Raw genomic sequence first — 119444 nt, 5'->3', positions numbered from 1 at the left:
TATCATGCCTTTCTTTAATTTCGTAGCCATGGCGGTGCTGCAGCTTCACCGATGTTTGGTTGCTGAGAAAGCTTAGTAGAGAGGGAAAGAATCTAGGTAGGAAAGATGGAGACAGAGATTCCGACGAGTCAACAGGAAAGGAAATCTTAGCAACATCCTAGATAAAATCAGTTCCTCTTATTTAAAGTGAGACATTTGACTTCTACGACCAATAAAAACTAGACACCTCAGCAACAGTACACATTTGTATCGTACTTCATCAGACAAATATATAAACAAATCGAATCGTAACAATACTAACTTTGTTTTTTTTTTTTTTTAACTTAAGAAATGGTAATGATTTTTTTAAAAAAAAAATTCTTAAAAAGATGTAACTATTTTGATGATAGCTACTGACAGTTTTTTTTTTTTTTCTAGAGGCGGTTTGGAATTGAATTCCAAATAAGATTTTATTAATTTTTAAATTTTTTATTTAAAATTATTTTTTATTATTTTAATATATTGATATCAAAAATAATTTTTAAAGAATAAAAAAATATTATTTTAATATATTTAAAAAAACATTTTAAAAATCAATTATTAAAACATTACCACTGAAACAATTAGAAATTGTATTGGTTTCCCATCAAAGAGTGTGATATGAAAGTTCATTCCAAACAATCCTAGAACCACAATGCTAGACTGCTTTGTTTATATCACATTTTGTTAAACTTCTAGAAGATTAAATTATATATATATATATACACACCTTTTTGATGAACAATTTAATGCAGTTTCAAAATCCAAACAGTAGAATTCCCTAGAGAGTGACACTCGCAGATGAATCATGAAGAACAAATACACAAAATTGTCTCTCTTTCATAGCCTGTATAAACAACGTGCAGAAAGCATCCACCTATAGGAAGATGATATACACAGGATAGAAAGATGGAATCCGATAAAATGCATCCAGTGTAATTCACAAGTTTATTGTAGCATAAAGTACACGATGAGGGGAAAAAAAGAAGATATTTTGATGGCTGCATCTGCCAAAGATCTTGTAACTATTTTGATGGCTTAACAATTCTTACTGGGAGGGCCATGGCTTGGATAATTAAAGTAAAAGCAGAATCTACTAGGAAGAAAAGATTTACCTTGCAATTTAGTGCCTTTCTCCGATCGACGTCCATTTAGCCACAAACCCTTCGTTTAATTTTTGTTTTTACACCGATAGGTGAAATCAATCAATGAGAAATCGCCTGGGGTTGGGATTCAAACAGGATAAACCAGTAATACTTGACAGCATGTATAGATTTTAAATCAAATACATTTAACAGCATCTACTCGCGCAGGAAAGCAAAAATGGAGTTAAAATGATCCATTTCCTCACTCAAAGCTTATCAGAATTCAAAAGAATCGATTATTAATCTAATTGAAATGATGTTTGATTATTTATGTTTAAAAAACTAAGCAATATATAACGGTTAAACCATTTGTTTCACAATTCAGATGATGAAATACAAGTGGTCACAGATAATAGACAGACCATGTACCTCACGTTCAAGGCACCTGCAAGCAGACTCCAGGCAAGCTTCAAGTGCTCTGAACTCGAAAGGAAGCAATCTGGGACCTGCAGCTACTGGAACATTCATTGTTGTATTTGCACCCTCACCCACTATTTCCTGACTTTTCATGTCTGCAGAAAAGCTGGATCTCTTCTCTTGCTTATGTCTTTCTCTGAAACATGAGGGTGAACCCCAAGTATCCTCAACTACACCCTCCTTGTCAGTGCCATTATAATCCATTGCCTGACTTTGATACCACTAGCCACGCCTTTACCCCTAACATCCATTTCTTTAATTTTGTAGCCATTGACGTCGATGATTCTTCCTGCTGATCAGTTAGTTGTTTGCGATTTAGGGTTTTTTTTTCAAAAAAAATAAACGGAGAGAGAGAGAGAGAGAGTACTGATTGCAGTTGGTGGGTATTTTCGGCTAAATAAAACTTAGAAGCGTGTTGGCGCCAAATTCGGAAAGGAAGATGACGTGGCTAACGGAATTTCGAAATGCATCAGGAAGGTATTACAGGCTTGAATTTAGACCGACAGATTAGATATATTTAGAGATATCATGGGCTAATAACCCAGGGCTTTCCTTTTTTACATCTTATAGGTTTCTTAGTCCTTTTCTTCATTTTTATTTTTGAGTGAGTTTGCAAAGATGAGATTGGAATTTAGAATATTTTTCTTGTAAAATAATTATTTTATCAAGTTACACTTAATGACATATTTATTTTTATTTACAAATTACACACAAGTTATTAGAAAATTTGACCTCTCTTTTTTATTTTTATTTGTATTTTAAAGAGTTTTATTCAATTTAAATGCTGAATATACCACCAACCTTTTATATTTTATAATTTATACTTCAACAATACTTTTGTTGAATCGTGTTCATGTGTTGTTCAGGGTATAACTCATAATAATAAAAAAATTCATCATTTAATTGTTAAGTCCACTCATTAATTATTGGGTTAACTTGAATCTATTATCTTGTCTAAAATGATATTATTTTAAATTTTATTTTTTAAAAAAATTTTTAGATTTTAACTTGATCATGTTTGGATAAATTAACCGATTTATAGGTCAACTCATATAGTTACTTAAGTTTGGTTAGGTCAGTGTTAAAATCAATTCAAATTGAAATTAAAATAGGTTTTAGTTTTGAGTCGCGAAATTTTAGATTAATCTTTTAAAATCCGATTGAGTTAAAAAAATTTGAATGAAATCTTAGTATATATTTTTTGTTATCATTGTATTTTTATTTTTTTTTGCATTGGAGGAGAGTCTCTCACCTGAGAATTTTTTTTAGGAATGCAGTTCACTCATTAAAAAAAAAAAAAGAGTATTGAAATGCAAACTTACTGTTTAGTCATGATGTTTAGCAATGCTTCGAATTTGTAGAGGAAATTCGAGTCCAAAAATTTTCACTCCGAGCCAAGTAAAGCCAAGATTGATAATAATGCTCATTCCAGCCGTGCTTTGAAACATTTGACCAGCCAAGAAAATAAATATCACCGGAGATATCAGTGTGATACGATGATTCCAGAGATGTGCATGGAAATTGAGATATCATTGTGATACAAAAAGGGGCATCCACGTGGAATTCTTTATTCTTGACGGTAGAAATTGCTAGCTGGAATTGATTTATAAAATGTGTAATTAATTTTTTAAATATTAAATTGTGGGTTGGATAACGAGTTTGGAGGCTCATTACCTTGTATTTGAGTTTTGTTAAAGAAAAATATTTATTATTAAATTCATACTTCATCAATAACTTTTTTTTATTTCTGAAATATCTTCATATATATCTACCAATATATTAATCATATGATTATAAACAATTCATGAATTAAAAAGATTTATATCTTCATTGTAATTAATAAATTATAAATATTAATGTACGTGATTTATGATTCTGTATATAAAAAAAATAATATTAGATTTATTTTTTTCTTAATAAGATTGATTATATTTTTTAAAAACAAATATTAAATAAAAGATAAACATGGGAGCATCCAAATTTAGAAAAAAAAAATTATAGTGTGTTTGGTAAAAAATATAATCAAACATAATAGTGCATGATGGTCGATGATTTCAACGAAGAATAATTAGCATAGCAAGCCAGAAGGATGTGGCTAATATTGACCTCTAGTTTGTCTGGGTGGATTCCACGTGTAAATCTCACATGAAAGCCCACTAATTGATGAAGAAATATTCCGTAACTCGTCCAAAAAAGATCTTCTTGACAATCCAGACCCTCTTTACTGTCTCATCCCCTGATTAATTCCGGTGAGCTCGAGAGCCAGCATCTTTACCGACAACCCCCGAGATTCAAAACACAATAAAATAAATAAATTCATAAAAAACACCCTAACTTTGGAAAATCCCACAATTTAGCCCCTGTATGTTTGTCAAACTGGCAAATGAGTCCCCATAGGAGTTTTTATCAGATTTACCCTCACATCTTGTCAATTCAACCCGAATTACAAGCAACATAGTCCCTTCCTATGGTGTAAAGTTGTCACAATTTGTTTACAATTTAGCTCAAATGGATTGAAAATCGACAAAACATAACGAATATAGCCATATATAGGGTCGATTTAATGGAAAAAACTTTCTATAAGGACTGATCATGGAGTTAACACAAAATGCAAGGGCTAAACTTGGTTTTTTCAGCGTCGACATCTTTTCCATACCGCAGGCCAACCCGCGTTTTTTGCGCATATTAAAAATCCCGCCCGCCCATTCCCTCTCCTTCTAAAAACGCTACTATATATATAGATGAAAATCTATAGCTCCTGTACTTCTTCAAAAGCTCTCTTCTTTTTTCTCTCACGAAACCAGAAATCCTCTCTCAAAAATCAAAATCACGATCGATCTCCTTTTCCAGGGCTTATGTATGCCTCACTTCTATCCTCCTGGTTGCTTTTTTTTTCCCTCTCCTTCGATTCTCATTTTTCCCTCTCAAAATCTAATATGGGATCTAGTGATTGATCATGTTTTAATTTAGTAATTTACTCGATTTTTGCACGTTTTGATAATTATCATTTGTTGATTTTGTTTAATTTTTATGATTTTTCTTAGGATTTTGAACGGAAAGTGAAAATCCGGAGAAGTGAAAATCCGCTTGGTGAGAGTTGCTGTTGTTGAATTGATTGATGGTGGTGGTGTGGAATTAGGGTTTTGGAAATGATGGGATTGGGAATTTCGCTTGTGCGGGTGCTTGCAAGCTCGTATGATTACTATAGTGGATCTTTTATTGCCTGGTTAATTACAGCTGCTTTAGGATTTTTAGTTATTGTTTATAGATTAATTAATTGGCATAAAAGAGCATCGCAAAAATGGGTTAAAGCTGCGGCTAAAGCGAAGAAGCAAGTTTGGAAAAAGTTAAATGTTCCGCGGTCTAGTCATTTATGGATTGAAGATTTAGCTTATGGTCAAAAACAGCCTTCTGCATGCTGTGTTTGTTTGACTTCATTGGTGTTACCATATAATGGCTGTAGTGCGTCGTTGCGTAGTGATTTTGTGCACCGTTGTGTTGTTTGTGGTGCGGCGGCTCATTTTAATTGTTCTGAGTTTGCGGTGAAGGATTGTAAGTGTATTGCGCAAGCAGGGTCTAGCCATGTGAGGCATCACTGGTCAGAGAGATGGTTTAATATGGATGAGAATCCTGAGATGAGTGTGTTTTGTTCTTACTGTGATGAACCGTGTGGTGTTACTTTTATTGATGCTTCACCGACGTGGCATTGTTTGTGGTGTCAGAGGCTCATTCATGTGAGATGTCAAGCTAAAATGTCAAAAGAATCTGGTGATGTTTGTGATTTGGGTTCCCTTAGGAGGATTATTCTTTCGCCACTCTGTGTGAAGGAAGTTGATGGAGGAAACAGTTTAAGTTTGATCACTGAGGAAATTATAGCCTCTTCTGTTCGTGGGCAGATGAGAAGAAAGCAGCGCAGCAGAGGCAAACATGGAGATGATCGCCCTGTTAATGGTAAGTTGCAGGGTGCAACAACTGCCAATAGAAACTTGGATTTTGTGTTGAATGGGTTTGCTGGATTGAACAGATCCAGCAGCGAGACTGATTTCCACTGCTTAAAGAAGAATGGCAGGATAAAGTACACACTTAATGGCCTAATGCATAATAAAGGTGGAACTGCAATCTGTGAACAAGTTAAGAAGTATGCATTGGCTGATTTGGCTCAAGATGCAAGGCCCCTTTTGGTCTTCATTAATTCCAAGAGCGGAGGTCAACTTGGGCCTCTTCTTCGAAGGACACTGAACATGCTGTTGAATCCTGTACAGGTGATATAGTTTAGCTCCTTAATAGTTATCACAAGAAAAGTGGACCTTTAATTCCTTAAAAAAATTATTTTCATAATCTTTCATTGTCATGTCAAATGCGTTATTTTCATCATCCAACAATTTTTTTTTTGTAAGCATATTTTATGAGGAATCTCCATAATGTGCTCTCTAAGTGCTATAATGTGGACTTCATCTAATGGAATTAATTTCCTGTGAAAGCTTTTTTATGGAAAAAAAGTGGCTTTGGTTTCCTCTTGCATTACTTCCACATAGTGGTTGTTATGAATAATTACATTTTCTCACTTACATTGCCTGTAACAGCTCATATGGTATATGGCTGAATTTCCTAATTCTCCATTGCAGGTATTTGAATTAAGTGATTTGCAGGGGCCTGACATTGGTTTGGAGTTATTTAGCAAGGTGCGGTATTTTAGAGTTTTGGTCTGTGGTGGAGATGGAACCGTTGCATGGGTCCTTGATGCTATTGAGAGGCGCAACTTTGAATCTCCACCACCTGTTGCTATTATTCCCCTTGGTACAGGAAATGATTTATCAAGGGTCTTGCAATGGGGAGGAGGCTTCTCAAAGTTTGATGGACAAGGTGGCTTATGCACACTTTTGCAAGATATCGACCAAGCTGCAGTTACAATGCTAGATCGCTGGAAAGTAAATATCAAAGAAGAGAATTCAGAAGGGTATATGGAAAGAGAACAATCCAAATTCATGATGAACTACTTAGGTAGATCTATGAAGTTGTTACTTGGGCTTTTTTTTGATCAATCTTGTTTCGCAGATTGCTTCATCAATCTGTTACTCATTACCAATTTTTCTTTTGCAGGTATTGGATGTGATGCTAAGCTTGCATATGAATTTCACATAACACGTCAAGAGAATCCTGAGAAGTTCAGTAGTCAGGTAGCTATATTTTTGTTTTGGCTGTAATGTATGTTGTTAAATCAATCGCCTGATACTTCACTCAAAAGAGCTTTAGTTTTCCATAGCATGCACTCTGTTGGACAGTAATGTTTCTGTACAATTTTAAAATCTATGAGACACTGGCACTTCAGTACAATTTCTAAAACCTCACTGTTTCTGAGTGGAAAAGAAGGTTCAATGCTAGAATTTGTTTTACCAATTCTTTGTTCCCTTCTGTTTGTTGTTTGATTTATCACTCAAACATATTCCTTATAGTTGACCACCCTTCTTTGTTGAAATCTATTGGATGCATGCTTGCTGTAGGATATCCCTTGAGGCTGAGGGTAGTTCAATGTTTCGGCTGAAAAAATGCTGGTCTATATGTTGTCCTGCAACTGGACAACTTCATTCAGTACCATAATCAGGTTGTTGGATCATTAGTATCCAGCATTGTTGCTAGGCAATGCCAAGTGCATTTTGAGTTTAAAGAATAAAAGAACAATCGTGCTTTATTTTTTTTTAAAGGTAAACATGCTTAGACCGAAGTTCAAGATACCGAAGTGCTCCAGGTTACTATAGCTTTCTTTTCCTTTCCGTTGTAATTTCAATTTGATATTTCAGAAACGGGCCTTTGATCTTTGTTCACTGTTTGCCTTAGAATTTGTCTAATTAAAATTTAATGTGCAGTTTGTGAATAAATTGCGATATGCCAGAGAAGGTGCCAGAGATATGATGGATAGAGCTTGTGCTGACTTACCATGGCAGGTTTGGCTTGAAGTTGATGGGAAAGACATACAGATTCCAAAGGTACTTGATTAGATGTTATCTTAGTATTTTGGCTGCTTTCTTTCTTGTTTTAATTGCGTTTAAAACATTTTTCTTTCTTTCATATTTTCAATGCTGTGTTCTTTCATCCTTCTTTTCCCTCCAGGATTGTGAGGGTTTAATTGTGCTGAACATTGGCAGCTATATGGGGGGCGTGGATCTTTGGCAAAATGACTATGAACATGATGATGATTTCAGTCTTCAATCCATGCAAGATAAAATGCTTGAAGTTGTAAGTGTCTGTGGAGCATGGCACCTCGGCAAACTTCAGGTTTGTCATTTTCTGAATATAGGTTCCTTCTTTTCGTTCACTCTCTGTGTGAAAGAGAGAGTTCTAAGTGTTTGTGTAGTGTTTCATCTCAGGAACTTCAGATTTCTGATTTTTCTGAAAATAGATTCCTTTTTATCATTTACTTTGTATGTGTGCATATGTGTGCGTGCTATGCAACCAGGCCTACCTTTCATTGCAATCTGCAGTTGATAACTTTTCTAAGGTCTAATGGTAGTGTGGGTTTCTAAGCATCTGAGCAGTTAGAAGGGAGCTTTTTTCTCTTTATAGGATTTCATTACCCTTTTTCTAATGCCTGTCTACCTCTATTTAGAAGCCCTGTCATGGTACAGCTAAGTGGATTGAGCAGCTGATGGCAGATCTCTAATGGGTTGTGTCAGGGATGAGGGGAAAAATCATCTGTAGAATTGGAAGGTTTTCTCTAGGCCAAAACAAAGGCAATCCGTAATTCACTTTTTTCTACCACACTTCCTCATTTGTACAGCATATCCAGTTTCTATTTTTACAACATGGATGGTGGTGGCATCTCTTGGGATTTTAATGATAGAGAAGTAGAGCATTTTGTAATTTCTGTCAGATTCTTAAATCCTTGTCACTTTCTCTTTAACCAAGATGGTTGGATGGGAAACTTTGGAATAATTTTGGGAATTTTCAGTACAACCTTTTCACCTCTGGTCAATTGTATCTAGATAGCCAAATGACTATTCAAATTCAAGGTGTTTATAAAAGTTCTTAATAAAATTATTGCCTATGGACCTTTTATAGCTGAGGAGAGGAGGAGGCTTCACAGGACATTGCCACAATGAGGCTCGTTCTGCGTGCATTAACAACAGGAGGTGCATAGCCATCCTTCTCTGATGTTGTTTGCTGGCTTGGGATTTTTGGTGTAGGCTTTTTGCATTTTGCTGAGAAAAGTGGGTGGTTCTGAGTAACATGGTATGATTTGATCTTCTTGAAATTTGTAGGATTGGAGAGGGGGTAGAATTTAAAAATATTTGGGAGGTATCGTATATTCTTGTGCTTTCTAGCATTTGGTTGGAGCAGGTTCTGCTATCTTCAAAAATCATTTTCTCCCAAATAATTAGGAGTAAATAATCTTCCAGGCCTGTTTATGGCGCCTGCTATTTAGAGTGTTTTGATGTTGTTCTATGCTACACTTCTGATTTTGTAGCATGCTTTTTTTTTTCTTTTTTTCCCCCTAATGCTCGTTCTACTATTCAGGTTGGACTTTCACAAGCAACGAGGCTAGCACAAGGGAAGGCCATCAAAATACATGCTTCAAGTGCTTTCCCAGTTCAGATAGATGGGGAACCATTCATCCATCAACCTGGTTGCTTAGAAATAACGCATGATGAACAGGTATTATATTCCTTATCTCTTATAATGCACTTGATTCTCACACAAGAGGCTTGGCTGATGGATCCCTGCTTTTCCATTGCACACCTAATCTCATAGCTCATGTGTTTGCATTTTTACTTGAATGATCCTTTAACGTTGGAAACACCAGACACAGCACCCCATCATTTGAACTTCCAGATACTGATCCCTCCCTAATCACTATGTAAGTCATATTGATAATCTTGAGGTGAATAAAGGAGAAACTTGATCCGTTCCCTAGTAACTGCAGAAGTTCAACTATGGAAGAAATGTTTCTTTCTTTGTGAAAGATTACTGAATTAAAAATGATGAAATATAATATACTGATTTAGAATCATTTTTATGATCTTCCTAGACTGTCGATGAAGTTCATGAACCCCAGTACATGAATAAGAGTAAAGATTATTTAGTGTAATTATGACTAAGAAATTAAGATCAAGTATATGAGTTGAGAATTAGAACAAATAGGATATATAAATAGGAGGAAGCCAAAAAATACAAGAAGCAAAGGGAGAAGGCAAACAGCAACTGGAAAGAAAAATGGAGTCCAACTTTGTGCACAAGTCATCAGAATAAACCATATAGACGCGCAACCTCAATTTTGTAGAAAGCATATACAAAAAAACATTCAACAAAAAGCAATCCTCATATGATGGTGTAAATCTTTATATATTGTCTTCACGGTTTCAGAAAAGACTTCCAAAATATTCTTCCATTGCTTCTTTCTCTTTAGTTTACTTGATGCTGCATTTCATTTCAATATCATTTCTTTCATTCCTTATCTCTAGCTCTTTCATCATCTTCACTATAAACACAGGCTTTACCTTTTGGAAACTACTTAATTTAATTGGAGATGTGTGTTTGTATACTATTCTCTAAGTAGAGATTGTGGAGGAACATTGTCAATCCCTTGGCCACAAGCAGAATTAGCGGAGAAAAGCTAGTCAAGCAAACTATTTTCCTTTGACACGTAATATTATGTTGATGATTAACAATGATATGCATTCACAAAATGATGTTTAGGGAGGCGATATTTACGATTCTATCCCCTGTATTTTCATCTCTTATACTATTGATGCGGTGCAAGTGTTCCTCATTTTTTCTCCTCTGTAAAATTGGGAAGTTGGTGTTCCTGCCGCATTGTGCAATGTGCATTGGAATTAACTGAAACTGATGCTACTGCCACAAATATATCCTTATTGCTAATGGTGCAACAAAATTATTCATCCTTTTTATATTTGATTAGCTGAGGATGTTCAGGATTAGAAGGGATTTCACTTTGAATGTGTATTTAGTATGTTGTTACCATTCTAGTGTTTTATCAATCATTTATTTTCATCTGAACCTTTCTAACTATAATTCATGGATTTTTGGTATGTTTCAGGTGTTCATGTTGAGGAGAGCCTCTGAGGAGCCCAGAGGCCACGCAGCTGCCATTATGACAGAGGTTTTGGCAGATGCTGAGTGCAAAGGAGTCATCAATGCATCTCAGAAGAAATTACTTCTGCAGCAACTGGCTCTCAATCTATCCTAGATTCCAAATTCTAAACCCCTCCTCTTTTTGCCTGCTAATATCTCGCTTTTTGTCCCACTAACATATTGCGTGTCCTTCCTCGCATTCCTTTCTGGACCATGCACTTTGACCATGGAGGGAATGCCACTTTCACATCCTTTTTTCTTTCCTTAATTTTTTTTTGGGTCACTCTTTTTGACCATAACGGGATCTTTCCTTTTTTAACTGAACTCTTTTGTAGAAGCAATTGGAAACCCGAAAGTGAGACTGACAGCCCCACGAGACGCCAGCAAGCCAGCTGACATAGGATCCTTGTAAATGAATGCTATGAGAGATTGTAAATGAGAGTTTTGTGCCTGTTGTGACACACACACACACACACACACCCCATACATATTACAAACAGAAATTATACCATATAGAAACATTTGTCTTTTGAATTTTTCCTTTACGATTATCGAAATCTCATTTTATTTTACTCGGCAAGAGAGGAAATAGCTCACCATCGTTTACAAGAAAGATGGGTTGATTTAACATGGAAATTGCTGGATATATGACAGATTTCACCACGTCTCCTGTCACTTGATAATACACACGCACTCTTTCTAGGTATTGAGCCGATGAACCATGGACACCGTTGTCGTTTCTAGCTTCGCTTCGGTTAAATAACATGATAATTACCACTTATTGGCCCAAAAACAATCCCATGTTCTTTATTCGATATTCCTTCATACGTGAGAACCATCTCTTCGGTAAAAATAACACGAGACTTCTTTACCAACCCTTCTGCATTATTTCATGGCTATCACTTCGATTGATCAAACGTTGAGAGTCACGCGAGTGTTAAAGAACAGGCCCCTTCTATCTATGTTTCAAATTCACAAGCTTCCTTATCATAAAAAGCTTCATTCCTTTCATCCATATTCTCTATTTTTTTTTTCTATAGTTCATACTGCTTTTTTTCATGATGGTGTCCGTTTCGAACAACGTTTTCAACAGGAGTTTTTGAAAATCATCTCGGCAGAAGAATGAAAGTTGATATAGGGTACTTCAGTAGCTAGCTAAAACCCTGAAAAGATAAAAATACCTATCTATCCTCTCCCAGCTCTCCCTCCACAGCACCGTAACCAGCCTCCCCAACCCACTAGCCCAAGATCATCCTGGTCAGACGAGCTAGCCATCGCCATCAAATCGGCTGAGAACCCATAGCTGCCTTGCATCCTCCTCCTTCCTTTCAACCCGACATAAACGGTCCCTCAAACAAACCTGATCTCCTCCTAAAATCCATCCAACTGATCTCGTTGTCGATCATTGCTATAGTAGCCCTTACAAAACAGAGTCATCAGGCAAACATCGCAAGCAGCGACCAACATCACACCCCCATCACCGTTGGTCATTATCAACACCAACAGCTCCCTCGTCTTTTCTCCTCCATACCCGAGCTAGTTTCTCTCGGCCTCAGCTCCAAACCTAAAATTAACCAGCAATAACCCGTTGGCTTTCTTCCAGTTCCACCTCAGTCAGCGATAAAACATTACAAAATAATGGACCTAATAAATACATTACAAAATAATAAAACTTATCATTTATAATATCTTTAACAATATTTAATAAATGTTATATAAAAAAAAATATTACATATTAATCAATTTTATCTTGAATATCTAGCTTGTAATTGATACCATTAATGGTATTCAAAAATTATAGAGAAGAAAAAAAAATATTATAAATACATTAAAACTCTCATAATAACATTACTAATACTATTAAAAAATTTTCAACACAATACAAAGAAATATCATCAATAGTGATTGAAGTTGTTTATATGAGTTGTCCAAAGTAACAAGTGGATCACAATGTTATTGAATTTATTTTATTAAAATTTTTATAATGATACTAATAACATCGTTATCAGAATTTTAATATACTTTAAGAATTTTTTAAAAATATTTTTCTCTCTCATTTGTACTCTTCTCTTTCTATGTTAAAATACTCATTTGAATGCTATATAATCATGGGCTATTTAGGGCAACTGATTAAATGTTTTAACCAGTTTATAAAGACTTGTTTTTAATCTGATACAATGGTTTGCATGAGAAAGTAAAAATTAGCTCAGAAAGACAAGCAGAGATGTAGTCTTTACCTGAAGGTTTCTACCATATCCCTTGCCTTAAAGATCTGAAAGGTAAAGCCGTAAAGGTATTAAAAACGAGGTTACAGAGAGGTTGTCCTTTGGACACTACAAAAGAGATTATATGCTTTTAGCAAGGTAATTAAAGTGGGTTCGAAAATGTGTTAAATGTTATTTTGTAAATTATTTTTTATTTGAAAATATATTAAAATAATATATATTTTTTATTTTTTAAAATTTATTTTTTACATCAAAACAATTAAAAAATTAATTTGAAACTGAAATTTTTTTAATTTTTTTCAAAACCACGTCAAATATTGCCTTAAACAATTGCACATGCTATGTTGTCTCGTCAAATGTAACCATTCAAGGCTAGCTAGATACCATGCAGTACGTAGATCTAAGATAAAATGGTTTTTATTAATCTCTCTAATATATCATTTTAAGTAAGGAATAATCAAGAAACTAAGTGATTATCTGTTTATGTGTTTCTTTTATGTGATTTTCAGAGAGAGAGAGAGAGAGAGAGATGCTATACTCATCCATGGAGGGAAACAATTGTGAAATACTACTGATCCTCACGTTCACGTAACTGAGAATATGGAACTTGAAAGAAAAGCTAGCGACCCTGTCCCAGAGACAATATAAACATAGAGATACTCATCAGAAGACAAAAAAAAGCAACTTACTTAGACCTTCAGATTCATATATATTCATAATTACAACCATCGAGAGAGAAGAATAAACAACTAAAACTAAAAGAGAGAGAACTTTCCCAGATGTTGATAGTGAGAATTGCAGCCAGCTAGCTAGGAGAATCATGAGATGAAAAGCAAAGAAATTGTAGCAAATGATGGTTGGAAGGAATGGAGCCTGGTCCGAGAATCATTTAGGTTCAAGACAGGTGCATTATCTGGGCTGTCATCAGATAATGCCACTTATGTACAATCATGGCCTCCATGACCTCGACCCAGACAACGTTCCTCTCAACCTTACCCTCAAAGATGAACTCATGTGGAAAAAAAAAAAGATCCAAAAGAAGAACCGAATTTTCGCATAAAATGCACACACAAGTTTATTCGTCGAGGGGAATGAAGCCTGGTCCGAAGCCTTAACAGTTCTTTCTTGAGAGAAAACTCTTTGCTTAAGCTTCGAGCCAGCCAACATTCCCCTCAACTCACGCACATATCCTTTCTCCACTGTGTAGAAACCCTAACCCATATAGAGTTCTGACTTGTAGCAGAGAAAGTAGGAAAGGGTTTTTGAAACACTATTATCAAAAAGTCTTCGATAAATAAATAAATATGAGTTGTGTTCCAAGTTTAGTTTATATCATATTTATTAAACCCAGAGCATTTGAGAGTTGATATGATTAAAAAATCGGGTCATGAATCATCTAAGTTCACTCAAGTTAATTAGAAAAATAAATAAATAAATTTATTATAAATCTCTTTAGTATCCCCTCGTGTTTAGATCCCATTAAAAAAAAAGATAAATAATACAAATCCTTTCAACCAATCCTCTTTGTTAATGTTTAACGGAAAAAAAAAACAATAGCATGTCAACTAAAGCAATTAATTGAAAAATGCTTCAACATAATTTAACAAAAGTAACTAAGCAAGTTATAAGTTTACGAGGCAAATCAATTAACATATTACAATTTTAAATGCCATATATTTTATCATAAAAATTTCATAACATTATAGTTCAAGTTTGATGCAAAAGCATATTAAAAACCAATACAACACACATAAATGCATTAATCAATTGAAGTATGAGGGTAGTGCAATGAGCAGCATAATGAAACCAAAATATTAAAGAAAATTTTTTCATCAATAACTTATTAGTAACAACTTAATTAGAAGCATTTTCAATTACCATATGCACAATGTTTTTAGGTTTAATATACAAAATCATCTCTCTAAATAACTTATACAACAATCAAGCAGTTTTTAAGGCCTTTGATGCATCTAACAGATTTCAAAAAAATAGTTCATTTAGGACAATAAACTAATAAGTTAATTAAAGTTTTTTTCTTTGATTTGTTCATCCATTAGTCATTAGTGTACAACTAGTTTTCTTCCAAGTTTCTTGATAACTCTCCACATAAAACTTAACTTCATAATCGCCTTTGCCAAGTAATAACCACGAAGGGCATAAAAGTTAGGTCTTTTAAAACCATGACTCATAGTTGTTATAACGTTTATAGCATACTGATGATAAACAAAGTTAATTGCATTAATGGTAGACTTGCATCAATAATCCATTTTGTCATAACAAGATCACATTATTCAACTATTTTTTTATTTTGCCAACTTTTGAACACCATAAGTTGTCCTTAACATCTTCTTTTTACATCTATTGTTGCAACTTCCTTATGTTTTTCAAAACTTGTGTCCAATTGTTTTCCTTTTATTATATTCTTCGGTGCTAATATCTTCCTTTTACAACCACCACCACCACCATTTAACTATCCACTCTTCATTCTTTAACTGTTATGCATTATAATGATTAAAATTTTCTTGTATTTATGTAACTCTTTTTTTCTTCTTAATATTTCTTGAAGTTTCAAAAGCATTTGATAATGAACATCAAGAGGATATTTGCGGCATTGTTCCATTTCTCTTTTAGTTCTTACTAAATGCTACTTGAATTGATTAATGCCAACACCTACAAAAGCTTTACCACATTTTAAGCATACTAATTTTGTTTTTTTACATCCTACACTTAGTCCATGAGATTCTCTTACAATGACACCAAGCCACATTTGTTTTTTCCTCTTATACCACTAAATACAGAAATTGAAGGATGGTATAATTAATTGGGTCATTGAAGAATCAATATTTGAATTACTACCATGCTGAGAATAAATTAATATATAAACTAGATTGCTACCAATCTACTTCTATGCTTTCATTTAGAAATACACATTAATTTGCTATCATTTGATCCCTTCCATTTCTCATCCAAACTATTTTTATAACACTTTAGGTTCCTGACTTGCAATGTTTTCATCCTCATCTTAAATCATTATTAATTATAAGACACCATATCACCCTTTTACTTTCTTACATAAATGTAAATGGATTAAAATCATGCCAAGGTTTGATTAATCATAGAATTTGGAAGAAATTTCTTTTAAAAAGTTATTAAGTTAGTTAAATCAGGATTTTAAAAACTCAATGCATTTGCAAACATGGTTTTGGAAAAACTACTATTTATTGCATTTTGGTACAAACCATAATTTCCTCTAACAAAGTTATTAGATAAAAAAAAAAAAAAAGGGCTTTAGATGATATTTGGTATTGCAATTCAATCATGCTTTTAAAAAATTTTTAGCTTCAAATATTTTTTTATATTATTTTGATGTATTGATATTAAAAATTAATTTTTAAAAATAATAAAAATAACATTTTAAAACAAAAAAAACATTTTAAAATACAATTTTTTCCGCACTTTCACTGAATCAGTCAAAACGTTTTTTTGATAGGTTAGTCACCACAGATAAATTGCTCGAGTCGTTGACTGACTATTAGATTAATGTACCTTTTTACGCTGTATTTATTAATTAGCACGGAATATATTACCAAGGAAAAAGAAATGAAAATATTCACAAGTTTTTATTTAGGGCAAAGCAGATACCTGAAACAGTTTCTTCCAAGAAACACGTCATTGCAAAGACGGAGTTGCCAGGAATATAAAATCCTATTCGTTCAACTTCAAGATCTGACGGCTAGAGGAATACCTCCATAAAACCCGACATGTCGGTGTCAGCGGAAGCCGCAGGTAGGGTACCGAGGAAATAAAGAAAGTATTACGAAATAAAATAATATTTTTATCTTAAATCAAAGTACAGGTCAAAACTACAGGTAATCAACGGCTTGGATTCTATGATCCCAGAACGGTAGTCAATGCGGGGAGAGAATAGGTGACGTTAGCTGTGGAGTGGGTCCCACTATTAGAGGAGACATGAGCGCGTGGATACCATGGGTCCTGTTATAAGCCACCACACGTGGCTCGCTTACTGACATCTTCCACAAACATGCTACTAACTTTTTTTTATTAATTAAATTACCAAATCTCCCTCGGAACCATATGATTATTGCTAAAAAAAAAAAAAAGAATATGAAATGACAAATATGCCCCTAAAACCAGCCCAAGTAAGTTATCCCTCAACAATTTTAGAATGACAAAAGAACCTAGAAAAAAAAACCATTTTACTCTTGAAAGACAGTTTTATGTGATTTTTTTAAGAATAAAATCACCAATTTACTATTACAATCCATAATAAAATACATGTATACAGTGGTTTTCCCACCTATTTTAGGTTTTCGTAATGTAATAGTTTACTTTTAGTGAATGCAAGGGTATACAGGTTACATTGACCTCATCATGTACAGTGCACCGTTCTGGAGTTCGGAGTATGAACAGATAGTCTCGGAGTTGATGACTGATGATTATTTAATTGGCATTTGAATATGTTAAGGCCAAATAATGAATGAAATAACAGTAAAAACTCGAAACCGCGTTCCATTCACTGAAGAACCGTAACCATGGCTTAAGCATCAACACTTTCAAGTATGGCACCTGTGTGATTAAACCCGCATGACACTTCCAATGCTTTCATTTTCTTCTCAAAGGCAACCAATGTAGGATTTACGTAGTCAAAATCATCCCCATGACCCTGTATGCAATATCCTATGCTCGTAACTCGTAAGGACAAATATGAATGCGCAGAAGAACCACAATAACAATGAATTTACAGAGATAATAACAAAAAAATGCAAGGTGTGCTTCAACACAGCAAACAAATCATATTCTAAAGGTCAAATGAATTGATGAACATTTTGTGTTTGTTTTGAATTAACATTTTGAAGTCATTTTCAGTATTTTCACCATAGCAGAAAACCACGCAGGATAGAACTTTGATGCTACCATATAAAATCCAATAATGCATTTACCATAATATCATCAAAATAAACTAAAAGTTAGTGTCTCATATCAAGTAAAAGTGACAAGCATTTTATGGTAAAGGCTCATGAACTATATGTTAGCATCTAATATTATTGGTATAGTGGACAAGATTAATCATTTCACAATAAGGAAAAGATTGTAAGGGGGAATTAAAAATAATACTGTGACTTGTTTATCCAGAAATGTTTTCAACCTTGGAACTTACTGTAGGCTCCATTACCATTGGCTATCTATTGCGTGATGAATTCAAGTATCATTGTTGATCATCTATTACTTACCATGGCCATCGCGGGCTACTGAAAAAAAATTAATGGTAATGCAAATATCTGCTTTCTTTTTTCTCAAAAAGGAAAAAAAAATCTGTTTTTACCACATGCTGAGGTGTTGATATTTAAAATGATGTTTTCAAGCATCGCACATAACTCATTGGAAGAAGGTAATTTCATAGTATACAGGAGAAGAGAAAGCAAACCAATTGTCCACCAGAAGAAAGTCCATCTTCAGAAAATGTTCCGTGTGAACCTCCCCAGCCCCAGGTAAACACATTGCCTTCTGAAGGTTAAGGTTAATAATTAAACTCAGCTATTTGATTAAGTAATCATAAGCAAAAAATTATTTTACACAATACAATGCATTGTGCATGGCATAAAAAAGAAAAATTATATACTTCAAGAAGAGAGCTAATCATTTGAACAAAATGGAAAAAAAAACTTCCACTTCACGGTTATTTTTCACAATTTTTCATCTCCACCCCTTGTTTTTTACCTTAAAACCAATTGAAGATGGATCAATTTATGATACAGTTTGATATTGTGATAATTTTTGTTGTGTCAACCACATAAAAAAAAATCATTTGATTAATTAAAATTTAATATTGTGATAGCTTCTATTTTGTGCCAACCACATAGAAAAAATCATTTGATTAGTCAAATGACTTCTACTTTTACACCGGATTTCATATGTTATTGCATTTCAAATCTTGATTTTATAGAAATTAAAATAACCTATTTTTTATTCATAGATCTATTTTTTTATTTATTTTTAATGTAAAAATTTATCTCATAGTAATTTTAACAAAACATGTTTTTTAATATCTATTTTTTAAAAAATCATAACTAAAAATATTTTTTTAAAATCTATTTTTTTTAACTGCAACCACAAAAACTATCACCACAACCACTTACTAACTATAAATGTAATACAAATTCAACACCAAGCTAAATTCTAGTTTTGTAAGAGAACATTTTGCTCTATCTACAAAATAGATACTAGATCAATCAAGGAAATGTTTTTGGTGGCCAGCGTGGGAGGCAGCTTATACAAGAAATTTTACATTGCTTTCACATCAAACAGCGTAACCATATCTTCTGTCTTTTTCAACAAATATAATGATAGCATGAATATGTAAGTGTATATGTTTTATAGTCAGTCAACACACTAGTTTTATTTATATAAAAATATATTTATTATTAATAAAAGTTTTTTTATTTTTAATATTAATTTATGTTTAATTAATAAATCTAATATAAAAAAGTAAAGATAAAGTTTTTGGCACAAAATACTTTGTAAAGAAAATTATAAAATAATTATAATTATAAGATTCCTAATATATCAAAGCATGTCTCGGTCAACGCTTTATTAAGACTAGATATTAATTAAAACAGTTAAGACTAATACATATTAAGTTTATATATATATATATATATATATATATATATATATATATAGTTGTTCTTATAAGCTGAGGTATAAGAAATATCTGAAACTAATATATAAATACTTGATAGATGACACGTACACTGAACTGACTAGCATGAATCGTATGAAAAGTTCATATGAGAGATCGTGAGAGATCATGCGTATCTATAAAAATATTTACATGATAATTGTGTAAGTAATCCTTAAATTTGAGATCACTAAATTATCTTATATAGAAAATATTACATTTTGATCTTGATTACACGTCGTTTTAATAAGGAGTAACAAGCATACATATATTAAATATAACATGAACTATATGAATGTATTTGAGTGATCAAGAGATGATCCTCACCCTAGGTAAATTAGAAAAAATATTATATATATTCTCAACTAATATTGATTATAAAATCTCTGTGCAAGGTGAAGTTTCAAATCTTATTCAAATAATCAATGACTATAATGTTGAAAACAAACATGATAATAGACAAAACAAACTCAATGTTATAATGTCTATATCAAAATATTCTTGATAAAAAAAAATAATTATACTGAGAAATTGCTTGGTGAAAGGTTAAATCAAATCATTTATGATTTTTTTAATATTTGAGAATCATAATACATTACTAGCGGCGCACTTGATCTTCAAATATAGATCAATCAATTGTTAAATTGATAATAAATTAAATTATTTAATTTATTTAATCCTAGTTTATTTAAAATTATGATTTATAATTGACTCAACTTATTAGAAACTTAATTAATCACACATATTAAAAACTATCGATAAAAAATTAAACTGAGATAATTAATTTGTAATTTAATTGTGAATAAGTTTTAGAGATTAATGACTAAAATGTAATTAATATAAAGGATTACAATTCTTAGACTTGGAAAAATCAAGTAAAAATTTGATTGAATAATTTTTTTAAAACTATTCTGAAATAATAATAAATGTGATATTTTTTAGAGGGCAAAGTGATATTTTATCATTTATAGGATTATTAAGTTTTCCTTTTAAATAGAATGTTATGTCTTATATTTTTAGTAAGTTATGATACATAATATATTATACACTCCACATATATAGATAGATAGGGTAGAGAAAAGAAAGATTAGAAAAAAAATATGATCTTTAAATAATCTTTACTCAAACCCTAGATTGTCTAACAAACAAAATTCTTGGACCCTTAAAAAAAATTTAAATTACCGTTTCCACCACGTCTTAGATTTTTGGAAACCCAACAGTATATATCATTACAACTTGCCAACAGAATAGAAAATCCTTATTACCATGCTAGCAAAGTTAGAAATCTAAATCTGAAACTACAGCTTTACATTTAAATTTCAAACTAAAATATAGAGTACCTGAAATCGCTGCTGTATGCTTCCAACCACAAGATACCTGTGTATCACAAAAAAATCAAAACAAGAATCTAATGAATCATTTATGTTAAGAATGCCATATCCCTACTTGGAAACAGAGCACAAGTCAAAGTAACACCCTTTAAATTAATTTTTGAACCAGAATGTAACAAGATAGCCCTATAACATATTTGTCCAAGAAACAGCAGTGTATAAACCTTTTCAACAGGAGATCTCAAAAAAGGGCCTTCAACTCGCTCCGGAATATGCAAGACATCAATAGAACTGTCAACCAAACATATTTTATCCAAAAAAACATGTCAGTGTTCAACAAACAAAACTTTCATCTGTAATCCTACTGTGAACAACATCGACATTAATGGATCAAGCTGTGAACATTCAACAAGCCTAAACTTCAAGATTGAGGGAATATAGATACCCGTTGCCAAGACAACCATTTTCATTTGAGCCCCAAGTGTATAGTTCACCACCACCTATGACAAGGTAGTGAAAGGAAACATGTTAGATTACACTAATCATAAGTATATACATGTGTGTGTGTGTGTTGTTGTGGAGTGTGCTGTTGTGGTTGTTGCGTGTGTGAGAGATCAATTTTTTTTCTAAAATCTAGTCACTGGAACCAATGGGTATAAAGACAATCCCTTTTATGGGTCAGCGAAGATGAATGTAGTTTAGGCACTCCTCAACAGGTCTCTAAACAAAAAATCAAGAAGATTTACATAAACCAACATCAGGCTAATGTTCTAAAGTCCAATTTATTCATACCATCCTTTTAGGATCAGATTGATGAAACTAGGGATTGACAATCCTCCTGACATGCCAACTGGCAAAATATTCATGAAATTTACCCATGATGACCTGCATCGATTCCCTTACAATGTCCCAAACAATTAGAACAAAAGCACAGCGAACCTTTGGACCAAAGCTACTTTCGTTACTTCTAACTCAAAATATATCTGCAAATATATATGCTTTATTGGAAACAGAACAGTTAATCGGTTCTTCAATCATAGATCTAGAAATATCTTCATGCTAAGACAAAACCTACAAAAGCGAGCAATTCCATCATTACGAAATCAAGCTTCCTGATAAATGACCACCTTTATCCTCCATATCTTTAATAAAATTATTCTTTCTGACAATTAGCATCCCTTTGAAACAGCCTGGTATATTCCATTCGTTCACCATTTCTTTCTGACCCTTAGTGTCCTTTCCCAACTTGCTGTCTCAAGACCATCAATCTTGGGGGGGGGGGGGTGAAAACAGAGTATAAAAATAACTAATCAGCTTATTTTGATACTGTTAGGATTTTTATTTTCAGCACGTCCCTTTTCCTCAAGTCTCTTCATATTCCCATCTCCTATACCATAATGCGAAATTCTGGTGGGGGGGGGGGTATAAAAATAACTAATCAGCTTATTTTGATACTGTTAGGATTTTTATTTTCAGCACATCCCTGTTCCTCAAGTCTCTTCATATTCCCATCTCCTATACCATAATGCGAAATGATGGCACTGATATTTATACACCTCTACATTCAAGCACACAAACAGATACTCACAAAAATATGTGAATATGAAATACAAATACTATAAAGAAACCAAGAAATTACTAGTTATAACACATGTGTGATAGCCACCACATGCTACTTCTTGAGAATAAGGCAATTTGCCTATCATAGATGGCGTCGTTGTGTTGTTCGCATCTCCAAAAGCCTACAAAATTTTCTCAAAAGAAATCATTTCCAGCAGATTGATTATTAATGTAAGATACATATAGAAGTCAACAAAATCATAAAATGATTGCATACAACCAAAGTAAACACCAATTCTAGCACTGACCAGTTTATCTACTGCTTTTTCACCAAATATGTAGACAGAGCCGTTCTCTGCAATATTAAAAATTCACACAAGCTAGAGATGTTAAAGTAAATCTACATAGCATCAGCCTTATATGAACACAGAGAAAAAAAAATCATAGAGAAGAAGCTCAATACCATCAATGCAGGCTGAATGAAGCAAGCCGGCAGCAATGTTTTTAACCTACAAATCCATTCGCACTGTAGCCATGAGACAATGATTAATGATGGATATGAACTTCCATTCCAGAGATGACATTATCAATCAACAATTGAAATCTTATCTGTAAAATACCTTAACCCCTTCAAGTTTCTTAATGTGTCTAGGTGTATATTCACTGCAAAATAATAAAAATATGTTAAAATACATAATTAACAAATGGAAAGATATGGCTGGCTAGCAGAATCAATTTTAGAAGGCCCATAGAATCCCAACACACATAGACACATCTTGAGGCACCTTATACAAATGCTAGACACCTCAATTTATGTGCGTGTAGCATCAGGTACCAACCATGGAAGTTGCTCAAACAAATCCCCTTTTACACAAATATAGGTCGATTTGAATAATTGATGCCAGGCTTGGTACACATTGAGTTCATCTCTTCCCAACTCAGTTGCTAGGTTAGAGCTATAACCCTATTAACACACTAAAGATACATAACACAAAATATGGATAAGGCCATTCTTAAACAAACCAGTGATCGATGTGTGTGTGTTTGTGGATGCTCATGCCTTTCTAGTCAAATGGCATCTATTGACCATGCTGCTTCTCTACAGACCGTGGAATATATAATTTAAGCACATTGGGCTAAATATTCAAAACACAGTTATAAAAGCTTGTTTCTAGCGAGAATTGGACTGGCGAAAGAATAAAAACAGAGAGCATAGCCCTAGCATACTTTAATAAGCAAACTAAACTACAATCTTAGTGAAATGATTTGTAGCCTGAATGGTAAACAAATTCATGCATACCCTTGATGTGGGGCCCAGTTGATCAATGGTGGAAATGAATTCATGCCCCATTTACGGCATGGAATTCTTGCCACCCAGGATGATTTGTGACCTTAAAATAAGATACAGAAGTACTACAGCAATATTATCCCACAAACCACAGGTGCATATTTATATTGCGTTCGTAACTTTTGACACAATCAGTAAGTCATCATATTCCAATATTAGAAAGAGATAGTCCTTTGGATTTAAGAGGAAAGAAAACGAACTGAGTTTCACATAAAACAACTAAAGAGCTAGCAATAATCGAATTCAACCTGCTGCTTCTAAAAAACCCCAAAAGACTTGATTGATGGCCATGACCAAGTCGCCCAGATCCCCCTCCTCCCCAACTCAAGGCCTGACCTCCATCTGATGAATATAAGCAACAATCAACACAAAACACTGTTTAGACCACACCACTTTCCTATAGTCACAGGAACCAGTGAGTGATAACAAGGAGGGGAAAAAATCACTGTAAGATTTTCCTTCTACAGACCAGTAACTGCAATTGAGTGCTCTGAAGCCAAAGCTACCATTTTAATGTTGATTCCGCTCAAACATTCTACTTTTGTTGGTACAGGGACTACGTTTTCAGCCTCTGCGTATCAGTGAAAAACATAAGTACAAAGTAACTAGGCCTTGAGTTTTTGTTTCAAACAAGTAAAAGATTAAAGGGAAGAACTTCAATAAGAGAAGCTAGGCAATCACAATGATGTCACCTATATATTTAACACAGTACAAGTTTAGTTTTTACTTTTTCCAAGACCCAGCTGTCCATTTGAGTTCTTTCCCCACGTATAGAGCTCTCCATCCACTACAGGAAATGGTATTTATTGTCATAGAATGGAATAAGATATACAGTCACAGAAAGCAAATAATACAGCCAATAAACAGAAGAACCAAAATAAAATCCATGAGCTGGCACTTTTATCCCCTCTTCCAATTCCACAGGTACATGATCCCTTCAAACCTTCCCTCCCCTCTTTTCCCAGTTCCCATTGAAAAGAAGAAGAAGAAGAAGAAGAACTATAAGATGAGTGAGTAAATCTTTGAACTCAGAAAGTGACTAAAACAAGCAAGTATAGAAACAACAGTGTGATAGGAAATGAAATATGGCTCTTATAGGTAAATTCCTAAAAAATATGATTGGTTTTTGTTTCAAGAATCACTTGGAAGCAACATTCATCCAGCTCCACAAGAATGCTATAACCACCCACAAACCTGTAATAGCACATGAGTGATGATAACCAGCTGAAATTTGCACAATTTCCTTTTTGAGACCAGAAACTTCAAGTGGCTCCTGCAATTGTGAGGCACATGTATAATACAAAAGAACTGCTCCATTGACAATTTTGAAAACAGTCCAATCAATCATAGATTAATAGAAGACACTAAAGTACCATTTATCAGCACAATTCACAACAGAGAATTTTCATAAGAATGTATATTACTTATTTGGAGATAGAGACTTATAAGACCTATTTCTATTTAAAATGGCTCTCAAGAAAAATGAGTTGCTTCCAATTAAGTCCAATCAAGTTTCTTCCAAAGCTGATAACATCCAATTTCATGAATGAGTTGCTTCCAAAGCTGAGTTCCAAAAACCTCTCAAGAAAAATGAGAGAACATCATTTAAAATGGCTCTGCTATAGATGAGCAGATGCCCCCATGAACAGGTCATTGTTATGAAGTTGACAGGACAAGAGGGCAAGAGATAAGCTGAAAATGACTTCATTTGATTTATAACAAAGTTTTCGTTTATAAAAATTTCAAACAAAAATGGATCAGATAAGGTAAAGATAAGATGATTTGCGCGGGCAGCTCCATCTAACAAAAGTTAAGGCTAAGTTTAGGTGTCTTTACTAGTTGCTTTGGATAGGTAACAGATTCTCATTGATGTTAAATAGGTCTCTCAGAAATTCTCCAAATGGATCATCGTGAAACATGTAATCAGGAAAAAAAAACCATAAATGGCACCAAATGTTGAGCAAATCGCTAACTACCACATCTTATTATACAAGTCTCCTGCCCCCGAGAGTTAGGTGCGTAAGGGACCACCACATGCTAGTCCAAACTCCAAATAAACATGCAATCCACTACACCAGCCGCTTAAGACGTATAAATAAAGAATATTTCCACTCTCTATTAGAAGCATTGTATTTTCTTACTGTCTTTTCTCTGCAATTTTCTTTATGGCAGGTTGGGGCCATCAGCTTCATGTTCTAAGCACTCTTATGGTAAGGTCCTCCTAGCACATCGAGTGCTACCTGTGATCTGATAGCTCTTTCACTCTTCGTACATTTTGTAGTTATATGGCCATACATGGTTTACGGTGATTGATAGAAGATAACCCAACCTTTTCCTTTTCACACCATTTATCACCAACTTGCATGTTAATGAAATCACACCATAATGTAGCAAAGAGCCAAAAAAGACCTATCATATACTTGATCCCATTGCCTGTCGTCCATGTTGAATAGTTGCTTAAGAAGTCATAATACTCATGGACAAAGGTCGATGTTCTTGTGCCAAGGTAGAGGAACATGACTACTTGCTCTAAAGGTACAATTGTATAACCCTCTGGACAACTTAAAACAGACAGCAAACAGCACAAATTCAATAAACTAATGATCCTGCCATAGTCACATGAACTGTAATTCTACATGATCTAAGGGCTCATGAGAGCATAGAGGGAAAAAGACTTTCACCCTACAAAGTAATGGAATCCCAAAACCCAACAGTGAGATGCTATAATAGTTACTTGAACTCCAATTTAAACCCCCAAACTTTCATATTTTCTCTACTTCCGAGAAGATCACAAGTTCAGTGCAACGAAGATTATCTTTTTATACATGCAAATATCAGCGAGAGTATCTTAAAGATCCTGTATCGATTGAAGGAAAGACATCGTCTAATGATAGAAGCATAGACAGAGAGGAGAATGGATTGAAGAAAAAAAAGTTTCTGATACTGTACCATACAATAAGTAGTGTTGTTTGATACGCCGAGCTGTCCAAAATCATTAAGACCGGTGGCATAAACACGCCCAGTTTCTGTCGAGGGGCAATAATTTGTAAGCCTCTACCCAGATACACTTACAACTTCAAATTCATCATCAACAATAACTACTCACAATCAATTAAACTAAAACAATACAACTCAGACAAAAAAATTATAATATACAAGAGATCCACATGTTCCAAAATTGCTAGCTGATATAATTGAAAAAAAAATGTCTAAAAATCATTTTACGTTAGAATTATATTTTCATCTAATCACTTTCTGTTTTTCATCATTTATCCGTTTAAATAAAGCTACAGAATTGAATTTAAAAAAAAAACTGAATAGATTGAATTTAATCGAGTTCAATTTTACTCATTTCTCCAAAAGAAAATTCAAAATTCAGTTCTGAATTATTTCCAAATACCATAAGGATCAATAACACAACTCCAAAACGAGAAAAAACTTCACAATTCAGGTCAAATGAGAGAAGTAAAACGACAGAGAGAGAGGACCTGTTAGGAAGAGAGTGTGAGCACCGCCACAAGAAATGGATTTGAGATTAGAATTATGAAAGGAAGAGGAATTCATAAGCTTAGGTCTCCACATAGAATCCAAGTTTCCGTATCCTAATCTTCCGTAATCACCATTACCCCACACTGCCGCGGAACGCTTTCTTCCTTCACTTGACGACGACGACATCCATCGTTTATAACAATAACCTAATCCTCCTCCTATTAACACACTCTTTTTTCTCATTTTCAACCAATTTATTTTCAGGTTTTTCTTGATTATCGATCGGTCGATCCAACCAGTTTCCTTTGTGCAGAGAGGTTGATGAATGGTTTAGAAGAATGCAACGTAGTTTTTTCAAGCAGGTTGGTAGACTTCTCTAGGGACTACGGGACTTTTAATTTGTGAGATGGTGGGTACCTATAACATTAAACAAAACAACTAGGGCACGGTCGATTTTATATGAATTTACCACCTCACTTTCTTTTCTTTTAAAACAAAATATATGGTGGTGTTTAGAACTATAATAGTAGTTGTTTATGCTGGCACTGGGCAGAGTGGACAAGGAGGTCCTGATCTCTGGTGGCTTTTGCCTTCGCAGGTATGAATCCTGCTATTGTTGTTTTCCAAATTTTCTTAAAGGCCCAGGCGTGTTGGGCTGAATTGATAAGTGATTGAAAGTTTTGATCTTTCGTTTGCCGAGAGGAGGATCGGCAGTAGTTTTTTATCTCAAATATTTTGGGTTTTGAAGAAAGCCCAAGAAAATAAAAGTTTAGAATTTTGGTTAATTTCTTTCTTTTTCATGATTTAAGTTATTCAGCTGAGCCAATCGGTTTTATTAGTTTTATTTGGTTATTATAAATTTTAAAGAATTTAATGTATCATTCACAGAAGTTAGCAGGCTTTGGAAAACACTATAGACTCAAACTCATAAACAATGTTCATTGAAATAGGATGAAGAAGGTTTTGCCCTTCGCACCAACAAAATTAAAACTAGTTATTAGTAGCATTAAAGTCTTTTCACAAGATGTATTTAGAAATTATTAAATTGATCAGAGACAAGTAAGTCTTTTTACGTTTTAAAAGTATAGAAAAATAATAAAAATATCCTTAAAACCAAGAGGTTTTAAATCAGCTTCAAAGGGCAATTTGGAACTTTTATAATGGTTTTTTTTTATAATTATCATGTTAGATGATGGGCACTTCGGTATTTGATTAGACATAGAAAATAAAATAAAAAAACGCAAAGTTAAACAACTATAATACCCTTGAGAGTCAAAAAAATTAAAATTGGCCTTAATTGATTTTTTCATCTTATCACAAAAAGTTTCTTTTTTTTTTATTATCAAGTCAGTTTAGAGGCATTCATTGAATGTGTACGCATTGTGTGTGTGGGGCACGTGCCAATATATTGGAGGTGTCCACGCCCACAAACCGTCTCTCTAGATCTAAAAATATCATTCTGTCATTGTCATTCGAAGTGCCACAACATTCTCATATTTTTGGGGTGGTGCGTGTCAGTGTTGGGTTGTTTATCGTTGATGGGCCTCTGTTTTCCTTCTTTTCTCTTTCATTTTCTAAAATGGCAGCTTGATCCTATTTGTTAGTATTTCAAATTCAATCCTTATTCTTCTGATTTTTATTTTTTTGTTCTTGGTCCTTTTATAAATGTTTTATTTATTTTCAATTTCATCATTTAATCTTAATTTGTTATATATTATATTTTACAAATTGATCCTTATTATTTTAATTTTTAATTTTTTTATTGTTTATTTTATAAAAGTTTTATTTGTTTTTAGTTTCATCTTTCTATTCAAATTAATGGTACATTATTTTTATCAATTTTATCCTTATTTTTTTGATTTTTTTAGGTCCTTTTGCTAAATTTTTTTCTTTTCAATTTCACCCTTCAATCAATATATAAAATTTATTTTGTATTTTAATTTTCATCCTTATTCTTTTGAATGCTTTTTTATTGCTATTTATTTTTATTTTAAATAATTTATGAAATTATTTTTTTTTCAATTTCATCATCTTTTAATTTTTTTTTATCTGTTAAATTTGGTCTTCATTATTTTGATTGTTATTTGTTTTATTTGAATTAAATTATGAAATTGAATATTTTTTTTAATTTTATCATTGTTCAACTTTTTTATCTATTAAATTTAGTCCTCATTCTTTTAATAAACTTAAAAAATAAAACATTAATAAGTTATTTTTTAGCTTATTATTTTTTCATGACACAACCAAATAATAGTAAAAAAATAATTTAACTTTTAGAAATTAACTTCCTATAAAAACTATTTTCCAAGGTAAAATTATTTTCAAACAAATAAAAGGGTCCTAGATTTGATGGCAAAAAGGGAAAGAGAGAGAGACAGAGAAAAAGTCCCCAATTACGGTGAATGATCTCTCCAAATTCCAAGCAACCTTTTCAGGTGGGTTTTTCCACAGAGAACTCTCTCAAAAAGGCTAACAGAGCCGGCGCCACCATCATTAATAATTAATGAAACTTGGCAAGTGCAAAACCAACGGCTAGGGTTTCGATTCTTTAGAAATAGGGCATAAAAGACAAGGAAAAACCACCTCTTTAGGGTTGGTCGAGAGGAGCCAAATGCTCCCACCACATGTGCCATGCTGTAGGAAGGAAGGACAGGCTTCCCTGTAAACTTATTCCAATAACACGAGGACATGCTTGATTGGTTAGGCCTTTTCTGGTTTCGCATTTTCAGATAAACAGCTAGTTGATAAGCAATGCCAAGCGAGCTAGCAGCTAGCAATTGCGTGTGATTTGATTCACCAGCACAATGATTGACCTATTATTCCGAAAGCATATATACTTGTTTGAAAACAATACTGAAAGAAACTAAAACTCAGAAAACAATTTGTTTTTTACGGTACTTCCAGACTCATTAACATTTTCAATTAGAACAATAAAATTATGACTTTACTCTTCTCAACGAGAAAAAAATGTGGAGTAATAAGATATTTTTATTTTTATACATAATAAAATGACTAAAATACATTTTTTAAAAAAATAAACTGACATGCAGTGGCTATTTTAATTTTCCCCTTTCAATAGCATAATAAAATGACTTCATTGTCTTTGATATCAAATTTTCTTAAGCTTACATTCAAGGGCTTTTTGGTCTTTCCATGAAATTTTTTTTATAATTTTTTAGTTGAATGAAGGTAATTTGGTATTTTAGCATTTTTTCCTTTCAATAACATAGTAAAAAGACTTCATGCCCCAAAATTTAAATTTTCTTAATCTTATATCTAGGGGCTCTTTGGTCTTTTCACCATGTTTTATGTAATTGTCAAGTTGTATTACGAGCAACGTGGTATTTTATCAGAGATAAAATATTGTAAAGCAGATGACACATGTTGTTCAAGCAATCGCTCATGGTTGTGTATGTACTTTTTAGATAGCACGTACATCATCGTCACTATAGTTTAATTTAATGTTAAACGCTATATTCCGTTGTGGTGTTTGAATCTTCACGACGACCTTTCCATTACTAGGTAGCATGCGTGACCAAAGTCCTTTTAGTTTGGCGTCAATGATCTTTTTTTCTTTTCTCTCTCCTCCACGATTTCCGCCCATGACCCTGCAAAGTTTCAAAGCAGCCTTTCAAAAAAAATTTCTTTCATATTAAGTCTTTATTCCTTTTATTACCATTTATTTTATTTTAAATAATTTGTGGAATTGAAATTTCTTTCAATCTCATCATCCATTGATTTTTTATCTATTAGATTTGGTCTCTATTCTTTTTTTAATTGAATTTGTTTTTCAATTGCATCCCTCAAAATTTTATTTTATTTTTATTTCAAATTTAATTTTTATTCTTTTAATTGCTATTTGTTTTACTTTAAATATTTTTTTATTGAAACTTTGTTTTTCAATTTCATCCATTGATATTTTGTTGATCGTGATTTTGTTAATAGGGAATTTGACTTCATGATTTTTTCAGATTTGCCTTCTATGTGATAATTTCAGCCTCATGACCTAGGTCACGGGTTTAAAAGTTTAACATAAGTGACTAATATATTTTTTAGGTTTTTTTTACAATTGATTTTTTTTAATTCCATCATTCTATGAGGTTTTTTCCAATCTCATGTGTTGTGTCGCGAGCTTCATGGCTTAACCCAGGTTGTCTCAGGGCAAGTTTGTTTTGTTTGGTATGGTTTTTAAAATTGATTTTTTGTTTTACAACTTCGTCATCCTTTGGTTTTTATTTTCCTGTCATATTTAATCATCATTTTTTTATTACTATTTTTTTAATTTGAAATTCTTTTTAATTGATATCTTTTCTAAGTTTATTTTGAAATATTAAATTGGTTGGGAATTGAGCTTCTTTTTTGAGTTTGGGTCTAAGATTTCACGAGCTACAATTTGATCTTCCTAAAGTTTTTTTTTCCTATCAAAAAAATAATCAACCTAGGTTAAGCCTATCAAAAAAAAAATAGCAATTAAAATAATGGGAATCAAATTCCTATCAAATTTGATTCCCATTATTTTAATTGCTATTTTTTTTTACTTTGGCAAATTTCTTAAATTGATAGTTTTTTTTTATTTCATAGTTTAACATTAAATTGATTGAGAATTGAACTTCTTGTTAAGCCTTGGTCTAAAATTTTACGAGTTGCGAGTTTTTGAGATCAACCTAGGTTAGAAAGCTTGCTTGAGTTTGTTTGTTTTCCCTTTTTTTTAAGCTCATACTCTTTTTAGTTTCATCCTTCGACATTTATTCAATTGAAGATTAGACTTCATTATTTTTATTTATTTTCTTTCTATAAAAATCTTTATTGGTTTTGAAAATGACCCAGATTATCTTGGTTTTTTTTATTTGTCATTCTCTAATGAATTTCCTTTGAATTTTTTTTTTATTTTACCCATCAACATTAGATTGACTGATAATTAATCTTCCCTATCAATTCACTACCAGAAAATTGATAAATACAAACGGAAATACTGAGGGAATATTTCTGTCAGTAAATTTCCGAGGGATTTTACCGACGGAAATATTCTCTCGGTATATACCGAGGGAATTATCGTGGGAAAAAAATTAAAACAAAGCAAAAAAAAATTGATGACGTGTCATGTTTACCAACGGAATGACCGACGAAATTACCGATGGAATTTCTTTCGTCGGTAATTCCGTCGGTAAAAATATGAACACTGTTCATCATGTCAATTACAAAGGGAATCACTGACGGAATTGTCCGTCGGTATTTTTTAGAGAGCTCCAGAACTGTTTACTTTCCAATTGCACTATTAATTGTTGTTCTTTATGGACAAAATTACCGACGGATTGAAAAGTCCTTGGTGTTATTTGGCGGTTTTCTGAAAAAATTCAATTAATTTAAAATTTTCATTTAAATATTACAGACGGAATCACCGACGGATTGAAAAATCATCGGTAATTTTTCGGCGGTTTCTATAAACTTTTTACGAAATTAAAAATTTAAATTAAATATTACCGACGGAATAATTAAAAAACATTAATATTCAATTATCCGTCGGTAAAACGCCCCAATAAAAAGCCTGAATCTCCTTATTTCATAAGAGATAGACCCATTTCTTATTATTATTATTCTTCTTCTTGTTCTTGTACTTCTACTTCTTCTTCTTCTTTCTTCACTATATGTAAAAAACATCATTAAGATATGTCGTCTTCTTCTTTTTCACTATATGTAAAAAACATCATTTCTTATCTATTTCTTTCTCTTCTTTTCTCTCCTCATCTCCTTCTCTTTTCCTCCATGCTTGGGTATGTCTTCTTATTCTTTCTTTTTTTATCCTCTTAGTTTTTTTTAATTAATATTCTTAACAAAAAAAATTTTCTCTCCTTAGCTTCACTTGCAACTACATTAAGGTAAGATTTTTTTTTTCTTCTTTTTTCATGATTTTTTCACTATATTTGTTTTTTATTTTATTTTTAATTGTTTTTGTTCTTAATAATTGTATAAATGTTGTTGTGAGATTATTTTTTTCATATGAGATCAATTTTTAGTAGATTTATTTATAGGATTTTTAAATTTTTAGCAATTGCAACTTCATTTTTTTCATATGAATTTTTTTAGTTGAATTTATTTTTTTGTTTTATTTATTTGTTGCAAATTTGTTTGAGTTGATTTTCTTATTCTTTTTTCCAAGCATTTTGAGTATATATTATAAAGTGTTAATTTATGTTAATTTAATTATTTTATAATTTTATAAAATGAATTTTTTTTAAAATGTTTTTAAATAATTACCGACAGAAATTTTATCGGTAAATCCGTTGGTAATAAAAAAATATTATTACCGAGGGATATACCGACGAAATGAAGCGGATAAATTTATTTTTTTATTACCAACGGATTCACCGACGGACAAAAAATTACCGATGAAAGATTCACCAACATAGCATTTTCGTTGGTGATTTCGTCGGTAAATTAATTACCGATGGAATATGTGTCTTACGCCGACGAAAAAATTCCGTCGGTAAAATTGTTAAATCTTGTAGTGATTCCACCCTTCAAGGATGCAATTTTTTTATATGGGGTTCATGATTTTTTGATTTGTTTATCATGGTCTCATCATTTAGACCACGAGTTTGGTGGGATAAACTAGGTTGGCTTGGTGTTTTATTGTAATATATTTGTGACTGTCCTTCACTGCAAGGTTGTTTTAGAATTCAACTTCGTCATTTTTTTTATTTCTCTTCTATTGGGTTAACTTATTCGCATGATCTATGTCATAGAATTTGGTTAACTTGCCCGTTTGCTACTTTTTTTTTTTAATTAATTTTTTTTTAATTTTTTCAATCTATATTGAATTTGTTAGAGCTAGACTTCAACTTTTTTTTGCGCATATTGGCATGTCTCAGTCTCATTGCATGGATTGTATATTCAAAATTAAATAAATTTATTAAACTCAATTTTTTAAAATTTTTTTGAACGGCAATTACAATACATAAATATTATTTTTATCTTAACATTATTTTTACAAGAAAAAAATACAGACTCGTAGTATAGCACATTACTCTGCCTGTATATTGTCTAATTCGTACTGTATGAGTGAACATCACGGGATCGAACATTTTCTAGCAAGTTGACTGGCAAGCTGCATGTGAAGTGGTCAGCCGTGACGTTTCACAAAAAAAATGAATTATACGTAACAAGGATTTCGGTAGAAGTGTAGCAGCTAGGTGCATGGGTACAGATGGAATTATCTAACCCGTTCAAAGCCCCTTGAAAGTATATATAGTTAAACAGGCACTCTACTGTCCTCTTCCCGACACCTTTTTCCATCATTTCAGTTCCTGTCTCGGCGATGAATTCTTGTCACTGGGCCTAGTCAGGACATGCCAAAGCAACCGTGTGTAGACGCCCGTGGCTGAGGATTAGGCTCGATTTAAGTACTCTTTTCGATTACACAAAACAAGACAAACTTACATCAAATCTAGCCTTTAATCACGTTCAATAATTCAGAAAACAACCAGTCGAGCAGAACAGGGTTCTAATATCGGTGCCGTAGTCCCTCTTAAATTTCAGTCCTAATAATGACGAGGGTTTAATTATTGATTAAGCTTAATTGATGGGACTCCATTTTTTTTTATTTTTCTTTTTGCCCGCTGCTGTAAGCTTCTTTTATACGGCTGCGGATTTTCTCTGCAGGAAGGCACCGTGTGATATGATAATTAAAATTAAAAATAAGAATTGCAAGAAGGTACTGTGCATCCACTGTCGCCCTTTCAAGAACAAAAAAAACCTTGATTGTTCGGTCACTAGAGGTGGCCTAGGCGGCTGAAGACTATTGTAGCAGGCAACGCGCTGTTCACTGTCTTAGAAAAACTCCATGGGCTAGGCGCGCGGGCTTTTACTTGAATGACCGACATTTATTTTTAAAGGTTAGGCACACGAGCTTCCACTTCTTGTTTTATATATATTTTAAAATAAATTCTTATTTTATTTAGATAAGTGATATTCAAGAAATCATTCAAACTTTTTTGTTGTAATATATGCACTTTTTTTGAATAATTATATAGGAAACTAATATAAATAATCTTTTTTTAAATTGTACATGAATAGTCTGAGGATAATATATATTTTTGTTATTTTCTTAATTTTGATTTTTTATATTGTTTTCTTGAATTAATTAATTATGCTTTTACTTTTCATAACGTCACATAAGAATATCAAAACATAATATTTTTTTTCTTGGTTGAGAATTTCTATACGATAAGTGTTTATTAAAAAACCATGTTTTTTTTTATAAGAAAGAAATACTTTTGTTAAAATAAAAAATAACAAAAGGAGAGTTTTGGATAAGGAAATATATTTATTTTAATTGCTTTGAGTTTTTATTCAAATAATATAAAAAATTCATGGTCTCAACAACATAAAAAACAGAGATTTTAACTGTAGAAATATATTTTTGTACTCTATAATGTAAATTATTAAAATTATTACGAGATAAGTTTTTTTTATATATTTTTTATTTTAACAGACACAAAGTTAAATAATCTTTTTTTTTGTTTTTGAGAAAGAACTGGTGGCACTGTGCGAGAGAAAAAAACATCCAAAAGAAGTGCTTTTTAATGATCAGATTGTGCTTGATAGGAAAAAGGAAAACTAAACCAAGATCATTAATGCCAAGTTTCTAAAGAAACGACAGAAAAAACCAAAGCTATCTCTATCAAAGTATCAATCAGTCATTAGTGTATAAATATGTATAATAAAGTATTTAACTTCTATTTTAATTAGCAATGTGAACACCCCCAAGACAAGTTGACGAATATGATGTTGCTTTGCTGTGGTTATAATTTGAAGGACCAGGGCTTGGAAAAGCTAACAAAAAGTTTTACATCTTTCCAATGATTCACACTAATGATATGAAATTGATTCACACTAGTAATATTTTAAAATTATTTTTAATTTCAGCCTATTCAGAAAATATATAAAAATACTTTTAAATAAAAAATTATTTTTTAAAATATATCATTTAGAACAAAATTCTAAACAGCACGATTTTCAAAGCCAATAAAGTTGAAGTACAGTAAGGCTGTAATAATTAAAATATTCATGTCTTGCAAATTGGAATGTTTGTCTTAATTATAATTCCCCCACCAAAGTACCCTTTATTTATTGCTCTCATTTCCTTAACATCAGGTGCTCTCTCTCTCTCTACCTCTCCTTTTCTTCATTGCTTTTTATAAATTTTATTTAATACAAAATTCAGTGTGATTCTTTTGTTTGAAATTTATATCCACTTCTTTTTAATTAATTATAAGTAGTGGTATTAATTACTTCTTTCTAACAGGAATTTGCTGAAGGTGTGCAGTTGATGTAAGTGGTGTTGGGATAAAAAATGTGATAGGTGGCGTTAGAGGCGGTATAAGTGTAGGAGAGGGTGATGTGTTTTGAGCTGATATATGTTTAAACTTGTTAAAAGAAAAAATATTTTTATGAAAATGATGAACAATATAAATACGATTGGATGATAAATTAAGACATTGATACCTAAATGAGAGGTCCTATAACTTAGAAAAACTTAAGAAGATAAGCGAAAGTTTAATTTATAAACGTTATATGGACAATGAAACGGAAAACAGAGATGCTTGAAACTACAAAGAAAACCATAACTATTAGTACCAAAATTCTGACTTGAACCATATCCATGATTTCCATAATTATAACCGTTACAATTATTGGTTCGCTAACCTCCACGAAAATGATCCATTCTACTACTGTTGGAAATGGACTGACACTGCTTAAAAAATGAACCATAAAGTTGTATAATCCATGAGTTTGATGAAGAAGTAAGGATTGTTTCCAAAGTTGTCCAAATGCGAAACTACAATAGAAAGAGAGGACAAAAGTACACTCATGATCAAGTGGTCTTGTTGCTTTCATGACAGATACAAAGGATTAAGAGTAGACAATAACGTATTAGCAGATATCAGATGAGAAGGGGGACACATAAATGAACCATCAACAAAGAAATACATGCCTTGGCCTAATTAATATGGCTTTGTATGCATCTACCAATAAATAAAATTGATGTTTGAGAGCTTTAAAGAGATTACCTGCTGAGTATTTGAAAGAATGATGATAACGGTCTCATAAGAAAAAGTAGGAGCAGTTGTGAGAGATAGAGGAAAATCTATAGAGACTTAGCTAGCAGCAATAACAATGGACACACTAGAAAAAAAAAGAGCAGAAATTAGTGGCGGTGCAGCATATATAGGAAAGAAGATGAGGGATCAATGTAGTAGTTTGGTATTGTTCAAAATCCATTTAGAATAAGACTATGAGAGAGGCTCTAATATCAAGTTGACATAATTGGGAGATTGATTTTGCATTATTGTAATGGTTTCTTAACAATAAGAGCATCCATCCTTTTGTATTTATATATTTAGGGTTGTTTACAATACTAAGAGTGGATTATACTACGTATGATAACTAAGCTTGTGAAATGTATTTACATATATAAGGACTCTCTTTCCATAATAGTTTGATTTGCAAAAATAAATGGTGGTTATGGATATAGGGAAATAAATCATGTGTGGCAGCTTGGTTTTGTTAAGTTTAAAATGTTGGAAGTCTTTATTTTTTAAAATTTATTAACCCTCACATTTAGATTTCATGACATGTATGGTTCTATATAAATCCCATAAATTCAGATATTTGATTCAAAGCACTTATTGAGTGTTTGAGAGTGTATTAACTTATATTTTTTAGAGTGTTTCACTTAAAAAAAATATATCAAATTGATTTTTTTAATTTTTTTGATGATTTTAATGTACTGATATCAAAAATAAAAAATATATCATTTTGATATATTTTTAAATAAAAAATATTTTTAAAAAATACTTACATTACCAAACAAACATTTAGTAGGCCAGGAGAAATTAAAGTAATAGCAGGATGAGCATATAAAGTTTGTGCAAAACTTGACCAAAGAGAAATCCATTGTGAAAGAACACAAACTGGCCTGAGATTAATACCCAAAAATGTTAAAAGAGAACACATTCGACAGTGAAGTGTGAACTTCATATTATATCAAGACGTCGACTAGAAAAGATCCAAATTAATCAAGGGGCCAGCTGGGGGCTTGCAATTTGGTTGCTATAAAGTCTATAGTAACAAGGAAAAAATAAAAAATAATCATAAAGAAAGAGATTCATGACAAAAGTAGTCATATACAGTAAATCATTATTGTAGGAATTAATTATTTGATGACCAAAGCATTCATTCTCTTGCGATCTTTCCAATATATGCTTAATTGTTTTCTTTTCTTTTTGAGAATCGATCAAGGAACGTTTTAACATTTTGCTGTGATCAGAAACATGAATATGCCCTAAGCTATCAGTTCTGTCTCTCTATATCAATAAATAATTACTAATGATATATAATATTTAATGTACATGTCCACGCAAATAATTAGGTCCATGTAGAGTTAGCTAGCAGACTGATTGATTCTTTAATTACATATAATGTCTCATTACGCTTAAAACTATTAATATAAAACATAGCTAGATGTACCACGCACGTATAAACAAACTCCAATGTCTTATTACAGCTTATAATTCGTGGAAATTATATATATATATATATATATATATATATATATATATATATATATATATATATATATATATATATATATATATATAGTTAGGTACACCGGAATCCAAGGCGTGCTAGCTATATGCTATGGCTTGAATGGCCTGCCTATCAACTAATTTTGTATATCATAGAATAATTAACCTTGCATGTACGGACACCTAGCAAGTTGCTGAACTATACCGAGACGTGAAACAAGTAATTAACCTGCAGTTTCATCTCTTTAAAGAATTAAACCACGGCTTTCACTGATACCGGTTTGAAAACACAATACTGTATAGCCATTTGGTTAAATCATACTCGAATCGTTAAAGAATCTCGTTCATGGAAGGTTAAACTTTACTGGGAAAACAGTACTTGACAAAATATTGAGGGATCGAAGAAGAGAGGGTGAATGCATGGGAGCTAGCCATATCATGTTTAAAATTGATATTGTTATATGATCAGGACTATCCATCTTTGTAGAAGCACAACAATCTTTGTAGAAGCACAACTTTCTCATATATTACTTAATTAATGGATAACCAACACGTTGGTGTTCCTTCAATTCCAAGGAAAAGAAAATTATTAACATATTAACGACAAATTAAATAGTCGTCACGATATGAATTCGTTTCATGTAATTTGATAACGTAACAACCATATACTACAGTAGTTTTGGTCACAGAATCTTGCTTAATTATATTAGTACAATTTAAATACTAGCCAGAGAAAATATGGCAAGACGTTATGCATATGAGACACTGCCCAAGAAATGCCCTAGAGGATTTAAAAAAGGGATAATGCTACCTATAGAGATCAACTAGAACATTCCTAATTAATATTCAATGAATCTCACATTCATATAATAATACAAATGATATTAAATATATTCAGACCTACCCATTAAATCAATATGAAACGAATGATATAAATAGCGAATAATAACTTATACTACGTACTTTCGGGTAGCATGAACTCTTCATACTCCATCATGTATTAATTAGTAATAATTATTTGCTTTCAACATTTTAAGTAGAGAATATATTTTTTGGTCTAAAAAATCTGCCTTTTATTGTAAAGAGTATTTTGACCTTTCAAAATTATTTATGCATGTTGCGATGAATCACTACCAGAAATTCATTCAATAGCAACGGATTTACCGACGGAATAGTTCTGTCGGTAATTTAAGGTCGAAATTACCGACAGAAACTTTTCCGTCCTTAATTCAGTCGGTAACTACCGACGAAAAGTGTCCGTCGGTAGGTATCGACTGAATTACGAACGAAAAACATTTCAAATTAAAAAAAAAAAGACGAGTCGCTGACGTGAAGGTTTTGACGGGGTTATTTTTACTGACGGATTCAAAACGACAGTCCGTACAGTGACGTGACGGGTTCGCAGTTTAAAATGCCGATGAAATTACCGAGGGATTTGAAATGGCAGATCCGTACGGTGACGTGTTGATTTTTCCATCAGAATCACCGAAAGAAAATCCGTCGGTGAAACCGTCAAAAAAAGCTATTACATGTCCTCTCTACCGACCCTCTTCTCCTCTATTTCTCCTTCTTCTTTTTAATCTCAACTCTCCCCATCTGCAAACAATCAGCCCCCCTCCCCCCCCAAACAAAAATCTCCCTCATCTCAGCACAACAAGTTATTTTTTTTTTTAAGTTTTGTGGTTACAGCATCCGTGTTCTGATTTATCGATGGATTTTATTAATTTTTGTAAGTAATATTGTCTAGCACATAATATACATGAAAGAATTAATGTCTAGAAGCCCATTAAAGAGAAATGATTTATTAATTACTATTTTTTATGCAAACTTTAACATGAAGGGATTGACATTGACGTCTAAAATTAAATTGTTCTACATCTAAAGTGAAGAAAGAAAAAAGGTGATTAGACATGAGATTAAGACAATAATAACTTGAACTTGAAAGGAGGTTGTCTCGGAAGAATTATCAGGAGATTTATTTTTTGAAGAAATTATTTATTTTCTTAGTTATTTTTTTTATTAAGTTTAAAAAATAAAATATTGTGCTTGATAATTTTATTCATTCTATTTACTTTAGGAATTATTAGGATACCTTCATAATTATTTATTAGGATTTTTTTTCTCTTCAAGATAGACTTAGGACTTAGGAGTTATATATATAGGGTTGTATAACTTATATTTTAATAGAATATTTGAAGATAAATATTTAATAATGAAATTTTAGATTAGAATTTTTGTATAATAACTATATTTAACAGAATTTCATGTTGCTTATATTGCTCTATCTTTTTTTCGTATGCATCAGTTACTCATTAAACTAATAAATTTGATTGATTAGAATCTTAATACCATACATAATCTATAGATGTTACTAACTACAAATTATGATACATGGTGTGAAGCCACCCATGAAAATAAGAAATTAATTAAAAAAAATGAGATTATTAATATAATAATAACAATATATTGATAATATGTATTTCTATTTATCAGTTTTCCAAATAATTTTAAATTTCTGAATAGTTGGTGCATATATACTTTCGGTTGCTAATCAATTAAGAAAAAAAGTCAATTTAAGTTTTTTCAATGTAACAGTAAAGATAATTCGTACGTAGATAAGAAAGGGATAGATTTATAATACTGTTAATTATCTTTTTATTAATGACTACTTGCATTTGATGAATATATATGATGAAAAGAAATGTGTTCTATTATCACTTCAATCTTTGCATATCTTATTTTGCTTCTTTAAAAAAAAATGATTTTGTTGATTTAAATTAACTTAGCTGATCTCTCTTACTCACTATCAAAATTTTTTATTTTACCGAAAATATATTTTATTAGTAGGTAAACAGTGATTTTGTTGGCATGATTTTTACTGACAAACTCACAAATAATTATTGTTTGTCAGAAAAACTTTCCTTAATAATTCATGTTTTCTCGGTTATTCGGTTATTCTTTTAGTAATGTAATCATTGATAGATTTACAGATAAAAAAGCAAGGCAAACAAAAAAACATTATTTGTTTTATTTTGTTAGTATTTCCATTGGCGAATATAATATTTAATTGACAAAAAAAATCATTTATAATTTTATCGATAATTTTTTTAATATCATCAACGATTTAATATTTTCGTTGATGATTAAATAATGGTAGTGATATTTCTAATAATTATATTTCAACTCTTTAAAATATATCGATGGACTTAATCCGTCAATAAAACCATAAGTAATTTTAGTAAAATATTTTTTTAAAAAAAAATCTAATAAACTAAGTAAAAAGTAATTTAAAAAATTAAAATCAAATAAAAATAAAATTTTATTATAAATTTAAAAATTTATCATCCAAATAAAATTATTCTAAAATTTATCGGTACTTGGAAAGCACAATTGAAAACCAAAACAAAATCAAGGGTACCAAATCTTTCCAGTAAACGAAGACTTCTAACTTCACATTGGTGAGTGAAAGAGAATCATATCTCAAGCACAACATACAAAACCTGTCATGCAACTTGCTGTCGCAAATGCATATTAGTAGACAAGGCCTGAATATTTTTTTCCTTTTAAAAGAAAACACTGAACTGTGTGAACCCATAATTGAAAGTGAGCCAGAAACTTATTGTTCTTTCAAATTATTAGTCTGTCGGGATTGAACAAAATAGGCTAAAGAACCACTTGAGCCTCTCAAGTTGTTTTGGTCTTGTCTTCTTTTTCGCTCACTCGAGCCTTATTTTCCCAGGTTGAAAGAATCCTCTATTTTCAATATTATTGCCAGTCTCTAGATCTCATGTTACTGTAAAAGAGCTTGAGAGAGAGAAAATGGCATTAGAAACTGTTGTATTCCAACAAGATCCCTCTAGTACTTTAGGACTAGGTGCAACATGGATCCATGGATTTGGTCTTGAAGGAGAAAAGGCTAATTACCATGAAACCCTAAACACAACAATCAGTAATATTGGATCTGATTTCCATCCAAATAATAACTGGGACACCAATAACTCTTCCTCCCAAGAGATTAGCTGTGCCTGTAAGGGCGGGTTCTTCACCGGAGGTAATGCTGCAGGCCGGCGAAAGAGACAGCGTCGTATAAGCATCAAAGATGAAGCAGAAGTTGCACATCAAAGAATGACTCACATTAAGGTTGAACGCAATAGGAGGAAGCAAATGAATGACTATCTTACTGTGATTCGATCCATGATGCCTCCCTCTTATGTTCAAAGGGTAAGGCCTTTTTCTCTTCTTTCTTTCCTTTTTCCCCTTCTTTTCATATCAATAAGATTGAATCCCTGTTCAAAAAAATATTAAGAGATATTCCGATCCACTTCACTTTGTCGGATAAACTCTTTTAAACGTAAAACTGCTTGTATGGCACCTTGTTTTAGGTTAAAATGTCTTGCTTTGCATTCACAGACGACATGACACCTTGGGGAATTGTTAACAGCCACTAAAACCTTTTTGGTAAAATGCTTTTATCAATGCATCCCAGCATTGAGAAACACCTGGGGATCAAGTGGTGCAAAACTGTATTTAACTTTCTGTCAAGGTTTGATGGATTTTTTTTCTTGAAAAGTATATCTCTGGGTAAAAGATGTTGTACTTGAAGGATTTAGACTTGTCGACTCTCAACCTGGATATTCACATCATCTTCAACCTTTCTGAGGTTATTATCTCTTCATTTAATTTCATGGAATATATATAATTGATTAGTTTTTTTATTTATTAGTGCAGCCAGATCAAGCATCAATCATAGGTGGGGCCATTAACTTTGTGAAGGAGCTGGAGAAACTTACCCAATCTCTTGAAGCTCATAAGCAAGTAAATAAAGTGCAATCTGGTACAAACTCCAATTGCTCTCCTCTCTTCTCGGATTTTTTCTCCTTTTCTCAGTATTCAACTGCCAGTTCGACGAATAAACAAAGCAACAGCAACAACTCATCACCAAGTACTGATTCAATGTTGGCTGAGAAGCGACCAATTGCCATTGCAGATGTTGAAGTGACAATGACCGAAAGGCATGCAAACCTCAAGATACTATCAAGAAGACACCCAAAACAGCTCTTGAAGATGGTGACTGGATTGCACTCTCTTGGCCTTTATACTCTTCACCTAAATGTAACAACTGTTGGTCAGATGGTGTTATATTCTTTTAGTGTTAAGGTTAGTAATCTTTTCTTTTCTTTGCTTCTTTTGATACTTAAATTAGTTTTTGATTTTAAATGATAACCATATTTAAAGGAAGTTTTACTCTTTAACCTCTACTGTTACGAGTACATTGATCCATCCAAATGAAGTATAATGATGCCAAATGATCTTTTTAGCTGAAGTAACTTGCATATATAGAATAAGTTTCTTGTTACTTTAATAAATTAGAAGTCCATGTACTAATAAAATATCGAAACTTGTGTTTGATTTTGAGGCAGGTTGAAGATGAGTGTAGATTGACTTCAGCCGATGAAATTGCAGCAGCTGTGCATGAGATTGTGGGTAGGATCCAAGAGGATGCTATATCCAATTGCATGCCTAGCAGTGAATAGAGACTATGAGTCTCTCCTTTATCAATATCATAAAACAATAATGATTTCTATTAATTGGTTGCCTAAACCTGAAAGGGCAACTGATCATGTGTGATGTTGTTGTTTTCCACCTCACCTACAGTGGCAAGTTTAGTGGAACTTAGCTTATAGGTGGCCGTACTCTTTTGGGGGGGTTATGTTCTCTAGGAACTTTTGTGTACTATGAAATGGTTTAGATGTGGATGCTCTTGGTTTGATTGGATCTTCTTTGGGGAGCAACATTAACTCAAAGGGGTTGCTACAGTGCCTGTGTTTCTAGACCACCAAATCTGTTTTTGTATTCAGGTCCATAACCGGATTGACACAGGCATTGTGCTTGTGTCCAAAACACAAGCATTGATCTAGACACACTAGCTACTGGTTCAAATGCCATGCAAGATTACTCGCTCTTTCTGTCTATAAGCTGAACATTAGGGACCTTTATGCTTGTTCTATTATCAAAAAAGAAAAAGAAAAAAGAGCTTTATGTTCGTGTGTTGTGGCAGGGGGCTTGGGGTGGGGTGGTTGTTTAACACTAGAATACAACAACATGAAAAAAAAACACAAATTAAAAGTGAAAACAAAAGAAAAAACCCAGGTCCAAGGATGCATCATTGGGGGTCGCAGACTATATGCCTAAAAGCTGGAATGACGGTGCCCCATGCTTTCCCACAGATATTCAAGTGTTCCCGTTCAGCTTTTGTTACGGCACTGGAATAATTTCCCTTTTCCTTTAACGGATGTGATTTCAGTCTCGAGTTCCACCTGCCATATTGGACAAAAGTTGGAGATTCTTAGATTTGGAAAACAGTGTGTGTGTGTGTGAATGAATTATTCGATTCCTCTTTCTGTCAAGGAAACAATTGAGCAATAAAGGACTTTGGCCTGGAAACTTGAGAGTTGACGAGCTCAAGTTAAATTGTACACATCTTTTCAAATTTTCAACGTAAAATCATTACAGGCTATGTGGTCTTGTTTCTGACATTGGTGTAGTTGTCATTTTTCTGCAGTATTAATGTTGTTTTCTCATTTCTCCACTTGTGCTCTGCTTTCTTTCTTTCTCTCCTTAATCGCTGGCTCTTTTCCTTCTTGGAGCTGTTCTTGTAATAACAGTTATGCTAGCTTTGGCTTATAAAGAAAATGCCCTCTTAATATGACAAAAATATGTTTTTTCTCTCCATCTTCTTCCATGTTTTCATCATTCGTCATGCAACTTCTGCAATCCTTTTAACTAGTTATATACACTGTTTTTAATAGGAACTTTTTATATGTATTTGATACTATAGTGCATGTATTTTTTTAACTTGAAAATACATTAAAATATTTTTTTAATATAAATACATTAAATTTATTGAAAAATATTAGAAAATATCAATTTAATATTTTCTCAAATAAAATACACTTTTAAAATAAATTCAACTCCCACACTCCCGAAAGTTGCTTTCCAAATCTCCTTTCAGGGCCTGGAAATGCTGACAAAAAGTTTTACATCATTCCAAAAATTAATCCCACAGTTCCCAGCTGGGATTTATTTACCTTGGCAGATAAACAGATTTTCAGGCCCTTTTCGAATATATTTTATACTGTGTGCTGTCTTTTAATAATGCGATTTAATTTGTATACTTGAAGCCCTTTTTCTCTTATTCGGTCTTTAACTCTCTCTTTTTTTTCTTCCTGTATATGTGGAGTACAGAGAGTTTATACCAGTTGCACGAATGAATGCCACCACGTACATGATTTCACTACAGCATCACAGTAAATAGCGTGTGTGAAAGTACAAGACATAACCTGAAAAGTCAATATCAAAAGAGATTCGAATTTTTACAAGAATAAAAAACAAGTATAAAGGAAAGCAAAGTTGCGAAGAAAAGCTACAAAGTTGCAGAGTAAAGCTATAAAGTCATCCATGAGAGGTGAGGCAACAAGAGACAGGACTGCCGTGTCCATACGTGGACAGGGTTTCAAGACTAAGCTTTCTGGATTTTAATTTTCATGGCACATATATCCGCACAAAAAAGTGACATTAAAGTTAATATAAATAAAATAAAATAAAAAAAGCTAACGTTATCTCTAGTCATGTACTACTATTCATCATAGTAGTATAATTATTATTTTGTTTTTTTAATAAAAAGTTGATAAATTTGCTATTAGAATAATCCAATTTTATCTACATGATCAAATAGTTGTTATGAGATTGGTTAAAGACAATTTAGTTTTTCAACATTCTAAAAGCATGATTATCCTTGAAAGCAAAATGTGTTCCAAAGATGATTATGTATAATTTGGTCTTTTTGTATTTTATAAGCAAGTGTAAACACTACTTTTAAAAGCAAAAATTTTCAAATTTATAACTTAAAGGTAATTTTGTATTTTAACCTGTTTTTTAATTAACAAATTGACTTGAGAGTGATTTGATTAATATAGATATTATTTTGAAAGGAAAAGTGGTTTGTGCATAAGGTGTTATCCCAAATCTAAATGTTACCTTCCGCGATAGCTTTGAAAATATTTCGTTATGATTTTCTTGGTGGTGTGGTACGTATACACAATGACATAATAGTTGGGTTCTAGTGGATATTTTTTTTCTTCTCCCTCTTTTCTCTCTCTTCTCATTACCAAAATATAAAGATGTTCTTTCATTTGTTTTTCTTATTCAATTTAGTTCTTGTTTTCTTTATTGCTACTTGTATTTTTTTAATCTTTTCTTATTGATTTTTTTTTTCTAATTGAATTTTAATTTTAATTTCTTCTTTTAACTTTTGTTTTATTAGGAATTGGTCTTCAAACTCCTTATATATATATATATATATATATTATTTTTTTTCTTTGGGGTTATCTTAATCTTGTGCCCGTGATTATAGAGTTAGCTGCTTGAATCAGATTTTTTTGTAGTTTTTTTTTTATTATTTTTTTCAATTTTTCCCTTTGAATATTGGGTTGTTTGATAAATGGAGTTTCTTAGTTTTATTCAGTTTTCTTTCAATGGAATTAATAGTATCATGACAAAGTCATAGATTTGGTATGCTAATCCGAATGAGATCAAGTTGGTTTTTTTTTTTTTACTTTTTTACATTGTTAATTTTTTTATCAATTTATTTCTTGTTGTTGTATATTGTTTTATATTATTTAAATTAATGGATTTTATTAAATTCAGTCAAGGTAATAACTTGAATTTTAATATTTTTTTAATTTGTTAAGAATTCTTACCTCGTCTCAACATATTTTTTTTATGTTGAAAAAAAGTTGAATTAATTCGCGACATGGCATGTACCTCTGTCTAGTAAAGTACTATATGCATTATCCGTGCTATTAAGATTGATAAAGAAAAAAGTTATTTTTGTTAAAATGATGCGTTCTTCTGAATTTGATATCTGCAAAATTATATGACCAAAAAAAATTATTGTCCTACGGTGAAGACGAAAAAGGGAGAAGATCATCTGTTCAGTTGAAACTGACACTGTTGCGTGGTGTGGAGACCACACTCCAGACCCAGCAACCTGTACCTGTAGAACTAACAAGACGCCTAAGATTAATATTATACATTATACAGTGCACCTGGAAAAATACTTTTTTTTAATTGTTTATTTATGTGCATTTGTCTAAGTTCACGTTGCACAACACTGTTTAATGAACAGTTTTGTTTTGTTTTTTTATTATTTTGGTTATTAAACTTTTTTTTAATCTCATCCCTCCATGTTATATCAATATTATTTTGTATGTTGATATTTTCTTTTTTTTGTATATTCTTGCAAATTCCAGAATTTTTAATGAAATTTCAAAATTGAATAAGAGATCAATTAAACAAAACATGATTTAAAATTATAGTATAATAAACAATTAAAAGAAGGATGAAACTAAAAAAAAAAACAAAGTCCTTTTCATTTTCATGCGAAAAAATTTAGTTTGGTCGATAAAGATTCAATTTATGAATTTTTGGTCCCTATGGTTTTTGCAAAGTACATTTTGATTCTAAATTTTATTTTTTAATGTTTGAGTCCTTGCATTAGATGGAGGAGGGAGAAAGTTTCTTAAAAAAAAAGAGAGGAAAGAAAAAGAATTTGGTTTGTCACTTTTCAATAACAAAAAAAAAAAAAAGAGTTAATCTTGATGTAATGAATTTATTTTGCCCAGAGAAGTGTTATTAATGTGATTTTGAACTTTTATTTTAAGGGAAAAAATGGATTGGGGTTTAAAAAGATTTTTTCATTCTATTTAATTTTGGGTTTTTGACCTTGGAGGGTGTTTTAGCAATGGGTTTAATGTGATTTCTAGAATGTAAATTAGTTTTTTTTAAGTGAAAAAAAATGTTAAAAATTAGTTTTTAGGATTTAAAAACTTAAACCTTGATTTTTCATCTATTAAAAATAATCAAAATCTAAACTAATTGATATCGTATCATCTATTTTTTTTTTAATAAAGCTAACAGTGTATCATTTGCTCAAAAAATAGATGATGAGATTATAATTAAATTTAAAAAGTAGAATGATAAAGATTTGAATAAATAAAAACTGAACTTCCATGTGAACACACATAGCAATAAGTAATGAAATTGTTTAAGAAATGAACATAACAATTCTTTTTTTGAGGTAAAGTTGTAATAAAATTATTATCATATTTTGATTTTATTAGCACGGGTGATAATGGAGAAAAAACATATAAAGCAATTCCTATTCTATTGCATCAAAAAATAAAAAACATATAAAGAAATGTATGAAGAATATTAGAGGAAATGATGTCTTGAAGTCATCGAATAAGATTGCCTTGAGCATTATTGAAGGTTTATATAGTTGTTAATTTCAGAGTCTGTGAAATTATTCAAGATATACACAAGCTGACCTAAATACCTAGATTAATAATAATAATAAAAAGGATTGCCTTGAGCAACAACTTGTGGCTGTGTTTCTAGTTTAATTCCAAGACCATTAAACCATTTATTATAAAAGTATAGTGTTATTCATACTTTATCATTAATTTTAGAGACTAAAATAGCCTCATTAAACATGTGTCTTAATTACTCTTTTATTTTAACTTCCAAAACATTTCCTTTAAATATTCCTTATATTTAATGTAAATTATCTTTTGCTATGTCTTAAGACTTTTAGGCATAATGTACTATTTTTATTGTGTATTTTTTTTAGAATATAAAGAAGGTGCATTTTAAAATTAATTACATTTAATATTTAATAAAATAAAAGAAATAAATTAAATAAGTCTATTTTAGCCTTTAAAATGAATAAAGGAGTAAGAATAACAAAAATAATGGAGGGAGAATGACACCATCCTTTGAAGAAAACTTTAGATAGACTTGAAAAGTAATACTAATTAAAGCTTAAAATAATTAAATAAATAATTTTAGAAATACACATGGACTCTTGTATTAATGGTTCTCACTTCTCACAGTTGGATCCAATATAAGATTAATATCCGACAATTTATAAAGTCTTTGATATATATATTTTTATTATTATTTTCATTAAATAAAAAGAATTTTTTTTATTTCGAAAGGGAAATTTAACAAGATTATCTTTTTTTTTTTGGACCTTTTTGGTTTCAAACCTTAGACCAACATTTAGAGAAATTGATTGAACTTCTCTCTAAAAGCACGTGCCGATGTAAGGGTGCCCTTTAAAAATCTCCTGAGAAGGACATATTTAATCTTGATTGATATATTTTACTGTTGAATAAAGAAAAAAAACCCCTTTTAGTTATTTAATGTTAAGTGGTGGTTGAAAAATCATGGTTATTATTATTTTTTAAAAAAATTATTTTTTATTTAGAAACATTTTTATAATCTCCATAAATCAATCTATCAACTCAAAACAAATAAAAAATTGATGAAAAACTTAAAATTAAATAAAAAAATTTCTCAACTTCAATCTACCTTTACCTTTTCTAGCAATATAAAATGTAGATAACACTTCAGTTAAGTTTCTCTTATTAAAAAAAATATGATGACTCTATGAACGACTATTTTTATTATCAAAATATTATTAACTGATAACTTTTTTTTACTGGAATTGTTTTTTTACGAGTCCCTCTCCTTTATTAAACTCTATTATTAAAAAATAAATAAAATAAAGTATTGGATTAAAATAAAAAGTATCAAACTAAAGGGATCAAAAATAAAAAAGTGTCAAAATAAAAGGACCAAAAATAATATGCCAAACTTTGGAGGAAAAAATGTTAAAAAGCAACTCCATAAACAATGAGAAAAAAATGTCTGATTTCCCCCTAAATCTCAATTTCGGTCGTTGAATTTTAGCTTTTTACAGGCACCAAAAACAATTTTTTTTTTTGCAAAATCGATTATTGGGCTAACTTTAGAATAGTTTTCTTACATAGCTATAACCAAATAAAAAAAATCACTAAGCTCAATTCCTTGAAAATAAATCATAAAAAGATAGAATTGAAAAAAAAAAGAGTACCAAATGGAGAAAATTCTATGGTTTTGGATTCAATTGATGTTTTTTTTTTCTTATTTTGAAACTCAATTAATTGAGAATAAATATACAGGCTAAGGACTAAATTGGATGCCGCTTATGAGGTATGTTCTTCCCATGTTAAGATTCTACAATCAATTTTTTCCTTTGAAAGGTATGTTGGATCTTAGATTACACACTACACGAGGGAGGCTTGCTGCATTACATAATAACCAAAGATCTTAGATTACACAAAAAGAGGCATTTATTTCTGCATTATATAATAGCCATATAAATTAAAATTATTTAAAATTGATCCTACTTGATTAAAAAAAGCTACACCACTAAATTTTTCAAATGGAGCTTCCAAAAACCAAAAAGGCTTCCAGGAATGGAGCTTCCAAAAACTTGACCAGCAGGAATCTGACTGCCAAAACCACCAGAACAACAGCAAACATGTATATAGTTACACAACTACTTCATCTCAGACGAAGACTTCCTAGTGTCCTTAATTATACAAGACTTCACTTTATGGTTTTATATACTTTAAACTCGGTGCGAAATTAAAACAAGATATGCATATCTCACATATGTCTAGGCTCCTTGATTCTGCAAATCAGAACTCATGCCTTAGAAAGAGCGGATCGTGTTCTGGCTTCTGCTACATCTAGATGACAAGGATTTCCCACTAGTTGAAAAAGATCTTTTCATTGAAATAGGCCCTTTCTGTAGTGAACGCCCTTTTGAAGAATTTTTCATTAGCTTGTGAAAGCCCAAGTTTCCACTACTTCCTCGCTTGACAACATTCTTCGTTTTCGGTTGCTTTGGTTGGACTAATAGACTGTCTGAGTTTGCATGACATTTACCAGGAACAACATTAGCCACCACATTATAAACTGCCGAAGCGGCGGAGAAATCCAATGACACAGACCTCCTCAGAGTTTGCATTTCTGATTCTACCACCACCAGCTTATTGTCCCCTAAATCGCTTCGTATCCGAGGATTCCTGGAAATAGAGTGGTTCGAACAAAAGCTTGAATTTCCAGCACTTGTATTATCTTCAATTGGCAATCCGCAGATTGTTTCTTCTCCATTTCTCACCTCACTGCTTCCTTCTTCTCCTGCCTGGTTACTGCTTCGTAGTCCAGTAGGAGTGCTATTCTCAGAAATTGCCATCTGGGGTTCTTCCATTGAACTCATATCACTCGTAGTAGGCACCGGTAGAGCAACTTGAGCAACAAAATTATCGGATACTATAGGGGAACGACAGAGAGGGCAGGTCTTGTGTGTTCTTAACCACGTATCAATACAAGGTGTGTGAAAAGCATGACTACACTTTGGTAATAGTCTCAGACTCTCATCTTCTTGAAATTCAGTCAAGCAAACGGAGCACTCGGTACCATCAATCAGCCCTTCATCTTTCTTATACTTGAAGACTGTTATTGAATCGATCACAGATTGTTGGAGACCGAAGAAGTTGATGTACCATATGTGGCGGTTGTTTTCTGGTCCTTGATCTTCATCAAGAAAATCTTCTTGGGTACCAAAAACTACTGGTAGACTTCTCGACCTTCTGGAATTTATTCGCCTGTTGTAGTAAAGTCTTGAAACTATGCATAGGATGCCCAGAAGAAGTGAACCACCAAACACACAGGCCATGATGGTCGTGCTGGTTTTGCTGACATGGTTTTGATTCAGGTCTTCAGGAAGTGGAGGAGAAATTATCGTTGTTTGTTTTGGTGGAAGATCAGGATGTTCGCCACTTATTTCCAAACGGGTCTTATAATTTGCAATTAAGCTCTTCTTTGAGCTTAGTAGTTCTCTGCGATCAAAATCCATTTTTTCACAGAAACAGGACAGAAGACTCAGGAAACAGGGGATAGATATGCATCTGCATCTTAGGTGTGTGTAAAATAAGGAAGAAGAGATTGGCGTAGTTGACTTACTACACTAATGTATCGTATTGAATTAGGCAGTGCTTGTTTTTCAGGAAAAAAGATTGAATTTTATTTTTTTCAAATTACCACAATTAATGCACATCACTAATAATGGAGACTTGCGGTTCCATTTCACCAGTAATCTGGCACTTTTCGCTTTCCATCACAGAGGCATTTACTCGGTCTGTAGTTGACCGAGTAGAAGTCAACAGATCTTTCAAGTCATTTACGCGTAAACTTTAAGCATGGGGCTAAATTCAATGGGCTCAACGAGGGTGATTTCTCTAATATATAGTTCGGCCCAGAATTCTGTAGATGAACAAACTCTGTTTTACAAGAAAAACTAATTTTAAAGAGCCTAAAAAATAAAAGTTTAACTTCAAAAAATATTGTAAACTTCCATGTAGATATAAATAGGCTGTAAAATGCTATGTAACGTGCATAGACCACACAAGAGAACTCGTACAATACTATTTTATTAAGAGTTAATAAAGGTTGAGATTTTTACTTTAATACTTGTGCATTTTTCTATATATTTACTTGTGTTAATTCCCCTTGTTTACAAAGTAAAAGAGTGGATGAGTAAAACACCTCGTTGTAACTTGTAAACAAACATGAGTTGAGTTAACTGACGAGGAAAGACTAAGTTTATCGAAGTTTGTGTGTGAAATTTGTTCATGTAATAGAGTATCCGTTAAATACTATCTGAATGCAATTATTAAACTTTATTTATTGTTGAATTGTGTTAAAACAAAGAATAAAAGTAATTATTCAAAAGACATCAACGATTAGACAATCTTCAGCACCATAACTGTAAAAAAACTGTAAAAGGATCGTTACAATCCCTTCCCAACACAGGCTCGACAACAACTTGTGTGAAAATTAAGGATATACAAATTTTGAAAGGCCCAATCAAGAATCTAACGAGATAATTCTCTTAGAAGAAGGATTTCTGATCTTGTTTTAATTAATTCCATGTAGAATTGAATCGAATGTAAAAATCTTTCAAGAACCAACCCTTACCGAAGAGGGCTTTTCAAGGAAACCAGACATGGACATCAGCCAAAGCATCACCCACCTGAAATCCCATTTGTGAAACAACACCACCCCAACATAAACACCACCATCTTCTTCTAGAGTTAGTAACTAAATTCCCAGCTCTAACTTTTTTTGAAATTAAATTTGAGGAAGCCACCACATATATACATAAACAAAGCAACGAGAAAAGAAGTAGCAAGAGAAAATCTAAATTTAACTATTAAAATAGTTTGAAAAGGAGTCTAAACCAGGTATTAAATTGGTGATTCACCAAATTAACCTGCAAAGCTGGAATGAGTTTACTAACTGCAGTTTCCAGCATGAGTGATGGGAGGATGATTAGGTGGTAGACCTCTAAGATTCCTAGTGTGCTACGGCCATGTTTGGCAGGTTTTGTCTTGGGAAGAATTTAGTAAATTGCCATGCTTAAAAAATCGAAACTTATTACATACAAATTATAAACAATTTGAAAGCTATTCATTTCCTACTTTTCTTTTTTCACAAACAAAAGGGGGAGGCTTTCAGTTTCCTTGCGTAGGAATTCTCCCTTAGTTAATTTGGTTATAACCTACCTGTAGTTTATCCAAGCAAGCAATAAAAGAATCTCTCTCTAAAAAGAAGCAAACCCTGTCCCCATTTTACCATTTGGAATCTGGAATTTATCCTGATAAAGCTTATAGCTAGCCAACACCCGTATGGCGGCCCGCACTTTCTCTACGGATGAAATTAACTTTTTTTTTAATAAAAAACATTATGAAGAGCGGAGAGAGTTTGTTCACAGTCTCGATAAACCTGACTATGCGGGTAAATTTTAAAATATTTTGAATTAGTTTTTTTATTTGTCTTGAATTTTTAATAAAATCATATTAAAATTAATTTGACATAAATTAATTGATTTTAAAAATTTAAAAATAATATGGATAATCGATGAAAATATAACTTAACTTTTAAAAACATCTTATAATGAAGATTTTTTTAAAAAAATATTGAGATAATGTCAGATTAGATTAATCTCGGTCACCCTGCAACCCGAGTCATAGATTTTACTAGGTTTAAGTTATTTTCATTTAATTATATGATAAAAAACTAGATACTTACAAAATCAAGAATCAATCTTAAAATAGAATTGATGTTTATTTTAGATCGTGATAACCCCATAAAAAGTAAACAAAAATAAATTATGAAGTTTCTTTTCTAACCAATTTAATATTAAATAATAAAATAAATAAAAAATTTATTAAATAAAATTAAAGGATAAAAGACTAATATATATATAAGGTTCGATGGGTAAACTCGCTAAATCCATGATTCGAGCAGCCTGAATTAATATGTCAAACCTACGAACCAGGTTATAAACTCTATTGAGATTAATAACTTATTTTTTTTAAGAAAATATTTTTTATTTAACAATATGATAACAAAAATGTTTTTTTTAAGAAAATATTTTTTATTTAACAATATGATAACAAAAATAGATAATCACAAATTCAAACATCAACCTAATACCATAATATTTTTTAGACCACGATAACCTCATAGAAAGTGAAACAAAATAAATTATAGAACTCAATTCTCAATTAATCCAATATCAAAAAATAAAATAAAAAAATAATTTTTTTTAAAAAAGTTAAATCCACCGAACATATGAACTAGATCAACTTGCAAAATCTATGAATAAGTCCATAAACTTTCTAAAATTTAATAACATTAAATATAATAAAAAAATAGATGATTACTAGAAAAAGAAAAGAAACAAATTGTACCTCACGAAACCCGAGAACCAAGGTAACTAGAGTTGTTTTACTAAACTCACAACTCAGATCATTGATTTTATAAAGTTAAATAATTTAATTTTGTTTTGAAACCATCTTTTATTTAAATAAATATTAAATGAAATAGACGATATCAGATGTCGAGATATTTCTTTGATATCACGAGAATTATATAAAAAATAAATTATCAATAAATAAATAAAAAACAAGATTAAAACGCAAAAAAAAAAAGAAGAAGTAATCCATGATATTTATGAATGTGGGGAAACAATATTTTTCCCATAATACCCTTTAGTTTTTGTTGTAATTATAATTATCGATGCTAAATCCACGATCAGTTTTTATGTTGTAGTTTTTTAATTTTCTTTCTAAAAATAGATGGAATGCTGGAACTGTGTGGATATATTCTGCGGGATCAAAGGCAACATTTCCTAACAAAACTATGAAGTAAACTTTTTTCACCAACATTTAGGTTGCATTAGATTTTTGTCACATGCTACTGCACGGTTCAGATTTTTTTTTTTACATTTAAAAAAAATTAAAGATGCTGGGAAGTAAAAAATTTTATACAATGCTAGATGAAACATTTTAGAATTTTAAGTTACCAATACCATATCCAGCAGAAGAAGAAGAAAAAACTTGTCAGAGATTTATTGTTGCTCCGCCATGAATATAGACCTGTTATTACTAGAAAGAGCTCATTAAAATAATTATAACGCCATTATAAAAAATTACATGACAAAAATAAAACATGTCCACATGTCATGAGGTGAACGTATCATGTTTATATTTAAACAAATAATTTAGTTTAACTAAAAAAACAAAAAAATTTTAAAAAAAATTAGCAGAGAATGACAAATAAAAAACTTAAAATAATCCGAGTCTTTTTTAAAATTAATAAAAAATTCTAAAGAAAACAAATAAAAAAAATTAATGGAGCCCAACCTCTAATTAAATCAAATATTAAAGGACTAAACTGAAAAAAAACATGAGTTAAAAAAACATAGATTAATCTCTCAAATTCGCAACTCGTTAAATTCTAGACGTAGGTTCAATTAAAAAGTCTAATTTAATGTTGAAGGGTGAAATAAAAAAAAATCAATTCAAAAACTTTGTCAAATAAAAAAATAGCAATAAAAGATGAAGGAGGAGGATATTGTGAAAAAATGAATTCTAAAAATGATTTCAAATAAAATAAATAGTAATAAAAAAAATAAGGATCAAATCTGACAAACTAAAAAAAATAAAGGAGGATGAAATTAAAAACATATTTTACTTCTATAAGATAATTCAAATAAAAAAAATTAATTGAAAGAATATGGACCAAATCTAAAGACCAAAAAATTGAAGGATTACCGTGAAATTTTAAACGGTTAGGCATAGAAATTGAGAAGAAAAAAGAAAAAAAACAACCGAAAAGAATTCCGCCACATGCACCGTTCAAATATAATAGGCGGCTTATTAAACACATGCACAAAATATTTTTTTTATATTTATTAAAATATCAAATTGCTCATAATATCATGGAATAATCAAAAAAAAAAAAGTACAAATGGACCTTTAGAGGTAATGTAAATAAGTTTTGATTTTAAAGAAAATAAAATCATTTTATTATATTGTTAAATGTGAAATTTTTATAAAAACATCGTGGATCCAAGTTAAATATCTTTTTGCTTTTATAATCACACAGTTCAAATTTTTAACTAATTTCATAATGCTTCATAGATATCATGAAAATACAATAATAACCTCGAGGGTAAGTCATTGGATTTTCTTTAAAGGAGTAAAAATATAATAATTTTACTATTTCAATCCATAATAACTCATACCTTCTGTATATTACTTTTTACACATGTTTTAGGTTTTTCTTTTAATTTTACTATTGTTCAAAGATAAAAAATAAATAAATATAGAAGAAATAGAAAAATATTTATTTTAAAAGACAAAAATATAAAATAAAATAGTTTTAGGCGAATTTATATATATATTACATAAAATAAAATAGTTTTAGACGAATTTATATATATCTTTAATGTTTCTATCTTAAAATAATAAAGAAACAATATCTTAAAATATAGATAATGTAACATGTACAGTTTTTATTAACGTAGAAAAATGGTTAGATATTCTAGATAACCTCATTTCTTACGTCTCACTTAATCCACCTGTCACCTACGTATTCCTTCACCAACCCCTTGTTTCTTTCTTTCACGTCTTGTATTGCCATTTCTTTAAAAAATTCTCATCAGAAGCTCTCTAAGCAAAATAGTCTAAGAAATGGCTGGATGGCCGGCAACAAACAACCAGAAGATGGATTCTAGAGCTATGAAAGAGAATGATATGTGGTTGGGTCCCTTGCTTTCTCCAAATTCTGGTGACTTATTGCAGAATTGTGATCTGCCTCCACCATTGAAGGTTTTTTCTTGGTCAGATAGGACTGTCATATCATCGATGAATAGAGGTTTTAGCATGACGAGAAGGGAACCTGATCGTGATGATTTTGATGTGTATAGTGGTTCTGGTGGTGAGAATTATGAGAAGTTGGAGCTTCTGAAGGCATTAAGGTTGTCACAGACAAGAGCAAGGGAAGCTGAGAGGAAGGCTGCAAGTTTGGTTAAGGAGAGGGATTGTGTTGCCAAAGCTTTGTTGCATGAGTCCTTTCAGTTATTTGTTTATCGCCAATGGGTGAGGCTGCTTGAGCTTCAAGTTTTGAAGGCACAAACACAACGTCAACAGCAAGAAAAGAAATTGTGTTGTGGTTGTGGTAGATCAAAGGAGGCGAAAGACCATTCAGAAGAAGAAGAGGCTCTTTGTGATGGGAGCAGGGAGTCTTGGATTTGTGTGGCTTTGACATTTTGTATGGGCATTGTTGGTTTAGGACTTGCCTTTGGTTGCTGTTATTTCTTATGAGATCTTCCTTACTTATCTGTCTCACCTTCTGAGAGCTTGTTGAAAAAATTACTAGAAACATTTTGAAAATTGCATGATAGAGAAGGATATGTGTATATATAAGCTCGTTGAAGAACACATTTTACATGTTGTTGCCTAAAAAACTCTTGAACAACCAATGCTGGAAATCATAATTACGAAGCCTGAATTAATTATAATAACCTTAATTTCTCTGTTTTCTTTCCCTCCCCTTTCACTCCTGAATCCTGATTCTGTTTTTAATTTTGCAACCTTATATTATGGATTGGACCAATGTACTAATAAGAAACAAGGCATAAACAGCGTCTCACCACGGCGAAGGCTTAGGAAATAGCAGTAAGCACCAATAGGACACAAAACAGGAGGAGAAAACAAATACTGCAAACTGATAACTGACAAGCCTCACACAATAGCTAAAAGCATGAGCTCAGGAACGCCATAAATCACTTGGATGTGGGCATGGGCTAATTCCCTCCCAGATCACACACAACAAACTACTAATAAATGGCGGCAGTAGATTACCGAGTGCAGGCTATACTGGAAATAACCAAAAGCATGTACAGCAGCTCAGCAGAAAATATAAGTTATCCTGAATGATCCTACTTGTTTATATTTATAATCGTACATCCTATAAATACAGTAGAGTATATGCAATCCTATTTCCTATATATACATTTGAGTATATTTACAAAGACAACCGGAGAAGAAAGTAGTTAAAAATCAAGCTATGCCCCCGTGCATTGACCTCAAATGGTTATAGCAGTCCTCGCTGTTATTATAAGACTCTAGACAGACCCAGCAGACATGCCCGCCGCACCTGCACTCGACATGGTTGCAACCTTCCCCTTTCTCGATTGTATATCCACAGACAGGACAGCTTTTCACATTCTCTTTTCCTTTGCACCAGTCCTTTAGTGATAAATCAGGATCTTCCTTGAACTCCATGTATTTCTTACACGAGACGTATGGATGATAATCCAAGTGGCACCAGGTACAAGTCTCCGCAAAACAAGCCCCGCAGACAAATGGGTCACCACCTGTGACAGGATCAGCAACTCTATAAACTGAAGGGCAGTCAGGAGATGGGCAAAACCGGTAGGTTCCGCCACTTGATGCTACAAATGACCCCAAAGAAGCCCTAAAGAGTTCCTCTAACTTGTCACTCGACAAGAGAGACCTCAAGTCTGTCAGCAATATGGGAGCCCTGCAGCTCCCATGGGCGCAGCATATTGGGAAACTATCCAAGTTTTTCAATGCTGATTCAAGTTGCTCCACCAAGCACATTCGACAAAACAAATGTCCGCAGCTTTCAAGCCGGTAAGCATCCTCAACTTCACACAAACAAACGGGGCAGGCATCTCCACCATCAAGCCTCTCAGCTGAATCATAACCCATTTGCGCCATCTCAAAAATTATTTGTTCCACGTTTTGCTTTAGTTCTTTGTCACCATGAACAGAGATAACATGGTGACGGGTGCTAAGTGTAAGATCTGCCCCAGGTACCTTCTCTTTGAGACCATGAAGATCTGGCCCAAACCTCTTAACTACTTCCTTCATCAAGTCTGGGGGCAGATCTCCACCTCTGAGGTGGATCTCGAGTTGCTTGCTTTCATGATTGGCCAGAAGTAATTGAATAAATTTCTGCTGCGCTGAAGCAATCTTGTCTGAACGACCAAAAATCTTAAGATTGAAGTTGCGCCTGTCAAAGTGAATGTAGGTACCAGTCTCTCTCTGTATTGACTTCATCAGATTGATACCTTGACCAGAGAACAGATGCTGTAGAATAGTTGGAGTGAGGCTTGGATGGTTTATGGTCTGTCCTCTCATAAGCTCTTCCAGAGGTCTTCTTAGCTCTGCAACAGTTTTTGTAGCATTAGCAGATATTTTCACTCGATAGGAACCATTTTCATTCCTGTCTAGACTGCATTCTGCACCTGTGAATGATACAATACATGCCTCTAGGTAAATGATTTTCAAACAGAGATCAAGCAAATCCACGTAACATGCCATTAATCAACCAGCAAAGCCTATAAAATCAGTTGTACAACCATACAAGCTGCATATGAAGTAAATGTTCAGAACTTGCTAAGAGCACATGATTTACATCATATTCAGAACAAATTTGAAAAATTACGAGGAGACTACTTTTATTATAACCACCAACAGATTGGAAGATGATTAAAGAGCACATAAACTGAGGGACAGTCAATCACCAGCAACAACAATAGTATGGGGATCCAACCAATTCTGAAGGATTCTATCTCCAATCTAGAGTGTCAAGACAAATTTGAAATAAGAAAATAAATCAAGTTCCTAACTAGATATGTGGGAAAATGGTACACAAAGTGGTCAGACTGAATTTCATGGAAAAATTGTATTAAAGATTCATGTATTGAATACTTAATTGTGGAACAAACTTAGTGATCATGAGAACAAACTTGAGCATGCTTCAAGACATCAATTTATGGCATTTGAAAAAAGGACCCTTAATCATAATTGATCACTATCGTCAAGAAGTTGACAAACAGACAACCATTGTCTGAGAGTGGTCAAAGTAGCTCATGCGTATTCATACATGTCAAGGCTTATGAGTAGCATTTTTTTTTAACATCCCAGTAAGTACAAGAAATGGGACGAGAAAAACAAGATCAGATTGCAATAATAGTAAAATAGATTATGCAACCACATCGGGAAAAGAAAAGAAAGAAACTGTAAAATATTCCATCCTGCAAGGCTGCACCTATAAAAAACACCTTCTGAAAAGAAAAGGGGAACAAAGAAAATTTTGGAAAATAAACTGTAAGGGTTTCATGACTGCAATCACAGAATAAGTAACAAAATTTCACAAAATGTAAAAGGAGAAAAGTTAAACCACTGAAAGTACCCTTTACACGACTGAAGCTTGCAAGCAAAGAATCCAGTTGCTTCTTGATTGCAACATAGATACTAGCTGAGCAGGATATCAAGCTATGAAACATCTGCTCGCACTTAATTTTCTGCCATGAATGGCACCCAGGTAATACTTTCCCTTCCATATGCTCTAAAGCTCTTGCTGCTTCCAAGTGCAATCTTCCATCAAAGGTAATGAAAGCCTTCATAAAAGCATCCTTTAATTCAGGTGGAAAGACTTGGACTCTGCAGCAGCTAGTTTGGGGATTCCTTTTAGGCATAAATGGGGATATCTCTCTTAAAAGTGCTTTTTCACAAGCACCCAATGGAGGATTTTCAACAGCATCTCCCCTTACTATGAAGAAATCTAGGATTCTCCTGTTTGTGGCACTCCTCAATGCACGTAAAATATCAGCTTCAGAAAGTTCTTTACTAAATCCACTGACAACAATCGAGTCCTCACACCTACCAGCTGAACACCGAACATACCTTCCTCCAATTTCCAGGTTAGAGAAATCACAAATCATGAAATCAACATCATGAACATAACATTTGACAATGGCAAGCCCCTTACTGACTTTACGAGGCCAAACAATTTTTGCTTTAACAGCAGGAAATGAAAACATTTTGTGATTGCCTCCAATGATTGTTTGTGATGGAACTACCTTCAGCTTGGAGCCTTTGAATTCAACTTCATTCAGCTGGGCAGCTTTTCTGGCAGAATCAGGAGAGAGAAATGTTATTTGGCCCCACTTTTCCTTCTCATCACCCTCCTGTCCACTTCCGACAGACTTGTGAACAGAACAAACAGTACCAGATGTATATTCCTCAAGAAACATCAAAACCTCTTTATCATCAATTGTATTTGCATTAGAAAAAAATACATTGACAGTCAAACATCTCTTTTCTAGTTCCAAATACTTAATCTCAGCTCCTGCTCCAAAAAGTGCCATGGGTGACAAATCAGCTCCAAGATACAAAAATTTCTCCATGCATTCATTATGCAACCATTTTCGCTCACACTCCAAAGCTTCACTTACAAGGCTGGACACCTTCTGCATGTCCTCTGCTGTTGCAAATAACAGAATTTCATTCTGATCAACATGTACCTCAACACCAATCCTTTCATCCATACAGGCAATCCGAACGCAACTTACAAGAGACTGCAGATTGCTGTTAGATTTACCACAAAACCTTTTGAGCAGGGAACTGCCAAAACTGGTCAACACCTTCACTTGCAACTTCCGGCTTTCCATCTTAAGGGCATCAAACAAGGGAGGGGGGCAAAGTGTAGACAATGATTCAAAGTCAAAAGCAGTTACACAAACCAAATAATCATTAGATATTGAGAGGAGTTCACCAAAGACAACCCAATTTGGTTTTTCACCAAATACTAGCAGCGAACATGAAGGATGCAGCTGAATGTGCTGCCTGGTCAATGCCACTTCATAACCAAGTCGATCGTGTCCAGAGTGCATGGCTACATTTTCTGCAAGGGCTGAGAGTATTATCTTTTTCAAATATTTATCATGAACGGTAGACTTATTAGGATTCCAATTCCAATATGACGGAATAATAACAGTGAGTTCCTTTTCAAGGCAAAATTCCAATTCCTTGACCGTGTCTTGGCATCTCCTCATGGATTTGGCATTGATGCTGTTTTCCCAACACCATTTATTTCTCCTGTCTTGAGGCAAAGCCTCCCACTCTTTGTACACAGAGAGCACAGTAAAGAGGTCACCACTGCGATGGCAAAACTGCACCTTAAGACAATCAGCCTTTTGCTTATCATCCTGACTACCAACTCTGCAAAATATGCTACTGGCATTTGCCATCACAGCAGCAAGAACAAGGCCCTCCTTACCTAAGCGATAATGAAAGCTGCTGATAATGATCTTACCGAGCCGAGGCTCAATGCCCATTTTAACCATGTAGCGACCTTCCTCAGTTAGTTCACAGATGCCACCTTTCAGTGTAATGGCACCTAACTGAACAAGATTCCTAATGGCCATATCAATTGCTTTGGCGCTAGGTGCATCAACAAAATCAAACTCCTGTACATTCTTAATTCCCAAAGCAAGCATCCTCAGAACAGCAACACCAAGATGAACTCTGCGAATCTCGGGTTCTTGATTGGGAGACATTGACTCAAAGTCAGATTCTGTGTAGAGTCTATAGCATATTCCAGGTACCGTTCTCCCAGCACGACCAGCTCTCTGTTTAGCAGAACTCTGGCTGATCCTGCACACTCTAAGCACATTCATGCCCGTAGCTGCTTCAAACTTACTCTCTTTGGCCAGGCCAGAGTCAACCACATACTTGACCCCAGGAATTGTAAGTGATGTCTCTGCGAGATTAGTGGCAAATATAACTTTTCTTTTCCCATCAAAATCTTGGAAAACACGAGATTGCTCTTCGAAAGGAAGCTTTCCATGCAAGGCTAATGCAACAGCAGAGGCAGCATCAAATTTCTCACAAGCCCATTCTACTTCCATCTGAGAAGTCAAAAAGGCAAGAATGGTGCCTTCACTCTCCTGTTTATGAATCTCAGTCGTTATCCTCAAAGTGTCATATACATATGGAGAAACATTACCAGAAGCAGTTTCCTCAGAGGAAGGAATGTATCTGACTTCTACTGGAAAGTTTCTTCCCTCAACATGAAAGATTTCACAACCATAAAAATAATCTGACAGCTGCTTTGCATCAGCTGTTGCTGACATTATCACTAGCCTTAAATCAGGTCTCTCACAAAGTAAGCCTCTAATCAATGCCAAAAGAAGATCAGTGTTCAAGCTTCTTTCATGAGCCTCATCAACAATGATGCATGATATCCCAGACAAAGTGGTATCATTCATGTAGTGCTGCAGTAAACAGTGGTCAGTCATGAATATGACTTTGGAACCAAACTGCTGTGCGGATGAAAATGTTGGATAACTCACGACTGAACTATTTTCATAGCACCCCCTACTTTCTTCATTGACTCTATCAGCTAGTGAGATGGCTGCAATCTTGCGTGGCTGAGTACATACAATGGACTCCTTGCCAGGTATTCCTGAATCAGTTAGGAATTGAACCAACTGTGTACTCTTCCCCGAACCAGTCTCCCCAACCAAAACCATTACCTGCACAACACAAGCAGTGGTTAGAACAAAAACCATAAGCAGATTCAAGCAGAATACTCGCTGGGTTTATAGTGAAAGGAAGAGTCAAAAAGCAAGCTCAAATTATGAACGCCCAAAAGAATTAAATGAACAACAATAACCAAAAATTAACACAACTCCACAGCAAAGAAACCTTTCTTACTGTCTGCTCTCAATTGTAATGTGCCAATCAAGAACAAAGAAACTAACAAATGATCAAGAACACATGGTATAACATTCATCATGCACAAAGTAGCAACCTTGCATGCTATATACAAAAATGCAGGTAAAAAACAATTAATCCTAAAAACAAGCAGCTACCACACGTACTTATTATAAAGCCACAATCTAACAACTTAAAATCTGCAACATAAATCACAAATAAACAATCAAATCCCCAATTCCCCTCCACGTTTATTCAAAAGACAAAATTCAAAATCCATTATTTCCCACATTTTCCACGTTACTCCAGCAGCATTTAACCATTTAGCAAAACAATCCAAACATCATTCTACTTACTAAACAGAGAAATAACAACTAAAAACCACACCTGCTCGCTGTGAATCTTCTCCAAAATCTGCTGCCTATAAGCATAAATAGGCAACCCATCAACCAACCTCCTAATTTCCCTCAAAACCAATCTATGAATCCTTTCCCAATCAATCTCCCCATCAAACACAAACACTTCTAAACCCCTTTCCCCTTCCTCCTCCCTTCCTCCTTCAATATACTTCAAAATACACTTCATGGAAGCCCTAAATTCCTCCAATCTCTTCACGATCAAGTCCCTTTCCGCCATCAACCCTTTTTTCCTCTCATTCAACTCACTAAAACCCATCATTCTATTCCTCCCCTTAAGCAACTTCATCAACTGCGCAATCTCATCGCTTTTTTCACTCACTTTCGCCAGCCATCTCCCAACCACATTTTCATCATCATTAACATTACTACCCACACCCTTAATGAGTCCTTTAAGATAATCACTAAACTTATTCGTTAAATTCCTTTTCAACTCCTCGGTATCAGAAGGTAAGAGGATGGATGATTGCAGCTTTGGAGTGAAACTGTGGGCTCCCCGAAGACGGAGTTCCCATAAGGTTGTCATAAAATTCAGCGTGTGGGACCATTCCTGAAAATGCAAGGAAGCAGTTAGTTTTGTCTTGGATGTAGTGGTTGTCGGTAATATGATACGGTCAGGTGGTGGTGTTGCGTTGCATTGGGAGATTACAGAGTTTACAGTGTTGGGGTCTGGTCTTTTGGTGGAAGGTGCGAGCGTGGGGTCCAGGTAAAGGTGAATTATGAAGTTAGGGGAAGTCCTAGGGGCGTTTCTTGTTGTGGGAAAATTGTTGTTGTTGTTGGTGGTGGTGAAGGGAGGACGGTGGTGGCGGGGTGGAGATGGGTTGCGCCGGGTAGTGGTGCGGTGAAAAGATGACTTTCTCATAATTACATGAAGGTTCAGGAGAAAAACAAAAACCCTGGAAAGAAAGGTGCAGTAGCCTAGCGTGGGTGGTAAGCAGAGAGTGTCAAGAGTGTGATTCCGAGAGGGTATAAGGTGTGCGGGAAGGAAGAAATAGGCAGCGGTGTTTTCTCTTTGTACAGTTTGATCAAACTAGTAGGAGGCCCGAGGCACAGGTGTCTCGGACTTCAACTTGCATAGTCTTTGTGACTTCCTAGGAGGGTAAGAAAATGTTGGGTATTGCTTGTTTTTTTGTGTTTTGTTTGATTAGGGTTAATGAAAAATACACTAGAAATTTTATGGTAAATAGGGATATTTTATTGGTTATTTTCTAACTTCATATGTCATGTCATCAACTTATTCCATGTCAGCAACTACTTCGGCAACCGTGATCCTTAAAATAAAATATTTTAAAGAAAAAACAATTCACCATCCTGACCTCTGTAACCACAGTATATCTTCGTCCATAACATTATAAAAAATTATATAAATTATTTTTAAAAAAAAATTAATAAAATAAACTTAAAAATTTAACATAATAATACCATTTTAAATTTTTTTCGGTAGAATAACATAATTTAATCATGTCACGCTTCAAAAACATGACATAGTCGAACTTCAATCTTCTATCTCAACTAGTTAGATCTAATTGTATTGACCGACCGATCTTTTCACATAAAAAAATATAATTTTATGATACATATATGGTTTTTCAGAAATGTTTGTTTTTATATTTTAAAAGTATTTTTAGAAATATTTAAAAAAAATTATTTTATTTATTTTAAATTAATATTTTTTAAATATTTTTAGAAAGTGCTATATCAAAAATAATTTTTTAAAAATAAAAAAATATTATTTTAATATATTTCTAAATCAAAAATACTATAAAAATAACTACCACTGTATTCTTAAATACCATTTTAAAAATTATTTCGAATTGAACAGATTGATATAAATCAATCCATTAAAACCATAATCCAGAGTCATGATTGAAAGAGGCCGAATGTCGAGCAATATGAAGAAAGCTGGGATGGAGATGTGAGTGGGATCGATTCAAAGGAAATGCTATTCAACTTTAGTGGGAAAGAAGGGATGGAGATGTGAGTGGGAGGCTACTATTCAGCAACTTAGCTGGGAAGTTACTTATTTTTTATGTTTTAAAAAAATTTAAATTTTTTATTTCTTTCAAATTAATTTTTTTTTATGTTTTTAAATTATTTTAATGTACTGATATTAAAAAATAATTTTTAAAAAATAAAAAAAATATTATTTTAATATATTTACAAGTGAAAATAACTTTAAAAAACAAACTAACTATATTATTTTAAAGTGTGAAGTACTACAGTAGCATTTTTTTTAATTTCTCTTTTCATGTCCATGGAATCTTCTTCCTTCTATGTGCATTAACAGGATCTTTGTTTTTTTTTTCAAAAAATATTTAAATTAGAAGGTAGTGCCAATAAAATAGAATTACGACGTATATTGTTGAAAGGGGTGTAGTTTATTTGTCTAAAGCTCGAAATTCCTACAAACTTCCTCTTGTCTCATTATATATATTTGATTGGGGAGTGGTCCTGTGTGAAGTATATTATGATAGTGATTATTTTAAAATATTTTTTATTTTAAAATATATTAAAATAATATATTTTTTATTATTAAAATTTATTTTGATAATAATATATCAAAACCATCCAAGACACAAAAAAACATTAATTTGAAGTAAATTTTTTATTTTTTTTAAAAAAATAGTCATGCTATGGAACTCATTATGTTTTAAAATTAACCCATATATATATATATATATATATATATATATATATATATATATATATATATATATATATATATTAGTTTAATGTGGGTATCTGGATCAACTTGCGCGCCCCTCGACTAATCCTACGGGCCCTGAAATTAACGACCATGTAAGGCTCTAGTTGCTATCATATTAGCAACTACAGGACTCAAACCTGAAACCACAAAGGAAGCAATCATCTTAATCCCAAACTCTTATCACTGGAGTACCAGAATCTATAGTCATTTAGTGATTTTACATAATTCGAAATTAAAACACATGCATATATACAGATACACTGGTAATGCCTACACAAAGGGCCGGCAGCTGAACTTTCAAAGTCTTCTGGTTGATATAAACGATGCTAAGAGACAGGAAGATGGACCTTTTGTTTTCCGAAAACGTTTTATTTAAAGATATATGTTTTATTTAAGGTAGCAGCTCGTTGTTGATCCCAAATCCACCTCCCCAAGCAACTGATACTTGCATGCCAAGAAAGGCAACTATCTGTTTTGTTTTATTGTAAGAAAATTATTGGTAAAAACAAAAACAAAAACAAAAACAAAAAAACTATATTCCACGCAACATCATTGAGCATTAGTGCAAGTATCTTGACTCCTGCGTCATGCGGTTGTAGTTCCTTTGAAAAAGAAAGTTTTAAGATTTTGTTGGGGATTTTTTTTTATTAGCAGGTTTTTTTAAACAAATAATAATAAAATGACATTTTTTAAAAATAAATTGTCAAAATATGACATTTTGAATATTTCACCATTGAAAAACATGACATTTAAATATGATACTATTTAAAAACCTGGTATTTCAAATAAATTATGAAATTGAATCTACAAATTATGATGAGAAGAAATAAGAGAGAAATAAAAAAATAAAAAAATAAAAAGATCTTGAATACACAATAAAACTCTAATTACGACACCACCACTATCATAAAAAATATTAACGAGAAGAATATAATGATATCAAGAAAAGTCATCAACAGTAACTAGAGTTAACCATACTTGCAGTCCAAAGATTGCAGATGATTCATTTGCATTTTGATGGCAAGTGTAACCCACTTCAATCATTATTGGTGACCTTTCTTGGTGAGGTTAGATCTCACCAAGATCTTTCTGATAATGCTGGTGGCGTTATAATTAGAGTTTCAGTGTGTTTTTGAGGTCTCTTTCTTTTCTTTTCTCTCTCTCCTTACTCTTTACAAATTACAATTATGAGAAAGGAGAGATTTCAAAAGCATGTTGAAACTTCAATTATGACACTATCAATATCATTAGAAAGATCTCGACAAAATAAATCTACTAATACCAAGTAAGGTAACAAAAAATGATTAGAGTAGGACACGCAAAGGCAAGTGAGCTATCTTTGGATTGTAAGTGTGGTCAGCTCCGGTTATTGTTGGTGAACTTTTTTAATGTCATTAAATTCGTCTCGTCGAGATTTTTTTAATAGTACCAGTGATGTTGTAATTGAAGCTTCGATATGCCTTCATAGTCATTTTTTTTTCTCTTTATTGTAATTTATGCATTTCATAATTTTTTTAAAATATTGCATTTTTTAATAATGATAAATTTGAATGCGTGTTTTTTAATCATGACATGTACAAATTGTTTTCTTTTACTAATTTTTTTCCCGCTCTTTGTTTTTCTCTTATTCTTGTTTCTTCTCCTTTCTTTTCTCTTTTCTATCTTTCTCATCCTCATCTCTCCTCCCTCTCACCACAGAATGTGCGCACTCTAGAGTTCAAAAATACCAGTGGCAAATGATAGAAGCATCTACTGATCATAGTGATTTAGATCATCAACATTTTCCTTCAAGCCCTCGTCTCCAACCTCGGTGATGCTCACAGCATCACTAATCAATTAATTATGAGTACAAATGCACAAGGTCATTATAAAACAAGCCTCTTCCAGGCTTCCAGCCCTTGTTTACTTCAACAGAAGATTAATACAACCTTTTGAAAATGTTCTGAGATCGATAAAAATGTTCTGCGACCTTTTAGCAGAACCAAGAAAACAAATGCACAGCATATATAGTTATAGATACAGATTCATGTTCCCTCAGCAAAAGTTGAACTATAGTCCAACCACTTCACATCAGCAGACTCAAAATCATTCTATCAACAAGCTATCCATTACAAGGAAGTCTAGAACAGGCCACTAGGGCAGATTTGCTATTCAGGTAAAAAAGAAAAACCCTTTTCCCGTCAACAGCTTCAAAGAAAAACAAAATCCCGAAACGATCAAAAACTCAAAAATGTCCCACAACCACACTGCTTTCCACCACCATAAAGCACCAACCTGAACCAGATCCTTCAATGATACATATATATTCGACACAACGCTGTTTCTTTCCTCTGGTCCACAAAATGAATCAAATTCCAACTCAAGCTTCTTTTTCTAGGTATCCTTTTCTTTTCTTCAAAAGAGGCAATTGAACATACCTTCCCTTTCTTTATGTCTCCGATCAGAGCCCACACTGCACCCTGCTTTAATATCCTAGAGAAGAATATCAGTATTGAAAGCAGCATTCCCTGTTCCCACAGTAAAGTCCAAGTCTTTGCTTATACAGAAAGTTTGTTATCAGTTCTAGGCATGTGGGGTCAGTGTCCTCAAATTTTTTAATGAATAGACTTGTAACTCGCTAATTAAAGAAGCTAAAGCTAAGCTTTAAATCTTTAAAGCTTAGCTTTAGCTTTGAGCATTCCATTGTTAAACTCAAAAGAAAAGAAAAGAATTTATGAAAATGTAAAAAATAAGCAACAATATGAAGAAATTATTATAGACACGCAGATATTTTTTTTATAAATTTTTTTATATATTAACTTTTTTAACGTGTTTTTATACATAAAAAAATTATGAATATTGAAAAGACCATGCATATATATATAATTAAATAAGTAAAAAATTATATATACGTTAATAAATGAAAAAAAAAATCATTAACAATAACTAAAAATAAAATTGAAAAAATCATGAGACAAATATAGATCAAGACATTTAATCTCTCATAAGAGATATTTACCAAGTTGTGCTTGCTGAATTTGTTTATTAAATTTAGTTTTTTATTCTATCAAACTACAATGAAAATAGACACACATAAAATTAATAGAATAAAAAAAAATGCAAGGTTATTATATGAAGATGAATATTTTTTTATTTTAAAAAATAAAGTTAATCTATATAAAAGATAAAAAAAAATTAAAGATGAATCAAAATAATTCTTTCAAAAACTAAATACATACAACACCATTAAAAAAATCTCTATAAAAAAAATCACAAATGAAGGATATTAAGTGAAACATAAATTTAAAATTATTTAAGAAAAAAGAAATGAAAAAAAAGAAATTAATTAAAAAAATATTAGAAGAAATAGCTTGGATGTTGTGGCTTAATTCGTTAAACTCGTGCTCCAAGTCATGGATTCAACCGGGTTCAATAATATTTTTTCTTAAATTTATATTTAACTTAAAGAAAAGAGGGTCAAGAAACAGTTCATGCTCTCATGCCCATAGCCCAGCGGGCCTGGACCATTGTAAGGAAAAACTCAAAAGCATGGGTGGGCCTTCAAGCCTAGGTCCGTACGCTTGATTTTTTTTTTATATATTTTAAAGGGGTGGCCCCTTCGTTTTCTTTGAAAAAAAATGCATGTAACATGTTGTTTTCGAACTTAGATTTTGAGCACCTAGTGATAGCCAGAAAATTAGGGCAATACCTTTTTTTTTGTTAAAAAAACCTAACTTTTAAGTCATTTCAACATAGAAACATCTCATCAACACCCATAAACTAATCTATCAACTCAAAATACCCAAAAAGGTTCAAAAACACGAAATTAAGTCGGGTCAGATTTATCTTTCTCAGCTTGATATGTTTTTTTAGGTAATATTGAGATTTTAAACAACTACCATCAAACCCTTCTCATTTCATAAAACTCGTGGACACTAAAAAAAATCCATTTTGATAGTATAAAATGGTTTGAACATAGATCTTTTCTCTCATTGTCGAAATCCAGCGGCCCTTCTTTCTCTTATTTTTTTAATCAGGAACTGGAAAATACTATAAATAAACTTTTGTATCAAAACAATTATTTTTTATAAAATCTTCTAGCATGCCACCTATGTTTGTCGTCATTTTGGTATCTTTTCTTTTAATTCCACAATTTCCTAAAAAATCAAAGGTAATTGGTATTCAATTAGGATTAAATCGCCCAAAATAAGATTTTGAGGACCAAAATAAATTATTGAAAAATACATAGCACGTCCGCTGTGGCTAAATAATGAAAGAACCACGTGTTTTAGAGTTTCTTACTAGTCATGTGACTCGTGCTCTGCCACGGATCAAATATTTTTATTTTCCATAAAAAAAATTGTATATACAGGTGTTTTCAACGCATTTTTGTAGTTTAATAAATGTAAGTGCAAATAAAAATTTTATGCACACATGTAATCAAAAAAAATTGAGAACTATGCGCACTAATAAAAAAATAAAAAATCATTAACGACACCTAGAAATAAAACTTGAAAAACCGAGAGATAGATGTAGATCGAGATATTTAATCTCGCAAGATAGGATATTTACCCGATCATGTTTGCTAATTTTTATTTATTAATATATTTTTTATTTAATCAAACAATAATATAGACAAATATATTAAACTGATTGAATAAAATAAAAGGAAAAAAGAAAAAATATGTTAAGCTGCACATATTAGAAATATAATCTGAAAATAAATATTTTTTATTCTAAAAAATATAGTCTATCTATACAAAAGATAACAAAAAAAATTCATAGATAAATAAATAAAAACTTCTTTGAAAATCAAACGCATAACAAAGAAATCATCATAATTTAAAAGATGTTATCTAAACAAAATAAAAGAGAGAAGGAGTGTATTAATGTAAATATAATTAAGTTTTTTTTTTAAAAAGCATTGATTGAAACAAATAAAAATTAGGAAAAAGGGGGTCAGACACTATTGGGCTTGACCCATTTCATCAGGGCCTACGCGCTGGCCTACTAGAACAGGCTCGAGTGATTAGGCCCTTTTTTCTAACTATACTTAGGACGGATAACATGTCGTTCGTCCTATTTTTTTTTGAAAAAAAAGAGATAACATGTCCTCTATTTTGCCTAAATTCTGGCCTTTGTTGTGGCCGGAAAATCAAGCTCAAGGTTCTTTTAACCAAAAAACTTGTTTTTGACTCAAAACACAGAAATCATGATAAACCTATCAATGACCTTAAAAAACCATCCCAAAAACCAAACTCAACCCGAAACCAAAAATCAACTCGAGCTCATATATACGTTTTTTCACGAACTTTAAAGCAACAAAAATACCTAATATAAACTCCCCTAATCAAATGAAATAATTTAACACAAATATCATTTATTTTGGTAGCTTAAATCTGTGTCAACGACATATTTTTCTTTCTAGTGCTGGACTTCAACAATCTCTCTTTCTCAACTAGGAACGAAAAAATAACAAAAATAAACTTTTGTATCAAAATAAAATTGAAAAAATATTGAGGAAACGAAATTATATAATTTGCGTGAATGTTTAAATTAGAGGACCAAAATACATCTTTTCTAAAAACTTATGGCATGCTATTTATATTTGCTGTGTTTTTTTATTTTGATCCCTCCTTTCTTGATTCCTCCTCATTTCAGCTGCAATAAATCGGACCAAACATTTTTGTTGTTGCTTTCCTCCCTCTTTAATAAACTCATGGCATGCCACTATATTTGCCGCATAGATCCCTCCTTTTGTTAGAATTTAAAATTAATTGTTTTTTATTTAAGACTAAATCGTATAAATAAAAAGTTTAAGAATTAAATTTAAAAATACAAAATTTTACACAATCATCCACAGTATAAAATATAAGAGAATGAACAATAGGGTACTATTCAGTGAAAACACCTCGCTATTTAGATTATAGGTAATAAAATTATAATTATAATGGTCCGGTGAATATATAGTTGAAAATTAGGCCAAGCAAAATGCGGCCATGTGAAGATTCTTTTATGTACAATAATTCCTTGTGGAACAGTTAGCGTCAAATGGAACTTGGACTCCTCAATTCCGTGTTTGTTACAATAGCACGGAATAAAAACTACAGCCTCTTACTTACCACAAGGAAAAAAAATTAATTTCATAATTATTATTTACATCCTAAAACCAAGGAGAACAGGTAAGTAACACAACGGTAACAAGGAATGCTTATTTCTCTTTCATTTTACTCCCTTGAACAGACCTGCAGGAAGCGCTTATGCCATGGATATCATACACCATCGGACAGGCTGCCGGTGGTTGAATTATCGTTTTCACCGTTCACAAGGCCACTACCTGAACAATATATGTGCCCCATTTTTTCACGTTTAGTTTCCAAATATCTCTTGTTCTCCATGGTTATTGGTGTCAACAGGGGGACCCTGCCTACAACTGCCAAACCATAGCCTTTGAGCCCAACATATTTGGCTGGATTATTTGTCATCAGTTTCATTGTTCGAACACCCAGATCTCTCAACATCTGCAATAAATCGGACCAAACATTTCAGCTGCCTACAATGAGGAATCTATGCCATGAAAAACTAGGAAATTAAAGAGGGAGGAATGCTAATAACAACAGAGATCTCGTGAGAAGTGCACACTTTAGTTTCAAAGAGGCCATCTTATGTAATAAGTGAAACTAGTGTAAAGATGCTTTCTAACCATGCAAATGCAGTAAACTTCAATTGCTCTTAAATAACATAAATGTTTAAATATCTGGATAATACCAATGAAAGGTACTCGGTAGAAAGACTTTGTTCTGATAACCCAACAAAGTATGATCAAAGCTAGTCAAATAAATATGGTGTGGGCATAACTTAGAAAACTAACGATGTTCACTAAATTATAATTAGAATGAAAAAGGGCAATTTTCCAGTAAGATCAGCTAATAAATGATCACAATTCTTCAATCATAGAGGCTTGTGTGCCCTATATTTTGTCTAACTACGTGGTAGAGAGAGAGATAAACAAGGACAGGACTGCACAGAGAGGATGAAATCAGAATAAATTATCAAACTATTAAGAAGAAAGTACCAGTGCACCAATGCCATATTCGCAAGAATCGACAGGTAAACCCAGATCCTCGTTGGCTTCAACTGTATCTCATCCATCAATTTGAAAGTTATAAGCAGGGAGCTTGTGACCCAAGCCAAGTCCTCTACCTTCATGTCCACGGATATACAGCAGAACACCCCTGCCAGCTTCCTCCATTTGCTTCATTGCAAGTGCTAGCTGGTTCCCACAATCACATCTAGCTGATCCAAAAGTGTCGCCTGTGTGGCACTCGGAATGTACCCGCACCAGAATATCTTTCCCACCCCCAATTTCACCCTGTGTATGTCAGAATGCCATTATTAATCATGGTACCAGGACACTCTCCACCTCACCAAAAGGATGAAAAACATAGAAGAAATAAACAGTGTTTGTCAATCAAATGTCTGGTTGTAGTAGTTTTAGAACATGTTTGGGAACACGGTGCAAACCGCGTTCCCAAAAAATTTATTTTTTTTTTTTTTGCTAAAATTTAATATGGTTTGTACGTTTTGGATCGTTTTGATGTGCTGATGTCAAAAATAATTTTTAAAAAATGAAAAAACATCATTGGCATGCATTTCGGCACAAAAAATTATTTGAAAAGCAACCGCTACCACACTGCCAAGCACCCTCTTACTCCCAAATGATGACAAGAAGTCAAATAGATATTTGCAAGCTCTCCCCCCTAAATGGGACAGATGATACTGGTGTGAACAGCCAATGATAATATTCTAAATATCAGCATGTTCCATCAGCACTTCTAAAATAGATTGCTAACTTTTTCAACGTTCCATCAGCATGAAATTTGATTTCAAATCGAAGGGGGGCAATGGGAACTTGAAATAATTTCATTAAACATGCCCCGATACCCAGTGGGCATGTGCACACTTCTTTGATGCTGAAGCTTGGTTGAGCGAAGGTGAAGCATTGTATGAAATGCTGATCCAAGTCAACAACAACATATGCAGAACTAATATATCATAGACAGTATAAAAGACAAGAAAAGAAAAAAAGAAAAGAAAAACAACAGCCACCCAAACAAAGCATGAGCACATCTCTAATCCTCTTCTTAACTGTTGAATTTTAGTTGACCACCGTGTAAGAACACTAGATCTAGAAAGTTGAGTTTGAATTTAGTGTTGCACAAAATGCAAAGAGACATATTCATAAGGTGGCTGCTAATTTGAATGAAGTAACTTACTTTGACCATTGCAATATGCTCAATCCCATCCAGCAATGACCTATAACAGTAGGCTTTGAATGGCCCCCACATTGTGGGTATTGGAGCTGCAGCAGCCAGCTCCACCAATCTATCTCTTCTCCTCCTATATCTTTCAATTAAAAAATACAAATATCACCAAAACAATTGATGCTTTCATTATTTCTGTTCATTCTTTTTAAAATATGCTCCTGTTTTTTTCATTTTTGGGGGGGTGAGGGATTAATGGCAGGGCTCTGCAGAACTAGGTCATGCCCAATATCAACACCATGAGGAACAAATTACAACAAGGAGGTTGGTTGTTCAGAAGATATACGAATTCACAAAGTTCACATTTCACAAAGTTCACATTTCGATGGCAAATGCACCATCAATGCTCGTCACTGATTTTGAGTTATGTGGAGGAAAGTTTGATAACGAATAGAACAGGTAAAAATATTCACTTGAACCTCTGTAGGAAGAGGTAGGTTGTTCTGAAGATATATTGATGCATAAAGTTCAGATGTAGAGAACATTTCACCATCCATGCTTGTCACTGATTTTTAGAAATGTGGAGCAGAGTTTGACAGGTAATAGAAGAGAAAAGAGAATTTTCAACTGTGTGTGGAGACAAAACCTGATTAGATCAGCAATTGAAATGATTTTTAAGTTTTCTGCCTGTGCAAATTGACGAAGCCTTGGTAATCTTGCCATGGAGCCATCATCATCCACTATCTCACATAAAACAGCAACAGGCTCCAACCCAGCCAGCATTGCAAGATCAACTGAGGCTTCTGTGTGTCCAGCTCTTTTTAGAACACCACCCTCCCTGTACTTGAGAGGGAAAATATGGCCTGGGCGATTGAAATCTTCGGGTTTTGAATCTTTGGAGGCAAGAGCTACTGTGGTTGTTGCCCTATCATGAGCTGAGACACCTGTTGATGTGCCATGTTTTGCACCCTAGAAATTAAGAACATACGAAGTTTGAGATACAGGTAGTAGAAGCTAAATATATAACCAAGATTATGCTAATTACAGAGAAAACAATCAGCAGGTAGAGCCAAGGTTACACAGTTGATAGAGACTGATAGCTTGGATGATAAACTCTCTTGGCATCGTACTAGAGAGCTGGAAGTCACAGATATTTTGACACTTCCAAAAAAATGAATGACACAGTAAAAAACAAAAAGATAAGAAAATAGAATATAAGAAAAAAAACTAGTGGAACAAGCAACATGAAGATAAGTTTTCAGAATACTCAAAGCTATAACATCAGTGAAACTGCTCGACCACAGAAGTAATTAAAGCACCGAATGCAGATAGTTTGTTAACAGGGAGATTTTAATTGACAAATTCAAAATTTAGGGGAAGAGGTCTGATGATGTAGTAAGCCTGATCACAAAAATGGGGTGTCTTTTGAGAGATTAGGCTGCAGAACTCCATCCACACTCTTAATTTGGCTTTGCTACTTCACCAGCTGACCTTGTTAGCCCAGTAGACTATTCATTTGATATTTGAAGAGGATGATTCCAGTAAACAAGCATTGCAAGTAAGTTACAACTGGATGCCATTTTAATCAAAATGTTTCAACTCCTGCTGCCCAATACACCATACTCAAACCAACCCATTGCTCACTAGTTGCAACGGTGCACATGTAGCAAATAAAACCTTTTGACCCTAAAAATAAGAAAACTGCAACAAGAACTTCCTTTGTCGAAAATGGTTGAAAATATTGACTTTAATCTCCAACAAGGTCAAGAATACATAACCAACCATCATGTAGCAACAGTTAATGGAATATGGACACTTATTAACAACCACCTCTAGTTTTGGACCCACACTATACACACTTCACCTATAAAAACTGACAATCAGGAAAAATCACAGAAATAGTGGTCACATACAATGGAAAGCACACTGGATTACTGTTAACTACCATAACCCACAAAATAGAACCTGCTATCTAACCTCACACATTTCTCTCACTACAAAATTACATAGATAGAAATGAAAAACAGGAAAAATAGAAAGAAGGGAGAAGGGAGAAGAGGAAGCTGGCTTCAAGAATATTCTCTATCAAGAGTCCATAGGAAGTTAATGTTTCCCCTGACAAAAACTTTCACATATAATTAGCTAAGTTAAACTCCCACATCTTAAAACCACTATGAACACTAATTCTCAAAGAAAAGAAGATTTCTAGTTTAATGAAAAAGAATATAGGGTCTCAAAGAGGAAATTTCTTCTCTAAATATTATATAACAATCCCATAATTCCTACAACATCAAGCCATTTTCTCATCCATGTCCCTCCTCTTCGGCTGAATAACCTTATTTTCTCAGTCAAAATCCACCTGGACTAAGCTGAACATGCATAGCTGGTGAAAAAGAAAAATGAAGCCTGAGATTATGCTACTTGAAACGTGTATATGCCTTTTTTCTTTTCCTACATCTGTTGTTCCCCATGTTGCCTTCCATTATTTATCTGGTCAAGCATTTATCTATGATAATTTGTTAAGACAGAACAGTCATAATTGTCACTTCCAATCTCAACTATTGTTCCTTGATTGTTTGTATAATTATCATGCAAAGGTCATGTTAAGCTCATTTTATTATTTAATTTTTTCTACAAATTGGGAAACAGTAGCTCAAAGATGCAACAATTGAAGTGTGCTGTTAGTTGGAGCTAGTCATAATATTCACCATCAATTTATTCATATACGGGATTAATTATGAATTACTAACAAAACCCAAAAATGAAATTTATTCATGTATGGCACCTGCTTGACTTTTCTTGGTCCATGATCACATTACCTAAGCATTCCCCAGGTGATTGGTTCACAAACTTATCCTGTCCCGAAACTATATTATCATTGGGATAAGATAGCACATCACCCTCTCCAGATATGGAAGAGGCTCCAGGTCCAGCTCTACCATCACGTTTGAAACTAAAGCACAGTTTTTTAGCAAGATCACCAGAGCCCAGATAAGTAAGGTGCCCTCTTCTCACGAATGGACACACAATGTAGACCAGTGTAGTGGCCTCTAGTGTCCAAAGAGAAACAAAGCAGGTGATTTAGTCAAACAAGTATGATGATTGACACACAAAAAAAAACTCTACAAATCACCCAAAAATGCAAATTTTCACAATTAGCATTGAAATCTTCAATTTTACCAGTTACATGTACAGATTGTTCAAATTCCTAGCACAGTGACATGACTTTCTCACCTATAAAAATCCTAACATAACATGAACATTACCATAAGAGAGATTGGTCACTCACTGTAAACGGGAGGAGGCCAAGAAGGAACAGTAGAGATTGACGGAAGCCATCTTCCAAGCTTGTTTCTTTTTACACACAGAGACACGAAAAGGTAGCAAACCCACTAAAATGCAAGTCCTTTAAAACATCAAAAACACATAGAGAAGGAAAAAAAAATAGAGGAACCCAAGTAGTAATTTATTGCAAATAATCAAACTTATTAGCTTTTTAACTCCTCGTCGTCGTCATCACCGGCCCCAAGCATAAATGTGAGACCACAAAAAAGACAAGATGACAAGTCGTTTCAGTTTTGTGTGATTTATCTAGTCTGCATAGGGATATGATTGAATTTGAGACGGTAACAATTTATTTTTAAAATATTTTTTATTTAAAAATATATTAAAATATATTTTTTTATTTTTTAAAATTATTTTTAATATAAAATTTTAAAATAATATAACAATATATATAAAAAATTAATTTTAAATAAAAAAATTTAAAGTTTACTGAAATCATTTTAAACTTCTTTAGAGTTTAGGTGTGTATATATATATATATTTATATTCCGTGTTTTTTTTAATTTTGATTTTTTTATTTAAAATAAATTTTTTATATATTTTTAAATAATTTTGACATATTAATATCAAAAATAATTTTTTTTAAATAAAAAATTTTAAATACATTTTTAATATGGTAGTGTATGTATCTTGTTTATTTTTGTATTTAAAAAAAATTAAAATTTTTTATTTTTATTGTTTTAAAATTAATTTTTTAAGATATTTTTAGAATATTTTAATATATTAATATTAAAAATAAAATTTTAAAAATAAAAAAAATATTATTTTAAAAAACAATAATTTTCACCCAACGAGCTCTCTGGATAGAGCACTTCACTTTTTCACTTTTTTTTTTTTATATTAAAAAGACAAGTCGGTTCCGTGGCAGGACTGGACTTACAGACTAAAATTCATTTGAAGTGTTGGGGAAGGCGCACAAACTCTCTGTGCTCCGACTTCCTTTGCTCCATTAATAAACTTTGTTCTCTTGTTTTTTTGGCGTTGAATTTGCTCCTGTAAATTGGTTAAGAAAGGCCAACATTTAAGACCCATTTTGGTAAGTTTGTTCATTTCTTAGACTTTTGAGGTTTCGTTTGAGTTCATGTCTCCATCTTATATGTACTGGCTGGAAATTGAGGGTTTTCTCTTCTTACTTCACATGCGAAAAATGAACATAAAGGGTTGATTTGATGTACGTAGGATGTTTGAGGTTTATGGTAAATGGGTTTGTCTTTGAAGTTAGTTCGGTAGATACTAAGTTTCATTTATTGGAGAGTTGATTACGGGTTAAGATTTATGAAATTGATTTGGTAAATATTGGTTTGAGGAAAGTGGTAACTGATAGGGTTCTGATAAATTTTGAGTTCAAAGGGATTATATATTATTGATCTTAAGGTTCGATTGATATGAGATTGCTAAGTTTCATCAAGGAAAGAGTAAGATGGAAAAAAAGAGATTGTTTTGGCTGGAGCACACCGCAACACCCGATGTTGCTGGTGAGAATTGAGAACGATGGACAAAGGTCACTTTGGTCCCTTGTGTTTTATATATTACAATCTGATCCCTTGAGTTTGAAAGATAGAGTTTAGCAACCGGAGATAAAAATCTGTTTTCATTTAGTTCCTGATAGTTATATCAGATATACAGATTAGTCTTTAATGGTTAATGAAAAAAAGATGCAGGTGATGGATGTTGTGAAATTAAGACTGAAATTAGATTTGTTAATATTTTGTGGCCTTGGTTTTTACATAGTTTAGGCACTTTGAAGGTTCGATCTGGATGTGCTTTGGACTTGCGATCTTTGGTTTTTGAATCCAGATTTGACAGCTTAGCAATTTTAGGAGTTTAGTGTCCAATTCAAAATGTGCCTGTAGGAATTATTATTTATAAAATATTAGAGCTTGCAATGTTTTTTCGTTATAAAAGTACATGCCTACACAAAATACATTTTTGCATGCATGTGATTTTGATTGTGTTAAAAGGTATTTATACAAGCAAAATTTGTATTTAAAGTGTCATACGGCAGTGAAGTCTATTTGTTAGTCTGATTGGTTTAAAGCTTAGGTCTCTGTAGAAGCAACTTTAAGTCTACTAGATATTTCCTTTTCCAATCTAAGGACTTGCTGGTATGTACCTTACAAGTTTGTCCTTTTTGCTGATTTGCTCAAGTAATATAGCTGTGAGTGGAATATGAAGTATTGATAAGATCCTCCAACACAGTGCTGAAAGATGTAAGTTTAACACTCAAACAAACAATCCACATATGTCAATCAACTCACAACACCATTACCAATTCACTAATTTGCATGCCAAGGTCATGGTAACGGAGAAAAATCTGTTACATGATATGATAGTTTATTTAATTCTAAGAGCTCACATTTTTGCAAAGTAAAATCAACCACATGGTATATTCGATTTAATCTAAATAATCACTGAAGAAGTTTCACATTGAACTCATGCCTGCTTTAATGTTTGTTAATTGCTTTCTATTTTTGTACTGCTAAACTGATTAAATAAAATTTACAGTGGAAATGAAGTTCTTAGATTGGTACGTGAAAATATCAGCTGCTGGTGCTTTAATTGGAGCTTCTATGGAGTTGTTCATGATCAAGACTGGCTTCTGTGTGAGAACTATCCTTTTATTCCTTTAATTTTTAGTTTATTTTACCCCCTTTGTTCTTTTACACTACATTTTTATTTGTTCTAGTTTTTTCAACTTGACTTTCTTAATTTTGAACGGTAATGTTAAATAGTACTGGCTTGTAGTTTCTGCTCATATATATGGTCTATTCTGTTTTAGCTATTACTGTTAGAAGATGAGTTTGCTTTTTTGGTCATTTGAGCTTGTAGAATTAAATAAAATGTACAATTTGATTGATTTTTGTTGGCATAAATGTGAGCTTTCTGAATAAAATAAAATGTGTTTTATGTAATGAATTTTTCTCTCTGTGAAATTAGTTGAGAATGAGATGTCTAACTACCATCACCAAGTCTGTTGCTTGCGAATCAGTGGATTATTGAGGGCACTTTGCATATTGTTTGACCAATGTTGATTGTATCCTTAAGAGATTCAATTGGATTGTTTTTCACTGTCTTAGATCATCATTAGAATTTAGAGATGTGCACAGTACGGGATACATTGTATTTATTCCAATGGGGAGCTCACAAATACTAGTACTGTCTTAGTGCACTCCGATCGGTTGCTGAAAAAATAAGAATGCGAGATGAAATTTTGAATGTTATACTTCCCATTGCTTCAGTTTACTTAAACACCTTTAACAATATCTCAATGATTTTTCAAAGTAAAAAAAAAATCAAATAAGTAACTGGTCTTCTAGCTAGAAATGTTTTAAATTTGATGAATATAAATTCTCCAGTTGCGGAATGCTTTGCCTTTTCAAACATTCAAGAAGTGTGTGTTTTTGTTATTGAAGTTTCACTTGACTTTATGCCTTTGTTCAGTGACTTAGTTTTGCACTCGCACACACACAGGAACACTTGCATGTATATATGTACCCTATGAAAGAGCACATGGGTGTGGGACTCCTACTTGACAAGGCCTTGTACACCACTCTGACAGTGACTGTAAATGTATCCTTTTGTTTAATGCCAAAACAATGCTCAGAAGTGGTGTTAAAAGAATGCTGATTTTGAGAGAGAGAGAGAGAGAGAGAGAGAGAGAGAGGTGAACTTTGTTGCCTTTTGACTCTTGGAAGACAGCGCTCCATCAAATGGTCCGAAGTCTTAAAGTTCCTGAGATCTTGGAAAATTGACATTGAATTGAATTAAGTTTAACGGGATATTGTGAACATATAGAAATCGAGTTCCAATTAACATGCCACTGTACAATGGCAGCAGTGTTATTTTGAGGTTGAAGTTTCCAAGTTTTATCCATTTTGATAGCGAAGGGCATATGGTTATTTTAAAGATGGTGATCTGATTGATTCATACATTTTGATGAAGACTCTAGTCAATTTGAATAATAATTGCAGCTCTATTTAACTGTTCTTGTGCCATTACCTTCTCCACCTCTCAATTTTGTTGGGTGTCATATAAGTGGATTGCTCTGCTTTACTATGCCAAGAGCATCGACCACATTCTATCAAGTGATTCCTTAGTGTATTCTTTTGCAGATGATAAGGTTACTGTTCTAGAGTCAGAGAAGCGGGCTTGGGAAAGCTCCCCTGAAGCTCAGGCAATCAGAGAAGCTCTAAACCCTTGGAGAAACCATGACACAGAACAAAGAAAAAATACCTAATCTTCATGATCCAGTCTTGGAGGTTCTTCTTGTCCAAGGCTTGTTTTCTTGAAGATTCATCTTGGAGCCTTATGTTTGCCATTTAAAACAGTGCAATTACTAAGTGAAGCTGAGAACATCTAGAACGTAGAAAGGTCCAGGTTTAAACAACAGTTTTAGAACTAATTTGGCTGCTAGATTTTCGTCTTCTTATGTTGGCCAGATTTATTTATTTCTTGGCCAATTCTTGTCTGTCCATGGCCCTCAAAACATAATTGGCAATCTTGAGATTTCCTTGGTATTTTTTCTTAAGTCACAACATCAAAACTGGTTATAGGAGAAAAACGTTCTGCAAGTTCACGGTCCTTATTTAATTCTATCTTATTATTTGCTCTTGCTAATTGGAAAACTCGGGATCCCAGAAGTTGCATTGATGAGTTGGAAGGTTGCGATTTTACAAGAGTTGTATGTATCTAACTTAAGTTTTCCCTGAAAATTATATGATCTCTTAAGAAACCGTAGAGGCATAATAGAATTGTTTCGAAAACCTTACATAAGAACTCGTGAGGACATGATATTGCAAGTGTGTTTCAACTTTCATCTTACTCTATGTTGGGTGCAAGGCCAATGAGTGTCTTCTACCTCAACTAGTATTCAGAATGAGGGATGCCCTCAGAATCTGGGGCACTAATACTTGATGATTTGTGTGTTCAAATTTGGGCACCTGATAAACGACCATTTGCAAGATCATACCAAGAACTCTAGAAAGGAGAAAAAACATGGGTGCATGCATTGCTTATGTCATTGATAATAAAGTATCCTTCTATGTCAGCTGCCGGCTGTAAGAAAGTGTTATAAACTGGGTTTAGCTGGCCTGCGTGCTCGTCTGCAAGGTGTTAAGCACCCTTCACCATATTATTATCATCTGACATCTGGTGTTGTTGGTTTTATCGTTGTAGAATTCTGAAGGAATTTGAAAAGAATCCCTGGTTTCTTGATCTTTATAGTCTGTGGAACATGTTTGAAGTTCAGTTCGACTTTGAAAAGTCAATAGAATGCAACTTCCATTTTTTTAAATATATATATATATATATATATATATATATATATATTCTAATTTAGAAATTAATAAAATCAGTTATGAAAAATAGTGTTCAGGTTTCTTAAAGCTTTTTTGTTAGTGTTTTCAAATTCATTATTGGCAACACAAGAAAAGGTTGTGATTGGTTGACAACGTGCTGTCAATGAACCATGATTTGACAACATCTCTAGCATCAATTTCTGCCTCTTTTAAACATCTGCAAGGATGAATGAATAGGTCTTTATAAAGAACGAAGCTGTAAATATCCCAAAATAAGTTATCCTATAAATATTTTGGGATAAGCTATACTTACCAAAAAAAAAAATGAATTTGTTATAAATCTCATTTAAGCTCCCAAAAATATAACACACCACAGCAAGAAACAGAAGGATTTGGCTTGGATAGGAATCACACTGATGATCTACAAACGGCAGAAAAAGCACTCATATTTGATTCACATTTTACAAAAGAAGATGAAGATCCATGAATCCTGTTTATTGAATCTGGATTTCCTTTCATTTTTCGATTTCTTAAAACTAAATAATTAAGCTTCGAAAAGGCATTCTCCTTAAATCTATCTGTGGGTTGCTTAATTGAATCGGTAGCCGATTCAAAACGATATTGAATTTTAAGTTACAAACCTGTTCACACCCCCCCCCCCTCTCCATCTATTACATGTTCACAAGTTATTTTGCAGTATTTTTAATGGGTTTTGTATCAAAGACTCTAATCTTTATTTGGAGGGAAATTAATCGGATTAGTTGTGGGATGCTATCGGGGCGAAAACGATCCATTTTCTGCAGATGAGAACCCGCTAGAGGTTGAAGATGGCAAAGATTCAACCTCTATTTATTTGTTTTATTGATTTTGGAGGAAAACCAATGTAATTTTCAAGCTAAACTGTCTGATAATTCAAAATGAATGTTCCGTGTTCGAGTCCTTGTTGAAAACCTACAAAATTGTCTCATAACCAAACTTGCAAATCAGAAGAATTCCCCCTTTTTTTTTTTTAAGAATTCCCAATTTTAAACCTAAAGGCAGATTCCACTTATCACCACCCAAAAGACTATCAGTAAAACTAGCTTTATGGGGTTAAAAGAATTCAGATAAAGAGAAGGAGTTTAAATTCGAAAGTTGAATGAAGAGTCGAAACGGGATTTCTACCGGGTCTCATCCATGGATAGGATTGCAGACTTTAAATTTGATGGCTAGGAACACAGCATACGTAAAGCTTAGATATTAATGTGTAATGCAAGAGAAGTGTTGTCAACTCTATTCATTGACAATGTTGGCACCCAATATTTTCCTTATCATAAAAAGGAAAATGGTCAAAATTAATTTTACTTGCCTTGAAAAGTGAAACCAGACAATATTCTTGACGCCCTTTTACTCTGTAGCTAAAGTTCGCCTGGGGTGCCTTCTAGCTTTGAAATAGAAATGTATAAGCCACCACAGACAAGCTCAGAAAGACACAGAGGAGAAAACTGTAAAACCCTATGATTATCAAGCTCATCAAGCATTTGCCTTGTATTTAAACCACATTGATCACTCTTTATCCTTTCACCTTGTTTTCGTCATTAATTCTTGCTCGTGTGACAAGTACAGAGTTTTTCCTACACGGCATCATGAGACCTGTTATTGACTCCATTTTCAGCTTCTTCCTAATCATGAGCAACAGTGGCCCTTTTGGCTGGAGAAGAAAGAGGCCGTGCGTCATCACTCAACATTTCTTTACTGGCTCGTGAAAAAGTGAAGGACAGAAGCTGGAGTCCCTCATCAAGATTGTGTCCTTGCCTAATGTTTTAGAATTATAGTGCTTAACTGCTTGTTACTATGTTCTTTCCTTAATGACCTATATATAGTCATACAATTTATTATGTATTATATTGGAAGATCATCCATCTAAAGTGAAATTTGTGAAATGAAGCACTAATAATCCTATCATCTCAGTCTAATGACATTCTAATACGTTGCACGGTGCCATTAAAAAAAGCTAATCCTTTTCCGGTCACCAAAATTCTTGCTGCAACTCTGCAAATGATGATGATGATGATTCTTTCCCCCCCCCCCCCCCCCTCTCTTTTTTTTTTTGATAAACCAACAGTGCTATCTACTTTTTTTAATGTCAAGTGGAGCGGTTTCCTGTCTATTGCAACCAGCTCATAAGCCAAGCTCGAGATTTCTCAAACCAAACTTTTTCAGGGATTTGACACTATCATATGCTAAAAGGACATGGAAAACAAAGTCTTAAGCAAGATTCTACTTTCCGTTGCTTTACAAATTAACCTTTAGGCAGCACTTGGAAAAATGGAAAAGAAAGCTAGAGAGAGAGAGAGAAAAAGTTGCCTACCATTAAGGGGTCTACACTCTAATAAGCCCACTCACGAAACCAAACTCTTTTCCCTGTTTGATTACTTTTAAATTTGTTTTCTTCTGTTTTTTTTCTTTGTTTTGAACCCATGCTAGATTCTGTGTACACTTGTAGTTGTTCATGGGTCCTAGGAGCTACTCCATGTCAAAAAGACCTCTCTCTTTCCTCCTCCTTAAAGTAAAGGAATTGTTGTGTGGAAAACAAAAATTTCAAGCCCTTTTTACGCCACTTTTAAAACATCTTATTCAGACTTTGTTTTCCATCCCTCGTTCAGGAAAATTGCAATCCCCACATCACTTTTCTTCAGGCCATGTGATCGCCTGCTAATTTTATCAATCAATCTGATAAAAGAGAAGAAAAAGGAAAGGTCTGGTCCATAAGGTCTTTGCTTTGCCATTTAGTTAAAGGCATATTTAAAGTTCTTATTGCAGGGTTTTTTTTAAAACAAAAAGAAAAGAAAGCTTTCACTGTTGAGGTTTTCCTGCAGCTTTTCGGAGAAATCTGAAGACACCGTAAATCCGGCTGGGAGTGTACTCGTCCCCTTGGATTTATGGCACCTTCATTGTCGATTAATTAGCTAAATGTAGTTAAAATCTATATTTATTTACAGTATGTTTAGAATTATGATAAAAGTTATTTATTATAGTTTTTTTATTTAAAAATACATCATAATAATATTTATATTTTATTTTTAATACCAACACGTCAAAACAATAAAAAAAATAATTTAAAACAAGAAAAAACTTCAAAAAAATTGAAAAGCACAGTCATTCCCTTAGAAGTTTTGTTTTAGTCAATTATGCCTATATTGAACAAATTGAGTTCGGATTAGTCCAATTAATGGTTTGTGGGAAATTATAAGAGAAATTGATTTCAAATATTAATGCACAGAATTGACGCGGACTAATAACAAATTAACAACCATTATCAATTAGCCTTGATTGACAAAAAAAAAAAAAAACAGAGACACGGAGTTTAATTTGTAGGCAGTGATCCACATAGATTCTGTTTTTGATTGACGTGCTTTTTAAAAATGTTTTTAGTTTAAGAAGATATTAAGTTAATATATTTTTTAATGTTCAGCATATCCCTATATTAGTAGCATTCACGGACTCACATTTTCATTGCTTCAAAGATTTGTCTCGCTGCCTAGCTTCTGCTTCTAATCTTGGGATTGATTTCGAGGGGAGGTTTTGACAGAAGTTTTATTATGATTTTTATAAAGATGATTTGCGTAATGAAAGAAAGGGTAGTCGCTGAAGTTGTGGGGTCTTATGATAGCTGGCTGCCTTGTGAAAACGTTGAAATTCATGGCAGGCTAGAAAAGCTCGATCCCCGACATTACTGAAAGGACAAAGCCACAACTTTTGGCCATTTGCCAGAATCGACTGATGGGTATTTACTAACACATCATGTGATAAGTGAGTATTATCTACACTAATAATCACCCTTGTTTCTACCCTGTCTCTGAAAAACTTTCTTCTATAGATCATGATTTCCACACTGAACAGCTCCATTCTTGGAAGTATTGGCCTTAAATTCCTTGTTATCATGCACTCAAATTTATGCTGCATGACCATGGCGTTCCGTAGATGTTCTTTTAAAGTATTGAATTGATATGACTTCTGCATTTTTAATATTCGTGTTATGTCAAGATATCTGAAAACATCTTGAAGATTATCAATTTTTTAATAATTGCCTCTCCATCAGCAATGCTAAATGCTTGAACGATTCGTAAATTAATCAATCGGCTGCGTGACTAAAATGTGCCTGCCAACTCGTGTGGAATTAATTGTCGTTGTGGGCTAGCTAATCAGACAGACGCCCGGTTCATGCAAGGAAAAAAGGTCAAGATTCAGGCAGAAGAAGATTTCAGAATCCATGGTTTCGCTTCAATATTGGAAGCGTTGCAAATTTGCAGCCTTAACTTTTTTTCCACTTAAGTTAGGTCTAGAACTGTATTTGATAGCTGACTAATCACAAGTACACTGAATGATTGATTTGAGTCGCGAGTATTTTGCTAGCTCATCAGAGAAACTAATGATCATGCATAGAACAATCTTTATATTGCTTCCTTTCAAAGTGTTAATGATGAGCTAAATCCAGAAGCTAAGCTAATGTGCTGATATATTCTCCTATACTCATCATATTAGCCATACAAAAATGATGAGTTGATGAACACCCTTAATTGTTCTTGTGGGACTTTGAACTATGTCAGCAACACCAATGAATATGTTCACACTCTCTGACCTGAAAAATCAATCCCGTGCCTAATTACAGCTCAACTCTTATCCTCTTCAACTCGGCTTGAGTTCCACAAATTAATGATGATGCAGTTTTTCAGTCAAATTGAAGAGGTAGGTGGATGTAATGGATCATTAGCCAAATTCAAAATGTCGCAAAACTACAATTGAGATCTTCAATCACTAGAAATTTGATAAATTTAAATAAAAATACTGACAAAAATTTTTATTTTGTAAATTATGGTAAATTTTATCAACAGAATTATTCATTGTTATATCTTTCAGTAAACACTGACGGGAACATTTATCGGTATATATCGAGGGAATTGTAGCGAGAAAAGAAGGAATAAAAAAAGCTATAAAAGTACGATGACATGTAATTTTTACCAATAGTTTTATCAATGGAATAAACCTGATGGTAAAGTTCGTCCATAAATATACCGACAAAAATAATCCCGTGATATATACCGATGGAATTACAAACAATATTACAGTGAAATTCAAAAGGGCAAATCATACGGTGATGTGACAATTTTTACCAAGTGAATGATGAATTGAATTGAATGATATTTTGAGCTTCATCAGGTCTATTCACAAGTCGACGAAGATGATGATAGCGATGAAATCAACATAGAAAATTGCATTGGAGATGAGAAAAAGTCAATTGACGAAGAAGAAGATAATTCTGATTAATTTGCACAACACGAATTTATAATTCACTTCAATGTAATAACAATGATGTTAATATATTATTGAATGACAATGAAATATTTGTTTTATTATTGTGATGTGAATTGGTGTTATTGTGTTATGTGTGCATTCAACTGTGAATTTAAGTCTTTGCAGGATAGATAGATAGGGAATACAGATACAATCTGACATCAAACACTGTTTTACACCGATGGAAATACAGATGGACTGTGCCTGTATATATATTTTAGAGGTGAAGAGAAATGTTCGCCTTCTTCCTGGCACTGTTCATAATGTAAATTACATACAGAAATACTGATAGACTGTGTCCATCGGTATATTCCAAAGGAGAAAAGAAATGTTCCCCTTCTCACTGATATTGTTCATAGTGTAAATTACAAATGAAAATATCGACGGATTGTATCCATTGGTATATTCAAGAGGCGAAGGGAATTGTTCTCATTCTCCCTATCATTGTTCACTTCTCAATGCGGTGATAATTAATGTTTTTTTACTAACATAATCACTAACAGAATGAGAATTCGAATACATTAACAGTTAATTCCTTTTCTAACTATGATACACGTTCCTCGATGAAATGTGAATTCCAAGGCGTTGGTAATTAATGTTCTTTCTGATTATTGACTATTCACTCTTTTACCTACAGAATAAAAAGTAGTTGGTAATATTTGGAGGGTTTCGTGCGAATTAAACATTTTATTTTGACTTCATAAACGGAATCATCAACTGAAGTTTTAAAGATATTAATATTCAATATTCCATTGGGAATTTCGACAATAAAACCTAATATAAAAGACTACGAGCACAACAAATAGAGCTTCATCTTCTCCATTCATCTTCTTTCATTCTCTCTCTATTCTTCTCTTTTCCTCCTCAATCTTATTTTTGTTCACGACCCGAGTTGAAATCAAGCATCATCTTCTCTTCTCATCCTATAGCATGTTGTCTTTCTTCATTTTTCTCCTTATTTTTCTATTTTTCCAGTGTTTTAATAATCCATTTTCATTTATTTTGTTTTTTTTAATTCTCAACCGACACTAAGCACTCTATAAAGGCAAGAATTTTTCATTCTTTTTTCTTCTTTATTTGTGTTTTTTTTTTTTGCATTATTTTTGTTTTTTTTGTCATTATTTTTGTTCAATTTTAGTTATTATTGTAATAATTTTGTTGAATTTTAGTTTTTTTTTTCAATTTTGTTGTTCAATTTCAATTAAATGTGTAAGATTAATTTTAATTATTATTTTGTATTTTTTAGAAATTTAGGATTAAATATATTACCACTTAGAAAATGAGAATTCTGTGCAAAATTGAATTATTCTAATTTGTTGGAAAAAAAAATTGAATAAAATCAATTGGTTTGTGGCATATATATTGTGTATTTGAAGGTTAAAAAATGTTGGGTGGCCTCCCGTATAAGGGAGACGCTACCTTTTAAAAAAAAAACAGAACTCGTTTAATTTTTTTTGGTTAATTTGTAAAGATGTCATAGGGAAAGTCTATTGCACGTAATAATGACATGATCCCTGCTTGTTCTTCTATAAGCGATGTTGACGACCACGAGTCATTAGGTGTCAACCAAGAACAAGCACATCCATCGACTCACGATGTTGAGTCATTGAGGGGGTCCATTCACAACAGGATCCATTTACCCACAAGTACCAAGCTCAGTGGAAGGATAACCTTTCAATGTAATAATGATTTTTCTGGTTTCACAATGACATGTTTAATAATTATTTTAAAAATAATTTTATTTAACGAATGCAATTTTAGGTTTACAAACATTAAGGTTGCAAGAACAATAACATCGGCCTTTAAATCATCGATGTAAATTTCATTGTTTCAATGGAGTTAAGTTTTCAGACATCCTGAATGAAAACCGCATATCAATGCATGGTTTTCAAGGTTTAAAGTTAGTATTAACTTAGATATATTTTTATTATGTTAATTTGGTTAGTTTATTGAAATTACTAAACTTTTCCTTTTATAAATTTTTAATGCGAGGAAAAATTTGAAAGGGAGAAAGATGATGATAATATTGCGATGAGGGTTTGAAAGAATTACATTGTAATTAGGTAAGATCAAAATCAAGATAATTTTTTTTATTCCGTATATTAAAATTTTATTTTTCATTTACTCAAATAATTTATTGGTAAGTTATAGGTTGCGTGATTTTTCTAATGAGACGTAAAAGAAAGCAAAAAAATATGTGAGAGAAAGCAAGCTTCTAGCCTAGAATGATGTGGTGGTTTGGAAGGATTTCAGATCGCCATATATCTCAGAGGATGCATGATTTGTTAGTTTTTATAAACATATTTAACTGACAACATTTTTATCTTGTAAGCTACAATTCATGGACGCAAGCCAAGCCTGATAGAAATTTTTGTTGAAACACATGTACGAAGTGATGACCGTCAAAAAAGGGTGCAACAGTTCGTGGATAGCCGAACTCGACACTTTGTGGTATGTTGTTTTTCAACCATTTTTTTTATTAAGTTATAATTTCCTTCAATTTGATGAATTTATTTTTTGTTTCTAGGAAACACACAACAACCGTTTGAAGGAGACATACGAGGACAATTCTTCGACCCATCTGGATTTGTGGTTGAAGACAAGATTATTTGGGGGGCCCGATAGAAATTAAGTGTATGAATTCTCTAACACTACGCCAAGAACTTGTGGACGACCTGTAATGTTTTGACCGTTGGGTGCTTGGAATCGGTAAACCCCTGAGTTCGAGGCAATGTTAAACCGACGAGTACATGATCGGACAACTCATCTCAATGAAAAATATGAACGACTCACTGCGGATTATGAAGAACTCTGTCAAATAGTTATGTAGATAAGATCACACATGGATGATCCATGTGCTCCTCCTTATTGGACCCACAGTCCTGGCGATGACCAATCTTCTTCCCCTCCTTCTCCAAAGCCACCTCTGTTTTAGATTTATTTCTCCTCCTCTAGCGCAACCTCTATTTTAGATTTATTGTATTTGAAAGTACAAATGTTTAAATTTGTAATAAATATTTAATTTTTATATTATTTAAATTTCATTTTATATTTTATTTTTATTTGATTTTAAAAACAATTTTTCCACTTCTATTCAATATATTTTTTTAAAAAAAAATTATTTATTATTGACAGGGTTACCGATGTAAAACCTCGGTCGGTATATTTCAGAGAGTTGAAAAATAATTACTACAAATATCACTATTATTGTTAACTCTCTGTTAAAATAATTATAGATGATACTTCTTCGGTAAGTGTTATATTTACCAATAGATATATCAAAAAACAAATAAAAACACCAATGAAATTACATATATTATTTTGTTGGTTATATGGTAAACAACGCGAGGGAAATATCAACAAAATAAAGTTGGTAATTTTTTTTTTTCATGTTTTATCTATCTATAAATATATTGTTAAATTTATAATTAATGACCTCACCGACAAATTTTTTATCAATGCACTGCTTTTGTTAATGAAATTGTTGGTAAATAATTGCAGATGAACTGTGTGTATAAATCAAATGAAAATTTCTGTCGGTGAAACAGTAAACTGATAGGGAAGATCCAAAGCTGACAATTACTCTGATTTGAAGTAATTTAAATTAGCCATTTTCCATCGATAATGCAACGGTGATGGCACGGACAAAGATCTTTGAAAGGCGACGGATGTACATCAAGGAGTTTCTGAGAAACCTGGAAATGATTCAGGAAAATGGGTGCTTGAAGGTCTTCGTTGACAATCATTTCAGCTTTGATTACAGAACACAAAAGGTGGTACGTCCATTTTCACTTGAGAGGCTTTTGCTAGCAAGATTATCAATATTCTGAAGCGATCGTGTTTGTCCGGATTTACGCGTGGAACTCATGCATCTTCACATCATATTTCAAGGACAGAACTTTTTCTAATATTCTCTCTCACTAGAGTGTTTGGTGCCTTGTTGGGTGACGTGTTACATGTGTGTTTTTTAAGTATTTTTTTTATTTTTTTTTAATATTAATATATCAAAATTGTTGTAATTCATTCTTTTTACCTTTATTTTTTATATATTTCAAGATTAAATATCTTAATTGAATTAAATTTAAAGATTTAAAAACCAAGAACTGCAATGAAAAGGATTAAATATTAAAGGCACCAGTTGGTTATTTTCATAATTTTATTTTAATCCCATTGCTTTTAGTCCAACCAATTCAGTCCAATAATCTCAATTAAGTCCAGTTGAGTTAAATTAATTCAATTCAACCCATTTAAATCATGTTTTTGGTCCAATTTAGTCCAGAATCCAAATTAAACCTCAAATCCAAGCAAATTAAACCCAGATTCTAATCTCACAATTTCAGCTCCTCAATCCCTCAAGTTCAGCCAACATCCTCAATCAAATCTCCAGGAATCAAGTCCCCAAAACCATTCAATACTGCATTAACTCTAGATTTTCTCTCCTTAAAAAAGAATGAACACTGAGGAATTAAAGGGGGGTGGACACAACCTCCACGAAGAACATAGAGCCTCACAAAAAACCCACCATACACAGCCTTTATCTTCCCTCTGATTGTCGGCCAAATCAAGATTTTTCAAACCAAAATGCAAAAACACCATCAACAATCCCTCTCCCTTAATTCATCTCCAGACTGTCTCAACCACAGACCCATCTATCCCATCATAGAAACCCATTACAAACCCGAACCACAACCAGCCCTGGTTCCAAATCAACCACTGCCCGTAACAGCCCCTGACACCAACACAGCCTATCATCACTAAAAAACATAAGACAGGGCCTCTGATTCTGAAAAAACACAACACTGAGGGGAATTATAATGGAACACCAACCTTTGATTCTAGAGAACTAGACCAAGCATCGATTACCCTATAACCCAATAACCACCCTTTTCCATTAACCCTAGACCAACACCTCCTCTATTGCCATTACCACCACAAAATCATCCCTTAGCCAAGGAACAGAGCCTTCACCACTACAGCCCCTCTCATTGTAATAGCTACCTCAGTCTCCTCCTTCCTCACCAGAAAACTTTAAACCCAACAACCATGACCGTCCTGAGTCCTGACCCAACCAATCTCCCACCCATAATCAAGCTTCATTACACCCCGAGATCGACCCAGTAACACCCCTCAAGTCACGACCCAGTAACCATCGATCATACCCTTCTCTTCCCTCTGTGCCACTTCACCTCCACACAAACACCACACTGCCCAACCCTTTTTCTCTCCTTTACCAGACCACCACAATATTTTCACCCTCACCAACAATCCAAAACAGCCTTCATCCCCATCTACAGACCCGAACCATTACAACCCATAACAGCCCCTGACACTAACACAGCCTATCATCACTAAAAAACCGAAGACGCCCTCTGATTCTGAAAAAACACAACACTGAGGGGAATGATAATGGAACACCAACCTTTGAGTGACCCAAGCATTACTCCACAGCCACCAGCCACCGAGAAACAACCCCAAAACCATCACTGAACAACGCCTCCATCTTCCTCTTCAGTGACCCAGCAATACACAACCATCACGAGCGAACATCCTGTGACCAACAGTCTTACTCCACCACGGGTTTCCAGACGTCTTCCCATCGCCGATAGCCTTTCATCCACCACGACGACCACCAGTGACATTACCACCACCCCTCTAAAAAGGAGGAAGAAAAAACCTCAGCCCCTCTCTTGATTCATCAAACCGATTTGTTCTTGTTTTTTGCGTGCAAGTTTTTAATAGGCACGTGACGGACACGCACACTCCAATCCAGAGGGGTCAGCTGGTCAGTGCATGAGTCACACGTGCTACACATGGTCCAATCATTTTTCTTGCCGCTCTGCAGTGTTTTCCCACCACAACGTCGATTTCGAACCTTTTATTGACGTGTAAATTTCATGTATATTTTTTATTTTTTTTACCAGCGACATTCTCGTAAAAAAATGAATTAAGTGTAAAGAAAAAATATTAACATAAAAAACAACGGGCCAGAGCTCAAAGAATGCGATGCATATAATGCACTGTATAGCTTCACAAATCTTCATGTCTCGTGTACTGAACGAGACAGGATTCATTTTATGCGGATGTCGGTCTAGACATGCATCGACTTTCTTTTTGACTTTTGACAAGATGAACTTCGGTAATTGGTTGTGGATTTGTAGCTCTTGGCTGGATCCGTTCCAGATTGGTGCTCTAGTGCGTACCATGCATATCCAGTGTTCGGAAGCATTCATTGTTAATCATTGGTAGTTAATCAGGCACCTAAGCTTTTCCTTCTTGCTTCATGGGGCCACTTTGCCTAGGCCGAGCTAGCCAGCAAACGATTTCACTTGAATACATATTGGTGATTTGGTACTGCGCCTTCGTCATTTTCTTTAAGAAAAAACCCTGAAAATCTTGCAAGAAAAAGAGAATGTTCTACTGTTATGGGTCATGAAGTGAGCGAAAAGAGAGAGAATGTATACGCAATCATTCACGTTATGTATAGTGTACTCTTACATGTTTGTTATCATCAACTTAGCAAAAAGAGTTGAGACAAAAGTAATTTCACAGGAAAAGAGACGAAACAAAGGCTCTCTCTTAAATTATTGCTCTCGAGCTTCCCATAAGAGCGCGATATGCAAGTAAAACAGAGAGAACTGATGTCGATGAGAGCGTAAGCGAGCCATCAGATTGGTGAGACTCGCTTATAAATCTCAGATCCCGACAACCATCATACTTTTTGATGAACCTGTTCAGAACAGGGTTTTTGGCGTGGCACTGTTTGGAAAAAAATAATTTGCTAATGCAGCATCACCATGCCACTACTTTGTTTCGTAAATCGTGGATATTTCCGTTGTCATTTTGCCAAACCTGTACTAACTTGCTAGTTCCTAAGAGGATTTCCATGTTGGTGTTAGCAAAATGGGGGGTGTAGAAGTGTCTCACATGAGCAGAAAGGTGTCATATAGATTTTGAATTTTGAACCTGTACCTACATACACCCCATGTTACGTAATAATACCACTATTTCTCATACTTATGGCTACATACGTGTTAATTCCCCAAAACAAATAAATCCTCTAATCCTTAAGGACTGAAAACTTTATGAAACTCATACGGCATGCACCATCAAATATTGTGATTCTGATTTCTATGATTAAAAAACGCTTACTTTTCTGTGGTTATTTCTGGTTTCCTGCTTGTTTTTTGTTCGTTTTTCTGGAAATTGCTCCTTAATTATTTGAAGACAGATTCACATCCTCTCGTTAATCTAGAATATATGATGATCAGGGACTTCCTTCTTCAGGATTGGCTGGTCAATTATTAATGTTGAGGACATGTACAAAATGACCAGCTAGGGATGCGCATACATTAATTTAGCTAGTGAGCAATACTGCAATTACAGGGAACAAGAGATTGGATAAATTTAGCTAGTGAGCACTATTGCAATTACATTGATAACACCAGATAACAGTTAATAAATTATTTTAAATCCAAATGATTAACCTTTTTCTCAATCTTCTATTTTTTTTTATCAAGTATTTTAAATTGATTCTTCTTTTACATGTTAATCTGTATGCATGCTTCATCTTTTTGTAAATTAAAACCAAATCATAAGAGTAAAAAGAAGCTATACATGCAACAAGATGCAGTACAAGCTCTGTTAGCTGGCAACCTAATGGAGAGACATAAAAAAGTGATTGCTAGCAAAGATATGCATTATTCAGCAGCTGCCCACCTTCGGTGCTCGCTAGCTTCATGATTTGGAAAGGATCACTAGACAAACTTCGGTGTATGGCCATGCATGCAACATGTTAGCTAGCAACCTAATCGAGAGACATAAAAAAGTAATATGTCTTTTGATGAAGACGATCGATGGCTCGAATAACAATTTGACAAATTCTGCTTTATCGACGAGCACCAAAAATATCAGCAGCTGCTTTATTTACACAATTGTGCTGCTGCAATATATACCTAATTGATGAAGAAATTAGCAATCTAGAAAATAACAATCATATATAAGTGTAATTTAGCCGTGAGTGTACAAAATCCTAAACTGGTCTGCTAAGAATCTGAGTATATATTTTGTGGTGAACCTAAATTTTTTTCCATCAAGAGAGATTTCAGTGTCGTGTGATGGCAGCAAAGATGTCGGTAAAAAGTTGCATTATATTCAAAGGTTAATTGATGGTGTATCAAATTTAAAACGTTGACCTAAAATTTTATAGAGATGAAGAGAAATTCATAGTAACCATCAATAGAAAACTACTACAGTCATAGAATCTAGCTTTCCTGGATATGTACCGTGACTCCGATATATATATATATATATATATATATATATATATATATATATATATATATATATATATAGAGAGAGAGAGAGAGAGAGAGAGAGAGAGAGGTGTGCTGCGAGTGGGGCTGGCCCCCGCAAAAAAAATCTTTTTCCTCCATTCTGCTTGAATAATTTTAATTTTAGCTCTAAAACTAATAAATTTTAATTCTTGGCTCATCTAGAAAACAAATTTCTAATTTGACCCCTCAAATAAAATCTCCTGCTTCCGCCCCTCTGTGATATTTGTCTTGGAAATTTATAGGATTTGTTTTTTGTTCATGGAATTGGATCGTATGCGAAACTATAAGTAAGACTAAGATTTTAGAATTATTACTTGAACATTAATTATACAGCTTGAAAATCAAAACTAAAATTTTAGTTCATTCTAATTAGTACGTAGCGATGCAAAAGTACTACTTTCACTTGTTAGGAATAATAAACCAATTAAAGATTATTAATTAGGAATTCTCAGTGCATTGTTTCACCAGTCACATAAATGCAATTATACCTATGCATAATAATAATGATAAATTCCACTTTTATTTGAGTGGAAAAACTATAATTTCCCATGTCCCATATTTGAAGAAGATTAATTATGTTCAGCTTGAATACGATAAAAAATATATAAAAAAAATTAATGGAGCAACATGAAACATGCAAGAAATATTCCTTTTGAGTTGCAAGGACAAAAGACTATTGCATTCTAAACAGGCGTCTTTTAAAATTTAATTTTTTTTTATTTTAAATTAAAATTTTTAGTGTTTTTGTACTGATATCAAAAATAATTTTAAAAAAATTAAAAAATTAATTTTTTTAATATATTTTCAAGTAAAAAAAACTAAAACTACACTTTTAAACAATTGAATAATAATTAATTTAGTGTTTCACAAGTAATTTAATTGTAAACCAGGGCTATCTCTAAGGCTTGGGGTGTTACGTATATCAATCAGATCCAACCTTATCCTGGCGTGGAAACTAAGTTCTACTCAGGAAAAAGTGCACCTTTCGAGAGGATGGGAGCCATAATTTCTTGAACTGTAAGAGCCACCTCTGAAATTCTACATTGCCTGTGATGTAACACACTTGAGAGGGGAAGAATACGATGTTATATATCCCACAAATAAAAATTAAAAGATAAAATAAAAAATTAAAGCAGGAAGTTATATATATATATATATATATATATATATATATATATATATATATATATATATATATATTGTGTTGTGGGGGTGCTCTTTGAATATTTTTATTTAATTATATGAAAATAAGAATGAGTTTTGTAAGAGAAGTAATGATTTAAATTTCATAGAAAAAATAATATAATTTTTTAGTATAAATTCTCCCTTCTTTATTAAAGTATTTTTTACAAAAGATATATGTTTTTAGCCATGTTGTATATGGCATAAAAGCTAAAATAAATTTTAAAAAAATCTAAAAAATCAACAATTTGAAATAATTATAAAAATATCACTTTAATCAAAAACTCATTTCTCTAATTAATGCATTCCTTTTGTTGTTCTTCTTTTTTTTTCACAAAACATGTCTCTTTGACGGAAGTGTTATTGAACATGAAATCTACTTTCATTAAGTTCCACTTTTAAAGCCGAATCTAAAAACATCAAAATTGAAGTTATTGTGGCTAGAACCCACCCACTCGAGAGCTTTTTCTTCTTAATTTTTTTGGTGACTTTCTTTTTTTCTTCTCAATCTCTAGGAACTACAACATAAAAATAAAATTTAGGATCAAAATATAAAATTTAAAATAACAGGAAAAAAATATAAAACTATTAAAAAATAAAAGACTAAAGTATAGTTCTACACTCATTTTGAACAGTAGATATGGGGAAAAGATTGTTACTTTTGGTCCTTGTTTTTTTTTAATTTCTTTTACAATAACTAAAAATTATATTTTATAAAATTTACCTATTAATTAATGTTGGAACAATCTTCAGCAACTCAGACATGTAATAGCATATAAAATTCAAAGAAAATAAAAAAAAAAATACAAGACCATGACAACATAATAAATTCTAAAAATCAAATTGAAAAAAAATAAAGTTCAGTGATCAAATTGAAAAAGATCTGAAATCCAAAGGACTTGGAATGCTTGTCCAATAAACGTTGTTATGAGTAGTAAAAGGTAAGAAAATGAACATTGACAACATAGTAAAAACTTGATCTATTTTGATTTCTTTGTTAAAATACTTTTAAAACATTATATCAGTTTTGCTGAGCAAATGTCCATGATATTTATTTTTTTAATAAATATCGCACCATGTTAGTTTAAAATCACTCTTACAAAAAGTAAAACTGTGGCTAATTAATTAAACTTCTAATATTATATCAAAAGATAAAAGAGAATTACAGAAATTCCATAAAGCGTCCATTAGCTAAAGATATATCCCTTTTCTTCGATCCATAGAAACACCTTAATCTGGAAAGAAGAAGAAGAAGAAAAAGGAAGTGATTTTAGTTAAACCAGCCAGCGAAGTTTTTGAAATAGACGATTAATCGCACCGACCACGCCGTAGTATACGGTTAACACGCTGGCGCAAAACCAGGTATCATCAGCTCAAGCCAAGCCGCACAGCGCTTTCAACCTTCAACGTTCGACTCCTTCCCCTCTCTACCCAGTAAAAAAGATGTAACGCTGTTAAAAAAGACAAAAACCGGTTGTAGCCGGTAGACCAAGAATTTCATTTAGACTGAATTTGGGTTCATTTCATTTGGCCCAAATTAACTGCAAGGGTACCTAACCCGAGTTGGTTTATTTATAGAGAGAAATTTTGTGAGAGGCCAGCTAGGTTCTGAACTGGTTTTCTCTTCCTTCTCTCTCCCGGTTTCTCTCTCTGTCTCTCCCTTTCTTGACGAACACAGTTGGACTATTGTATAGAGAATTCCTTTTTTAGGATTTTGCTTGTTAGTTTGGTTGGTTAATGCTGTAATGGAAGAAAGACAAGAGGTTTCTTAATCGATAACTTCACTTGTTTTGGGCTGCTAGTCTAGCTAGCTTTGCTTGTTGGGTTTTCTTTCTTCTTTCTTCTTTCTTCTTTCTTCTTCTGTTGTTGTTTCTTTGGATGGGTACAGAGGGGGAGGATGGAGTTGTAGTGTTGAAAAGGGAGAAAGATGGGAGAGACAATAGAGGGGTGGAGGGGTACTGTTGTATACAGCTAGACTGTACAAGTTGGTCTAGCTATATACATGAAAGTTCTTACAAGTGAGAAATAAATATATCTTGTGCTTTTCAAGTGCACCTCACTCACTCACTGATCTCGAGTTCTTAAGCAAAAGAGAAATTAAGAAAGATCTTAAAGCTAGAAAGACCTCTAAAAAAAAAACAACAAGAAGAAGAGGACTGACTTCCTTGATCTTAAACAGAGATCTGTGTTTTTTAGGAATAAAGCTTTTTTCCTTTTTGTTCCACCATATCATCATCATCAGTCATGAAGAGATCACTTGGCAGCTCAGATTCCCTTGGTGCTTTGATGTCCATCTGTCCAACTACAGGTTCTTAAATATTACCCCATCAACTTAATTATCATCTTCCTTCCAAAAATTCAGACATGCCCATGAGTCATGCTTTTTATTAGCTTTCTTTTTCATTCTTTCATGGCAATAGCTACTAACCTATCAAAGTTTTGCAGTAACCTTTGAACCCCAATGAACTAGCTTAGTTTTTCTTTTGAGGACTTTTCATGCTTAAAACACTCTTTTTTCAACTTTGTTCTCTCAAGTATAAATATTATTCATATCCACCAATTTTATCTTTGTATTCCTTTGATTGTTTTGTAGAAGAACACAGCCCAAGAAACAGCACCCATGTTTATAGCAGGGAATTCCAGTCCATGTTGAATGGCTTAGATGAAGAAGGTTGTGTGGAAGAATCAGGAGGCCATGTCACCGAGAAGAAAAGGCGATTAAGTGGAGATCAAGTCAAGGCCTTGGAGAAAAACTTTGAGGTCGAAAACAAACTTGAACCTGAGAGAAAAGTTAAGTTAGCCCAAGAACTTGGCTTGCAACCAAGACAAGTAGCTGTTTGGTTCCAAAATCGCCGTGCCCGGTGGAAAACCAAGCAATTGGAGAGAGATTATGGCCTTCTTAAAGCCAGTTATGATTCTCTTAAGCACAATTTCGATGCCATCCAACAGGACAAGGAAGCTCTACTCAAAGAGGTATATATTTTAATTTTCATCATCTTTAATTTTGTTGTTTTTGTGAGTTTAATCTCGAAAGAAATAGTTTATATTTATTAATTCTGAAAACCAAAGGTGCACACAATTATTTTTTAAGAAGCAACAAATTGCAGAATTCTTGGTTAACCCTGGTAATGTTTTGTTCATGTTACAGATAAGGGAACTGAAAGCAAAGCTGAATGAGGAGAACACAGAGAGCAATGTTTCTGTCAAGGAAGAGATAATTTTGGCTGAATCAGAAGACAAAGTCACTGAAGAAGACACGCCACCACTCCTTGATTCTCTTACTGCATCAGCAGAGGCTAAAGAGCTGAATTATGAGAACTTCAACAGCAGCAGCAGTATTAATAATGGACTAGGAGCCTCTCTTTTCCCAGACTTCAAAGATGGGTTATCGGATAGTGACTCGAGTGCAATCTTGAATGAAGACAACAGTCCTAACCCTGCCATTTCTTCATCTGGGATTCTCCAAAGCCAGCTAATGATGTCCCCACCCCCATCCTCATCTCTCAAATTCAACTGCTCCACCTCATCTTCTTCACCATCAACAATGAATTGCTTTCAGTTCTCCAAGACTTATCAAACTCAGTTTGTGAAGTTGGAAGAGCACAATTTCTTTAGCAGTGAAGAGGCTTGCAATTTCTTCTCAGACGAGCAACCTCCAACTCTTCACTGGTACTGTTCTGATCAATGGAATTAGGAAACAAGCAGGAACAAAAACTGAAAATAAGGAAGCAGTCAAGATAGTGGGTGGTATCTCTAGAGAGAAGAGTGAGTTAAGCTATAAGCTCCAAGGATTTTGTAAAATGGAAGTGGAATATCTATGTAGTTTTAATGCTTATTTGGGTCTCCAATGTGCTAAAGGTGAAAAACTGGACAAGAATCAGTCCATGAAGAATACGAGAGGGAAAAGAAACAGAGATGTGATGGGGACTAGAATGGTAAAAAAAAGGGAACCAAGAGAGTAGTCTCAGACATGGGCTTCTGGGGTGAAAGGTGACGCCTCAATTGTATAATTTGTCGCATAAGCTGTGCGGGAAATGATTAGGTCGTAATTGGAAGTCCATCTCTCTACTGTAAGAAGGAAAGGGGGGAAGGTCTTGGAATCCATGGAGAAAAGAGCTCCTCCTGTAATGGAGAGAATAATCATAGCTTCTTGTATTTTTTTTATTTAACTTTTTATCTATATGCTCTTTATCTTCTTCTCTAATTGCAAAATCATAATTAGTGAAATGTAAAGCATCTGTTGATTACTAAGTTGGCTGGCCAAATTCAAGCTGTCTGTTTGTCTCTCGCAAATGGCCAAGATTTGGATAGTTGTATAGCCGCGATTGTCTGGACGGGAGAGCATGCTTTCACCTTCTTCTTTTTTTAGCTTTTCAAATGTTTTTTAAAATAGTTTTTTTTAATTATTAAAAAATTAAAAAATACACTAATTTAATTTTTTTAAAAATAAAATTACTTTTGAAAAACATCTTAAAATAGAATCACTGTCGAACACCTCTTGACTTTCATCACTGACACTTACGTACCAAGAAAGAAAGAAAGTGTGCTTTTTTACAAAATTAATAACCTCCATTGAAAATTTTGTTTACGATTTTGATTTTCAAGCTTTAAACTTTATTGGCTACGGAATTTATTTTTAGATTTTCATCACATTTTATTTTTCAACATGAGAATTCACGTTCACTTGCACTTAGAAAAATTCCAAGATCAATTAATTTGTATGATTAAAATTTACATTTGAACACCAACCTCATTTTGTTTCTCATAAAAAGCTATCACCACAATAGGGATTCTAAAAACCTATCAGAATTTGATTAATAATAATAATTTTTAAGAAAACTAGGCAACTTAATTTGTTCAGGCCGTCAGCACATGGTTTTTGTAAAAACAAAAAATCAAGAATTAATTAAGATTATTATTTTTTATATCGTTGCCCGTTTTGGCTTTATGTTTTGTTTTTAAATCCTGGAAATATAAATATAAAACTTTTTTTTATTTTGGACATTTATTTTAAAATAGTAGAACGACCATTAACGTCACTATTTGTAAACGACCATTAAATAGTAGAAAAAGCTAGAATTGTATCAATGGAGGTAAACGATGAAAACAACAGTGACCTTCTCTCTTACCAGGTACGTAGGAAAAATAAAAGGAAACAGTAGCCTTGAACACAGATCACATATGTAGAGGGAAAAAAAGAAAAAATTAAGTTAGGAACACAAATGCTTCCAGTTCTAGGGAAAATTAAGAAAAGCTTTGTTTAGCCGTGATATTCTTCTTTTAATTATACGTGTGGAATTTAATTTAGTAATATATAGTCATGTCCACACAGTCATTACACGAATTTAATTTATTTTGAGATTTTTCTTGTTCAAATATATACTACTTGAAATTAATTTTATATATTTTAATTTACATCCTTTGAATATTTTTTTTTTCTAGTATTTTAGTAGTTGAACATTATTACACTCTTGGATACGCAATATCCTCTTGTTGGGTTCCATTAAAAAATATGTTAAACATCATGTGAAAATCACTTGAAAATAAACAAAAGTTAAAATAATTGATAAATAAAAAATTAAACAGTAAACAATATTCAAACCAAATGAATGGAAAAATTAATACTTGGAATAAAAATTCTAAAGAGGAGTAGTACATTTGGAGAGAGGAACCAACTCTTTTGAAATTGGATAAGTGGTTACATATTTCTCTATTGATTATATTCTTCAAATTCATGATATTAAATAAAAATATTTTATTTTTTTATTTTCTCAACAATAAAAGAAGCAATCAAGACAGATATTGCAAGATAAAGTTTAGATCTTGTTGTAAAATAGAAAACAGTGCTCGCCTAAAAAGCTCAAGATTTATCCATTAATTTTCAAGATGGAATAATTTCTTCTTCTTCTATTAGTCTTCTGTAAGATTTTCATTCTAATTATTTTTACAAGTGGAACAAATCCTAAAGAAAGTAGGGTCAAATTACATTACCAAGTTATATTGCTCAAAAATCTACCTTCTATAACATCAAGTACTGTAACATCACCTTACATCTATGGATATATAAATATTTTCAAAATATTTATTATATTTCTATTTTATATATTAATGATTTATAAAAATTATTTTTCCTCTATTAATAATATGTAAGAGATTTTCATCTCTTATTAATGCTATCAGAGCAAATAACTCTTCGATCCCTTTACTTCATCAAAACGAAAAGTTCAGGAGTTATAAATACGTACCCGAACTATCCAAGTAAATTTATATTTTTCAAGTATTCATACCTTAACTTTTAAATCATTTATCATATTCAAAACAAGAATAAATATTCTTGCAATTAGAATTTAAAACTCTTTTTTCTATTTATTAAATTTCTCTACTTAAAAGTCATTAACTTTGTTATTGGAAGGTCTCTAAACCCTATTAAAAGAGATTATTTTGTAAATATCAGAATTTCTACTACTAATCATATACTTCCTTGTGAAAAAGAAAATATTGATATGAACATGAAATTAATCACTCTCTAAACACTAATAACCTCATTCTTGATGAATATATATATCGGAGTTTAGAACATCAACATAATTAAACCCTAAAAAAGTCAAATAAAATATCCATGAAAACATAGATCTAAAAACTAATTTGTATTCATCTATAAACACACAAAATATTCAATCTAAAATCAATGTAGGTTGGATATTTATTAAAACAAAGAAATAATATAAAGCACACGAATGTAAAAACTTTTTAGATCTAAAAAAACGAAAGGAGAAAAAAGCTGAGAAAAATGGGCGAGAAGAAAAAAGTATGAAAATCCAGTGGCAGCAGGGAAATGTTCTGGAGACGAGAGTTAAAGTTGAACAGACAGAATACAGCTGAAATGGCCATTTGAGCCACTCTTTTTTAAAAAAAAAAAAAAACGAAATGTGTATATTATTTACAACAGTTACAATGATACGAAGGAATTAAACTCAAAACTTTAAACATATTGCGTTGCATAGAAAATATTATTGAATGTGTTTACGATCTTTCTCTTGTTTTGCAAGAGTGTTATTAGAATAGTTAAACATTCATAATTAAGTTAATTTTATTTCTAATCAGCCATCGTCAACATTTGTAATCGTTCTCCAGTGCCTAAAAGTATCGACGTACACTTCTGAAACTCCATAAATTGAAAAATAAATAAATTATATAAGTCGTGATGAAGCAAATTTGTCCATGTGAAGACATTAAATTTACAGTCCATCAAGGGAGGAGGAATTGATTAGATTGATGTTGTTACACTGCCTGCACCGGTAGAGTTATCCAAGAACTCCCTCGCATGGCACCCATTCAAAGACATGCGGCGATGACACCATCGAAGGGCAGATGTCCGTCCCGGACAAGACTTCTTCCGAGGCTCAGTCAAGAAATGTGCTCTGGAGTTTGGGTGTTGTTTTTTTTAACGTAGTTTAGAAATTCTTTTTGGAAAACTAGCACCGGCTTTAAAGAATTAAAAAAAAAAAAGCATGGTTTGGTCTTTTTAAAAAGGGAAATGCAGTATTTTAAATAAATGGTTAAAAAAGGCAGGCATAAATCCCAAAAAGAAGAGAGAAAAGAGAAAAAAGAAAGAAAAAAAATTAGAGGAGTATAAACTACTAGTATAATTATTTTTTTAAAAAAAAGTAAATTACGAAAGCTCAGAATTCAAAAAAGAAAAAAGAAAAAAGAAGATTTAAGAGAACCTAAAAAGAAGAGTTTACATGATTGGATGCCGAAACATACGTGTCTAATGGGAGCCGCAGCTTTCTGGCGCCACTTAACATCCTACGCTTTTATCATCCCACTTTTGTGCTAAAGTTCGTGAAAATAGCACTCCCCCTTTTCTGGACCACATGATAATATATATATATATATATATATATATATATATATATAACAAACTATCACCTTAGCTGTATTTTTAATTTATCAAACAATAATTAAGAATCCCAAACTAGCTAAATTAAGTTTTATAATTGTATATAAACTCTGTTAAAAAACCATTTTTATTTTTAAAAATTAAAAAATATATATTTTGTTCACCCAATGGGTTTTTGATTAAAAAAATAGTTTTTTTAATAGAATTTGTATAGAAATGGCAAACTTAATTACGATTTTTTCATTGTAGAGAAGAATAATGAAGAATCCTAGTCTAGTTAAACTATTGCCTATTATTTTAAAATTTTTTAAAAATAAAAATAGATTTTTTAATATAAAAATAAAAAAATACTTTTTTTAATATAAAAATAAAGAAATAAAAAATACATTTTCTTAAATAGAATTTGTATACAAAGAGTAAAGACAATATATTTTTTTTTCCTATGTTGACTGCAAAAATGTTGTTTCGATATATTACATTGTTATCATGAAATAATAATTAATATATAATTATTTTTTGCATTCAAATGATTGCTTTATTAAGAATCACGCAACTTATTGAATTGCATTATTTTCAAAATACAATATATTAATTTATATTGTTTTAAATAGTGTAATCTATGTGTTTTATCTTTAGAAAAAACGCAACCCATTAACACAGCTAATTTTAAATTATTTTCTTAATTATGCTAGTTTATAAATAAATAAAAAAACAATTGGCACGTGATACTTTCAAAATAATTCCACTTTTCACATTCTCCTCGTAATTAAGAAAAAACATAATTATTATTATTACTTACACCGATGTGACCTTGGAATTGATGACTGATTAGTGATTTGGTTGTTTTCTTTTTTCTTTTTTCTTTTTTCGCGGTCCGATATCCTGGGACTTATATAGGAAACCTCACGTGGTTTGATTCTCGTTTTGTTTTCCTTTATGTTCTTGGTTTTTAAGGTTTTGAATTTTTAAAATTATTACGCTGAAATTCATTTATGCTTCTGAATTTCATAGAGAGTTTTATCTTTTTTGTAGTGTTTATATATATATATATATATATATATATATAATGATAATGGAGGAACAATCTCACTTATGAGGTGACCATATTTTTTAGAATATTAGAATTTTATTAGTTTTAAAATATATTTTTTATATATTTTCAGATCATTTTAATATACTAATATTAAAAATAATAACATTTTAATGCATCTCCAAACAAAACATTTTGAAAAATAACATTTATTATATTCTCAAATATACTCTTGGCATTAAGTTTACTTATCCAAGTTTGTACATACATGTATATAGGAAACTTAATTATGCTATTTATTTTAGAAAAGAATAATTAAGAATCCTAATCTTGCTAACTTTTTGCTCCTTGATTTTAATTTTATTTTTGCAAAAGAATAAATAGATTCTACCCCTTAATTTACTCACGTAGGGAAATCTCATGTGGCATGGTTGTCGTTCTCTTTTCCTTTTTTTGTTTTGTTTTTAGGGTTGTGAAATTAAATTTTAAAAATAAAAAAGAGTTGGAAGAAATGATGACTTTGGATATAAAAAATATGAAAAAACCTAGCATAGTTAGGGAAAATTTTGAAAAAACAAATTGAAGAAAAGAACAGAGAAAAAAAAAAGATATATACAATGATACCTAACCAGTCCATGCTCCTTGACATTTTGGGTTAAAATCTTAGATATAAATTATCCAGCTTCAAGCTGGTGCACATGAGATGAATTTGGTTTTCGCAGTAGTGTAGATTTTTTTCATAAAAAAAAAATGGTGTATAAATTTTTAAAATTGGATCATAACAAGCACTTTTCTGGCTACGCAGTTAGCATGGAAATTACTCTAAATTTGAAAAAAAAATATGGCTGAAATTTAAGCTTCTGAATTTCATAGATAGTTTTGTCTTTGCTTGAAGTTTTTTTTAATTTAATCCAAGAATGATAATGTAGGAGCAAACTTACTAAACACCAAACCAAGTTTACTAAACAAGTGTGGAAAAGAATATAATATATGTAATTTTCAACTATATATATATATATGAATATATATCCATTGATGGAATATTTGTTTCTACTTTTTTATTTATTAAAAAAAGGCATATAGTAATGAACTCTTCTCTAATTTATCTTTAAAACGATTTCCTCTCCCAACAAAAATAAAAAATGGATATGAAAAATCGATCTTGATATTAGAACCAATTAACGCCCCATCATTAATTACTGGTGATACCAGATGACTCGCTAGGTGTCCCATAAACTCGACCCAATAGCCCCAGCGAGCAAGTCGACCCGAATATACACACAGGAAATGCCCAAGGGTTCGAAGCATCACCAGCAGCGAAGCGAGGATGCGTCGCCTAAGGGCGGAGCAGCCACTGAGAAACAGAAAACGATTTAATCGACCGACTGTTACTCTTTCAGGCGCCTCCCGATGAGAGAACCGATCGATCTATGGAAACCAGGATAGATATCCCACTATACTCTATATACCACCACAGACCACAGAAGCTGGCATCTGCCACCGTTCAGATTCTACCCATTAATGCCTAGGCATGCTTGTTGGATAGGTGATGTCCGTACGTCACCATCATTCAAGTCGCAAGCCACACCCCTTACTGGAATATTGAAGACAGATCTGTCTCCCATAGTTGCACGTAGGGCTGTATGTTGAGATCACAGACAACCCATCATTAGGTACTCTTTCTACATGGACTCATTGGTATGAATATTCTCAAAAGCATCCCACGCAGCGCCAGAAATTCTACGCTTCATGATCATACAGCAGGGATCTAAAACAAGCCACATCATTCTCAGTATCCGTTCGTTATGTGTAAAATATTTTATAGAAAGATAGACACCTGAAAAACTATAAAATACAATAAAAAATATTGTTAAAATAAATTAAAATCATATAGAAACTTGTGAGTTTATTTCGAGAAGAATGTATGGACCAATGTTTTACATAATGATATACGTACAATCATTTATGGAGGGAGTATCATCAACATTTTAAACTTTTAAATTAAAATAATTAAATTAAATTAAATTTATGTGCTATTTTTTTTTAATATCTCAGTAAAAACAAAAGAGAAACAACGAGAAAGAATGCCCCACCATTGTAGTGAATCAAGCTGGTTGCCACGTAAACTCTCCAATCACTTGTCTAAAAAGCAAGTTGTCTTTTACTTTAGTTTGTGATGTAAATATTGTTTTTTGAAATATTTTTGTATTTAAAAATATATATATATATTTTTTAAAAAAATTTTAAAATTTATGTTTGATATCATCTCAGTAAAATAATATATAATTATTAAAAGATAATTTAAAATTAATTTTTTAAAAAAAAAATCATAGAAATCCAATTGAAACACATGAACTGAATTTTGCCTTTGTTTCTTTCTCTTCTTTTGTGCGTACGGTTTGTTGACAGCAAGCGTAAAACTCGCTCTAGTACTCTGTTATCAAGCACAGAGGTTGCACATGCACTGCCTCTTCCCCCCTCTTCCACACACACTACTCAACTTAGCTTTTTGTGATTGTGCGTGTGTACTCTCTGAATCTATTTTTGTACACGTGTACGGTGATGCCCCCCTGAACGGATGTCACATCATGAATTTACCTGCCCAGTTCGAGGCTTCGATGAGGCCATGGCCAGTTACATGCATTCACGGGATATGCTCTGCTCATGCATGCATGGACTTTGTTTTTACCCGGGGGAGATGTAACTATCACAGTAAAAAAAAATTTTAAAAAAAAAAACACTTCATGACCTAAAGGCCCTGAACTACTTGGGATTTGGCATAGCACGAAATTTGATAGTTCTGTCCAGAATTTTTCAATTGAAAAAAACTCTATTTAATTATTATTGGATAAGTTGTTTACGCATTATGTTCATCTTTGCCAAAATAATTTAGAGCCTTAATATGTATAGTATACTTTTCTATCAAAAGGATAAGATATTGATAGGGAGATTAAGTAGCTAAAAACATTAGATGTTAAACTCGATTTGATTTGAAAAGTTAATTATAATATAGTGATTTAAAACTTTATCCCAATCAAATGTGACATCAAATCAATTTTGCAAAATTAAATTTGACTGGCATTGTTAAAACTCAATTAGGTCGAAACTGATTTTGATCAAACTTAACTAAATCAATTATTTGTTTCAAAATAAATTAATATGAAACAAAAAAAATTAAAATTTAATTTTTTAAAAAATATTTTTAAAACGCAAAAAAAACAAACCAGTTCTAAAAAACCAAGGTGTATTATTACATGAATAATTATTATCGGAATAATTTTCAAGGATGTAGAGGTTGTTTTAAAACATATTTAATGAGTTAATAGATTGTAGGGTAAATTGTCGGTGGACACTGAGAGATCAGAGATGGCTAAGATATTATAGCAATGTTTGGAGATAAAACGTAGGAAAAGGAATGACAATAGTTTAAAAGAAACAATGAGTTACAATTTAACCCTCTTGAAGGTGAATTTTAACCTTCTTCATAAAATAAGAGGTACCCTTGTTCTTTTTTTTTATGAGCAAATATTCTTAAATTTCATGAAATACTGTAAATGTTCTGGTCTACTTGGAGTCTCACATGGAGGTGCTGATTAATTATGCTAGCCAGAGCACTATAAAATATTCGCAAGCGGTGCTAGCTAGGATCAAATCAATCAACTGTAGGACGGATAAGCTCGAACCACCCGCCACCATTTACGTATGTTGCCTAGAGACCATCGAAGAGAAGCTACACCTCTCCATCACTACGATAGAAGCAAAAGGCAGTCAGTGAACTTCAAGGCTAATTCTACGTACTGGGTCCAGTGGGCAGAGCCTACACAAGGTGATCCTCAGTAGCTCTGAATTTGGACTTGACTGGTGCACTGAGTTCCACTAGCAGGGACCTTGGATCGACCGCTTACGATAGATGTGTGATGGTTCACTGTGCATCTTGTTGGAAACAGAAGAGAGTCCAATTACTTTTGCTTCCCACGATTCAAGTAACAGGAAAGGTGCTAGACTAGCTAGCTTTACTAGCCATCCAAAAAGGGCCGGTCCCCTACATTTTATCTCCGGTGGGCCCCCTTTAATATATACTTTTCATGCGGGGATTGGTGGAGGCATGTGATGCGGGGCCCTTGATTGCATCAAAACAAAGAGTCATTCTCATCATGGGTCACCATCTCTTGGAAATTAATTTGCTGCAAAGCTGGAGCCCTGAGAGGAGAAGAAATGTGCCATGTTCCCACTCCTTGGAGCCCATTGATTAGTGACAGCTCATCTACTGGGACAACATGTACGCCATGTAAACTACAGCTGATCAGAGAAAAATATCGAACCTAACCCCCCCAGCTCTGCTTCGAACGCCTCCCACTTCAACCGCACCGCCTGGCTCACGCCAGCCCAGCTCTAGGGCACCGTAGCCAAATCATAAATTCCCTTTCTCTTATTCCTTTAATATGATCTGGTTCTTTTCGAGTGATATGGACACCTGTGATTTTCGATGCATAGGTGCAATTGCATGACATTAGAGAGACAGTGGACCCAAGTTTTTTAAAACGGGAATCTCTTTGTTGCTTCTCCTTTTCTCCCTCCAGGTGCTTCACGTTAGCTTATTTTAATCCCGCTCTCTATCCCCACTTTCTCTACTTGATTAACGAAATACATTGCTTTGTTTACTTTTGTAATCTTGCTTATTTGTTTATAATCATAACACTTTCCCACCCTTTAATTTTATTTGGAAATCCCAGGCAGCTTGCACAGAGGGTGGTATGCTCCGCTTTGTTCACACAAAGAATACAATGTTCTGGGCTCCATATAACATTCCAAAAGCAACCTCATCAGTGTTTTTTTTTTTTTTTTTTTTGCCTTTGGTTTGCCTTTTCGTTTTGTTCTTTTTGTGATCTCTTTTAACCCCTTGATGGATTTCAAAGTGCATGAACCACTTACGTAGGTTATGAACCCCAATGATGCATGTTCAAGGTGTTGAACACAAGTATATATTTAGCCAAGCGATCATTCTCATGAGACTTAGGCAGCCATCAATTGATATCTTTGGATTTCGGCGTTGAAATTTCGCAGGGAGATGCCATGTTTGAGAAGAATGAAGCATCGAACATTTGACAAAAAAAAAAAAAAACGCAAAAACAAATTGATTATATATATCTTCACTTCGAAAAGGAACTTCTAGGGGAAGGATTATCTGGCTAAAATATGATGATGGAACATCCAATTTCAAATATCTCACTTTAAATATCATATTATTATAATAACAAATATACGAGACTAAAAATAAGATAACTACCAAATGGACCCCATACTCCACACACATGCCATGGCCTCAGCAACCACAAAGTATCTTTTTCTAAGAAATTATGACAAAAAATATTAAAGAAGAGTCTTTCAATAAAGAAAATGATGATGGTTGTGTGTGTTTGGTGGATTTTTTTTATATAGAAAAAAAGTAGAAAACCAAGGATTTTATGTTGTCATTTGGAGGTGTGTTATGAGCATCTTAAGATATGCTCTAGGTACAAAACTATATATACCTAGGCTGTAACTCCTGGGGTCACCTTTAAGTCCATTAGCTAGCCAGCCACGTCCGAACTGTATGTTCTAGATGATCAAATTATTGTTTACTTTGCACTCGTCAAGATTCAAATAACAGAGAACTCCGGTCCATTTTGTAAACTATATTATAATAAGTATCCTATTTTTAACTTAAATAATAGATTAGCCTGGAAGATTTAGAATTTTGTTAAAATATTTTGATAAGCAGAGAGCATCATATAAGAAGCCTTGTTTGAGACTCTGATTGCGACCCTATACACCGTCGTCTAAACCAATCGCATACGATGGTTCAAGAACCATTCAAAATACAGTGGTTGAATTTAAAGAAAATAAAATAAATATTCAAATTAAGAGTAGTTGCTTGGGCAGCCTATTTTTCATCGTTGAAATTAAAGAAGTTTTTCAAATAAAATATGCAGCGATGAAACGTTACAGGTGACTGGCAGAGATCTAAGTTCTCTTATCAACCACTCCCTTGGTCGATCGTGCCATGTTCTTTGGGGGTGGGAAGCTTGCCTTACTCTTAATTTATAGCTTAAAAGACATTAATGGAGGCTTTTTAACATTATTATTCAACGTTTCGTGATTGCTAATTGTTTTACTTACTAACTAAAAATGCGATTCCTTGAGTATTTGAGATAGGCAATATTAGTTGAGCTTAATCATGAATTCTGAATGACGCTAAAAAAAATGGTTAATAGAATAATCACACCATCAAAACAAGGGCAGGGAGCTCGTGTTAATTGAAAAGACAAAAACGGAAGATGGATCGGACGGTCAGTTTTTAGCCTGAGTGGCGTGGAAGACAATAAAGTGTGGCGGAGACAGTAACTTGGGGCCTGCTTGATTAGATTTGGAAAGTTCAATAAGACGGCGCCGTTCAGGACAAGCCAACGAGAGTGACTGACACCGTGGAATGGTTTTTCTCTTCCAGGGTCAATATCTTTGACCTACTGCAATTCTTTGTGTGGGTCCTACAGGTGATGACTTGGAAGCCATATTCGAACCAATCTTTCTTGGACACATCCCCAAGTGGTTCTGAGTAGCTGTAAGTAATTGTTATGCCAATCACAATCGTCCGACATCATAAATATATACACATCTTATAAATAAATAAAAAATTAAATAGTTATATAAAATTTGGTCAATGATGTCAATCCCTGGATAAATTAATAACGTTATTTTTTTTTAGAATATCAATTATTTTCCCAAAGAAAAATTAAAGTCAGTGCTTGGAACATCACAATCCAGACCACGCCCTCTTCTTCCCTGCAAGAAAGCAAGATGAATGATCAAGTCATAAATGTTTGGCTTCTAATATGAAATTTGTTCATGTGAATAACCCTGGCCATGTTTATGATTCATATGTATGTGTGGTGTGTTCGGAACTATACAATCACAATCACACACACACACACACACACACACACACACACACACACATAAATGAAGAGGGAGAAGCAAAACTAGCTGCCAGAAAACAGCCCAAAAAGGGTACATGAGGTGAAATTATGAACACAGATGTATGCGGGTTACAAGAGTCTAAAGGATTTGAACATGTAAATAAGGATTATATCATGCAAAAAGTCTACTAAACTCATTTATTCAATATGAGTGATCTATTTAAGGAGTTGAGACAAACCACGTCAAAATTATAATTCAATATGGATTCTATTCAGCTTCAAATCTGTTTTTTGTTTGTATTTTCATCTGCGTCGTCCTGTTTAAAAAATAAAGAAGCTATATTTACAAAGCTACAGTCACCAATCCATAACAGTATAATATGAACATTGTGAAACTGTCGAAGTTGTCGAGTCTTGAATGAATAGAAGCACTCACGCGGGAAATAAATCCGACGAGAACTGGCCACCGAGAAAACACAAACATCAAGCCTCTACAAGGTGATATGATATATATTCAGCTGCACTTAGATGAAAAATATTTCAACAATTATCCAAATTAACATATAAACAACTATGACCTGCATATATGAAAGATGAAGGCTAGATAGCTTTTAACTCCAGAGTAGAGTGATTTATCTGTCATCTTTTTCACAGTTACCCCAAAAAAAAAATACAAACGCTGCATTTTAGTGAAGTTACCGAGAAAGACACCTCCAGCCGGACTGCTGAGAACTATCAATACATATCTCACGGGTCTTATCACAGGCTTGTATTAATATGATATGGGTTGATAAAGTGTACTTCGCCTGATAGATTGTCCACTAGCTAACTTACTCGTGCATGCAAGGGCCTGGATCATACGTACCATCCTGTTGTATTCGCTGGGAGATACATGGACATATGTATAGACCACCCAGGGAAGGGTCTGAGCGGGTATTTTCTTAATCATTTTGATTCCATTAATAATGAAGATTCAGAGTATTACATCTTATTCAATCAAAGAGAGATTGTTTTTTATTTTGAACTTTGAATACGAGTTTGAAATTGATGGCGGGCTGTTCATTTTGGAGAAGGGAAAGGAGATGATAATGGGTTTGGATGAATTCTAGTGGTTGGAATCAAGCTTTTTTGTACTCTATTGCTATTATTTTTCTTTATTTCAAGTTCTTCAAGCAAGTCCTTGTCACCCCAGCCAGCAGCCAGTAATTAGCTGATGCTTGTTCTAAAGAAAAGAGTAGATGAATCAAAATCAACGAAGTAAGAGGTTAATTAGGAGTTTGGTTCAGAGGGCCTTGAGGTCAATTAGCCTTAACGCTTCTAGAAGGATGCATGGGTTGTGTGCGTGAGTGGACCATGGCTCCATTCGAGCTCAAGTGTATATTGCGATCCTTATTTTTTTTTTACTTAATTTATCGTTTGTGGAGCTTAACCAGATAGCTATTGCGGGTGGGGTCACTGGTTTTGTATTATTATTAAACCATCATTGTCCACGTAGTACTTCTGATTAGTACAATTCAACTGTTGCTGATGTTTCATGTACTACCTCTGTAAAGTTATTAATATTTCTTTACCCGTTTCATACATACCCAAGTTAGATTATTAATTTGCGCTCAGCCTTGAAAGTAAAGAAATATTTAAATATTGATAATAATTTAATTTTTTCAGTGAAAAATAAATAAATTATGTAGAGATTGATTTGCTGTGGCTAGTTGATTTTATAGTTTCTAAAGTAACTCATATAATTTATAAAAACATAGTTTAACACAGAAAAAATTTCAAGAAAAATTAATTTTATATGAAATTGTGACATGGTTTAAGAGACCATAATAACCCTATAGAAAATAAATCAAAATAAATTATAAAATTTAATTTTCAATCAATTAAATATTAAAAGATAAAATTAAAAATAATAATTAAAAAAGAACATAAAATAGCAAACTGAGCTAGTCTGTCAAACTAGCTACTCAAGTTATAAGATCGAGATAACCATGTAGAAAATAAATTAAAATAAATTAAAAATTTTAATTCATAATCAATCCAATATATATTAAAGGATGAGATTAAAAAAAAACATACAAAATAATATAAATCAATCTACCAAACCCAGGATAACGTCTTGAAAAAAAGACCTGATTTATTTTGTAAATTTTGTTTATATCTTATATTTGGACGGGCAAGACGTGCATGAATAGCTTGTAGGATTGGCAAATGTTTTTTTTTTTTAGAGTTAAATAGATTTGGCAAAATAAGTAAAAACTCTCCACCTTAGCAAGGCAATATAATTTCTTCGTATTATTCAAGCAGATATTAATTAGATTATTGGAACTTGCTAGCAGTTTGAATTAATTTTTTTATATAAAAAATATTAAAATTATATAGGAATTGATTTAATGTGACTTTGTCACCTTAACAGATCTAAAAATAATCTGAATGACTGATAAAAATATAGTTTGACTCAAAATAAATATTTAAGATGAGATTTTTCAATAAACATTGAGACAACAACATATTAAATCTATTTGAGTCAACTTATCAATTTGCATACCAAGTCATAAGATCACAATAACCTCACAAAAATCAATTTAAAACAAATTACGAAACTCAGTTTCTAATAAAATCATATTGAATGAGAAAACTGAAAAAAAAAATCAACTAAAAAAGACCTAAAAACTAACTCGGTCAAATTGGATTAACCTGTCAAACCCGCAACCCGGATCATAAGACCGGAATAACCCAATAAAAAAAATTAAAACAAATTATGAAACTCAATCCCCATTCAACCCAGTGTTGAAAGATGAAATAAAAAAAATAATTAAAAAAAGACATAAAAAACAACTTAAGACAACCAGGGTTAACCCACCAAATTTGTGACCCGAGTTATGATATGGAGATAACCTTATAGAAAACAGGCCGAAACAAAATCACAGTGCTTAATTCTCAATCAACTCAATGTTGTGTGATGATTGATACAATAAAACTCCATTCTCCTTTAATTATTATTTTTTTGTTAATGTGATGATTTAGATGTTATTTGAGTCATTTCATGTATATATAAAAATATAAAGTTTCTACCTTAACTTAAATTTAAATACGACGGTTGATTTTGCTAGATTCGTTCTTTCATTAATATATTGATTACTATCAAGTTTCTTCCTATACAAAATTATCTTATTTATAAGAATTATGAATCAAGGACTACGGTATTTTTTTTACTTCTTAATTAAAAGAAATTTGGGTTAATATCTACAATTCATTAAGTCAATCCAAATATATTATTTTTATTAAAAATAATATTTTAATTTTAAAAAATTATTTTATTTTTAATTTCATCACATCAAACTAATTTCAAATCAACCCATAACATTATCTTGATTTTAATCAGGTTAATAGTAAAACCATTTCAAAATTAAGATTTAACCCAAATTAGCTTTAAATCTTTGATTTATCATGTTAATTTTTGGGGTTGAATTTAATGAATTTGTTTTAAAGCTTTTAATTTATTGTAAATATAGTAATTATTTATGCTAAAACATTCTTCACGATAAGATCCTACATAAAATATATCTTATAAAACTGTGACACATTTCACTGGCTGCATTTGTGGTCCAGACACTAATGCAGGCCGGCCTTTCACTTCTTCATTCTAGAATCTTGATATCATGGTTTTTCTTTTTCTTTTTTCTTTTTTCTTTTTTCTTTTTTCTTTTTTTTTCCCTTCTCCTTTAAACAATAGCAAACTTTCGTTCAAATTTGAAATACTGGCCGGAAATATATGCTCTCTCACACACACATAGAGGCTCCAAATTTAAAGGATGTAAGAAATAAATATTTATTGAATTATGAAATCAAGGATATTTGAAATAAAATGCGTGCAAGAAGTTATTTGCATTTTATAAAATCTAAAGCCAACCAAAAGTTTACTTTGCAAGCAGGTGGTGGAATATGCATTTAA

The 119444-nt window shown here is 32.7% G+C and overlaps 7 protein-coding genes, 1 long non-coding RNA gene and 1 pseudogene across 17 annotated transcripts; 5 read left to right on the top strand and 4 right to left on the bottom strand.

Moving 5' to 3' along the window:
* Positions 1-4282: 4282 nt before the first annotated feature.
* Positions 4283-11239, top strand: LOC133693740 (diacylglycerol kinase 2-like). 5 transcript variants are annotated; one of them, XM_062115027.1, is made up of 8 exons: positions 4283-4437; positions 4625-5842; positions 6206-6581; positions 6681-6757; positions 7445-7564; positions 7689-7853; positions 9093-9230; positions 10633-11239. In XM_062115027.1, exons 2-8 carry the CDS (start codon positions 4730-4732, stop codon positions 10780-10782), a joined length of 2139 nt encoding a protein of 712 aa, XP_061971011.1. In that variant the 5' UTR covers positions 4283-4437; positions 4625-4729; the 3' UTR covers positions 10783-11239. The 5 variants fall into 5 exon arrangements, 2 of the variants coding, with proteins under 2 accessions (XP_061971011.1, XP_061971010.1); XR_009842173.1 differs by lacking the exon at positions 10633-11239 and adding an exon at positions 8637-8807 and having other exon boundaries at positions 4304-4461; positions 9093-9232; XM_062115026.1 differs by having other exon boundaries at positions 4305-4461.
* A 5853-nt stretch (positions 11240-17092) lies between these two features.
* LOC133695002 (ultraviolet-B receptor UVR8) lies at positions 17093-27888 on the bottom strand. 3 transcript variants are annotated; one of them, XM_062116729.1, is made up of 15 exons: positions 27320-27888; positions 26781-26857; positions 25026-25104; positions 24559-24618; positions 24301-24402; positions 24080-24173; positions 23104-23146; positions 22947-22992; positions 22792-22838; positions 22563-22665; positions 21369-21423; positions 21148-21214; positions 20933-20969; positions 18339-18415; positions 17093-17576 (listed from the first exon to the last, which is right to left on the bottom strand). In XM_062116729.1, the coding sequence occupies exons 1-15, from the start codon at positions 27561-27563 to the stop codon at positions 17451-17453; spliced, it is 1257 nt and encodes a 418-aa protein (XP_061972713.1). In that variant the 5' UTR covers positions 27564-27888; the 3' UTR covers positions 17093-17450. The 3 variants fall into 3 exon arrangements, with proteins under 3 accessions (XP_061972713.1, XP_061972714.1, XP_061972712.1); XM_062116730.1 differs by having other exon boundaries at positions 18339-18418; positions 26786-26857; positions 27320-27887; XM_062116728.1 differs by having other exon boundaries at positions 18339-18418; positions 27320-27886.
* A 14554-nt stretch (positions 27889-42442) lies between these two features.
* LOC133694081 (transcription factor bHLH99-like) lies at positions 42443-44683 on the top strand. Of its 2 annotated transcripts, XM_062115506.1 has the most exons (4): positions 42443-43129; positions 43637-43742; positions 43896-44065; positions 44329-44683. In XM_062115506.1, the coding sequence occupies exons 1-4, from the start codon at positions 42728-42730 to the stop codon at positions 44440-44442; spliced, it is 792 nt and encodes a 263-aa protein (XP_061971490.1). In that variant the 5' UTR covers positions 42443-42727; the 3' UTR covers positions 44443-44683. The 2 variants fall into 2 exon arrangements, with proteins under 2 accessions (XP_061971490.1, XP_061971489.1); XM_062115505.1 differs by having other exon boundaries at positions 42446-43129; positions 43637-44065.
* Positions 44684-51126: 6443 nt separating this feature from the next.
* On the bottom strand, positions 51127-52959 carry LOC133694147 (E3 ubiquitin-protein ligase RING1-like). Its single transcript, XM_062115601.1, has one exon. It carries the CDS (start codon positions 52716-52718, stop codon positions 51510-51512), a length of 1209 nt encoding a protein of 402 aa, XP_061971585.1. The 5' UTR covers positions 52719-52959; the 3' UTR covers positions 51127-51509.
* Positions 52960-57903: 4944 nt separating this feature from the next.
* On the top strand, positions 57904-58536 carry LOC133694855 (uncharacterized). Its single transcript, XM_062116552.1, has one exon. It carries the CDS (start codon positions 57904-57906, stop codon positions 58534-58536), a length of 633 nt encoding a protein of 210 aa, XP_061972536.1.
* A 602-nt stretch (positions 58537-59138) lies between these two features.
* On the bottom strand, positions 59139-66242 carry LOC133694765 (ATP-dependent RNA helicase DEAH11, chloroplastic-like). 2 transcript variants are annotated; one of them, XM_062116453.1, is made up of 3 exons: positions 65134-66242; positions 61439-64565; positions 59139-60407 (listed from the first exon to the last, which is right to left on the bottom strand). In XM_062116453.1, exons 1-3 carry the CDS (start codon positions 66022-66024, stop codon positions 59275-59277), a joined length of 5151 nt encoding a protein of 1716 aa, XP_061972437.1. In that variant the 5' UTR covers positions 66025-66242; the 3' UTR covers positions 59139-59274. The 2 variants fall into 2 exon arrangements, with proteins under 2 accessions (XP_061972437.1, XP_061972436.1); XM_062116452.1 differs by having other exon boundaries at positions 59139-60488; positions 65134-66241.
* A 7545-nt stretch (positions 66243-73787) lies between these two features.
* Positions 73788-79689, bottom strand: LOC133693938 (bifunctional riboflavin biosynthesis protein RIBA 1, chloroplastic-like; annotated as a pseudogene).
* Positions 79690-80306: 617 nt separating this feature from the next.
* LOC133693741 (uncharacterized) lies at positions 80307-84028 on the top strand. Its single transcript, XR_009842176.1, has 3 exons — positions 80307-80493; positions 81963-82058; positions 83570-84028. It is a non-coding gene; the product is annotated as an uncharacterized LOC133693741 (long non-coding RNA).
* Positions 84029-101193: 17165 nt separating this feature from the next.
* LOC133693856 (homeobox-leucine zipper protein ATHB-6-like) lies at positions 101194-103854 on the top strand. Of its 2 annotated transcripts, none has more exons than XM_062115201.1 (3): positions 101194-101911; positions 102200-102576; positions 102752-103854. In XM_062115201.1, the coding sequence occupies exons 1-3, from the start codon at positions 101848-101850 to the stop codon at positions 103295-103297; spliced, it is 987 nt and encodes a 328-aa protein (XP_061971185.1). In that variant the 5' UTR covers positions 101194-101847; the 3' UTR covers positions 103298-103854. The 2 variants fall into 2 exon arrangements, with proteins under 2 accessions (XP_061971185.1, XP_061971184.1); XM_062115200.1 differs by having other exon boundaries at positions 102197-102576.
* Positions 103855-119444: the final 15590 nt, after the last annotated feature.

The sequence above is a fragment of the Populus nigra genome, chromosome 5 (genome assembly GCF_951802175.1).
Source record: "Populus nigra chromosome 5, ddPopNigr1.1, whole genome shotgun sequence".
NCBI lineage: Eukaryota > Viridiplantae > Streptophyta > Magnoliopsida > Malpighiales > Salicaceae > Populus > Populus nigra.
The sequence above is the reverse complement of the archived record's forward strand: the minus strand, read 5'-3'. Positions and strand labels throughout refer to the sequence as shown.

Excerpts from the sequence above, each read along its gene's own strand:
- LOC133693740 (XM_062115027.1), top strand. The coding sequence starts at position 4,730 with ATGATGGGATTGGGAATTTCGCTTGTGCGGGTGCTTGCAAGCTCGTAT. Across the intron at positions 5,843-6,205 it reads TGCTGTTGAATCCTGTACAG|GTATTTGAATTAAGTGATTT; the intron begins GTGATATAGTTT and ends TCTCCATTGCAG. Across the intron at positions 6,758-7,444 it reads CTGAGAAGTTCAGTAGTCAG|TTTGTGAATAAATTGCGATA; the intron begins GTAGCTATATTT and ends TTTAATGTGCAG.
- LOC133695002 (XM_062116728.1), bottom strand. The coding sequence starts at position 27,563 with ATGAGAAAAAAGAGTGTGTTAATAGGAGGAGGATTAGGTTATTGTTAT. Across the intron at positions 21,215-21,368 it reads AATGGTTGTCTTGGCAACGG|TTCTATTGATGTCTTGCATA; the intron begins GTATCTATATTC and ends TTTGGTTGACAG. Across the intron at positions 18,419-20,932 it reads GCATACAGCAGCGATTTCAG|AAGGCAATGTGTTTACCTGG; the intron begins GTACTCTATATT and ends CTTAACCTTCAG.
- LOC133694081 (XM_062115505.1), top strand. The coding sequence starts at position 42,728 with ATGGCATTAGAAACTGTTGTATTCCAACAAGATCCCTCTAGTACTTTA. Across the intron at positions 43,130-43,636 it reads CTCCCTCTTATGTTCAAAGG|CCAGATCAAGCATCAATCAT; the intron begins GTAAGGCCTTTT and ends TTATTAGTGCAG. Across the intron at positions 44,066-44,328 it reads TATATTCTTTTAGTGTTAAG|GTTGAAGATGAGTGTAGATT; the intron begins GTTAGTAATCTT and ends ATTTTGAGGCAG.
- LOC133694147 (XM_062115601.1), bottom strand. The coding sequence starts at position 52,718 with ATGGATTTTGATCGCAGAGAACTACTAAGCTCAAAGAAGAGCTTAATT.
- LOC133694855 (XM_062116552.1), top strand. The coding sequence starts at position 57,904 with ATGGCTGGATGGCCGGCAACAAACAACCAGAAGATGGATTCTAGAGCT.
- LOC133694765 (XM_062116452.1), bottom strand. The coding sequence starts at position 66,024 with ATGAGAAAGTCATCTTTTCACCGCACCACTACCCGGCGCAACCCATCT. Across the intron at positions 64,566-65,133 it reads AGAAGATTCACAGCGAGCAG|GTAATGGTTTTGGTTGGGGA; the intron begins GTGTGGTTTTTA and ends TGTGTTGTGCAG. Across the intron at positions 60,489-61,438 it reads AAGCTTCAGTCGTGTAAAGG|GTGCAGAATGCAGTCTAGAC; the intron begins GTACTTTCAGTG and ends TATCATTCACAG.
- LOC133693856 (XM_062115200.1), top strand. The coding sequence starts at position 101,848 with ATGAAGAGATCACTTGGCAGCTCAGATTCCCTTGGTGCTTTGATGTCC. Across the intron at positions 101,912-102,196 it reads GTCCATCTGTCCAACTACAG|AAGAACACAGCCCAAGAAAC; the intron begins GTTCTTAAATAT and ends ATTGTTTTGTAG. Across the intron at positions 102,577-102,751 it reads AGGAAGCTCTACTCAAAGAG|ATAAGGGAACTGAAAGCAAA; the intron begins GTATATATTTTA and ends TTCATGTTACAG.